Consider the following 136,392-nt stretch of genomic DNA (forward strand, 5'->3'; position numbering starts at 1 on the left):
GTATATGTAAGTACTGTGTATTTTGTTACACAGGCCGTGGCTGAGCAGCAGGGAGGGAGGCGAGCGGCCTCCAAGCCCTACCTGTGCCCCCCGAGACACGTGGAGCTCGTGGGGCAGAAGATGGTTGAGGGTGACTGCAGGGCACAGGCTGGGGCAGGCGGAAAGGGGAGGTTCAGCAATGATGGAGAATGTAGGCTGGCAGGGGGGATGGAAGGGAAGATTTTCTTCCGGAGGCCCCTGAGGAGCTGTGAGTTCGTTGCAAGGCAGGAGGCCATGAAAAGTGGAGAAGAGTTGTGCTGCCAGGTTGTGTGGGGAGAGTTTATCCCAGTGTCTCACCCAGCTCATCTATGCTTTCCCTGCTGCAGAAACTACCTTGTTCAAGTTTGTGGTTTTAATTGGTTTCAACAAAACCAGTACTTCAAGTATTGTGGGAGCACCTTCGGGCTCATCTTCAGGGAAAGAGCACGGGGCAGTCCCAGCTCTGAGGGATTCCTGGGCAAGGGTTGCTCACTTTTAAGTGCATGCAGAAGCGCTTCTGCCTGATGTTCAGACCCCTGTGCTGCAGCTTGGGCAGGGGGATGAGACCCGGATCCTCAGCATGGGGGGATTCAGATGTGCCTTTCCCGTTGGCATCCTAACAAACAGGCGAGTAGTCGAATCCTCTTGCAGCTTCTCCCCAGCCAGGTGAGCATACAGAGATGAAGAGACAGATATTTTACCAAAGGCAAGATGGAGATGGGGCTCCTGCATCCCCTTCTCCTCACATAGGACAGCCAAGGGCCCCTGCCAGACACAGGAGTGATTGATACTGGTTCTCCTGTTTCTGGAGCAAGCGTGTAAACCCACTGACCTGTACAAGACCTTCTGCAGTCAAGCTTTAAAAGAAAATGGCAACAGCAAGTCTGTTGGCAAAGAACCTAATGCCAGTTCTGTAAATTAGGCTTGCTTTTAAAATACCTGTGAGATGGAAATCTGCAAGAAGTAATGGTTACAACGGAGGAGAAACACATGGTGTCCTGGCAGAAACACATCCAGTTAAAAAAAAAAAAAAAGAAAAAAAAGTGCTATTTAAAACATGAAAATGGGTTATTCAATACCACCCAGGCACACACAAAATGAGAAAATCCTAAAGTAGTTCTAAGTCTGGACCCGGTCCAGCCCACTGACACCGCTGGAGTTCACCTGGGTTTCTAAGCAGTGGAAGAGTAATTGGCAATCCTCAGTCTGTATTTTGAAGTAATAGAAACTATTTTATTTCTCCCATAAAACTTGGCACTAGTGAGCGGACAGAGCTGTGGCATGTTCTGAGCTTGCTCTAAAAGATGCTGCTAGAAGTTTCTGCCTTGCCTCCAGCTTTTGGTTACCAAAGGTCATGCTGTCTATAATTCCTAATTTCTCATTGTCTAACAAGCTGTTTGCTTACAAGTGCAGCCAGCGTAACCGAAACAGGCAGTCGTTCACTCACCCACTGGAACTCATCTGTCCCGCGCATGAAATGCGTACAGCGGACTTTGCCATTCCTACATAAACACGAGGATTTGCAAACCCACAGGCTCCCACAGCTGCCCGCAGTGCTCGGGGCTTGCCCCCTCCCCTGGGATGTGGGACTGAAGCAGCTTGATGTAATTGTTCCATAGGGCCGCTGGGTCATGGGAACCGATGCCACAGGAGACGTGCCGGGCTCCTGGGCCTCCCCTGCGGTCCTGCAGCCTCCGGCAGCTGGGCAGCCTCCAGGGCTGGGCTGGGGCCGGCCGCTCAGCGAGGGCTGGCGGGGGGCTGTCTGCAGCAGAGGCATCCCCGTGGAGGGGGATGCTTTTGCTCCACAGCTTGCGTTGGTGAATATCCTACACATGGCTTAGCCCAAGAGAAAGGCACGGCGATGGGGGACAGAAATGCGACCGGATCTCTTCCTAATCCCACGGCACCTGTTGCCGTCTTTAGACTCCCAAATACTTGCACGGTCTGGCTGGCACCTCCAATTCCACACCCGCTCCCTACAGAGCTCAGCCTCCTTTACCTGCGTGTTTCCAGTGGTGGTTCTGCCGGAGGAGGCACCTGGAGGAACAAACCGTGGCTGCCGGTGGCTGCTGGCCCACGGTGGGTGGTATCAGTGGAGCAGGAGGCAGGGCTGCTGCTGCACAAAGCGCTGCTCCGTCCCCTTGCCGCAGGCGGTTCCCAAGGAGGATGTGCTTGCCTGTCAGCTATTTTTATTAGCGTTTGTGCTAGAGCAGTGGTCATGAACTCCTGGCACACGTGCCAGGATTAGCAGCCTTGCTGCTGGCAAGGCAAGAGTACACGAGGACCCTGGTCCCACACTTTCTTCCCAGTTGTTGGTCCCCAGCAGGTCCCAGGGTCAGCAAGTGTAGGAGAGAGACGGGCTCTGCTTCTCCTCAGCAGGGGAGAGGAGCTGGGAGAAGAAGTTGGATTTGGAGAGGACTGAGAGCTGGAGGTGGTAAAAAAGGGTTTGCTAGTGCTGATCTGCAGCGTGAAACTGGGCTCCAGCCCAAGGCTGGAGATTTTGGCACCTTCACCTGCACACCACTTCCTCCTCGCTGAAGGTTACCACTTCTCTCGGGGTTTTGCACATTCACCCTCAAATCTGCCACATCAGCACGAAGCCCACGCAGCCCACCAGAGACGGGCAAGAGGGCTGAAGCAGCCGACGTGAGGAGCTGGCAACCTGCAGCAAGGGTCAGCATTTCTTTCCTGCTACTCTCCTCCTCCAGCTCCGAAGTATAAAAATAAATGCAGCTTTCTTTATAAATATGGATTTCCCTCGCCTCCAACACTTTTTCTAGCACAGGGGTGACGGTCCAGGCTGGTGTTCTTGCTCTCTGTTCTCAGGTCTCTCATCCCCAGGCGGGTGTCCCAGGCCAGCTGAGTACAGCCACGGTTGCCCCACTCTGCACCCAGCTCGCCATGGGCACCAGAGCCAGCCCGGACCCGTGCCAGTGCCCCGGTGCTGGGCAGCCTGCCTGTCCTCGTCCCTCTGTGCTGGAGCTGGTTTCCCTGTCCCCTTTAGTCTTCCTTCCTCAGTAATCTTGCGCAGTGACTCACTTGTTCAATTGGGGGGCTGGGAGGAAATTTCCCTCGAATCGCTCTGGCAGGGACCCTGTGTAATTTTAATTTTCTAGCCAGGGGAAAGGTGGTTTGAATGTTTTTTGCTTCCTTCACTCCTCACCCCTGCAATACCTGAGTGGCAGCTTTCCGTCCTGTAGCCACTTGCGTTGCATTTTTTGAGATGTGAAATGCTCTGTCTCATTCAAGTTTTGAGGATTTAGTGGGGGTTTTTTCAAGAAATCCCAAATTCACCTACAAATGAAGTTTTCACCACCAAAATGGGGCAATTTTTTGAAAAACAAATAATATGGAGAGTTCACTTCAGCTTTTCAAAACCTGCTTTTCTTTGCCAATGAAAAAATATTTTGGTTTTGTCACACTGCGGGTCTGACAACACCACCCGCCAATTGTTTCACCTCCCCTTCAAATCCACTTGTGCTGAAGACATCAAAGTCTTCCTTGGTAATCTCACGTAGTGACTTGCTGTCTTTATAGTCTTCACAAGTCTGAAAAGCTTGTCCACCAAGTGCATCCCTTTGAGAGGATCTTGTGACTGAACTCCTGGGTTTCCAACCCATCCTGGCTCTGTTTCTGCTCTCACCTTGCCCTCCCTGTCGAATCCTTTAAGGCTTTCCGAAGTGCTCTCTGAATGGCTTCCCGGAGTCTCATTTTCCTCCATCCCTCAACACAGAATGAGACTGGGGGGGTTTGCACTGCTGTTGGTGATGTTGAATGAAGCAGAAATGTAAACGAGCTTGATCGGCAGCAATGTAGGAAGTCTGCGTTTCACAGCGCTTGTGAGTCTGACGGGCACAGCGAAGATTGCCGCTCCCAGACCCCTCGGCGAGCAGAACTTGTGAGTCCTTCTTTTGGTGAAATCCCCCATGCCACTGAGCGGGCAGGGCTCCGAAGGCTCCGAAGAAGAGCACACGCGTGGGGTGAGAGGGGCTCAGGCTGACTGCGCCAGTGCCGTGTGGGGGACAGGACCCTCGGGCACCGCGCTGCACTGGCGGCTGTCAAAAGGAAGGGACCAGCATTGTACCCAGCAGAGAAAATGATGCCCAGCATCAAGTCGAGAGAGCTGAGAAGCTCCCGAGACTGCGGGTGACTGCAGGTCATTAGTGTTGGCATGGAGGTCACATCGGTGATGGCCAGGTTTAGGACATACGCAGTCAATTTGTTCCTCTTCATCCTGGAGCACAGAAACCAGAGGATGATACCATTCCCGCTGAATCCCAAAGTGGTGGTGGGAAGTACTCACCTGACAAAGAATGCCTTCAGAAATAACATGCCATCTTCTCAGCCCTTGGATTCGGTGTCGTTTGGCTTTGCTGGGTCTGTAAGGAGGGACAACATGGTGTTCAACTCTGTCATGGTGTCACTTGAGCCGAGAGCTGTTTTCTGCCTCAGCAAGTGCAGCTGATGGAAAAATATCATCATATTATTATCAAATAGTTTAAAAGTTCATAGGTATTATAATTCAGAGAGATTGCAAATAACTTAATTTCTCACGAGTCCAACATATTAGGAACAGGATAGCCTCTGAATGTTACTTTAATTAAAAACTACTTCACCAAAAGAGGAATGGGTTTATCAAACACCTCCAGCTTAAAGCCAATATGCATTTTGTACTGCATATTCTATCAATCACAGCTCTTTTACTGAGTGATTCCCAGTTCCCCATTACAGCAAGGTTACAAAGATTTCAGCTCAGGCAGGAAAAGGGGAAGGTAAAAATAGTTTCTTGCAGAGAGAAAGCTGCTCGTTGGAGAGGACTTCTGCAAAGGTTAGAAATAAAATTCTGCAAGTTCTGCAAACGCCCAAGGTGACAGTATTGACCTAATGGCACAGCAGAGATTCTCTTTTAAATAGCACTGCATGCAAAGAATGAACTAGAAAAAAAGTAAATATGATGTGGGACTACAGATCTTACTTTTGTGGATGAGTATTAGGAATCCACAGCTGCAAAGCAATGAAGGATGCTTCTTCTCTTGTGATAAAGACCCAGCGAATGTGACTATGTTAGCAAATTATCTGTATTACAATGTGCTTTGTCCGCTACTAAGTACTTTTCATGGAAACCAATCTGATAAAATCATAACTATCACAAAGAAAAAAAATCACCACAGCTAGATGAAGTCTTGTTTATGTAACCAAAAAGTTTGTAATTTTTTAGAGCACAAAGTCATTTATCAAAATTATTTATGTCCCTCTGTGTTAAAATGGCAATTAATGCATTGTGTTAATACCTAAATATACACAAGTATATATACATAACTCACGGCATCATTCAATCTTGCACCTTTTGCTTTCTAGTACAGTTTGTTCATATTTGTATAGGCTTGGGAAAAAACTACCAAGTACAAAGTACCAAGCATCTTTTACCTCATTTATGGTAATAACAGCTGATAATGTTCCATGCTTTGAGGGACTAGGGCTTACATTTTTCACAAGTCATAAACTTCACTGTAATTTGTCTCCACGGATCTAACCAGGAGTGCAACACTGATTCCTCCAGCTCTGAGGATTTCAATCCGGATTTCAGTTGTTCTCTATATCCGACAGAAAATGGGGACAGCTTGGTTGTGTCACAGGCTTGTGCTCCCTGAGGCTGTGTCTCCTTGCCCCGAGACACAGCCTCCATACCGCCCTTGTGAGGAAGGGCTGGGTGCTCAGCTCTGCCACCATGACCTACCTCAGTGTGTGCCGGGTTATCTCCCGTCAACAAAGGCAAAGCACCGCCTTATCGGTCTGCTTTTAGAGAGCTAACAGGGAATGCCCAGGGGCATTTTAAAAGTATATAAATAAGAATAAAACCCTACCATCGCTCTTTAAAAATGAGACTATGAAAACTGGAAAAAAAAAAAAAAAAAAAAAGATAGATTTTAAGTTTGGGATGAAATCTTTATTCTGGTGCATTTGATCTCTGAGTTTTGAATGAAATGGCAAAAACCCTTTAGGCTGTTTAAATACTTCTTTGTATACCCCACTCATTAAAAAGACCCAGAAAAATTTGAGTACTAGATGGCACTGATTTAAAACAATAAGCCAACCAGTATTACAGTTCAAATTGCTTTTCCTCTTTTGTAAGCAAAGTAGGCCAGGAGGCATTTGCTAAGACTCTTGTTTTACGCTTACAGCGCCCACACATACCATCCGCATATTGTCCTTGCTGGGGCAGAACGTGAGCCTTGTGGCAGCCTCACATGCTTTTTCGGCTCCCTTGAAGGAAGAACTGCAGGCACAAGGGCGTACGCTTGCTATTGCAGTTGTTTAAAGCTGCTCTGGTCTCCAGGGAGTCGCAGGAGATGGCCGCCTTCTTTCTCGGACAACTGTCTTGCTTGCAAGACTTGCAAAACGAAGCAAGTGGGATGCTGAAGGCTCCACTGGTTGTACAGGAATGGAAAGTCCCAGACAAACCCATGAACTAGATTAAAGCTAAATAAGCAGACTTTATTAGTACTACTACTGCAGAAACAGCGCTTGAATCCAGAATTCCCAAGAGCAGAACAGATGCAAAGGAGAATATACTGATTTATTTTTTTGCACTAAACTGAAGTGAGATCATTAATGTGCTGAAGTAAGTGGGAATGCAGGACTAGAGAGGACGTCTTACTTTCCAACCCCAAATTTCTTGTTATTACATAAAAATAAAAATCCCATATTTAAGCTGATCATACTCCTTCCTAAAAGGGAATTCAGGATTTTCTGCCCATTCTTCTCCCAGCTTGTCCAGAATCCATGGTACTCTGACGACCAGATCAGTCTCCAGCCCAGATGCACTATCATGCTAGAGGTGATATGATCTTGTCAGCCAGGCCAAGGTGCTCTGACACTTTTAGATAATGTCTGACATAAGTAACCATGTCATTTCCTAATGGCAGAAAAAAATGTGCTTCACAGGGAGTTTTCCTCAGTTTTTCAGAACAAAAGTATAAGTCAAGATTCAAGCAAGTTTCAGACTGGGTCCTGTTCCCAGTCAAGCCAAGGGGTGTGCTTTGCTGGAGGTTTCAATGGAAGCTGCTGCGGTAATTAAAATTTTTAAGACACATGCTTAAAAATAATTACTTTTATCTTGAATCATGCCAGCATGCTAATTTTTTGCAGAATATGGGTGGCTGTGCATGTGAAGAACTGCACACATTCAGTGGCAGCCACCATGTTCGTGGCGAGGGGAGCTCTGGCTAATCCAGCTCATGACTTCTTCGCCAAGCAGGTTAGTGATGTACCATGGTCTGCAGATGAGCCATGTGGGAGGAAGAGCAAAAGGCAAAGTCAAAGCAGGTCACCACATGTGCTCAGACAAGCTCCAGGGTTGACGTCGTAACTGGAGGGACAGCACAAAGCCTCCAAAAAGGTAACGCTTCCTCAATGCTCAGTGAATCTAAAGGGTTAAGATGAAAGAGGTTTTCTTTTCTGCCTAAATTAGGAAAGCAAATAAACTTCTGAGATTCCCTGTTTCATGTGTATATCTGTGTCCTGGAAGACCTGTACCAAATAAAGACTTCATGTAAATAATCAGACAAAAATAAATCGTCTGTCTGAGGTAGAAGGAGCACATTGTAAGAGGGGGTGAAGGCAGCCCCCTGGAGCCAGTGGGAGATTTTGGAATGAGCATGTAGTGAGGGAAGAGCTTTATTGCTGGTGGTGTGACAGGAGAAGGGCATGAAGCAGGTTATGATTAGACTGAGCGTGGAGACCTGCTGGGTAGAAGTGCAATGATGGGATGTTGCAGGGAGATACTGAAGATGCGCCATCTCCATATTAGTTTTACTTGTGCTTTGAGGGTTCTGTCTGCACTGAAGTAAATGAAGAAGTCACGTGGCTTTTTTCCTTAGAGGTTTTTTCTTTTCTGCCATTCTTCTCTTTTCATTTCCTGACGTCTCAAGCCTTGTCTGGCACTTCAAGTGGTCACAAGAAGGAAGTTAACATCTCAAGGGAGAGCTGCAGAGCACATAGGTGATGAGAGAAAGGGCAGACCAAAAAAAAATAATAATGAAGAAACAGGCATAAAGGAAGAAGAGAGGAAATAAAAAAAAAAAAAAAGCTGTGGACAAAGGAGGCACAACAGTCATTTTAGCACTGCTTATTCTGCTCCTTTTGCTTGGTCCAATTCAACACAGGGCTGAAAGTTTGAAGCCAATGCAATGGCAGAAATACTATTTTGAGGTCTGTTTGTTTTCAAATCAGCTGTCAAACAGACGATTTGGCAGCCCAGGCCTTTGCCTAGCCCCAGGAGGGCATCTCTGGCTTCTACATCCATTAGATTGTGAAGTTATCCAAGAGTAAAAGCAACCAGGGCAGAGGCCCAAAAAGCAAATGCTTCCCCTCATTTCCCCAGAAGTGTTTCCAAATCCTCATCTGAAAGAAACAACTTGGCTGTGGCATATGAGAAAGAAATGACCCTAGAAGGGAGGGGCCACCTGTGCCTATTCCAGAAGAATTTTGACCCTTATGCAACGTTTTGTATGGAAAGGAAGGCTTTTCAAAGCACAAACGCATAATGGCTACAACAGCCACGTCTGAGAGCTATACAAGGGGCTAATCTGCTTGTGATACAAGCGTGTATTTGAGATAGCGAGGAACAAGTGAAAATATGTGTATTGCCACTCTGGAAGATCGTCCCGGTTACTGCAGTCAGGGAGTGCTCTTGGCTGTGAATTAGGGCAGAGAATGTATCTCCTGTTGCATTAACATGAAGGCTTGTTCTTGGAGGCCAGAAGGTATAATTAGGCTTACTCAATCACATGTTTCCACAGGGGAAGTGTGTTTCACCACTGACATAAGGGGATGAACGCTTGAAAAGCCTGGCCTTGTTTTGCCTGGCACGACATGCCTTCAGGAAACCCGCACCTACAGTTTAATGATTGTCACGAGGAAGATTTGCATATGCAATTGCGGGACAGACAGTGCCACCCCCTCAGCTGTTTCTTCCCAGCTGATGAAAATGTGAAGACTGAAGCATTTAAGCCTTGATCTAATAAAGTGCCTCAACACAGGCTTGAATTCAGGTGATGTGATTTAAGCCATGCGCTCACACCATGCTGAATTGAGCTCGCCTTTCGGAAGAGTTATAGGTTTGTATACCATACAAAGCTTTCCTGTTCAGAGGCTCCACCCTGATCCCATCCTCAGGTACACATACCAGTTTGCTTAAGTAGCTGAGAAGATGCAAGAATCCCCTGTAAAACTAGTTAGCTGGGATCAAGAAGCATCCTATAGCCTGCGGCTCATTCCCTGTTGTTAGGCTCACAAATTCTGTACCGTAGTTAAACTCTGCCAAAATAGGATTAGTAGATGCACGTGGAGACTATCACAGGTGACAGGAACAAAAAATGCATGTTTACAGGTCCTGGCCAGCATCGTCCCATATTGCCTCCCCTGTCACAGCTCAGTCATCAAACCGATGGTCATGATCCAAGAGACACAGACTCCAGTGACTCGTCTGCCACGTGAGGGATAAACCCCACTGCCTCGTTGTCCTGACATGGTGCTACGTGTGGCTCTTGGGGAAACCGGCCACTGCCTCTGCGGCTCTCCCGGAGCTCCCCATCACACACAGATCATCACCAGCACATGGAGGCAGGAGAGGATGAGTGCCATGACCTCTCTCATCATTTCGTCACTGTGCAGGGGTACGACTCCTGGTAGACCCTTTAACACCAGCTTCAGAAATTCATTCATCTGCACGGTCCCCAAGGCACCAAGGCAAGCCGTGGCGGTAGCGTGCAGGGCAGGCAGTGCACACCAACGATGCCACGGCGGCTCTGCGCTGGTGCTGGACGTCTGCGCCTTCTCTGCAGGGCCAGTGAGGTGCTGCTGGTCCAGAACGGTGGTGACTTGCCAGGGGCTTACTGCTTTGAGACCATTTCCTTGCTCTGTACTTTCGCAGTTCTGCTCCTCCCCTATAAATTCTAGTACACCATTTATGTGAAAAGGAAGGGTCAGCCTGTTACCCCTCTGGCGCCTGTTTCAGGACTCTGTCTCTGGAGTCACCTGGCAGCTCTGAAGGATGGCACTCAATCTCTACGCGGTGTCAAAAGACAGCTCTGGTTTTGGTCTTCAGCTATCACAATGTCTCCAAAACTTCACGGTGAAAGAAAGAGATACAGTCCATCTAGTTATTTTACTAATCTCTTTACCTGCTTTTTTAATTGACTAATACAGTTTCTACATCATCAACTATATTTTAGTCTCCTACTGATTCTTCCCTCCCCCATCACTGTCCTCCCCAAAACCCACCAGAAACTAAGCCTTTCTTCACCCGGGAGAGTAGTAAGTTTAATTTTAGCAAGATATGTGTATATGTATAAATATTATGCATATTTTATACTATACAGTCATCTAGAGTATTGGTACATTCAGTCTGATGAGGAGGCACTGTCTAGCTCTGTGACTGACACCGCGTTAACTCATTCCATCGATCCATATTTGGAGCAGTACTAAGGAAATAGCTTTGCTGAGAATGTATCTCAGATCAGAGTCTGATTTCATCGTACCATGGCAGAACAGTCCACATGACAATGTAGGTGGAGAAAACTCAATCTGTTATGGGTATTAAGTGTGCCTTGAGTCGTGCTTGTAAACTCTGCTCCTAAATGAGAATGTATATTCCTATCAGCGGGAACGTGGGTCCATGTAAACCACAACAAGGTATTAAAAGATTAGGCCAGGGAGAAAAAAATATAGGACAATGAGGCAGAGAAACAGGACAGATGATGCAGAGCTGCCAAGCTTCTAGATTTTTAACCTAAGTGCCTCATCAGCAATTAAAGTGCAGTTAAGTGCTTCCTTGCCAGGGCTATATCTCATGGTTTTTACTGGGACTGTGTTGGCTAGGAGGCTGGTGGTAACCTGAATGTTCTGTGCTACCCCGGCTCTCCTCTGCACAACCAGCTCAGCCCCACTCCATCCCACCGTGGGTGCACAAGCAGACACGACTGCCCACCTGGGACATGCCCTGAAGCCCTTCCTGCTGCTGGCTCCACTGTGGCCAGCAGCACATATTGTATGGCCAAAAGCCACACAGAAATGCTGGTGTGTTGCTCATAGGGCAAGAAAAATCGTGTGTCCTTGACATCAGAAGATAAAGGGAAAGCATGGCAAGGAAGAAAAAAACCATAGTCTTAGGAAATGTGTTCATCAGCAAATAGAGGCAGCAATAGTCCCTGCAGCATCTAATTTCTGAGGAAAATATTTTTTATTAACAAAATACTGAGACTTCAAGTGAGTCTGAACACATTTTGTTGCTGGAAGTCCCTGTTAAGGGGAGGGAGAATGGAGTGGTGTCTTTAACCTTTCCACCTCAGAGGAAGAAGGAACCTGATGTTTTGATGCAGGAAGAAGTAGAATTCCTAAAAAATGCAGAATTTCAGTTTCTTTATCTCCAGCTGCAGTTCACTTGGCTGTTGTTCACTACCTAACTTATTTTGCATTATCTCAACTCTGCAGAGCAGAAGAGGACAAGTCAATACTGTTTCTGGAAGCAAACTGATGACACAGCCAATATAAATGTTCATGCTGAAGCTTTGGCAAGATGTACCACCACATCGCTGTGGGAGCTAGAAATCCAGAACCTGGAGTCCTGAAGAGCTGCTTTTGTTCATGTGCAGAGACTGAATTGTCACCTGGTTTACTGGCACTGATTTCCATGGCTTTGTGATGACTTACCACAGCTGAGCATCTTGTCCCATTTCTGTTGGAGGTATAAAGGAGAAAGTTGGAAAAGGTGGAAAAATAAAAAAAGGCAAGACCACTTGTTTTTTCTGTAATAGAATCAAACTCTGTTCTTATTGTATTAGTAAGGTTGAAGTAGTAGGTGAATTTCTCATATTTTTAATATTTATATTACTATGCTAGCTAAGCATCTCACAGATTTGAAGTTATCCTCCCAGTGCTCCCACGTTACTCCTATTTTGCAGAGGAGGAATTTTGATGAGGATAAGGAAGTCTGAGACAGAGTAAACACAGGCTTCATGATTTCTACCCTCAGAATCTTGTTTTGTACTCTTGCTACACTTCAGAAATACCCCTTTGCAGAAAATATAATGGCTTTTTTTGATATTTTAAGATTCTAGATCCACTCCATGTATATATGCTTGATAGAAATGACAGACAGTTCATTGTTTTCATTCAGTGACCTTCTCTGCATGAGCTTGTTTTGCACTTGCGTTCAAGCTGGGTCACCTTGAAAAATCCAAATTATCTCTGAGTCTATGTTTTGTCTTTGAAAAGAGACTAGTATTAGAAGCAGTTTAAAAATAATAGAAAAACTTGACTCAAAGGAAAATGTTTGGCTACTTGAGATTCTTCATTTTAAAAATTCAGCATTTGGGAAAAATCCTAAAGTAGAAAGAATTATTTCCCTTCTGAAATGATGTTTTGATGCAGTGTGCTCTGGTTCATCTCTGTCAGTCAGGCTCCCAATCGGACAGCAAAAGAGAAAAGGATTGTATTACAAAGCCCTATTCCATGGTGCACTGTGTTCAGTCCAATAAAGAACAAATGAGACATGAGAAAACTGGGCTACAGTTTCCCTGCAGAATGCCATTGTGATATCCACAATGAAATTTTGATTTTAAACTACTGAATTAATCCATGGACTTTTAGACCACTTTCAGACTCAGATGGAAATTCCTTTATGAAATCCCAGCATCATATAGCAATACACAGCTCTTTCAGTCATATCACTACAAAGCTCTTGTAGTTTACTGCTTATTATCTAATTACATCCATACACAGAAGTTATATTTGCAAGCATGCCATTAGATGACTTGTAAAGGTGTTGCCCTAAGGAGTCACAGACTTATCCTGGCTGAGTCCAAAGACTGTTCAGAAAAGACTGTCAACAATTCCTGTGTCATCTACCTTGATTTTTTGAAGTACTGGTGCCTCCATACAGCAGTTATCATCCTTTTAAATAATTTTCCAATACAAGGGATCCTCAGCACCGTAGCTCTTTCTCCTGTGTGTGGGAGCAGAGCGGAGGGAGATAGGTGGACCACCAGACTTCAGCTGAAAAATCATGAGAGTTCCGTGAACCCAACCAGAGAGTAAGGTTTCACAGTAACAGGCATCAAGGATTTTACTTAACCACCTATTCCTGCAGTGCAGAGAGCAAATAAAGAATAATGGCTAACTTCTGTGATAGGTTGGAAATGCATGTAGATGATGAATATATGATACAGAATAAAAATAAAAAGAGGGGTAAAAGAAAGAAGACAGGCAGATTAGTACAATCAGGAGTAAAGATTACTTCAGGGCAGTCTTTCTTACTATGGCAGGCACTTCACATAACTTAGTCTGACCAGCAACTCTTGTTCTGAGAAGGATTTGGACATCTGTTGGTGGGAATCTCCAGAAACAACACACGTCCAGGTTGAAGGATAGAGCACCATGGTGCCAGACCCTTCTTTCATTACTTTATCAGTAATACAAAATGTCTTAGTCTATATGAGGTAGCTGGATATAACCACACCATCTTATCTCAATCTAAATGAAGTAAAAGCTGAGTTTGCTGGCTACTTGTCACTCAAACTTTTTCTTCCAACCTTTTATCATGGAAAGCTCTGACTCATCTCTGTCATGCATCTCTCGTATTTTCTAATCCTGTAACTTCTGCTTTGCACAACTAAAGCTAAAATGGTCTAAACTTCCTATACTAGTTAATCATGAATGCCAAGTTATTACTTCCATTCTTATCTTATTCTCTCCCCAGTGGTTTCCTGTATTGTCTACATATATAAAATGGAAATGTAGACTGAAAATAGTTTTCTGTATTGTCTTACACTACACAGCAGTGGTGGCCCTAATGCTTGGTAGCCGCTGGGGCTGCCAGCAGGCAGGTGAGGTGTATTTTCTCTTCTGATGTATCATGATGCGGGGTTTGGTGCTAGCATTTGTGCCACCGGTGACTGGCCCAAGAGGCAAATAGAATGATTTTAGCAAGGGTGGATTTCTGCTGGGGATAGAGCCCACTGTCCCCAAGGTAAGAGCTGCCACCTGCGACACATGTTAGGACTGAAGGACAGAGGAGACCTCCTCACATTCAGTGTGAAGACAGGAGCTCTCTGAATAAGCAAGGCTTTGTGAAGGGCTCATGGCGATTCTCATGAAGAGGGAGATAGGGAACAAAATGTTAGTGAGGCTTTGCAGGGAACTGAAGTCTAATGGCCAAAGACTCAGATAGGTGAAGCCTAACCACGAGCGGATCAGAGTGCAGAAAGAAGCGAGGCTGGTTTGCGAAGAAAGAAGACAGCTGCTCTGTACTTCATTAAGGCCCAGGTTCCCCCTCTCCATGACTTGGCGGTAGGCAGGCAGCGAGCGGGAACACATTACCACTTCTTCTAAACCAACAGATACAGAAATATGTTGTGGAGGTTCTTTGAGAGGCGAACACTCGTGGGTTTTAGCAAAGATATGTATGCTTCTCCTTGCACAGGAATGCTTTTTCTGTTAATTTTTTATAACTTTTAAAATTTTGTATTTTTTCCTTCCCCCCCCAAAAAACACAGAAAGATGGGCAATAGAAAACCCCGTTATTTTATATTAGTTTCTCCCAAGCTCACAGCATCACTAAGAGCTCCTTGCTTCCTGGTACCCTCCCTCCCCTCCCCACCCCTCTGATTTGGGAAACTCCCAATTGCTCTCTGGCTGCTTCCTCACCAGCACCGTGACGGGACACAGCGGTGCGAGCTCAGATCCAGAACACCACCTCTGCCCCAGCCAGGTGGGTAAACGCGGCCACCTGGTATCGCATGAATGCGTCTGCACGGACTCTGTCCCCAAACGGGCCGATTTCCCCCTCCGGTTGTGGGGTCACACAAGCGGAGCCAGCCTGTGGTCGTCCAGCCCCTGCAGAAGCATGGCTGGGCAGCACGCCCCTGGCTGCTCCGCTCCTCCTGCCGCCTGGCGTGCCCCGGAGCGCCGGGCCCTGGCGTGAGGAAAACGAAGGTGCAGCTCAAGTCAGGGGCAGGAAGACCTCCAAAGACTCCCATGCTCACAGGACAGTCAGTCCGTGAAGTTACCTGTAAACAGTTCCTCTAACCTGCCACCAGTCTGGGCAATGGGGTAATGGGCCAGACATCTCACTCTGCTTCCGCAGGTTTCCAGAGCCCTGTGCACGGGTTTTGGGCCCATCTACCCCTAGCTTTCTGTCTGCTGTTAGCTACCCTTTTCTCATCAGCCATTTCAGAGCAGAAGCTAAAATGCATGAATCGTCCAAAACCATCTCTGACAAAGAATAGAAAAGTAATTTGAAAATGACTTTACCGAACTGTTTTAGGGGCCTGTATGGTCCCAACAGTAACCATAAACTGCCCATCTCTCACTGGCTGCCTTATTCTCACCTCAGGTAAGGTTCTTCACAGGTTCTCAGAGCACACCCAGATTTCAGGCCCTCTGCCACAGGTCCTAAATCCACTTTCATAAACAACACGCAGCAGGTCTTAACCACCCAGAAGAAAATATCACTAATTCACCTCTACCAACTTTAGTTGTCAAAATCTCTCAGTAGGATTTCAGGATTATGCAGCAATCCTTGCTTTTGGAACCTGCTATTCCATACTATTCTCAACAAAACATTAACAGGATTCTACAACTGGCCTTACAACAACTGAGCAGCTGCCAAGGAGTCTTCATCCTAACCCTGATTCTGGACTTAGTCTTAGTCTTTATCTTCTGTTTTCTTGAATCTTAACTCCTACCATAACCTTACTTTTAACTATGAACAGATGATCCCTGCTGGCCTCAAAACTAGCTGGTGACATGTACTTTCACCTTGCTTTGCAGAAGCCAACAATAAATCCAGCTCTTACGCCTGTTGCCTATAAAACAAAATCCCCCAGTTACTGCCCTTTAGGGAACTGGGCATACGCTAGGATCATGGCTGATATGAGTAAGGTAAAAATGTCTAGCAAGTTCTGTGGTCAGTTTTGGGTTTACCCTAAGCCTAACTCCTACTTTAACGATATTCTCATATCACCTATTGAGGAGTAACCACAAGTCATTGTGGTTCTTCTAGTATCTGTGAGCCTTAATGGATCTTAAGACACCTGTGACCCATGCATTTGTCCCCAGTGTGCCCCAGAGTCCTCTGTTTGCTCTCCATGGCACCCTAGAGCCCTCCGGTTGGGCTTTGGTCATCGTACAACCCCTCTGTTTTTCAGGGTGCCACTCAGCCCTCGGTTAGTTGTTTGAGCCCAGCTCTTCAGTCTACACTCCTCTGAAACCTAAGTGCAAGTCCTAACCTTTCTTTGAGCTGAAAAATTATGGAATGAGTTTCAGCTGGAAAGCGGTAATGACTGAATGACCATCAGGAAAAACTGCACTGCCTGAAAGTGCTGCCAAAGCTCATCCCTTAGGGGTTTTTGTTATGACTTGTGTAAGTATACAATTAGGCGATCTGACTCCCAGGTACGCAAAGGCTCTTTTATATACTGGCACCTGTATTAACCACATAAACCCCTCTAATTTGGTTTATAAATCCTAGGTTGTTGGGTTGTGTTTAAAGAATGAATTGTGAGTTCTTTTCAGGTTCCCTTCTACTTCCAGGAACTGGAGATATAAGAACATGAAATTATTCAAAGGCTCAAAGCAAAATAATAAAAAGGTAACACTGCTAGCTTCATACATACAGGATATTTGAAAGTGTTAGCACATTCAATTTACATCCATTGCAAAGCTGCTCTGTCCCACCAGGTTAGTGTCAGAGAGAAAAGTTCTAGGATAAATTATCATTCATGTCACATCTTGCTGTATATTCAATTTAGATTGAAATTAAGAGAGTATCCATATTGTCCATCACATCTTTATTGTTGATACTGACTTCTAGTCCTGAGATCTGTTGGGGTTCCATGCTTTGTTATTGTAGCCCACTTGTTCAAGGTCTTAATAGTTAAACCAATTCAGAAATAGCCACTCCATCTCTTGGCAGCATCTGATATAAACACTCTAACAGTCAGCAGGCGTGGGATCACCCTGTGCTGTTCAACCTTCCTGTTACCCCTGAAGTCACCAAGGATAAATTGTGTTTGTGACTATTCCCCTCAAGACCAGGTTTCGCTCTGCTGCCCTGGCCATGTAGGTGATGACTGATGGTGCCCCAGGGACCAGTCATGAAGGAGGTGCTATGTGCATGGGAGAAAGTTGTCACAAACCACCCGCTCCATGGAGACATGGAGGCCAGGGCTTCCCTGATTTTGGATTGTGTTTGCACAACAGATTGAGTGGGCTACGAACCCACGTACCTGGTCAATCTTGAAATGTTAATGTATTCCTGCAATGACTCTTCTCCTTACTTGTATGCATATTTCATTTTATGGGAAGGGAACAGGTTTTTTTTCTTTTTCAGAGGTAACTTGAAATTTTTGGTCCCATAGCTGTTGAATGTAGGTAGATTACAACTTAAGTCAACAAAAAGCAATTAGAAGTTGTTTTATTTCACTCTGTTTCTTTCCTAACTTTATTCTGACCCTCCCTTTGGGGTCATTTATTTCTCACATTAGTTAGTAGTTTTTCCCATTTGGGGATTTGGTAGTTTTAGTGAAACATCTAAAGGAGAAGACCAAGTAAACTCTCTCCTTTTTTGGCTAAGAATGTTAGTTCTGCTAATATCTGAATATAAAAACAACCTAATACTTGGGGCAAAAGCAGGGGACATCCTCAGGGGACTTTTCAAAGAGTTTATCTGCTCCTAGGCCTGTTTGAACTTTTCAGGGGAGACTGTTTAAATCTCGAGAACAGATTTTTGGTTCACATTGCTGGATTTTTTTTGGTAGAGTAATCTCAAGAAACGGTTTTTACCAAGAGGAATGGATGTACAAGACTAACACAATAATGTGGCTATTTTCTTTGCTCTGTGGTTTCTTTCTTTCTGTCCATTTTCTTCATTCTGTGAATTAGTTTTCTTTTCTTCCGTCCTTCCTTCCTTCCTTCCTTCCTTGCTCCCTTCCTTCCTTCCTCTCTCCCCCCTCCCTTTTTATCTTTTCTTTCTCTCTTTCCTTCTCTTACTTTTTTCTTACCTTCTAGCTTTTCTCTTTCTTTCTTTCCTTTCTTTCTTTCCTTATCTTTCACTCTCCCTCTCTGTCTTTCTCACTTTCTTGTTTTCTCATTTTAACAAATGTAAGAGAAATTTACAAATCAACTTGCATTATTTTAGATGGCATGTGGTAGCACAGTTCTAAATTGAGATTTTTCCTTCAGATCTTATCATCTGCAAATAGATTTCCTACTCACTTCACATTTGTTTGTTTAAACTATGTCTCTTGGTATTGTAGCAGCTCAGGACAACTTTCCATATACTGCCATTCAGTTCCCACAAGAGTTAACTCCCAGGCTTTCAGCTAGAGGATTTGCCAGTTACTGAGTGATGCCATTTGAAGCACAGCCTCAGATGATGAGCCTGCGGCCCTTTATTTAGCATGCCTCAGACATCTGAAGCAATGGGAGAATTGCACACTTCTTTTTGAGGGAGTCATGGTCAGAGTCACTATTTGCTCCCCCTCTTACCAAAGGCAAATGGTTGGAGAAGGTAGCCTTCAGCTTCTTCAAGGAGGTTCTTCAACGACTTCAGGGAAATCTGAACAGACCATGGATGTATCTGGAAGAAGAGGATTCTTTCCATTCTCATCTCTGAATGCTCTCATGTGGGAATGACCTTAGTAAGTCCAAAACTTTTTCCTCTTTGTTTTACTCTCCAGAGAGAAACACTCCATTTATACAGAGATACAAATCAAGAACTTTCTTGAGTCTTTTCATACTTTGAGTCCTTTTTTCATACTTGAGTCTTTTCATTCTTTTTTTCCCTTCCTATTTGTTTTAACTCTTGAAGTAGATAGCTTCTACTCTCCTTTTCTCCTGCAAAGCTTTACTACGCTTCCAGCAGCACAGTGTTTGATCACCTTCTCTCTGCAGTTTTTGCAGAACACTGCTTTTGGGAGGCTTGCCACTCATTCTGGTCACTGCATTTACTTGTTGCATTCACACTCACTTCTCTACCACATTTCCAGCTATGTTGTTTGTTCCCTCCAACTGCGTCTCAGACGGTGGCATGGTCAACATGCAGGTGGGATCATCATTAACATTTTTGTGCAGGTTCAAATGCCAGCAAGCCCTGAGGCTTCCCAGGTTGTTTACTGAATGCTCTTTTTTAGACTGTGATGTCCTGTCTTAAGAAGCTGTTTTGAACCCAGGAAACCCAGGGCTCATGAGAGGAAATTTATGACTGGGGTGTATGGCTCTGTTTAAGTCATCATTGCAAAAGTTGCCCTAGAAAAACTTCTTTACCTTGCATTTGACTTTGTTAACTGCTTCAGCATATGGGTAAATTCTCATTATGGCATGTTAATGAACAAGGCTGCTTATATGGATGAATCAAGTCAGCTGGGCAAGCTTATTGTCAACAGTCCCTGTTAACATCAGTAAATCAGCAAGGGTCCTGACTCTGTATCATCACAGGGGCAGCTGGGAAGTAAACAGGGAAGGGGGCATGAAATATTTCTATGAAAATCAGCTGAAGCCAATGCTGCTAATTCTCTGTTATGAGATAAAAGGAGACATACAAAAGGAGAACTCGTTCCATAACTCAGCAAAACAACAGTTAAAACCGTTATAACAATGGCAGGGGACCTGAACATCTACTCCTTGCGTTGGGTTGGATTTGTAATGTTTGCAGGATATTTGCAGTTGTGCTAAGTGTTCAGAGTGTGTAACCGTGGTTAAATTATATTATGCTATGGTAAATGACACTTAAAGCTGGTAAAAAATGACTGTCTCAAAACAGTGGCATTTCGCCTTCCCTCCACCTCTGTACTTGGAGGGAGTGCTGAGTAACTACATATTATTTTTACTTACTTAATTAAAGCCCTTCCTGGAAAAGTGACGTTGGTATCAATTTTTTTTTAAAACAAAAAACTTATAAGCCAAATTCATTTGAAATACATATGTTTAACTCAGAATTCATTAGCTTCATTACTCATTAGCTTCAGGGGGAGCTGAATAGACCTGTCTGGGATCAATATAGGGCTCTAACAAGAACCACCAGTGCTATCTGTGACCACTACATCATGAAACTTGCAAAGTGATGGAGACATTGCTTGTCCAAGAGCTCTTTGAGAGTACCTCTTTAGCTACGGTTTAGCACTTACATGCTGAACCCCATAGAGAAGAAAGCTCAGGATTTCTGCTAGCATGATGGGCTTAGCAATCTTTAACACTGCCAAGAGTAGTCACAACTGGGTTTCAGCTAGCATCAGTATATCAAAGCTGGTTTTCCTTTTGCTAAGGCTTTCAGATATGGCCAGAAATTGAGGGTCCACAAAACAGAAAGAAAAGGGGGAGGGGAGGAGCACACAATGCTCACAGTATATTTTTATACATATTTACAGAAGGAAGAGCTGTGCTATCCAAACTTGAGCTTTCCCCATGGATGAGTCAAACATAACGTTTCATCCCAGCGAAGGCACAGAGAACATCTCAATGCACAGAAACATTTCTACACAGGAAAGGGTCTGGGAGATATTGACCCCACTTTGGGTAATTATGATCATCTCCTTCCTGGGTTTTTGTGAAAATGGAATTGTCCTCTGGTGCCTCTGCTTCCAGATCAAAAGAAACCCGTTCACTGCGTACATCACACACCTGTCCATTGCTGATCTCTCCTTACTGCTTTGTACATTTATTCTGTCAATTGAGTACATTGCTGGTTTTGGATTCGCATATGGTTTTTACTATTATATAACCACCACACTATCTATTGTCTTCCTTCTTGGATATAATACTGGTCTCTATCTCCTGACAGCCATCAGTATTGAGAGGTGTCTGTCTATTGTTTACCCCATCTGGTACCGATGCCACCGATCACAGCACCAATCGGCAATTGTGTGTGCAATTCTGTGGACTCTGTCTTTTCTGATGACAGTAGCCGAATACTTAACATGCAAAGATGATTCAACGAAGGAACAATTCGACGACGGTAACCATTGCCAAGCACTGCTTATCTTCACATGGATCCTGACTTTCATGATCTTCATTCCTCTAATGATTCTATCCAGCCTGATCTTGGTTATCAGGATTCATCGTAACTCCCTGAGACCTCATTCGTCAAAGCTCTACATCATCATTGTCGCCACAGTCATTGTCTTCCTCATCTTTGCCATGCCCATGAGGCTGTTGTATCTTCTGAATTACCACCATTGGTCATCTTTGCTCAGCCAGCAGAACCACGTCACCGTTGTTCTCTCCACTGTTAACAGTAGCATCAACCCCCTTGTTTACTTCTTCGTAGGAAGCAGCAAGAAGAAGAGGTTCAAGGAAAGCCTCAAAGTGGTTCTTAGTAGAGCACTCGCTGATGGGTTGCGGCCGAGAAGCCAGGAAGTTGGCATGAGTTTGGATATAGCTGAAACAATTTTCTAAAGGTTAGGGGGGGAAATTCTAGGGGCAAATAATTGGACTTGGAAGGTTTAATAAACCACTGCAAAACTAAAAGCATTTCTCTTCCATAGAATGTAAAAAAGCAGTGGTGAAATGGTACTGTTATCTTTGGTGGTTGAGCAATGGAAAAATATGGACTAGAATAAAGATAACTTCTATTTGTATTTTCTTAATTATTCAAACACATGCTACATCCTGATGTGACTATGTCAGTCAAAGATACCACAGTGGAAAAGAGACAGGCCAACAGAGAATATAAAAAAAGGACACAGAAATATGTTATAAATAGTGTGACATTTATACAAGCACTGAGCACCCATAAATGCTATTGAAGTCATCAGGGCCTGTGTGTATTTGCATTTTTAAAAGTCAAACCCACTAAACGCAGGACTCGTGTTACATACTGGGATTTAGTTTCAACTGTTTCCAGCTCGTTTAAGTGCGCAAAAGAGCTGCTCCCTGGGGGAAACAGAGGAAGAAATCCACGTATGAGAGTAAGTCTCCATACATACCCAAAAACATATGGTGTAGCTTTGGTCTAGCAAGACATTTAAGTGTATATGAAATGGTCAAGTTCTTCTATTGTTAACGGGCTACTTCAGAGTCTGTTTTCAAAGCATATGTTGCGTAAATTGCAGTGACATCAACATTTCTCTGGGTCCTTGGATAATTCGGTACCTGACACACAGGAGTATCTGGCAGCATAGGGATGTTGTCAACTCACAGAGGGCTTTTGCCCTAATTATGAAGGGTAGGGCTGGCTCATCCCCAAAATGTCAGTGTTCCTGTAGGTTTAGTTGTTCAAGGAGTCTATGAGAAACTCAGTCCCAACACTTGCTGTCCCAGCCACTTCCTTATTATTTACCCGTTCTTTGGAGAGCATATATTCCCCATGTGGTCTCTCTGTTTTATAGCAATCAGTTTTGGACAAACAGAAAAAAAGAAAGGTGCCTCACAAAATGCACGACTGGGGCTACACCCCAGCCACCCCGTTCCAACTGACTCCCTCCTTCTGTTGTATGCCAGGGTACCAGAGCTGTTATTTTGCGCAGTTTCATTCCCAGGACCACTTGCCCAACTATAACCAAGCTGCAGACCACAGAGGAAGACAACAGCAAGGAGGGGATGGGGCTAAGTCAGGTATCACACAGACACAGAATATGGGAGGTCAGGGCACTCAGAGAGCTGTGGCACTTTCAAAGAGATGTCTGGGAGATGCATTTGCCTCTGGCCCCCATGGAGCTCCAAATTCAGCAGGAACTGAGACCTCCTGCCACAGGCAGAAGCAGCATCTTCAGCTTCCCGCCAAGTTTCCATTGGCACACTTAATAGCTAACTGGGGAAAGAAAAATACAACCTACCCCTCCTTTGTTGAAAGATTGCCAGTCCTGGAATAAGGAATATGGTAGGTTATGACTGAGGATTGGATGGGAATTCACATAGAGAAGAGCTCTCAGAAGGATAAATATTCCTTCCACACATGTGCCCCTTTCTCCTTGCATTAAAGTGTTGCAGTGTGTCATTGCAGAAAACACTCAGGAATAGGTTACCCTTTTATCTTCCTAATTACCTCACTCCATCAAAACCTTTATCGATGACAGCCTCTCTACTTGTCCCAGTGTTTGTCTTTGAAGCTCCAGTCCCAGGCTAGTCACCTCTATTGATTCAGGTGGTAGATGAGTGCAGTCTGCTTCTGTCTTAGGGCAGTGATCTACTGTACTGCTGGAATGACAAATCAGCAGAGCAGCTCCCCATTGCTGATGGTGAGTGGCGGACATGGCAAGCAGGTCTGTGGACCTGGGATGGTCAGGGAGAATGAGCATGTGTGATGTCCACATATGTGTGGCACGTGTGTGCATGCACCCGCTGGGAGCTGGGGAGCTGACGGGGAATTTGTCAGCACTGATAAATGCCATAAACTTGAATACTAGAGTAGATAATAGCCCAGAAAAAAAACAGACTCTTCTCTAAAGCCATTCCCTACCCCTACCTCAAGACCCTTGACAATAATCACATGGAGAACCAGAGAGAGGGGCAAATTTGCAGGAAGCATGTTCAAAACATGCTTCCACTGTAACCATGCACATAACCCAGTTCTCTCAAAGTGATACAGGTGAGACGAGGCATATTATTTACAGTGCTTAAACATGCCCAGATTATTATGACAGGTATGGGTTAAGGATCATTATGCATGCAGCCAGGGCAGTAGATCTGAAGAGGCAATAATATGCAGCACAGTAATTTGGATGCTCGTGAGCTGAATAGGTGCTCTAGGACTTTTAGCTTCTTACCCCTTTTCACCTGTGTCTGGCTGTGCCCTCAAATGTTTCAGAATTTGGACAACTGTCCATAAATCGGTTCACAGAGCAGACAAAATTAACATTCAGCCTGAGATGAACATCCAGAAGGACAAATAAGGATGAGCAGCTAGCAGTTGAAAAATGATTAATCTTTCCCAGTCCACGGATAAAAATATCTTAGGGATGTTATTTCTTCTTTATCACGGCACCTGATGACTCTTCTCTGTGCAGAGAGGCTGCAGTACAAGGGCAACTGATAAGCACATTATTCCATGATTTTAAAAAAAACAGGAAAAATGTGACACTCCATTTGTTGCACAACAAGAATGTGATTCTTCACCAGCTTGCATTTTTAAAAATTATTTGCATCTGTGGGAGAGAGTGAAATAACCATGTGCAGATCAGATGGTGTTAATAAGCACTTTATAGCGGTGCAGAACAGGAAAGATTGTCATGTGGGTAAAGTACTAGCCATGGAGTTTAGAGATGATGGTTCTGTTTTAATGCAGTCTTGGCATCTAATTTTTCTGTCCTTCTCTTTCCTTCCTATAAAATGAGGATTATTTTATTTTGTTTCCAGTGTTGTGCCTTCACATTTACACTATAGACACTTCAGAACAGCAGCTCTCTCTTGGTTATGTCTTGTAATGTCCAGGGCAATAAGGACTCAGTTTTGCTGTGCAGTCAAGACAAGGAATTATTCAGGGAAGAAATGCCCAGTATAGTGCTTCCTTTATTAAAACGCTCTTTACCACACTTCTGATCTACTTGATATTAATGAATGTTGTGGGATATAAAAGCGTGCTCAGAAATGCAGAGAGGGAAGTCACTTCCCTTGGCACTGCACAGAAGTTTTTTGCTTTTGTAGCTACTGCTTGGGTGGAAAGGATGACATGGGGCAGGTTGCTGTACAGGTTCAGGTCCCAAATGATGCAATGAGTTTATGCAGCAGCTTTCCTCTATAACTCATAGACTTTGTGAATGATCCTTGTAACAGCAAGGGCAGAGGGGTGAGGAAGAACATACTACCTAGTTTTACTTCCAGCCTGGGGCTTAGCCTGGGAAATCCTCTAAGGGAAGCTGAAATACTTCCCAGTTGTACTGTTTGCTGACATAGAAGAAAACCTCCCCTTGCTCCCTTTCCTAGCATGAGAACAATCTACAAGGGCACAGCATTTCCTGGTATAATGTCTCAGGTCGCTTTCTGAGGGGAGGATAGAAGGGACAGTTCAGTTGCAGGGTCCTCCAAAAAATCCTAGATAGATCTCCAGCAAGGTCCTAGGTAATTTCATCCTCCGTGAGCCTGTGATGCTCAGCTCTTTGTGCACCTGGGAGAGACTCCTTCCCAAGTCCTCCCGCTGTGCCAGTCTCAGGGGGAAGGTGATCCACACGCTGGCTTTCGTGAACAGAGAGGTTCAGTACAAGGGATCGTACGTGACTCCTTGAGTTCCCCTCATCATGTCTGCCTGGTGACATGGCGCCCAGAGAGCCGGTGTGAATCCTTAGCTGACTTTCATCCTCTACATTCTGCAATTCCCCTGCTCTGCTTTCTTGACCTGCAAATACCCACAGCCCTTATCCTCTTATGCTAGACCTGGACTGCGTACTCCAGTCCTGGTGGTGGGATGTGCACCCCTTTGGTACCCCCAGTGGGTATCAGGGTGAAACCTAGCTGTGTGCCCACCTCTCCTTCCCCAGCACTGTCTGGGTTCCAGCAGAAAGGACATCTGCTGCCTGCAGCTTTCAGTTACCCCTTTAGTTCGAGAAGCGCCATTCACTGCCTGCTGATGTTGCAGTGATGATACTGGTCAGCAGAGAATATTCTCTGATGGTACCTCGGTCAAGGGAAAGCACAAAATCAGTGTGAGCTTGTGTGTAGCTGCCACAATATGCTGCCTGCCATGTGTGTACTTTGTTGCTTCTCTTCCTAACTCCGTGCAGAAATCATTTATTAAAATCCAATACTCAGGGCATCTAGATACCTATGCAACAGGAAGGTGAGTTTGCTTTCCATTTGGTTGCCCAGGCACTTATGTGATGTCCACATGGAATTATTTTGCTCTTCCAGTTGAGTCCTACAAGCCTAAAAGATAAAGCACGAGGATCCACATTCAAAGAAAAGTATTGTAGGTGCAAAACTCCAAATTCACAGAAGAGGTACTGAGATGAGGTAGCCTGCATGATTCTAATACTTCTGCCTTGCATATAATCATTCAATTTTTAATTATATGATTACAACCTATTTTTTTCCAAACTGGACTCTTGCCTCATTAAATACACAGTCTGGACCTGCTGCTGGTATAGCAGGCATCTCTCGAATCCTTGCTTCAGTTGTTTCAGAAATACGGAGAGTAGGAAAGGAGAGGGAGTGGATGTGGCAGCGTCCACCTGGCCCCAAATCCTACCTCCAGCAGTGGTAACAAGCAGATGCCTACAGAGGAGAAGAAACAGGGCAAATACATATCACACTTCCTTCTCATCCTCTCCGAGCCTTCAACAGTTATCAGCTCAGGAACTTCCTGGTCTAGAAAACTTTGTATTTGGTAACTTTCAATGCATTTCTCTTCAACATATACATATGACCTCCACTGGAAGCCATACAAGTTTTTTATGTCTTTCACACTGTTTCACAGCTTAATTAAATATTTCCTGAAAAATATCCTCCTTCAGGTTGTTTTGAGCTGCCATGTTCTAGATCTTTTAATGCCCCTAATTCCTATATTGGAAAAAAACCGTGAACAATCTGCTCCAACCAGCCTGTCTGTGCCACTTGTGATTGAACAGATTTCTGTTGAACCTCCTAACAGCTATTTCCCCTTCAACTTCTTTCTTTAAAAAAACCCACAACTTCCTCACTTTTAAGGAGCTCCTTTCTTGACATTGAGTGCAATTGTCCACAATTCTGTTACTCCTGCAAGGATCTGGATGTATTATAGTAGCTACTGCGCAGCAATGTTTTGACAGTGGTATTTTGAACCAGGTCCTATGTGCTACTTAGTCAAGTCAGGGGATGCTTTTCTCCTCACCAGGAGTCGTTGACCATCTGAAACGGTTGCCTTAGCCCCATGCTCTGACATGACGGTCAGTCTCCCATGGGGTAGCCCCCGCCCCACATTGCTGCCCTGTGCTCGGCCTTCACCACAACTCTGACCTCCCTCAGCACCTCAGCTAGGCAGTCAGGGACATAGAAAACAGAAAAATGTATTTTTCTTACTCCAACTGGAATTTTAGTCCATAGGTTTGAAATCTAGACTAACATGTTAATTTGTTACAGTGATTTTTATCCTAAACTTTCTCCAATTTGCTGTAATTATTTCACCACTAGCACTGTCTATTTATCTTTCCTCTATAGTTTGTATCTTAGTATTTAATGGTCACTCCGAAGGATTGTCCTCAAGGGTAGGAGAACTAAATTCTTACTTTAATTCTATCATTCTAACATCACTAAGCATGAAGTGACACTAAGGAACTAATTTTGGTTTGTTTTTTGGTTTTTTTTTGTGTTTTTTTTTTAGAGCTGGACACAAAGTGTCTCTGGAACAGGAGTATCTTTAAATTAAGTATTTATTTATCCCATTAAGAATTTACTTTAAGACAAGTATGGGCCTTGACAATTGGACATTATAGCAAACAAACAGTAATTTTAATGGTAAAAGGTAAGAGACTGTTGAGGTAAAGAATAAATTAAAATATTTACAGAAGCAAGTATTTTTATGTATAAAGAGTCTACAAAGAGAAGTAAAACTTTTAACAGCTATGTGCAGAAAATGGAGTGAACACCCTGGTGTCACCGTTCTATCTCAGAAGAAAAAAACCATTTGCTTAAATGCACTGAAGGAAGGTGTTTTATGTTCTGTGTTGTCTTTGGTCTATCTGGATTTATTTTTTGACTCAAAGAGGGACATATGTGCTTCAGATATAACTTTTTAATATTATTTATAGGAAAAAAGTTCTCTTTATTAGAAGCGAAGATTTTCAGATGAACACATACTCTAAGCTCACCGAAGATACTCAATTACATACTACAGCAAAGTGTAATTATTTCGGTGAAAATAAATATATACAACCAGCAATCTTTGTTTTGGCTAATTTTGATAATTTTTTCCCTGGGCTTGGCCTGGAAGGCACCTGCCCCCAGCCAGGGGACAGGCTGGGCCAGTGCGGCCAGTGTTGGAGCAATGAATGACGTCTCTATTGCTAACCTTGGCATGGCTAAGGTCCTCTGTAAATATAGCTCTATTCACTAACTATATTCTTCATTATCAGCTTTCTTTTGGTTCATTTATCTGTTAGCATGTATCTTTTTGAGCACAACACTAGCCTCTGTTTCTTAGCAGTCTTCAGTGTTGAGAAAATTTTATCTGTACTTTTCCCCATCTGGATTTGATGTCAACTCCCAAAGCATCATTCCATGTTGATCTGATGCATATTTCTCAGTACATTCACTATTGTATTTACATGTGTTCTGTTCATTTAACTCAGGTTCTGACTGAGAAAAGGTAAGGAAAATCTGGATTACTTCCACTGACTCAGGTGGAGATATTATAGATTCAAAGCAGTGCAGTTTGGAGATCTCTTTCTTGTCTTGTGATCTACATGTGCAATCTATTATTATAATCTAATGCGACTCTTTAATTGAACCATTTATACAATATTGTTATTTGGCGTCAAAGCCCTGTAATGGCTTAACTGGGCCTTCATATATACATTGCTATTGATACTTATTTTTCTCTACACTATCTCCTCCAACAACTTGTGAATATAAAATATACAGGGAAATCTGGTATCTATTATCAAAGAAACAGATTGTTACTTTTCTTCTAAATGAGTTTATATGTAACCTTATTTCTTATTCTTCTACTTCAGATATCTTAAAATGTTTTACAGTCATATGTAATGGAAATAAAATGCATATCTAGAAGACATCTAATATAGGCCTAAACATATTTATGAATGTGGCTATGAAAACAAATGTGTATACATGGACAGAATATATATATTCTCAGAATATATAAATATATTCTAGCAAGACAGGGTGATAGAAGAATCAACTGAATAAAGCATACCACATATTGTAGAGGAACATGAAGAAAGAAAATGTAGTTTGAGCCTTGATGCTTTAAACAAAACTGATTTGGTCATTCCTCTGCTGTGTATGAAGTTTGTCAGTTTTTAAGTGTGATGCTCAAGATGGCATTCTCATTTTAGTGTCCTTCAGTTACAAGGGAAAGAAGTCACACTACACAGAGCCAGGAAAAATGAAGCAAACAGAAATTTATCAGTTACCTTGTGACAATCAAGATGGAACAGATGACAACTTATTGCCATACATAGTACTCATGAATTAGGTGAAATAACTCCTGAATTAGAAAAAGCTGCTTATTGTCTCAGAATAAAAATACAACATGATGGAGCAGTAAGTCTTCCAGATATAGGAAGTTTCATTTATTCACTTCAGCTCCACAAGAGATACCTGCAGGTTTTTGCCATGGCAAGTGGTCTTCACATGTCTCGTACTAGCTTGCACTTCTCACAGCAGATGAACCACAACAGTTTTCAGTGACTGTAGCTGAGGGAGTAGGAGGTTATCTTTTCGCATTATCACATCCTTCTGTGCTGAGCTGCAACTTACATTGCGATAATTATGTTGCAGGTGAGGTCCCAGATGTAGGGAAGAGAAACACTTCATCTCCAGAAGTTAAAAAGTGATTGGAAAAATCCAGTTACTGGAGAGTAAAACATGATAGATTATCATATTTGGAAAGAGCTGGCTATATTTTTGGAGTACATGGTTAATGACAACAGATAACAGCCTGGGAGATTGCTGACAAATGTAAGTCAGGAGGGGGATAGAGGGAACTGTCAGAAAATAATTCCGAAATAACAAATACATTTGGGGACATTTTCATTCCCAAAGCCTGCCTTGCAAGTGGGGGTCATGTTTGCTACCACCACACTTACATCTGCTTATCTGACAGAATGCTTTCCGGGAACACAGTGAGGTCAGCAAGGGCAGGTTCATGCTGGATGCCCGTCCGGCATCAGCAGAGGTCACAGAACCAAAGGATGGTGGCTAGCTCAAAGATGGCCGTCAACAAGAGACCACAGAGACAAAAGCTCCTGGGGGAAGAACAGACCAAAGTGTGAAGAATAACACTGAAGTAAAAGCGCCCAGGACTGGGTAACAAGGTTCAAAACACTGAAGTCTTTCACTCCACATTTACTCCCTTGGTAAGGTGCTTTGAGGTTAAATCATTTGTGATAAATTTCTAGTAGGTGCTTCAAATGAAACAGGATTAGCAGAGAAATCAAATCATATTCCTCTGACATCAAAAACTTGTGCTAGTGAAATTTCATTGACTAGCAATGAAAGTACCATTGGTTTACTCTGGTGAAGTGGTTTGTATTTTACAGTTCTTGCTCTATGTGGTGCAAGTCCACCAAGTAACCTAGGCCCTAGCTGTTGAATCTGATCATTCACCATTATAAAATATTGAGTTCTGACCCAAGCATAAATAGCCAAGAGTCATATTCCTTGAAAACTAGACCAAAGTTGTGAAAAGAAATGGAGAAATACAGAAAAGCTGCTATAGACTTGCTCAGGCAATGACTCAGGAATGGCCTTGACTAGGGCCATCTTCTAATCTTCTAAGCCACAGTACAAAACAGTGCCCTTTTCAGTGCATACACTGAGTACAGCATGCAAGGACTTCCCCAACAAGACAAAGATTTCAAATAAGCTCAATGTGTTTAGACAAAGTTGATATTCTTTTACAGTTTCATTGAACAATATCAGCTAGATTAGGAAGTGTCATTATATCTCTAACTGCATTGGGAAGCCTAAACCTAAGTCTGGAAGACAAGGTCAGCAGGCACTATTTTCCTCAACAGTCTTATTTTTAAATTGTTATAAAGCAGGATAACTCATCATAACAAATCAGGAGGTAGCTCTTATCAAGAGCTTGCCTTTGAAAAACACGAGAAAGAAACAGGGAAGAGTAGAAGCAGAACAGAAAAGGAAGGAAAAGGAGCAGAAAGAATTAGAGAAATGGTGGAAGACTGAATGAGCAGCCAAAAGAACAAGGAGCACTCACAAATAATGGCAATGGGTGTAAGATTAGGAAGACTAAAGTTTAGGTGTAGTGAGCAAGAAAAAGGGAAAAAAGAGAGAACAACCCAGTGAGCAGTGCCTCTGTGCTTTCTAAAGAACAGCATGGCTCCATGGAAGAGCCCTATGAAGTTTTCACGAAGTATAAAGATAATTATTTTATTATAGTGCAGGTTACAGACAGCTAGAAATAAACTGTCCAAATCTCACTGGACAAAGAATTTCCTGCAATCAAATGTAAACCCAGCTCTGGATTCTGAAAGAGTTTTAGTTCCTATTTATTGAAAAGACAGAGATCAGATATGAGTGTTAAGGGAACTGAGACAAGAACAGTAGAAATGAGCTGCCTCTCAGCCAGCCTGTACTGCACAGCTGATACTGGCCACATGAAGCAAGACTGTGAATCAGAAGAACATGAAATGATGTGACATTTGACACCTGGCAAGCTGCAAGGAAGAATCCTGGAGGACCTATGTATTCATTACCTATTCACGATACCCTGCTTACTGAAAACCATCCCTAACTTGGAAGTTTCAGCATGAGTTTCAGGTATACTGGGATTTACTGCAACATAACTAGCAGTCATCATGCTAAGCCTCTCCTGAGGAAAAGGAAAAGGTAAGATTACGAGATTATATTTCAGAATATTTTAACACTGTCCCACAGTATCTGGCTAGCTGAGATGCTGATATCATTAAACATGGGTGGTAAATATTTAAATTATTATTTTTAAACGATATTCAGAATGAAATTCCTTCCTGCCTATTTGCAAAACATAGTTTAGGATACAAAAATGACTGACACATAGCTCCTGACATTTTTTATGCGTGTACGTAGCTTTAAACATGGGAGAAATTCCATGGATCTTGAGATAACCACTGGATCCCGCATATTAGAAAAATTAAGGAAAATATATAGGAAATGGAAACAGTCATAGGATTGGAATCTGTATGCTTTGCACAGGATTGGAATCTGCAAATTTTTATTTTATAATTTTATTTTAAAGGTATTTGTATTTACAATGTATATTTCAGTATTTATGCAGCTCCATAGCTATCCTTGCTGTGTTGCAACTTTGATTCATTATTAGGTTGATGCATTTGTATTGATACTGCAGATGAAAGTAGAATTTCTGGTTTTTTTCCCTTTCTAACTGGGATTATTTTTCTCATGTTTCAATTTCTTTATTTCTTGTTAGGTAGCTGTTCACATACTTTTCTCTGTATGCAGAGAAACTGCTCTGAAGTCTGTGAGCCTTGTGCATATATAGGGGCCTATGCATACAAAGCAGTATGCAGAATGAAGAATGTAACTTCTTCATTCTTTTGTCAGTAAACTTTGAATTAGCTCCTATCAGATAACTGAAATTAACTGTTTCTACACTGCCAGGCCCCAACACTGCAGATCTTTATATGCATTCTTAATGTCAGCAAGGTGAGCAGTCACACTTTCTTCAGTGGAGTCACTCACATGCTTAAATCTACACAAAGATAATTTCTGGAATAAAGCCCTACTTGCAGAAACTCAGGTAGCTAATAAGATCAGAAGCTACAGTATGTCTGCTTGCAGTGCTGTCTGCAGTGAATTTCCTGGTCAATACATTTTTAATTCAATTTGGTAAGCAGAGACAGAACTTACCAGTAAGTCTTACGTATTTGCACTGCTCTGTCTAGAGTGAGTGATGCTGGCACTGCCAGCAGAACAGCAAAATTTAAGAAACATAACCACAGAAATAATAAACTTGGTATACCTTTAGTCTACTGCTTTTGTCTTCTTTGGAGCCGTTGAGTTCATGCCATCAAGTTTGTCTTAAACTATAGAGGTTAGAGTCTTAAAAGCAGACAACAGGGATTTTTGGGTAATCAGATTTGGAGCTTTAAGGAATCCACTAAAAGAGCAAGAGTTGGCAATAATCCATCATATAGTAACAGAAAACTGCTAAGGATAACAGCATTCACCCAGTCCTTTTCATTATTTTTTTTCTCTTTGGTTCTGTGCAAAGTTAGATTGATAATTGTTTCATGTCACAACTTTCTTTCCAGCACAAAGATTGAAGGTCTTCCTCTCTTCATCAGCTGAGGACATTGCTATTGGGTTAGGCTGTGATAACTCTAAAAGCTAAGCTGCTACCACAGCTGAACAGACCAACCGGTGCAGTCATCTTTCTGCTTTACTTTCCTCTTGATCCTCTGCCCTTGTACCAGGATTCATCACTGCACAAGGCTGCTACAACTGCTGAGCCAGCAGAAATCTATTCCCTTTTTTTTCAGAAGATGATTTTTTTCTGTTGGACTAATGAGTTGAATTGAATTGAGGGGCTTTACACAAGTCCCTACATCATGTGCAAGCAGACAGGCAGAGGGGACCAGGGACTGAGGCCATGCGTGGCAGTGGGGAGCCATTGGCTGGACTTGAGCTGTAACTTCTGGCTTCTCTGGTTGGGTTTAAATTTCACAGCAGCTAAAGCTGATCTTACCTGGGGCCTCCTCCTTCCACAGCACCAGCTATGCCTTCCTCTCCCCCTTCTTGAGCTGGTGTCGGTGTTTGTGCAGATGTGCAAGCGAGCCAAGTAAGTCAGGTAACTGATACCACTGAAAACTTACCTAGAACAATCAAAATAGTATGTTAGTTGTCAGACAGATCAGCATCTATAACCAGCTGACTGCCCTGTTGCAGAAGAACTAATGCTACTTAAAAGGAGGGAAGTAGAATATATAACTGAGAGAAAGGAAGAGGAAAGGAGTAGATCACAGCAGCCTGGAGTCGGGTTAAACTGCCATAGAGGCACATCTTCAGTGCTGTCTTATTCCTTTGGATGTCACGGAATGGGGCAAGAGAAACAGAGACTACTTCAGTTGTAGGCCTTTTGCATTTCTTTGTGCAAATGACTTTTGGAAAGCGTTCATAATTAGCGAACAGAACTTCTTCACACAAATAAGAAAGCTATCTGTTTAACGAGTGTAATTTTTATTTTTCTTTCACTGTGGCCACCTTTATGCCTCTTCCCACTCTCAAAGGTGCTTTGCTTCTTAGCTGCAGTTTCATAAAAATTAAACACCAAGTCCCTCTTTTGAATCTTAAGCACTCGACTTGAATTTGCGAAATCCTGTAAGTCGTCTGTTGTACGAGCTCTGGGCCGGCTGGCTCTTCTCAGTAGTCTAGGAGGCTGAGGGGTTTAAGACAGCATCTCTTCCACTTCCCCCTGATGAGGCTGCTGCCTTGTGCAAGCCTCCCCTCCTGCCCGCCGTTTGGAACGGGATCATCTCCACAGCACGCCAGCTTCCCTGCTGCAGCAGTAATGCGTGCGATACAACCAACCACGTTGCTGCCATCGCCTCCTCAGCCTCCGTCCCTAACGGGTTCAGTTTTCTGGTCTCTCCCAAGACTTCACGGCACACTTTTCAGTCACTTATTTAAAACGCCCTTTAACTCTTCCCAAGCAGCGCCTCTCTCACTTCAGCCGCCGTGCCACTCGCAGTGCACGTCACGGGGCGAGCCTCCGCACACCCGAACGCCAGCCGGCAGCCGGCACAGCGCAAGGCCCGGCGGCAGCGCCCAGCGGGGCAGGCAGCCCGCCCCTCCCGAGGCCGGCGCTCCCGAAGCGGGACGACCCGTCCCCGGCGCTGCCCCTGCGGCAGCCGAGGCGGGCAGCCGCTCTGCCCCGCGCACCCGCACACCGCACCGGGGGGATGCGGCGGGCTGCCAGGCCCGGGCCGCCCGCTTCCCCGTGAGCGGGCAGCAGGTCCGCCGCACGGCCTGGCGGCGGCGGCGGCAGGGCCCGCGGTGGGCGCTGGCGCCCGTTACGCACCCGCCCCGGCCCTGACGGACGGACGGACGGACGGACGGACTGACAGGCCCCGCCGCCCAACCGCCACCCTCCCGCGCGCGCGCGGACGGGCGCCCTCGCGGGGCGGTGTCACGCGGTCAGTGGGCGCGCCCAGCACGTGCACGGCCGTGAGGTGTGGGGGGGGGGGAGAGGGGAGGGGCGGCAGCGGGAGGCTCCACCCAGTGCGCGGCAGGGGAAGGGGCGCGTCACGTGAGCGCCGCGCCCGCACATGACGGCGGTCACATGACCGGGGAATGGGCGGACGGGGGTCACATGACGTACCGCTGGTCGCCGGTGCCGCCTGACGTCCCGGGGCAGCCGCGTCCGTCTGCCCGGCCCGGCCCGGCCCCACCCGCGCCCATGGCACCCACGGCACCCACCGCCCCCCGCGTGGCGCCGTCCCGGCCCCGTGCCGCCGCGCTCTCCCCGCTCCTGCTCGTCCTCCTGTGGCTGCCCCTGCGGCCGGGGGGCGGCGGCGGCGGCGGGGCCGCCGCGGCCCTGAACGACTTTTACCGGGACCTGTGCAGGTGGGCAGCGGCGGGCGGCCGGTGGGACTGGACGGGACGGGAGTAGGCGGCGGCTGGAGAGGGCCTTTCCGCGGGGAAGGGCTGTAACCGGCGGAGTGCGGGGCGAGAGGGGTCTCCCGGTGCCCGTTCTCGCTCCTGCCCTCCGCCGGGCCGCGTGTGAACGAGCGGGAAGTGGGGGAGCTCAGCCCGGGGGCTCGCCGGGGCGGGCCTCGTCCCCGCGGCGGCCTGAGCAGGCAGGGCTTTTTGGTCGCCCGTCCCGGTGAGGGTCAGGCCGGGAGGCGTCGGGGCAGGCGGGTGTTCCGGGGCTTGAGGCCGAGCTCGGTCTGGGTCCGCTGGAGGCGAGCGAAGCTGCGTGAGTCTCTCCGGAGGGTGGTCCGAGGGGTGTCAGCGGGCGGGCGGCGTGGAGCTGTCCCCCGTGGGACCCCGCTGTGTGACTCTGCGGCTGTAGGAAGTTTGCAGATGGGAAGATGAGGAGACTTGGCGCTGTTCGGGTTGCCTCAGAATGGCTGGTTTGTAGAGCGAAAAAAGCCAAAGTGGTTTGCAAGGGGCATCGCTTGATAGTCTTCTTTGTACTAAGGGCATCACCAAATGCCATTAAGTAACTTGCAGGTGAGTTAAGAAAGCTTTGAGAAGTGAGAACTGCTATGTGGAAATGGCACTGTTCTTCATGTTTTGGCATGTTCCTGCTCTGAATTCAGTCATGGATTTAGTCTGGCAACAATATCTTGCTAGTCTTGTTTTTTGTATCATTTAGCCAGAATATACAGCGGGACTTACAGGAATACGTTGTGTCAATCAACAGCACTGGGCAGACACCAATGTAACACTGTGAATGTAGCACTGAGGGCAGAGGATGGCTCACTGGAGGGAATGGGCTCTCCTCCTGGTGGGATCTGGGGAATAATACTGTTAAATGATGAAAAGGGGGAAAAAGTAGGTTTGCTTGCAAGATTAACCCATGGGGGTGGCAAAAAATGGTTTTGTCAGATGACCACCCTAATTGTAGAATTGACACAGAAATGAGAAACTATGGTGTGGCTTCTGGAGGGAACATCTCTGACTAACAATTTTTTACAAAAAAAAAAAAAAATCTACCCTAAATGACTTGATTCTCAAGCAGTTCCTGTTTTGAGACTAGCATTAAGTCTTATGAATGTCTCTTGGTTTTGTTGTATGTCTGTGATGAGAAGAATATTTGGGACTGCCATTGAGAGACATGCAGTCCCTTTTTGGATGCAAATTACTTAAGCTAGTTTCCTTTTGTTACTGGTAAATGAAAAATAAACTGTGAATAGATAGCATAATTGGCAGTTTTCCTTCTGAGATGGCCTGCTTCAAAAACATGTGCTTACTGTTCTGCCATGGTGGGAAAAACTGCTTTGAAGGACCTATGCCTGGTAATCTAGAATGGGTAAAGGAAAAAACCAAAGAATTTGCAGTCTGATAGGTGGGAAGACCCCATGGAAATCGGTGGTGAAGTGTCATCTCGGGCACAGTTGCAGAAAAGCTACCAAGTGAGGGATGATGCAGTTAGCTAACACAAACACTTACACTACTGGCTGATGTCTCAGCCAAAAGATACAATATGGGTGTGCAGGACAAGTCCCTGACCAACCTGGTTTTTGCACTGCCTTGAGACAAGGTTTTGATTTGTTTTACAACTGTTAGAAAACAGTGTTCTGACTTTTGCGTGGCCTTATGGAGCCGGTGAAGCTGCGGTAGCTTCTGTGGCTGGTATGTGAATGTCAAAAGGAGGGCAAGGAAGGAAAATTTGGGGGATTAGAAGGGGTACTGACTGCCCTTTAAATAAAGGTAGAGTGATACCTAGGTTAGGACAGCTGTCTTGCAGGGAGGAGGAAAGTTGTCAGAACTGTTTTGTGCAAGAACTGTGGCATGAGGCTACTTAAACTTGAGTTAGTGGTTTTCGCTGCTTGTTTCACGTAGCCTTACTGCTATTATGCTTGGACAGTCTGGGGAAAGAAGAAAAGCTTTCCTTCTCTGAAACTTTGTCGAATGTGATGGCTTGTAGTGTCTGGTTTTGTCATGCTTTCTCTTTTGTTCTTGTGCGCTCTGACAGCTGACTGTGCTGTCGGGTGACTTGCAATTGGAATTCTCTTTTTATCTTCTATGTTGAGGTGTCTCCAGGATTGCCACAGTATGAGCACCTGGCAAAAAATACAGGGAACTGGTTGCATATAGGAAGTTACTAGCCATTTAGGTCTCTTTCCCCTCACATCTTTCATGTGGTAACACAGGAGAAAGAAATTCTGGAGTTAGAGTTAATTTTGTGAACTGTTCTTTAAATTCATCTACTATAAAAACAAAAGAAAGCTTGACAGTTTGGGTTCACCTTCCATGTAACATCAGGGAAGTTACTGTAAAACTTCCCTTCCCCTCTAAAAATATTGCAGAAAATGTTTCATGTGTGATGGCAGAGCAGCAAATACAAACTGCCTCCTCTGCCTCCTGTTTTGCCTGATAATCAGCCCTGGATGAGAGATGATTTGATGACGGGTAATGTTTTTGTCTGCTGTGCAAGGATAGGAGTTGATGCATAACTTCTGTAACTTTTGGACTCCTGAGTGGAAGGAAAACTGTTTAAACTGCTGTACATCATAGGACTGCTATTATGCAGAATTTCCGATTTTGGGGTTGTAAGTCAAATCTCCTTTACATTTACTGTTGCTGTTTTTAACAACACAACTCCTACAGTTGACTGTACGAACGGTTTTGTTCATTCAAACACTGTCTTTTCAGCCTTTGTTGTGAAACCACAACTGTGCTCTTGTGTGCTGCTGGAAACCCTCGGTTTAGCGTTCAGCTGAGCCTTGGTGAAGAAGCAAGTGCTGAGTACAGAGAGGTGACCCTTTGGTGAACTTGCTCAGCTCTATTAAGTGCTTTGACATGTTTAAGTGGGACATGTCATAAATAAGTCATTACTGGACTTATTTGCATATGCACATGGTTGCTTCACATGCCTGGGAAGCTGCCATTATAATGGCTTAAATCTGATTTCTCAGCCCATAAGCTTCCTACAGCTTTTGCGTACTTGAACTTTAAATTGCTATCCCTTTTCTTAAGCATTCTGTAAGACGATGTAGTAGATGCCTTTCATGTTACGCTGTAAACCACCAAATGTCTTTCGGATGGAGAAAGCTGAACAGCTTGTGGTGTAACCGTAAGGCTATTACGGATGATGCATATGCAAGAGAACTTGCCTGAAGACATGCACTGTGCATGATGGTTGGAAAAAGTGACGGGTAAGCTGGAGCAGAGCTAAGCATGAGTAGGGCATTAAAAAACTCTTGAAGCATAGCATTGGCTTTGTACCTTCTGCCATTCAAGCTCTTATTGTCAGTAAGGAGAACTTGCTTTGACACAGGAGTTTCTTTACCATACATATTTGTGCTAAAATATTAGCCACATCTAATAGTGATTTTTGTGGCAAGTAGTGGATCTGAGCTGCCAGCTTCAAATTTGAAGTGGTCATCCTGGAAATTGTTCCTGATCTTGTCCATCTGTGATCATGCTGGCTGAACCTACTCATAAAGACCTTCAGGTGTTAGTTTCATCTCTGCAGTGTTCTGACAGCTGAGGAGCTGCTGGGCACAAAATTATGTGGACGCACATATGGATCCACTTTCCAACTCTGTGGTTGTAGGTTGCCTTGTCTCTGTGCCGGGTTGTCTGTGTATCGCCCCTTCAGCAAAACGAGCCACTTCAGTGCATTCCCCAGAGAGTAAACACGTGTTTCTTTGCAACTACGCTTTGCAGCTGTTTCGAGTAGGGTGTACTCTTCTTCCTAGCAGTCATCCCTTGGGTAAGAGTTTGAGAATCAAAAACTTGAGCATGGTGATGAGAATGGTAGCAATAGTGTTTCGGGTGCTCTGTTGCATTTGAAGTGGTTCACTAGTGCTCAAACCTCAAAGTGGCTCTGGCGCAGGGACGCACGTGCTGTGACGGCCGTTAGCCATCTGCACCTTGTCTGACTTCAGTGCCTGAGCTACTGATTTGCAAGGTAAACTAGACTCACTAATGCTCATATCCCTTTTCCCTTTCTCATGTTCTTTTTTCCATGAGTTCCTTCTTTGCTTTGTCAAAAAAAGGCAGCGCGCTCTTTTGATCTTACGACTTGCTGAAAAGTAGTTTAATTTTCTTTTTCATGCTGTCACTTCAGCGTCTCAAAAACAAAGGTATGTAGCCGGAAAGGCTGACCTGCAGGCAAGGTTATTCCCAGTAACTCATTTGGACCTTGTTTGCGCAACTGCTTTCGACAGTGGCCTCCCTCCCTGCTGCCACTGGTGCGTGGCCAGAAACCACTGTGAGCCAGACCAGGAGCTGGCCGGGCTCAATCCCCTCTCCACACACATGCGCAGGCACCTGCTGTTTTTGCTGAGTTAATTTTGAGAGAGGGCAGTCCCTGGGTCTGGCTTGTGTCAGGTGCTGAGGCCAGCAATTCACAGGGGAGGGGAGAGGAGGAGACCTGCCCTGGGGGGATTGATGTGGGTGTATGTTTCAGGCCTCTAACTGGGGGATAGTTCACGTTCGGGTTTATCTGGAAACGGGTTGTGATTCCAGCAAAAATAACTGTTTGACAGTTTTAATCAAGGCGTCGCCCCCCACCCCATGGCCAAGGCTGTCGCTTTTTAAAGCTGTTGGTATAACAGCTCCATAAACTAGCTCAGTTGCATTGAATCTGGGATATCTTAAGCCCTTCAAACAAGATAAGGTCGGCTGGCCCTGCCGAGGGGGTAGTTACGTGAGGCATCAGTGCTGGTGGAGGTGGGTGCCGAGCAGCTGGAGGAAGCTGGTCCGTGTGCCTCAGCCATGGTCAGGGTGGGTGATGTGATTGCCAACAGATTGTTTCCATTATGGGATGCAGCGGAGACATCAGCTTGTATCTTATTGGAAAGTAGAGCATGTGCAACTTGAAACTATTCCCAGGCACTGACTTAATGCCAGGAGTCTTACTTGTGAGAGAAATAATTCTTACTTTTACTGTGAAAGTGTATTTTGCATATCTCTGATGAGAACAGCTGCTTAGGCTACATCCAGCCTGCTGTTACTTCCAGTGGATAAATCCTGCCCTGCTCCTCCCACCTATTAAAAAAAAAAAAAAAAAAAAATCCCTTGAACTTCCTTGAAAGTAATATTACTGTGAAACTGCATTAGATTTTCATTTTTGTGTGCCACTGCAGTTGTGGTTTGGACCATGATTAAATGTGGGATTTCATATTTCCTTTCTGTGGACTGTTTTGAAGGATTCCTCAGCCTTCCCTGTCCAGGGGCCTGTGAAAGGGTGGAGGGAAGGGCTAGCTTCAGTGACTGCTTTGCTTCTGTTCTGTAAGCTGTTCATCTTGTTTCTCTCTTGCTTCTGGCATGTGGGTGAACTGACTTAAAGATGTTGGTTTCCTCTGTTTCATAACATGGGACTGGGAAAGAAAAACCCTTCATCTCTCATAGAATGATAATTCTGTTGTGTGAAGGACTTAGATACTCGTTCAGTTCACAAACCGATTTTAATTTGCAAGTTTTCTTAAAAAAAAGAACATACTGAAGAACACTCTAGCTTGATCAAAAACTTCGTGTCATAGTATTATATGTTAACTTTTTGTCGTCTTACAAAACCAGTCAAAAAAGGGTACTGGAAACCCTTGAGGAATTTTTCAGTGAAATGCCAATAACTTTCTGGGGCTTCATTGTGAAGAAACTGTATTTTGATTGAAATGCATTTTCTCCTGGAGGTGAAAATAGCTGTAGTCTTAATCTCTTGCTGTTTTCAGAGCCGTTGAAGGTAAAGTCAGGTTCTTCTAAATTTGTGTGTGTGTGTGATTGTGTGTTGTCAAGCTGTCTTGCATTCCTGAACTTTGTTTATTCTGTACTGTAGCTTAATTCTCATCATCATCATGCATCGTGATTGTCTTTATCCACTTCAGAAATGCAAGAAACTGGCTCAGTGCACTAATCAGTATGAATGTAAAATGTCAGCTCTCTCTGCTTATGAGGAAAGAGTAATGGCAAGTATTTGTCTAGGATTGAGACACAATCCTTGAATCTGATTAAAAAGTAATTTTGTTGGTATTTTAGGTATGAGTCACTACCTGGTAAGTTATTTTTTTGAGCCTTCTATTATTATAGTTGAGCCTTTATATCCTAATATAATTAGGATATAACTTTTTTTTTTCAGTTTGCAGGGAGAACTCTTGTAGTTGTCCCTAACTTGTTCCAGCCATTAGTAGACTGAAATTAAGGCTGTTGTAGTACAGGGAAGCCAAGAACCCTGTAGTCAGTAATTACATGGAAAAGTATGTGGTATCTTACTGCTGGCTCTTTGATTAGAGTTCAGTTGCACTGGATTTGAGAGAAGTTCTCGGAGGACTCAAAATCTGGAGTAAAATAGCTAAACTGCCGTTGTCTCTTCCTCTCTGAAGGATTTGGCTTCAGAAGTGGAAAAAGAATGGGTTTTCCTCCTGGGAGGGGGATCTGGGGTATGATAATGTCAAGTGGTGCAACACCTATGAGCTAGAGATTAAGGCAAACAAACCTTATGGGTGAAGCTTCTGGTCAACTTTTAATTTCTTGATAGCTGAGAGAGCAGAGTTGAACTCCCTCGCTGGATTTGGTACTAATCTGTAGACTAAGACAAATGCTTCTACGGGTCAGATGCATTAAACCCTGTGTGAGTTGTACATAACTGGAATACCTAATAAAGGCACTGTGCTGTCCTCAGTTTTCTGATGTGATGACTCTGTATTAAATCGTACTGAAGCTTCCACTTGGGACAGAAGGGAATCTCTTATGTTGCAAAAATCAATACCGTCCAGAGGATGCAGGCTGCCAGCACCAGAAGAGGTGTGGCTGAGCCGAGCTGACGGCAAATGTTTACTGAGCTCTGCCTTTTAACAGGGCTTGGCCGGAGCACCGTGCTTAGTAAGCCAGGCTGTCTAAAGAGCTCCTGACTCCAAAGTAGCTGACCTGGGCCGGCCTCGGAACTGCATGGCGCTGTGTCATGCGGCTGACCACATCTCGCTGCACGAATCCTTGCTCTACCTCAGAACCGCACTGCATTTGATTTTCTTCTTCTGTTGCTCTGATTTATTCCCCATTGTATTTAACCAGAGCTTCATGTTCCATTATCAGTGTTTAGACAGCTGACTTTCTGATATGGCTATGGCAAGCTGGTGTCACTGAGTTTCTCGTGGATAGCTCTGCTTGCTTCCCAGCTTCTGACATCACCCTTCAGAAACTGTCCTTTCAATATTGAAATATATAAAAAATGCATAAAGGTGCAGCTAGGTCCTAGTAAGTGTTATTAGCATCTTTCCGTCTGAATGCTGCAAGAATCTCAACCCCAGTTTTGACCCTGAAGCTGGGTGGCTCTGCTGCTGGCAGGCGGGATGAGACTGGCTGCTCTCTTCTACTTAGGCTTAGCACTTCTGCCGCTGTTACTGCTGGGTATTCCTAAAGTGCAGTAGTGTGCAGCCTGCCAAGGATGTTTGAGTTTATCAGGCTCTCAAGGGAAAAGGTTCACTACCTGTGATATACCTAGAGTGGCCTTCGCAGAGATCTGACGAGGAAGAACGGGTGGTTGGGTGTTCAAGAAAGGCAAAAATGGACCCGATATATGCTCCTGAAGTGGTTAAATCTGTTTTGTTCTTGGCCCTGACACAATAACAATTATTTGTGGTATTTACAGCTGTAGAACACGAATACGAAACTCGAATTAGTGGTGCTCTTAGCTTTATAACTTTGTTATTTCAGGGACTGGTGCCTAGAAGATGGCAGTGCAGACAATACGAATACCAACTGACAACCTTTTTTTTTTCTTTTCAGTTACACGTGGGAAGCAATTGATGCAGACAGACATGTGCTTTATAAAATAAACTTGTGTTTTGGCGTTGAAGAGTGTGGAAGATCAAGTGCAGTCTGTGCATACAACATCAATAAGAAGGCATATCTGTCCGTAGGTAGGTAAACAAGTGTCTTTCCTCATAAGTAGTTCAGAGACATGTTAATGGATGGTCTTATAACTATTGCAAACTTTGACATGTTAGCAAAGATTATTTTTTTTTTTTTTTTCTTCTCAGAACAGTGTAAAACTTTTTCCTGTTGTGGATTTACTGGGGAGATTTAGGAAAACATGATCTGATTGCAGCTAATCACTTCACAGGACAGTGAAACTTATCTTATGGTTTAGTTAACTGTAATCTAGTGTGAAAATTTGCAAGGCTATCTCAAGTAGAAATAAGTGCATCTACCTGTGTGGCAGGATATGCACTGTGCACAGCCTTGTTTGGAGCTTGGTACTGTACACAGGATAAAGCTTAAGTTACAGCTCTAAATGATACCACAACCTAGCCTGATGTAATATCAGCTCTTTGTTCAGAGTCAGGTTACTCTCTGTAATGCAATCTTGGAGTATTGCTAAGCTTCTAGGATGTTGTCTTTAAGTTGTTACACACAGAAAGGAAGTCAATTACAAGCAGTCCTCTGTTTTCAGTTACACGTCAAATCTGGTGGCTGCTTCAGTAGTTCACAGATGTCCTTGGCATTCTGAGGAGTGGTGGACTTGTGCATGCTGTTCTAAATACGAAACTGGCATATTCCTATACACATGCTTGCACATGATTTCATCGGTCAGAAGCACCTTGTGCTCTGAACAGTATTTATTTGTGTGCTTATTTTCATGGATGCTTGTCACTTTCAAGGTTGCTTCTGTGCTTCAGCTAATGAAACAATAATGTAGGAATACTGATTAAGAGGTTTTCTGATAGCTGACTGTTACTTCTAATAGAATAAAGGAATAGCCTTCTGAAAGGTAGTATCTCTTCAGACTGACTCTTAGTACCTGCAGATCTGAAGTTTGAATTTTACATGCTTGCCAATCTTTTGTTCCTTTGGCAGACAGCTCTTATCAGAAGCTATGAGTCTTCAGTAAAAGTGTTTGAGCTCGAACTGCTGGAAAATGGTGAGGAGGAAGGTGATTCTCACCTGTATGCAGATGCTAGTCAGACTCCGTTCTCTCCAACCCTCTCCATTAACTGGAGATTCAGACTGTGGTCAATCAGTGCTTTTCAAACAAACCGCTAGCATTGTGACCCAGGCTTATAAAATCACTGTGTACATGAATAAAAGTGTATCTCTGTTCATGGCTGCATGTGTCTTTTTTATGTAGTACAGTATATCCAAGCTCCAGAGTTTGCTAGGATGACTGGTTATGTTGCCTTTGAGTTCAGACTGCAATTGCATGTAGTAGCGTCCTCTATTCTGAGGAGCGTGACATCTAAGACCGCTTGATGCTGTTAATGTGTTTTATTCCTAAAATGTACAGCAAGAATTTTGTTTCCTGCTGCTGTGCATCTCAACTCATATGCATTTGAGGCTTTGGTTGCCCGTGGATTAGAAAAGGAAGTAGTGTCTGGGCATCTGTTTTAACATGCTTTTTTTGAGCGAGACTGGAATGTGGCAGGTTGAGTGAGCTTGAGGAAGCCTGTTCTCTTAAGGGAAGTGTGAGACCTAGAGGCTTGTGTAGGTTTTGTTCCATGCTTCTTGTGGAAAGAGGAAGGGAGAACAGAACTGGGTGATGACCATGAGCAGTATCAAATATTCTGGTGTATGCAAACCTTGAGTGTTTTGTTGCCTGACTGCTACTGGGTGGGAAGAGGATTTAGCAACAATCATAACTTGGTCTTGCAGAAGCTGTTTGAACTGACTCTCCAGGGTTAAGCCACAAATCCTCTTCAAGAAAGATATGTTTTTAACCATCCTGCAATAAATTAAGAAATCAAGGAAGTGCAGTTAACATCAACATTGAATTTTGCATTGTTTTATTGGTCAAATTTTCTAAGTTTTGTACTTGTTCATGGGTAGTCTGAGACTTACGAGTGATGCCTGCTGTGCTTCATTGTACTGCCTCTAGTTTCATTGGAGCTTCAGTACCATCACAGAGTTGAGATAATGCTAATGGGTCATCAAGCTTCTTGCTTGTCAAAAAAAAATATAAATCACTCTTAATGAGAAAAGAAGAATCTCTTTGATCCAGGTCTAGGCGGCTGTAGACTCCCAGTCTAGATTCCAGTTACCTAAAACAGCTAAACCACATACTTGTCTTCAAGCAATCCAGCTGACATGAGATTACCTGTATGCCAAAGCTGAGTGCAGCTGAAGGGCTTTGATTTGCATGGAAGAAGGGCAACCTGCCAGCTGATAAAATTTGCTAAGTTGTAAGCTTTCTTCAAATATGGGCTTAATCAGATCTCCTCTTTCATCCTTTCAGAAAAAAAAATAATCATTGCAAACAATAGTTTTATTTTTAAATATCAGCTATGCAAGGGGTGACAGCTGTAGGATTGGTTCTGCTTGTTGCTCCTAGCTTTGATAGCTGGTAAGGCTCTATGCTCTGTGGCAGTAATTCTGTATCCAAGAGAAGCCTTGCAGCTAATGTTAACTGTGTGTCAGTGTGATGTACCAGGGTTGATGTTGGGACCCCAAAGGCCTCTCCTAGAAAAAGCTCTTCAGCTTTATTGATTGACCTTAGAAGTTTTCAGGGTGGAGGCAAATGCTTATTCTTAAACATCAGCGAAGATGGAAATGATGTGGTACTTATTTAACTTAGTGTGACACCTAGTGACTCGTGTGCCATTTAGCTGGACTACTACTAAAATTAAAAGCAGAAATATTACTCTAACTGTTTGTTAACCCGAGTGGTGAAATGTACACTTTGTCCAGCTGCAGTAGAAGGACTGGACATGAAATGATAGCTGCCACCTAAATGCCCCCTTCTTCTGGACGACTGATCGAATGTCTTCCATAATTGCCTTTCTCCTTCCAAACAGCTGAACAGATGGAGTCAGTGAGCAAAAGGTGTTGTGGACAGTGCCTTTGATACAGATTTAGTACAGCTGTGTAATATGAACTATCTGATGCTAATTTTTGTGAGCTGTACTAGCTGATTTGTAGTGTGTTAGTTTGTGGAAGGAACACATCTCTAAAGTCATGAAGAAATGTGAGTGATCATTGAAGAAGGAGCTTGATGTTATGGTAAAGGTGGTTGCAGAACTGGTGCTCTGGAAGGAAGCTCATGGGAAACTGATGGCTCATGAGACTACTTGCTCTGTGAGCAGGGATGGGACAAGTCATGTGCCACTGAAGAGGTTCTTGCTAAAACTTCTAGCAAGTTCCCTAACTAGTTCTAAGCATGCAAGGGGGAAGAGAGCATGCATATTGGCCTGTAGTAAACAAGATGTACTGTCTTTACTTGATTTTTCTTGAGTATCACTTTAACTGAGGAAATTGGAGTCGCCTCACAAGTGCCTTTAGTGCAATGTAGTGTATTCTTAGAGTTGAGAGAAAAACTACTGCTTACGGAGCGTTGAGGTGAGTCCTCAGATGGTGCTGCCATAAGTTCTCTGTTAAGTTGGGGCTTGTAACTGTATACATTTATAACTGGAGAGTTTTTAATCATGTGTGCATATTGTTACTATACACAGCTCTTGCCTAGAAAGTTGTGTTGGCTTCCTTCTCCTAAGCTAGGGAAGAAAAGAGGACACTTTGCCAGCATCTTCTAAGCAATGATGTGATAAGTAGCTCTCAAAGTAGTATGTAGCTCTTGGGTCTAAGAGACCTGCATGGCACCTTTCCCAGCATCAGTGCTGGAAGTCTTAAAACCCGAAGATAGCCTTTAGATAAGACTGTCAGGAAATATAAAAGCCAGAAACCACTGACAGCCTCCAGGTGCCTGGAAGGTGGCACTGAACCACAGCGGTGGTGATGTGCTTCACTGTTGCAGGTTCTCAGCCTGGCACATACCCTGCACATATGCATGCTGACATGTCTCCAGCCTTACCTTCCCTTGAGAAGGCAGAGGGTTATTGAATGGTCTGTAATATCTGTTGCCCTGGTTATACAGGGGATGCTGTGAATGGCTGCTTAGGTATGAGCATCTTAATGTACCTTCCTGTAACACAGTTAGTGTGAGCATATGCAGGATGAATAGAAGAGCCCTGAGCTACTGAGGGGATGCTGTGTGCATTAGCATCAAGTTTCCATTCTGATTGCCACCATTTCAGCTTTACCTCCAAGTTTGGTGGCTATAGTTGCTTTCTCTCTGCCGCATTTCAACAGTATATTTTTGAGGTTCTTGTAGCTTCTTCATGCCCGGTTTGCTTACTTCTGCTCCTTTTGCTCTGAAGACTGTATTACTTGGGTGTAGTGTAGTTTTGCTTGCCTTGAGTGAGGAGGTAACAGGTAGGGCAAAGTTCCAGCAAGTGTGTTTTTAAGATGAAACAACATTTGGCCTAGGTGCAAAGTTGCTATCTGCAGGGATTACAGATTTTACTTGCTTTCTCCCTAGTGTAGACATCAACAAAAGTGGAAGGGGGGAAGCTGATCAATACTCACATTTTATAGCATTCTTTATAGTTCAACCCCAACTCTTTGCAGAAAGAAAACCTACCTATCAAAAATGGACAGGCTGGACTTAGCATGCTGGATCTAAAAGGGCTTGGTGTTTAACGCTAACCAAAATAGGTTTGAGCACGAACATTTCAGTGGCTTGAGCCGGTGCTCATCATGACTTGAAATGTGGTCCCCCTTTCCCGTTCGTCTCAGGTGCTGGGGAGGAGAGGGATGCGCAGTGACGCAGCGCTGACCCCAGCTTTCATGCAGCACGTGGGCTGTGCTGCAGGGGATGGGAGATGCCAGGGGATGTGTGCTGAGGCAGTGGATCTGTGCTGGGTTTGTCTGCAGGCAGCACCGGTGGAGTGGCTGTGCCCAGGCACCAGTGAGTTCTTCATTAAGTAGACCTAAGATTAAGTAGAGCTGGCAATGTGTGTGCTCACAGCCCAAAGGCCAACCAGATCTGGGCTGCATCGAAGGAAGTGTGACCAGCAGGTTGAGGGAGGCGATTCTCCCTCCTCCAACATTAAGAACACCCTACTCTGCTCTGGTGAGACCCCACCTGCAGTACTGCGTCCAGCTCTGGGGCCCCCAACATAAGATGGACATGGACCTGTTGGAACGGGTCCAGAGGAAGGCCACAAAGATGATCAGAGGGATGGAACACCTCTCCTATGAGGACAGGCTGAGAGAGTTGGGGTTGTTCAGCCCAGAGAAGAGAAGGCTCCGGGGAGACCTTATTGCAGCCTTCCAGTACTTAAAGGGGGCTTATAAGAAAGATGGGGACAAACTTTCTAGCAGGGCCTGTTGTGATAGGACAAGGGGTAATGGTTTTAAACTAAATGAGGGTAGATCTAGACTAGATGTAAGGAAGAAATTTATGATGAGGGTGGTGAGGCACTGGCAAGGTTGCCTAGAGAGGCTGTGAATGCTCCATCCCTGGAAATGTTCAGGGCTGGGCTGGACGGGGCTCTGAGCAACCTGATCTAGTGGAAGGTGTCCCTGGTCATTGCAGGGGGGTTGGACTAGATGAGCTTTGAAAGTCCCTTCCAAACCAAACTATTTTATGATTCTATGATAGAGACTCTCATATTGTGCTGACGCTATTTGTAGAATGGCATAATGGCTGAGAAACTGATAAATAGAAGCTGGTGGGAGGAAGGAATGAATTGTGGTACTTGAAACTGGTTGGTAACAGTTTTCTGATGGAGTCCTTTAGCCCTTGTTCCTAAGGCAGTGACTAGTTTGTAGTGGCACCTGCTGTTGGCCTTCCTAAGATTCAGTGTTTGCTAAAAACCTTTGAGAAAGTGGAAGTGTGATTAGAGATGTCAAACACTATCTTAACTTGGATCTAGTCTTCCAAATCGCAAGAACCACGAGGAAGGTCTTCAGTGGTACTCTGTTCAAGGACTGTCTTCAAGTGGACTGATGTGTCTTGTGCCACTTAGTGTTTGAAATTAGAGCCTGTTTGTTGAACTTCTGTGAAGGTGCTGTGTTATAACCCCCCCTTTTTTTTTCTTTTTTTTTTTTTTTAAAACCCTAGGTGACTTAGGCTTGCAAAAAGTTTCTAAAACTCTTCTGGAACTCAACACTACACGTAACTGCTTGCAGCAAGGCAGTCAGCACCACATTCAAAGCAACATTAACTTCCTGTGTGGGAAAACACTGGTAAGTCTAAATCACGTGTTCTTATCTTCAATTGAAATGGCGTGTACGTCTAACTTGGTTTTTAAGGAGACTTGCTGTACTTATGTACTAATTACCAAACTTCACAGCTTAAGAAAGAGCCAGTTATGTTTTAGTAGGGTCATGATCTACTGTGGCTTTCAAAATTCAGTTCCCAGTAGAAAAAAATTGCAGATCTGCAGCTTAGCTCTGATCGTGGGCTCTTCTGGGCCTTTAATGTTTTTACAGGGATTGCACTGTAGTATTTTAATAGCGTAATAGAGGAATGAGTCAACAGTGTACAGGGTGCTGTAATAATGAGAGCTGTTGTTTAAATGTTGGCTGTGCCCAAGCTGTGGACCTAGGATGGCTGTTTAATAGAACAGCATTGAAGCAAAATGACTGACCTCTGTTATGGGTCAGCATAGCTGACAACAGTAAGCATTGGGTTTTGTCTGCACATCACTGAACTAACAGTGCTTACGCATCCAGCTGGGTTTCCAGAGGAGTAGTTGTTCATGAGAATCTGCTCAAAGTGTGACTGGAGATCCCCCAAAAGTTCCTAGGGGCGTGTGTGTCTGCAGTTCACTTCCAGGTGCTTTTGGAGTTACACCTTCCATGTGCTTGACTGATGCCACGGCTTGCTCTTCTGTACAGACTGTGATCAGTTTCTCTGATACACAAATATATAAGTACTTATCAGTGCCACTGTTGGCACTGATGATGCTGTTGCACACTCCCTCTTGGACATCTAGCCTATTCAAACAAAGTTCCAGTGTGGCCGAGATTTAAATGCTTCCAGTTCTGTTTCAGCAGATGACTCTAAATTTAAAATTGTGGCTCAACTCCAGCTGTAACACCAGATCATAATGATCTTCAAACTTCTAGTTAGTGTAGTTCTACCACCTATTCTTCATGTGACTTAGTAAAAGGATTTTGTAATAGTGTCTGGAACAGCTTGTTCCCAACACTTTTTTTTATGGCAGGGTTAAATGGGGGAGGGGAATAAGTTTAAATACACTAAAGTGCTTCTAGCTGAGGTAATGGAGGGAGAATGGAAAGATCTGTTTGTTGTCTTTCTCTAAGTAGAGACATTCAGTTGAACATCCAGCCCTGAACCGTAGTAGAACCCCCATCTTGAAATAGATACAAATGTGTATAACGTGAGCCTTTAAAAATAAGTAGCTGAGATCAGAGATGTTCTTTCTGTGTAGCAGAAGAGATTGCTAATCAGTCTTGTTGTAGGTTAAAAGACAGGGAACTGGTAAACCATGCTTTGCCTTGCTGTTCACCTATTTATATTCATTTGTATTGGTGTTTTCCTTTCTGGTAACTAGATGTGACTGGTGTTTGTGCTGATATCAATTGGCATAGTGAGTGATTCTAAAAGTTACAGTATGATTACTGCATATTAGGACTGGCACACATTAATTTGAGAATTGGTGCATACGCAGACTGGGAAGGATTTGGCACCCTGCATCTTCCTGAGTTTACCAACAAAGCTGTTGAGTAACAAACTTGCTGTTAACATGTGCTATATTAAGAAATTGTATGCCCTTGTTCTGTGACACGCTGTATTCTGTTTTTCTTAATCTCTTGAATTAACTTCTTGCTCTCTGCAGATGTAAAATAAAACTGAAGCCTGTTTTTTAAAGAATTATTTTTTTCTCCTTTAAATAGGGTACCCCTGAGTTTGTAACAGCAACAGAGTGTGTGCACTATTTTGAATGGAGGACCTTTGTGGCTTGCAAGAAAGACTTGTTTAAACCTGTCAAAGAGGTAATCTCTGCATGGAGGCTTCTCCATGCAGAAGCTACTCTTCGCACATCTGGCAGTTTTACTCTAACCACTTGCCCCCACCCCAAATGAATCTTAGCAACCTCTATAAACCTAACTTTTTCATAGGCATATAAAGCATCTGTTGGAAGTTGGTGGAGCTGAGAATTTTAAATAACTCTTCAACTTTTTTTGTGATCTGAATGGCTGTTTATAGTAAAACTCTTCTAAAAGCTAGAGCAGAACAGTAACTTTGGATGCCTCGTTTTAGTCAGCATGTCTAACTTTAAGTATTTGAGCTTCAAGAAGTAAAAACCTTTTTCACATGTTAACTTGGCTTTATATATGCCTGTTCATAACTTCTCCCTACTTATGTAGCATGGACTGTGTGTAATTTTTTGTTGTTGTTCTAGGTCCCTTGCTACGTGTTTGATGAAGATTTGAAGAAACATGACTTGAATCCTCTCATCCAAGTTTCAGGACACTACCTGGTGGATGATTCTGATGATGATTCCTTGTTCATAAACATCTGCAGGGACTTAGGTGTGAACACTTGCTTGTGTCACCTGTCAGTGTATAAATTTCTAGTAGTGTGGTTCTTTTCCAGTGCCTCAGTTGAGGTTGTCCTATGATCAAAGATCAGTATTTTAGGACTTGGACTATTGTTTTAAGCTACTTTTGATTATCTGAAGGCCGCTTTCTGTGAAGCCAAGTCTTACTCTCCAACTATCAAGCTGTTCAGAGATATGCCTCTTCTGGATGGGCACATACTGTTAGAAAAGTTGACTTAAACTGGACTGAATGGAAAAGCTCAGCTTGTCTTGTAGCTGCTTCTGTTTGCTGCCAAATAGGACCAAGATGGTTCATAGCACTTCATGTGCTCTAAATTTATTACTTTGGGCTCCAGTTCAGGCTGTTGCTTAGTTCTAAGTGAATGTCCTGAAATGCATCTAAAACAGTGTTTAGGTGCTTGGGTAAGTAATGGTGCATCGCTAGCACTTTCATGTCAGTTGGGAGCTATATATGTAAGGAATTAAACCGGCAAAATCACTCATTTGAAACTTGCTGAAAGGCTGGTTTAGCTGTATACTCCCACTGTAGTTTTTTACTTTGCGGTTAAATATGTATTGTGTGCCCCTGTTAAGGGTTTAATGCTTCTAGTTTTAGTGGGAGGTCTATTCTTTTAAAAATCCCACTAGTCTGAAACTTTTTGTTGACAGCTTTGAATAAGATGGTTTATAAGAAACAATGGAGGGGAAAAAAACCTTCCCTGTGAGGAGGGGTTACCCACTACTTGGTATCATTTTGGTGTTGTGGAAAAAAAAATAAAATACTTGGCACAGTTCTAGAAGTTCTCAAAGCCCTACACATCCAGCAGCTGTACTAGCAACTGGTAACTAGCTGCAGTTACTTTGGCAGGAAGGATGAATTTGCTGTTCAAAACCAGGGCATCGTGAACTATCACAAGTACTTTGGGTTTTGTCTTGTCAGATCCACACTTTACCTTTAAAACAGGTTATATTATTTTTAGAAGAGGTGAAAGCAATCAATAGTAAGTGAGCCCACAGATAAAATGGCAAGATACTTCAGGTAGAGCAGGGCTGAGAAACTGAGTCCTATATTCTGTTTTCTGTATTCTATAACAGGAAGTTCAAGTGGAGAGACCAGAAACTGCCCTGCTGGCAGTGCTGCTTGCTTGTTACATGAAGGTCAGGCGTATGATGTCGGCCATCCACAGGAACAGCTGAAACTTCATGACAAAGACAGGTATGTGATTTTTGTGGTGATAGTTCTGTGAACACTTCTCAATCATCTGGGCTGGAAAAAGCAGTCTTGATAATGGATGAGCCTTCCAGAACTTAACATCAATAATAACACTTTGATTTTGAAGCATTGGCAGAAAAAATTTCTTCAAATACTGGCAGGGCAGAGTTGTTTTCAGGCATCCTGCCATAGCAGATCAAATTTTCTTCATTGTGAGACACTCCTTTTTACAGAATTGCAGAACTCTCAGAAGTGAGGGATGATTAGTGCTCTCTGCCCACAAGCAGAAGAGTGAGATTTGACCCCATCTGCCCACTGCCTGAGGGCCCACAGGGTAAATGCACTTGGCTCTCTGTGGGTTTACGCACTATATTGGCTTACTACTGCCCAGGAGTACAAGTTGAGAATAGGGCCAGATGTTGCCCTTCTGTATTTTTTGTGTTAATGAGTTATTAACAGAAGAAATAGCTAAGCCACGCAAGGCTTCTTGTTCCTGGTGGTGGCAGAACTGGGACTAGGAGAAACTGTTTCCTTGGTGCTGCCTCTGTTATGTTTGCTGCCTTTTGCGCTGGATGTATAGCTTGAAAGAAAAAAACCCACACAAACCAACCAAAAACCCAAACCAAACAAATGAGCCAACCCACCAATAAACCACCCAAACAACCCAATGTGGCTTAGGGGACTTGCTGATCTTTCTGAGCTTCAGGTCATCTGAGCCTGCTTACCTTGTCTGTAGGGTCGATAGTGCCCTGTTGACTTCTGCAGTGCTCTTTTTATCTCAGATGCAAGCTGAAGAAAACGATCAGAATAAACCAGGTTAATAACAGAGAGGCCAAAGGTTCTGGCCTATCAGTGATAAGGTTGAGGGTTTTCTTTTAGTTTACAAATGAAGTTGTTAGTCCTTTGTTGCAGGGCTTTTCCCCCAGGATGAAGCAAGTGGCTGAGGTGTTCTGTACCAAGGCAGAAGCTTACGTCTGAGGAAGCACGAGCTTGTTCTCATATTGAAGTGCAACTAGTAGTCTACAGAAGTGCTCGGCAAGAAAGCTTTATCTGATCCCTGCTAGGACTGAAGAGCTTCTCATTGCTTGAGGAAAATTCATTGTATGTGCTTAGTCAGACTTGGGTGGCCTGAGCAGGGAGTAAGATGATTGTATACCTGTGCCCTAAGACGTAGAGAGGGCAGTTAGAGGGGTGGCTAACCTGGAGCCAGGCTGTCACCCCTCTGCGAGCTGTTGTGTTCTGCCTCTTAGACTGCATAGAACAGTAATGCTTAGTTGGGAAGTTGTGTTGATTTCCTTCTCTCATCCAAGTCATCTTGCCATTTGTCTCTCCTTGTCAGAGAGTTACCATGTTTCATTCTCCTACTCCTGCCTCATCTGATCTGTCCACTTGCTTTGCTCCTGTCAATTTGCTAATGAGTTCATCTTGCACTTAATTCTGCGGGCAGAATGGAAAGAGATTATACATACAGAGGTGCTAAAATACAGGCATGTGGTAAAACATGAATCCTTATTACTTCCAAAAGTTGTGAGAGTGTTTATCACGTCTTCTCTCCAGTAGTTTGAGAGCAAAGCTGAGAGTGTTCTTGTGACTATCAGCCAAGTTCTTGCTACAATATGGGTTACAAGGCATTCAGCATAGTCTTAACTGGAGTGCAAGAGGATGCTGTATTAAGTAATTTTGCTGAGACTGTAAGATTAAAGACCTCCATAAAAGTCACTTTCGGGAGCAGGGCTACTTTGGTATATTCTGCCTGGGTATCCAGCAAAAAGTGGATGTTCTTTCAAGAATATCCTTCCTCTTTACGGTGCACAATGTCTTAATTGTATTTTTGGTTTGCCATTTTCTGTTTCTAGGCTGGTATTGAGTTATGAGAGAATATATAGTGATGAAGAAAAGCCAGACTTCTGCCTAGGCCATAACCCAGCAGTGACGATCACTTTTGTTTGCCCATCAAAGAGGGGAGAAGAGGTAACTTTGCTGTTTTAGTTTGTGTTAAATGGTTTGTCTTAACTTTCGTGTGCGTTATCTTTCATTTTTATTCAGGGCTGAAAAGAACAGAAATTTTCCTGGTTTGCAGCTTGTGAAGAGTGCAAGATCCTAAATATGCTCTTCAAAAAGTCTTCTAGAATTTAGGAAACAAAGAAGAACTTGAATAAAATTTCCCCAGGGGTTTGTTCTTTCTTGTCTTGGTGAATTTGGTCATCCTTTTCTGGGTTCAAAGCTTTCCTCTGAAAATAGGATGGCGTTAGTATAGTGTTAATCCTTGGCACAGAGCTTTGCTTGCTAATGAGCACTCTTCCATCATCAGTTAGGCTGGGCATGCTTATAGCTGTTGTCTGTAACTTGTTTCTTTATTAATCTGGCCTTCCTCAGAGGAAAAAAAAAAAAAGCTATCAAGTGTCATTGCATGGCAAATGCTTGTCACTTACTAAGCAGGCTCCTGAACTCCTTTTAACTTAAAGTAAAATCTTTAGTGTTAAGCAGCAGCTTGGTTTTTGCAGGGTGCTGTTTTAGCCTCGCTTCAATGCAATATGATGATCATTTTGATGTGATGCTGGCTAATGTCAGCAACCCACGCTCCTTGAATTGGGCCAGACTGGCTATTGCTGATGCTCTGCCGTTTCATATTGTGGTGCTTTTGGTTGCAGGTTAGTGAAGGAGAAACTCTCGTCAGGCTAATTTTTGGTTTAATGTTTTGTCCTTCAACTGACCTAGATAGGTACCGTACTTCGCCCTCATTGCTGCAGAAACAAACCATAGGCCTTTGTCTGCTGTCACTTTGTAATACCTCACTGCAGCTATGCACACTTGTGGTATTACTAGTGTTACTTGTGCCTGTAACATATCTGATACTTACCTGGGTGTCGGCCTGTTGTTTTAGTGGGTGGCAGAAATACAGATTTATGAAACAAAGTGAATTTCTAAATGTTTCACTTTAAAGTGAGGAAACCCAGGACTGCCCCTACTCCCAGAGGTGCCAAAATATTTCACTACAGAAAACGCATCTGACAGAAGTGTTGCCTAAAGAATTCTCAAACATCTTTCAGTCTTGATTTGGACTGAGGGAATCAAAGTTGCTAAAACACCTGTGTCTAAGAAGCTGCTTTGCCTTCAGAGAACACTTGATCTCTGCTCCCCTCTTTGAGGACTCCTTTGAGGCAAACACAGTCCAAGCTGTGCTTAGCAACTTGGGCTCACCTATCTCTGCTTTTGCCAACATCTTGAGGATAAGTGCTTTTTAAAGTACTCTTCCTTCTGTAGTCCTTCTGCTAATGCAGATTACCTCTGTTTAGGCTTCTAATAGTTTGCCACTCAATAAGAGCTATTTTATTTCTTCTCAACACCTGTTTCTGAGAGGCCAGAGACAATGTTTGCCCCTCTTAAGAAATTTACAGGTGAAGTTAGTCATTACTGGCCCTAAAAGAATGTGATACTGTTGCTTTAAAGATTGCATTTCAAGTAAGTATCTACTTGTAATTTAAATTCTTTATACTTATGTATCAGAGTGCAGGTCCCAAACTCACAGCAAAAACAAATTGCCGGTATGAAGTTGAGTGGGTTACTGAGTATGCCTGTCACAGGGATTACCTGGAAAGCAAGACCTGTCTTCTGACTAATGAGCAACATGATATCTCCATTGATTTAAGACCACTTACTCAACTTCCAGGTAAGCTCACTATTTTTCTTTTGTGTTTGTGTTGTTACTAGCAAATTTTACAGTTCTGTGTTTGGAGACAGGAAAAATATTCTCTGTAGATATTTGGGTTTTTACGTCTGTTCTGCTGTATGTTAAAACACTTCTTTTGTTATTCATTCAGATTATGTCACGCCATATTTAGCCAAAGATGACAAAGAGGAGTATTACTATTACTTGAATGTATGTGGGAAAACCACTGCAGGTAACTGCAAGGACAGCACGGTATACACTTCATCTTGCCAAGTAAAATCTTCAAATAACCAGCAAAAAGTGGCAGGAAGATTTGAGAATCAAACCCTGAGGTGTGTAAAAGGCTCTTTAGCCCTGCTAACTGGTCTGATTGATTCTTGTTTCTTTCTTTGCCCTTATTTGTCATGTAAGCAATATTTCATACAAAATCCAAGTATTTTTGCTCATTTTTTTAATAGGAAAACTTTAACAGTATACCAGGATAACGTTAGCAAACAAAGGAGCAGATAAGGTTGGTAGAGGCCATTGCCTAGACAGGGAAGAAACTTTCACTGGCTTTGGTGTCAGAATTGCAAATTGTGCCGTGCTGCCTCTTGCCCTCCTTGAGTTTTACATGTAAAGTGGCATCAGGATCAGATGTTTTAGAAGCTGTCCTCAACCAGAGAGCATATCTGCTTCCTTTGCAAGAACATGCATTAATCATATCCAAGACTACTGACGTCCAGGATTTTGTGATTTTTTTTTTTTTTATAAGAACTTCAGGATTCCCAAGTGGCATACAATAGTTTGCATGAGACTGCAAAGCAGAGATTATTCACCTAGATATGATCTTCTATTCTGTCTGTAAGCATGTGACAGACTTGTCAGAGTGATCTTCCAGGAAGTATGACTTAATAGCCATGCAATAAACTAATGGGAACAGATATTCCACAACAGCTGGAATAGCTTTAGAGCATTCTTTAAACTCTGTACAAATTCGTGAAAAGTAACCAGAAAAATCAGTGGATGCAAGCTTTTGTTGCAGTAGAAATGTCGGTATTAATGTTGAACAAGCATTTGTTTTCCCTTTGAGTGAGACAATTAATAAAGAAACAAGAGTGTGGCTTCTGTTATGTGAAGAACACTGTGTGATTGTGTCTGATCCCATGTTTCTGTCTAAAACTGACTTTTTACTCAGATACTCTGATGGGGATCTCACTTTAATTTATCCAAATGGGGATGCATGTAGTTCCGGCTTTCAGAGAATGACTGTCATAAACTTTGAGTGCAATGAAACAGCAGGTGAGTTTAACAAGCTGTGATGACTCTGCTCAGGATTTGACTTCTGTGCTTGCTAGTAGACCTTATGTTCAAAGGAATGCATGCTTTGAGCCACAGCTAACACAAGGAATAAATATTGTTAAAGTAAGCACTAATTTCTATGGCTGGCAGGATTGTTTTGTGCTGTGTAGTAGCACTGCTATTCTGAATTTACACTGATGATCAAGAATATTGAGGTATAAAAGAGACTCATTTCTTAGCCAATAGTAAAAAAACAAACAAAAAAACCCCACCAAAAAACCAAAAAAACAAACCAAAACCAACAAACCAAACCCCCGAAAACCCCATCAAACCACAAATGCAAGTCCTGTGCAGCAAAAGGATTTTTATCTCCCTTGCTCATTGCTAGTCCTCAAGTCTCCTTGCTTTTCTTCCGTTCGCCTACTGGAAACCTAATGTCTGTTTATCCGTCTTCAATGTTAAGGTAACGATGGTAGAGGAACTCCAGTATTTACTGGTGAAGTGGACTGCACTTATTTTTTTACTTGGGATACAAAATATGCATGTGTTAAAGAGAAAGAAGATCTCCTTTGCAGAGTTGCTGATAAGAGAAAACACTATGACTTGTCACCTCTGATCCGCAGTTCAGGTATGGCAATGAAAACTAGCTTTCAGTTACTTTTTTCCTGAGTTTACCTGCCATCTCTAGTGCAGTTCTTTAGCTGAATATCAATCAGCTTTTGCTTTTTTTAGTGTTTTACTGGGGTACTGGTGTTCACTTCCCTTGTCCCAAAAGGAGTGAGTGCCTTATGAAAGTAGCTTGTATCTATGACTGCCATGGTTGCTGTCATCTTAAGTGGTTTTAAACATGGATCTTTTTTTGTGATAAAAGGCGTTTTGACATGGACAGGCTAGAACAATTAAGCCAGATGACTTGTTCTTAACAATCCCCTGTATTTCAGAGTTAGCGCAGAACTGGGAAGCTGTGGACAGTAGCTTTTCGGAGGTAGGGAGGAAGCATTACTATATCAACGTCTGCCATAAAGTGTGGAAGAGAGGAGGAGCTTCCAGCTGCCCAGATGGTGCTGCTGTTTGCTCTGTAGGTGAGTGTTTGGGGTTTTTTTGATGGTTGTTTTTTTGTGTGTGTTTTGTTTGGTTTTCTTTAAGGCTCTGAAGGCTTGGCACTTCCTCTGCAAATGGAATTGGCTGCCCTGAGTGCCTTCAGTTACTTGAAGTTAGGAGCACATTTCTCTTGTGCTCCCAAAGACCCTAGGAGATATGATGCAAGTAGCCTTTTCTAACTAAAGAACTTCAGGCTTTGTAGCATGGTTTTGGTGAGGTAAAAACAAACTCCTAATGATCTGCTTTCTTAAGACTTTCCATTTGACTAGTTAATATCATCTTAATAGTGTAAAATTCATTTCTTTCCGGAGAAACAAAAGTGATGTGTTTACTGTCTTTACAGATAAACAAAACAAGAGTAAGAATCTTGGAACATTTGTATCTTCTCCTAAAAAGGTTGGAGAAAATATTCAACTTACTTATTCAAATGGAGACAGCTGTGGTGTTAACAAAAAAATCAAAACTGTCATCACTCTAGTGTGCAGACCAGGTGAGAATATCCACACCCTGTTCTCTGATCCAGTTAAAAACTGGAGGTCATTTAACGTGCCCAGGCATGAGCGCTAAATATTGGCATGTGCCTTTGTCTTTTATTTCCTTCTATGCACAAGCTGAAGCATTGTGGTTTGTTTACTAGGATAACAATGTAATTGCAGGTATTTAGCTGTCTTCGCCTTTCATACAAGTACTCTTTAAAGACCCTTGAGTAAGTCTCTTGAACTAAGAATTTCTTAAATATGATGAAAGTATGTTTAAGTGTTTAAAGCTCCACAAATACCTGGAAGCTATACAAAGTACTTTATTTCCCTAGATTGTCTTGATGGGAAAGACTGGTTCTGAACTGAGATCAGATACGTTAACCTTGTCTTCCAATAAGTGTGTTTTGTCAAAACTGCTTGCAATTTACAAAAAGCAGAAGCATTTGCAGAAGTTGTTAATGTTGTTCATCTCCATATAATAGCCCACTAGTTTAACCATCTCCCAGGGTAATAGAAAACCTGTATTCCTCTACCTCAGCCTGAGGAAGCTGAATCCTCCAAGCGTGCTGGCTGTTAGGATCAGGTTATGCACTCCTTCCTAATAAAGCTGTTGTAGAAAAAAAACAGGTTTTTGTATCAAAGCAAAAATATTTTTTTTTTTCCCCCAAAGAGTGCGGTAGTACTGAGGAACAGACCGAGCAGTATATCTTTACTTCTGGGCTAAACTTTAATTCTGGGGAAGAAGATGCAAAGAATTTGTGCAAGGAATTTTTGGTTCTATTTAGTCCTCACTTTCAGAGGAGAGGTACTTCAACAGTTAATCGTGGTCTGCTGTTGGAGAGGAGTTAGTGTTCCTAGGCTGTATGTCTAACACATTGCTTTTGTGATACCAGGTGATCTAGAAAGTGCTCCGATCTTGATGTCTGAGGGTGTATGTTCGTATGCATTTGATTGGTATACTGCTGCTGCGTGTGTCCTGTCTAAAACTGAAGGAGATAACTGTCAAGTCTCTGATCCTCAGGCAGGTATGTATTTATGCTCAGCAAATTGAAAGGTTGCGAGGGGTAGAACTTGTGTCGCGACACTGAGTCCTTTTGATGCGCAAGAACAAAGCGAGTTTAGCCTATGTCTAAGCACACGCAACATTAGAGCACAGTAGTTTTAAGCACATGCGTATGGAAGATCAGAACAGCATGAGCTTATTACTCCCCTAGTGTGTGTGTGTGCAGGAAAATAAATGTAATGTGTATTTTACTGTAGTAAATATCTCTGTATAAGAAAACATGCTTTTAGTATGTCCATATTGCTTCTGAACAATAATTATGTGGAAGGACACTTATCTGGGGGGAAGTGAACTAGCTGTGTGACTGGTAGAATCAAAACCTGTGAGAGGTGACAGGAAAAAAATTAAACTGATCAAGTTTATTATTTCCTAATTAGGCTTCTCTTTTGATTTATCACCTCTGGCCAAGAAAAATGGGCACTATATAGTTAATACTACTGAATACTTGTTTTACATAAACATCTGTGGCAGTGTGCCAGATGAGTTGTGTCACACAAAATCAGCAGCATGCCAAGTAACACAAAGGTGAGTAACTCTAGTTCTGTTGTCTGTAATAAAAGATCTCTTGTTGCATGGTGTGTTGTCTGTGTGTGACAGCAAACAATTCTCATTAAAATAATTGCTGTGCTGCCTGTAATAGATTGAGGTGATGTGCATGTAAAATATTGTTTGGTAGTGCAGTAATTACACTGCCAGCTCTTTCAAGCAAAGTGCACACACCTGTAATCTTGTTTACAGCTAGCTTTTGAGATTGAATGAGTGTGTCCATTGCTCCCCCTTATGTTTCCCATAGGGACTGTAAACATAGGGACAGATTAACTGCTGCAGCTGTATTAAGCCAACCCACAATTTGGATTCATGGTCAGCTGGATTCCAAGATCTGGCTTAAGGAAGAACTGCTGTGCTCAGGATGAGTAGTGTCTGCCTTATGCAGAGGTGGAGCCTAGAGCTTGGGTGTTGCACTGTATTTCCATCACTAAAAGTGCTGCGCAGGCACGGTCCCAGTGTGTACTGCTGCCCTGACAGCATCATTGCTGTTAGCTTCTGCAAGCGATGTCTGAGATTACTATCTGTACGCTTCAGGTTCCAGGTTGGCCTGTTGCCAGAGATGTGGTACACTGCAAACGCATGCGGCTGTACTTGAGTTGGCTTTATCCGAGTTACTCTCCAGCCAAGGAGACTTCACTGCAGACACTAAAAACGTTCTTTAGGGGAGGATGGTCAGGCTAGATCTGGTAGAACCAGTAACCAGTGTTAAGTCAGAGTAAAGAATCCCTCCTAAACCAAAGCTAGGAGCATGTGAAGGCAGTTTTCTTCCCTGAGTGAGAAGACTTGCTGTTGTGCAGTTCTAGGTCTTCACTGTCCGTGTGTATTTGCATGGAACCAGTTTGAGCCCAGCATTAGGGTGTCTGCAGTTCGAGTTCTAGTCTGGATTAAAGGAACTGGATATTTCTGTCACACTTCTAGAGAAGGGAGTGTAAAAGTTTTCTAGATATCTAAGCAAGGTACAACTTCTATTCCTTTTCAAAGAAGGTCACCTGCTCATGTTTTAAGTCTCCTTTTGCAGAATTCTATTCATCTAGCTCACTTATGTCTAGTCAACCTTATTTAGTTCTTTTGTCTTATTATGGTGTCTTCTATAAACTTACCTGTGTGCTTACTACTTGTAAGACTTCTCTTAAAGAATTAATTTTGCATTCTTTTCAGTCTCAAAGCCCACTTTTTCTTTTCTAGTAAGGATCAGTTTTGGAGTCTTGGACTGCCCAGTTCCAAACTTTCCTATTATGATGGTCTGATTCAGTTGACCTACAAAAATGGTACAGCATACAATGATGAGAAGAAAACACAGAGATCTACCCTTATAACTTTTCTGTGTGATCGTCAGGCTGGAATAGGTCAGCCTGAGTATCAGGTAAGAAGTTCTATATGAAGAAGGGAAGGACCTCCATCCCAAAATCCTGTCGACAATTGCTGATGGGCCAGTACTAGCAGAGATTGACAGGTGGAAATATCCAGTATCTATAAAGCAGACTAAGAGAAATAGTTATTTCTCTTGGTATATCTGCCTCTTGCTGCAGCCATAAAATTTGTCTTGACCACTGAACAGTAAGCTGTTCACCTGGATCCAGATTCTTGCTTCATTCTTCTCTAGTCTCAGGGCCATGTAATTACTAGTGCTTTTGATCATCTTGTATTTCTATCTGAAAAAGCCAAAACTGGCTGAGAAGTAACAAGTGGAAGGACTGTATGTCCTGTAACACAGCAGACAGCAGTTATATTGCTCCAGTTGCTCTGGTAGTGTTATTTTTGAAAAGAGTATCTTTGGTGATACAGTAAATGACAAGATCTACAACAAAACAGACCTACACAAATAAATCTGAGAAGGTATATCCCAAAGCCAAGGGGAAATAACAAGCTTAACATAAAAAGGAGTAGGTATGAGTCATGAAGTATTCTGTGTGGAAAGCCTCACTGACTTATTTTGCTGTTTTTTAGATAGAAGATAACTATACCTACAACTTCAGGTGGTACACTGAACATGCTTGTCCTGAAATGCCACTGGAATGTGTTGTGACTGATCCCAACACCATGGACCAATATGACTTGTCAAGGTGGGAAAGTAACATGTACAACATGACTTGGCTATTCTAGTTTAGTATTCTGGCTGATAGCTTAGTACTGGATGAAGCTGGTTTCCTGTGTAGACAGCACTAGAAACTTCATCTATTGTGACAATCTTAACTGCAAGTACCTTGAAATGAAGACAGCATTTCCCTCTAGTATGTTGTCTCCTAAGAAGTAAGTTGACTTTTGGGGATGGTTTCGCTTAATAAAAACTTATTACTTTGTCAACTGTGCTTTACTTCTTAGGAGTACTCTTTTTAACTCTGACACTTAAAAACGAGGGGAAGAAGTTATTCTGGAATGCCTAACAGTTGCTCTGTTTCTTGAGACTGACAGAGAAAGCTAGAGGGAATCTATGAAGAAAGTGTATTCTTAGTATAGAACTTTCTCTTCCTGCTCAGCTTAGCAAAATCTGAGAAGAGAGGTGAAAACTGGTATGCCATGGATAATTCAAGACCAAGTGAGCGGAAGAAGTACTACATAAACATCTGTCGACCACTGATTGCTGTCCCAGGATGTGACCGGCGAGCATCTGTCTGTCAGATGGAATATCGGCATGATCATGTGAGTGGGCTTTCCTTCCCAGCTCAGAGCTGGTTTGCCAAGTGAGTGAGATTAAGGGGTATGCAAGATAGGTATATGACTTCTGGCTTCTTTGTGCAAAATACAGTTGTATTCTGTGTCTCCGTAATGTTGGCATAATCACTGCAGAATGGTAGACCTCCTGCTCACATCTTCAAAGACCAAAGCTTTAATTTTTACAAATGTATCAATGTCACGTTTGCCATGCATGATTCTTCTGTCCTGTGTTGCAGAGGCGGACAAACTGCATCTCTTCTGTGTAAACTGCTGCGGTCTCTGAGACTGCTAGCATTGCTTTAGGAACAGGTTGCTCTTCTGGATGTTCTGTCTTGCTTGTGACTTGTTTTAGATTGAACTGTGGGAGAAAGGCATTTAAAGAGTCTTTGTCACCCCTCTCTGAGCTCTCTTTTTGGCTTTGAGGAGTAGATTAGACAGAAGTTGCCAAGCCAGGAAAAAAAAAAAGGCAGTGGTGGTGGTGGTTATGGGCTTCTACTTCTGTACTTCCCTGAAGTGTAACAGTTTATCATGGGACTGTTTGTGCTGACAGGCTGGATGGATGCTTTGCCCCAGGCCTGGCTTCAGTGGTACTCAAAGCTGTAGGGAATGTTGAACTAGAGGCTCACCAATCTGTCCCAATTCCTTCTGTAAAATGGAGAGAATATCTTCTCTCCATACTGTTGAAGACATTGCCTGAATGACTGAATCTGTATGTCACCATCATGGCACTTGAGCTCAATGTTATTAGTTCCCTGTGCTTGCGTTAGTCCTTGTTGTGTAAGACTATTTTACACATGGAGACATATTAGGGCTTCAGTACTTCTTGCTGAAGACACTGGAGTAAAAAGTGAGCACACTGTATCAACCTAAATGCAGAGTTGTTTAAAAAAAAAAAGGGGGGGGGGGGCAAAAAAACCCCAGAAGTACTTGTGGACAGAGCTGCTTTGGAGGTGTATTCTTCCATTTTGTTGCTGTTGTTGCTAACTTAAAATAGTTCCTTAAAAATAGGAAACACCAGTTATGTTGCAGAAGTGAAGACTAATTTGGACCTTGGTAGTAGCAGCACCTCCTGTTGTTCTAATGCTCAGTTTCTGCTAGTGCTTTTTAGGGTTTGCTAAGTATGGCAGATCCCTGACGTCAATTCTAAGAATGCCTGGAGGCTTCCACATACTGTCTTTTAAAGAACTGTACAAATTAAATCCTACTTACTGCACGTGAGGCATAGGCCTCCCTAACTTCCTGAGACGAGTAGCTGGCGAGATAAGGATGGCTGTTGTGAGGCACTACAGGCACCTTATTGTACTAAAAATAAAAACAACAAAAAACCAAAGCATGCCTGCTTGTGGAGCTTGTGTGTTAAATATGTGAAACTTAAGTACATAATGGGGAAGATATGTAAGGGGATCTCTACACCTTTGTTATCTTCAAAACTCTCAAGATAACCTTCTGTACACAAGATTATTGTGGTAGGTATTTTCTTCTTTTTGACTGTATCTATAACTGCTCACTTGAGTTTAGAAATGCTGACATGCTTTTCTTTATTTCTAGGCTTCTTACTCTGAAGTCACCTCTATTAGTAATCTTGGTGTTGCCAGCAAAGAACTAGTAGTTGAAAGACCTGGACGCATTATTCTAACCTATGCAAATGGCTCTGTGTGCATTGATGCTGATGGAAAGAAAACTACTTATACCACCACCATCCACTTAATCTGTTCCAGGGGCACTCTTGTAAGGACAAATGACCTTTCAGTTCTTGCTTTGTTATAGTAGGTTTTCCATCATATAACTTGAAGCTGCATGACGATGTATAGTGTATAGGAGATTCATGACAAGGGAGGCTTCCTGAGGACTTACAAAGCTGACTTAGGTGCTAAAGAAGCATGTGTCTTAGACTGGGTATTTTATCATAAGCAAGAAATGGTTAAAAACCAACAGCCTCAGTGGACAGTGATATTTCAGACTAGTCTAATTAGCATGAAAAATACATGGGACTTAAGATTGAGGAGTTGTACATGCAAACATTGCAGAGCCCCTTAAGAAGAAGAATATTGTAAAGTGCATCTTCAAGCTTAGGTTCTGCATCCTCTGTTGCTTGTTGATTCTACATGAGTTCTTAAATCTATAAAGCTTTTGCTGATACAACTCCACATACTGAAGTTTAGACAGAGGGGATTGTTAGACTGAAGCTTGCCAAGACTTGTTCTTGCTGGTTTGTGAATCTGCAGGTCTTACTCCACTCACTCATTTGATCTTCAGCCCAAGAGGTATGGTGAAAATCTGTGACCTGAGCAGTTATGAACTGCTTTGCTTTTGCCTGAAAACACTGAAATGAAGTGTGTATAATTAATACTCCTGTTACCTTGTTACCTCAGCTAACAGAGTTCTGTGTTGTTTGATTTTCACTTTTTTGTTATAGTGGACTATGCATTATACCCCAAAACTCCTCAAAGCTTGGACTGAGGCAAGGTCTGATTATGCATGTCTAGATTCATTATTGAATTTAATCTGAATTTTTGGATGTCTGATTCAGTTCTTTGCTAAAGCTTAATGACATGCTAAGTGTTTAGCTAGACAAAGTTTTCAGTGGTGACCTTCAAAATAAATAGGGGAGATGGAAGCGGGTGGGAATTGTGTGCATTTGTAGTGAAGTCTTTTAGAAGAACGTAACAGTTTCTCATAAAGTGGAGTCTCAAGTGTGAGAAGGTGTTGGCTGTTACACTTACTCTGGTCTTCTCTCTGTAATCTGTTTCCAGAGTAGCAGCCCACGGTTTATAGCTATTCAGGAATGTGTGGCCACGTTCTTATGGGAAACTGAGGCTGCTTGTCCAATCAAGGAGACAAAAGATGATTCTCAGGTGAGAAGGGGGGTGATAATTGTATTCATACTCTCAACATACTACTTTTTTTCTAGCACTCCTTGTTGCTGTGTTTAAATGACTCTTGAAGAAAACTAACTACAGGGAAGTCTGAAGTTGATCATAATGGAGTCTTGTGATATCTTATTGCTTTCTTGAAGTGTTCCTGAAATGCGTAACTTCTGACCAAAGTATTCAACTGCTCTCTCTTGAGAACAACATACTTGCTGTGACACTGAATGTTTCATTCCCTTAGAAGGTTGCTAGTAAAACTGAGTTTATATGTAAGGATATATATTGTCCTTGTTTGTGTACAGATCATCAAATGAGGGTGGATTTTTTTATATTTTTTTTTTTTTTACACTGAGCTACTCAGTTGCTTCTACTTTACAGGTCTCAACATAAACACATTAGTGTGAGAACAACCCTCACTTAAAATTTCCTTGCTCTTAGCTGACCTGATAAATGTAATCTGTTAAACTGCACTTTGATATGTTGGTATGTGGCTGATGTCAATGGACAACTGTGCAAAAGAATTGAATGAAGCGTTGCTACTGCCAGAGCTGTATTCTGGTTGTCCAAATGAAGTTGCAGGCTAGGAATACGTGTAAATCATTCCTTTACCTCTAACTTGTTTAGGGAGCCAAAACTTAAACAGAAGAAATGCAGAAGGAGAAAATAATGCTGTCATAATTTTTTTTTTCAGTCCTGCTCTGTGCGAGATCCAAACACTGGCTTTCTGTTTAATCTGCAGCCATTGGCTTCTGGAAAAGGCTATATGACTACTGGCATCGGAAGGAGGTTCTTGGTAAGGATTCTGACTGTACAATCTGTTGCTTATGGTTGCTGTTGTTGCATTTTTCCAGTCTTAGTAAGCAAGTGGAATTTTAACTCGGTCCTCTTAGGAAATTTAAGTTGGCGGGAAAGTACTGTGCTTGATGGGAGGAATGAAAGATAACTTGATTCATCTCAGATCATCTTAAAAGCATTGAACTTCTGGTTCTTAGCAAACATAAGGTAGCCACACTTTCGAGGCTATGCAGGGTTTCCCAGTTATGGACGTAATACCAGTTTATCTGCTGGTGCAGAAGACATGGACAGTGGAAGCCTAGAAGGGGATTAATCTGTCGCTATCAGTGTTCTTAATGTGATCTGCATGTATCAGTAGTCCTAGGCTGTCCACAGATACTACCATAGTGTTTTTTAGTCTAAGAATAAACTTGCTAAACCACATCCTCTACTGCTAGTGGGGAGAATTTGTGGACCTTGAAGCTGAAGATTGAAGATATTGTTCCAGTATTAGTATAGTTGGTTGTCTTGCAGTCTAGAAATGACAGACATTTCATGCTGTTTGAAGTACTTGACAAGTGAGTTCTACTGATGTAGAAATGGCTATATGGACATAATTTTTCTGATGCAGTTAATACTGTGTGTACCCACATGTTTTCAAAACTTCTAGCTAAACATTTGTGGACCCATGCCAGATTGTGGTAAAATCAATGGCAAAATAGCTGCTGGATGTGAAGCAGAAAATCTGACATCGGTGAGGCTGGTGGAATTAGACAAAACCCTGTATCTGTCTGGTGAAGGGTTTCTGACTCTTACCTACAGAGGTCCTCTTCGTGTGCAGTCAGGTGAGTTCAGGAGATACACAGTGGAGATGGATGCTGATATTCTACAAACTTTCTGTGAATGGTCTTCATTCCTCCCTTTGTTCATGTACTAAAACCTACTGGGCTTGGTGTTAGTCACTTAAGCTAGTTCATATGAAAATTTTAAGAAGCAATCAAATCATGCAGAATGGTAATAGCTCAGTTTTCAGTAATACGTGTGCATTTCAAAACTTCTGGAAGCAGACCAAATACAGTACAGCATTTTTTTTCGTACTGAGTAGCTGAAAAATACTGCTCCTCGCATGGAGAAATGGATAGTCAAATTGGGAAAACAAGCCAAATGAACTCTGGCTCTTATTCTAAGTGAAGTCCTTGATTTAAGCTTCAGTTTCATGAATAATGCTCTCTAAAGTTGTTTCATATCTGAAAGGTCATTTTTCAGTGAGCTTATATTCTCTTAAATTGAATTTCTTGAATAAATGTGCTGTAGTACCTCATGTACACCTACTTCATTAATTTAAGTCTGTTTCACAGGTAAGACTAATGAAAAACATGTATCTAACTTGGATTTTACATACTCTCCAACTGTACTGAAACTGAGTTTTTGTAGAAAGGCATATGACACCTTAACAACAAAAGGTTTTTAGGAAAACAGGATTTTGGATTCGGGAGCCTCAGATGCTTCTGAATCTTAGTCCTCTGTACAAATTGCTATGGCGATATCTCTTATTTTCCCAGTTGTGATGTTTTCGTACCTAATACACAATGGGAAACAAGTCATTGAGCTCTCATCTATTTTGCTTTGAGAACTTCTACCATTTTGATAACACTAGGATACATTGATATCAAATACTATTCCCCCCCCATAATTCTACCATTTCCTGTGGGCTGTGGAAGGGAGGACTAAACAGAACTGAACATATGCTGCTTAAATAGCATCAGTATTGTGTGTTCTGCAGTCATTACACTGAACTTCTTACAAACAAACAAAACACCCGACCCCAAAACTTTGTGTGATGTAATTAGAGGTTGCTGGTACAGCAGATTTGATGTTTTATTAGTCTTCTGTTTCTTCAGATGTATCATGTCAAAAGACCTAGGAAGCACAGTTCAATGAAGGTAATTCTGCTCTTGAAAAGTGTCAAGGCATTCTGGTCTCCCATTTGGAGAGACAGTTGCAGCTGTTAGGCAATTTAGCACAGGTCTCTAAAGAAGGCTTGTGTATTTACAGTTAAAAAAAACCATAAACAATAAGCTAGTGTTTTCCTTGAAGCAGTTAGCAATAAGAAACTGTTAGAAAATTTTAAAGTCAAGTATTAGCTTGAACTTAAATTCAAATATTCCTGAGTGAACCAGCAGCAGATAAGTGTTTGTTTTACAGGAACATCAGACACATTCACGGTGACTTTCATTTGTAATGATTCATATCCTGGAGAGCTTAAGTTTGTGCGTGAAGAGATAAACAGTGTGCTGAACATCCATGACACTTTCTTTGAGTTTCACACAGCTCTGGCCTGTGCTCCTGCTCCTGTAGACTGCCAGGTTACAGGTAAGTACCTGGAATTTACATGGGCTCTGTCCAACAAATGTTGGAAGGATTAACTGAACAGCAAAATTCTGCGGAGAAGGGCCTTAAGAATACCTGTTGTGAAGACATTTGTAAGACTTGAAGTCTTCATAGAAGTTGTGGAGAGGGAGGAGGTGGTAAGTTGTTTGAAGCAGGCTTAACTTAGGAAGACAGGCAAGAAGCTAATGGGGAAGATAGTGGTATACACAAGAGAGCTGATAATTACTTTGAATCGTCTTATCATGACTGGGTGCTGCTTCATCCTAACTCTGAAGAAAATGGGCTAATTTAGTGTTGGCCTCTGGAAAAATGCACCTGTGAATTGTGGAGAAGTTACGTGTGAGAAGTAACTGTCGAAGGAACTCTTCTACCTTTGGTGTAGTGACATTTTTTTGTGGAAACAGTCCCTTCTCTCAGTGGATATCTAATGTGATTCTGAAAATTATTTTGAATTATGTGTATTAATCGGTGAAACTTGTATCATTTCAAACCCAATACTGCTGCAAGTATCTAATAGGTCATCTTTCAGCTTACTGTATGTACCGCATATCTTTCAGATGCTGCTGGTAATGAGTATGACTTAAGTGACTTGAGCAAAGAGGGTGAACCATGGGTTGCTATAGACACTTCAAAAGAAGCAAAGAAGCGCACATTTTTCTTGAATGTCTGCAAGCCTTTGCCCTATGTGCCTGGATGCCCTGGTAAGCCAAGTGACAAGCATTTCTTAATTTGTGACTTCTGATGCAAGATCATGTATGCAGAATGACATCCCTGGTTATTTTAGTAGGATTTCATGAATCCTGCCCATTCAGTCGCTGAACTTGCATAGACCTGGGTGAGGTATGTCAAGGGTATAATAAACAGACTTTCTCAAGCTGAGAGCAGTCTTGATGCTCATCTGGACTCTTGCATTGAGATGTGTGGGAATGCATTTGGGAAAAACACACGAGGGCAGTATTTGCCAGTATCCTTGATTTTTAATTTTTTTTAATTATTTTTTTAAAGAAGAAGGGAAAGTTAAATGTTGTTGAAGCCTCTTAACTGAATGAGGCTAGAATGAGAAACTTATGCCATGTGTTATTGCACCTTTAGCCAGTTTGATTTATTAAACCTGTTGCTGTCATCTTCTATCAGTCTGTGGGAGCAGATAAACTAGTGCAGTTTTAAAGATTTCAGTGAATGCAGGACAATAACTTATTCCTCAAAGGCTTTAGGCACATAATGTCTCTAACAGTATTTATGAAAACACTTCTGTGGTGTTCTGCTTTGGGAGTTTGAGACAGTCTGCTTTAATGCTTAAAGCTCTTTTAAAGCCACTCCATTATGTTATTTTACAATAAAGTTAACTCTAGTTGTTAAAGCTTTGATCTAAAATACAGGCTTTTTCTTTTTCCTGTAGGTGGTGCCATAGGATCTTGTGTGAAATACACTGATACAAGCAAGAACCTTGGAGTCATTCAGATAAACCCACAGGCTGCTACTGATGGGTCATTAAGCATTATTTACTTGAATGGTGACACATGTAAAGATAAGCAACGTTATTCTACACGTATAATCTTCCAGTGCGATCAAACAATGGTAATTTTCTGTGCCAGTTGCTATTAATGAGGATTTTGGAGCTTGGACTTGCTATAACAAATTAGACAATGTTAATTCCTCTTGGAACGGAGAGGCTGGTTCTAAAAAGTAATATCTTGTATACAGGCTTTTCCCTTGTCTCTTCTTACAACTGCTCTCCTGAGCCCATAGAACACAACAGTGAACTCTACCGTGGAATCCTGTGAGCCACCAAAAGCAGCTCTTTGCTGAAAATGAGTACTGAAATTTGATAATAGAGATCATAGACTGTGCAACTGCAATACAAAAGGATTCTGCATGTACGTTTTGAGACTTGCAGTGTAATCATTAGTAAGGCTCTTTCATATGGCTCTTTTCTGTAGGGATCGCCGGTGTTTGAGCAAGAGAGTGACTGTGAGTTTATATTTGTTTGGAGAACCTTGGCAGCGTGTCCTATTCACAAAGCAGAAGGTAAGTGTAGTTATTTGAACTTTAAAATATCAAAACAAATCTGTACAAGAAGTAAATACTTAGTGAAGCTGTGTTTGTTTCATGCCCTGTGAATCTTTCCGGCTTGTGGAGAGTTGTCTTTTCTGAGCTTTAAGCCAATTAAGAGTCACATCTAACATTAAAAGTACAATTTAGGATGACAGGCAAATGTACTTCCCTATCTAGGGAAAGAAAATAAAGTAATAATGCTGTCTCGGACAAATCATAGTACTACCTTGTTAAATCACTGGCAGACTTGCTAGTGTCTTGTAACTCTTAAAGCATCAGTTTTCATGAGAATGTGGTTGATCCTATGCCTGGCAAGTCATTCCCTGTCCCCCATTAAAGACTGGAAACTGTACTGTAAACTTGACCCTTGACAATGGGGGAGAGTCCAGCTGGCGAGTATCAGAGTTTACAGTTGACTCCAGGACATGCAAGAAGAAGCCACACGTTCTAGTACTGATACTCGGTTGTCTCTTAGATGGGACGTTGAATGTGCAGGTCTCTTCTCCGCCCTTGCAGGCTTTGTGTTGTAACTTGTAGATAATGCCTTATAAAACATCCAGACTTCCTGTAAAGGATGTATTGCAACAGTCCTAGACATTATTCAAACTGCCAGTGATCTTACGTGGCACAAGAGGAATGCTTACAAGCTATTGCTCTGTAGCCCGCAATTACTTTGCAGGATGCTGGTGACAAGAGTCGTGGTTTTGAAGGGAGGGAAACTGATGTCTTGTCTTGAACTTGGTACCAACTTGTTGGACGGTTGAGGTGAGCGTAACAATCATATGATGCAATCTGATTTTTTTTTTAAAAGCTTCAAAATATTGAGCAAAGGGTCACTTTGCTGATGATCAAGTCCTCAGTTTTAAAGTTACTGATGTATATCAGCTGATTAGACTCATGAAAGTAGAATTTTCCCAAACCTTTTTTGTAGACATCTTGGTAGACACGTAAGCTGTAGCTAATATTTCCTGTGGTCAATTATTTCCTAACTTGGCAAATTTTATAGCTGTTAAAAGAAGATGCAAGACTGACATCTAGGACAACTTTTGCTTCGGCCTTGTAACCTCACTGTTCTTTCCAGATAATTAAGCAAGTGGTGGACTTGGTATCTCTGGTTCTGTACTTAACCTTCAGCGTGGCTGAAGGAAGAACCTGTGAGGCCACTTTGAGGTAGTTTTTCAACCACGGTGTGACTTTGCATCTTGCTTTAGTGGCAGTTATAAAAGAAATATTCCATTTGTAGCTTAGTCTCATAGTTCTAGATATTGGTGACTTCCTGAAATGACCTGCTTAGCTGGACTAAAATGCTTCTTCAGTGTCACTACCCTAAAGTGCCAGGTACTCATTTTTGTGGCCTTACTTGTGCCAGTAAGCCTTAATTGTCCTAAGTGTATTTGGCATGGCTCATAGATATTAAATTGTATTTTAAATTCTGAACTTTTCTTTAAAGGAGAGGATTGCCAGGTGAAAGATCCAAGGTATGGTCATATTTATAACCTGAAGCCACTTTCCAATAAAGACATAAAAGTGAGTACAGATGAATATGACTACTACTTCAGAGTTTGTGGAGAAATAACAGAACCTTGCAAACCAGAGGCTCACACTGTGTCATCATGCCAAGTAAAGAAGACGGACAATACTTTCAGAAAAGTAGCAGGTATAGCACTTGATTGGAAGGAACTTAGAGAATGGGAAGATTAACCAGGGTGTAATTGAAGCTACTGTGTGATTGTCATGGTTTAACCCCAGCCAGCAACTCAGCACCACGCAGCCGCTCACTCCCTCCCCCTCACCCAGTGGTTTGGGGGAGAGAATCGGGAAAAGAAGTAAAACTTGTGGGTTGAGATAAGAACGGTTTAATAGAACAGAAAAGAAGAAACTAATAATGATAATGTTAACACTAATAAAATGACAACAGCGATAATAAAAGGATTGGAATGTACAAATGATGCGCAGGGCAATTGCTCACCACCTGCCGACCAACACCCAGTTAGTCCCCAAGTGGCAATTCCCTGCCCCCACTTCCCAGTTCCTATACTAGATGTGACGTCCCATAGTATGGAATACACTGTTGGCCAGTTTGGGTCAGCTGCCCTGGCTGCGTCCTGTGCCAACCTCTTGTACCCCTCCAGCTTTCTCGCTGGCTGGGCATGAGAAACTAAAAAATCCTTGATTTTAGACTAAACATTACTTAGCAACAACTGAAAACTTCAGTGTTATCAACATTCTTCGCATACTGAGCTCAAAACATAGCACTGCACCAGCTACTAGGAAGACTGTTAACTCTATCCCAGCTGAAACCAGGACAGTGATACAAGAGGGGTTCTTGCTAATCATGTACATCTTATGAGATAAAGCACCCTACCTCTTTTGTTTGATGTGCAAATAAAATGTCATGTATTTAGTTATCTTGACACACAATTAGGAATGAGCTCAACCTTACTGTACTGGAGTAGTACTCATTCAATAACTAGGTCACAAGTTTTAGAGGAAGGCTGAGGTGTCTCTATCAGTACTTCATTGTGCATGTTATTGCTGTCTATGTAACCCAGTTGCCAGAGGCATTACTGCCGTCGTGTATTCGCTGGACTAGGTGCTTACTTTTCTCAACTCTTTGCTTCTAGGCTTGCTTACAGAAAAACTGACTTTCAAAAATGGTTTAATAATGATTAATTACACCAATGGAGAAAAATGTCATAAAATATACGAAAGATCAACTGCCATATTGTTCTATTGTGACAAGACTACATCTGAGGTTAGTTTCAAAACATACGCTTCCTGACGTACTGTCTCCCAGAATTGCCCTCTTAATGTGTGGGACGGTAAGGTGAAGAACATGAACTAGCTTCCTTCAAGGACTGCCTAGTCATTTACAGATTAGGCAGGAGATTGAAAGGTCCTGTGAGGTAATAAAAAAAACGAGGAATGTTTTGGATTTCCTATTTAAGGAAGGTACCTTTGTCATGCCCAGGAAAGTTAGGGCATGTTGTTCCTTTTAAGGGATGCCTGCCATTAGCAAAGCTTTTGCAGATGTTGGGAAGGGATGTTCTCCCAGAAATAATGGCAATTTCTTTGTAAGAAATAAAAGGTAGGAGAATGTATCTGCAGGAAAGCAGGTATTACATGGCCACACCAAAACAAGCTGGTTATTTGCTTTTAGTATCTCTCTCTGCACTTGTGCTTTCCTTCCTGTTTTTAAACAATGGTGCCTAGAGTTAATTTGGCTCTTCCCTTTATTTCATGGAAGAGGCAGAAGCGCCTAATGGCTGCCCTTTTATCAGAAGTGTGCAAGTGGATAAACTCAGGTTTGGGAGAAGCCATGCTTTTCAGAGGCATAGTGTGGCTCTGAGATAATATGTAAATAACAGGGTCCTGGATCTTCTTGAAGCAAGACTGAGATGTTTTGGTAGCTTTGGCGTGTCTAGATGAGAAAATAAATTCCCTTTGTATTTTGTTCTTTCAGCCTGTATTTTTGAAGGAGACTCCAGATTGCACCTACATGTTTGAATGGCATACTCAGTATGCTTGCCCACCCGTTAAATCTACTGAGTGCTCCTACAAGTAAGTTGTTTCCTCAAACTTGAAATGGAGCTGTATGATGACAGAAACAAATACAGCCTTACTGCAACTCAGTGCAATACTGCCACTTTAGCTACTGTGTTTTGACTTAATCAGTTACCAGCCAATGTGGCATTCAATGCCGCAGTGTATTTTAAGTAACTTTTGCAATTTGTACTTCCTAAAACTAATTTCACCGAAGAAAAATACTTCCTTTGAGCCTCTTCTGGGGAATAAGCTTAGTATCAAAGTCAACCGTTGGGTACGCAGTTATTGATGATTGAACTCTGAGTATGTTAGGTTGTTACAAGTGTCTAGTTATTATTTAACTACAGCTAATTTAAGCAAAAATACAACGGCTGTCTGTTTGGAACTTCCACCAAACAAAGTTCCAGGAAAAACGTAATCTATTTCTGTCACAACTGAGTATTAGCTGATTAAAATTTGATAAGTGGGGTCAGATGTGGCTAGTAATTGGCCCAGGGTTTTAACATCTGGCATCATGATAAGTTTCTATCCAAAGGTAAAAATGATCCACTGTAAGTAACTGTGCATTTGTGCTTGCCATGCACTGAAAGCCTGCATTCTTCAATGAAAAGTTAGAATTAGTCTTGCATTGGCTGAGGGCTGTGTGCACGTGGACAGTTACTGCGGTGATGGCTGGTGCAGTGATATATCTCTGTATTGAATTTGAGGTTTGTAGGGAGTGATGAGTCTGGTGCAGATTTCTTTTCCAGCATGATACTCTGCTTATAGAGTTATTAGGTTACAATTCTTGAGTTACTACAATAACTTTTAACTTAGAATTACTTGATTTTTTTTTTATTTTTTTTTTAATGCCTCTTAATTTGAATCCTTTGTCTTTCTTACAGGGATGATGAAGGAAACTTCTATGACTTTTCATCTCTGACCCGGCATAGAGAGAATTGGGAGGCAATTGCTCTATCTGCTTCTGCACAGAAATACTATATTAATGTCTGCAAGCCCTTGGTACCATATGGTGCTGCACGTAAGAGCAAAATAAAAGCATATTCTCACTGTAGCTAGGGGAGGCGAGTGGTAGGCCAGTAATGCTGGCTGTTGTTCAGAGTGAAAAAAATCACAAAGCAAAGTATGTGGAGACAGTGGTGTAATTTCAGCACCAGAGGGAAAGGTAGATTGTGGGCCTTATTGTCATCTGCTTGGCAGATGAGATGCACTAGAAGCTCTTATCTTCTCTTAGTAACTTCAGCACTCTAGCTCTTCCATCGTTATCCAAAGTCTCCTATAGCTCTTAAAGATTAAAGTAATCTTTTGGTGCAAGATGTTAACTTCAGAATTTTCTCTATGGCATCTTCTGACTGACTCCACGTTTTGTGGAAGACAAGGTCACAGACTCTAGCCTTTTACTCTGTGTAGTAGTCTGCTTCCCCAGTAGTAGCTGGCACTTATTCTGCATGACCTTGAGTGAAGTGAGGTGGTTGCTGCTACTTGTGATTTTTGGGGGAAAAAACACCCCAATGAGCATGGTTTGGACAGTGGCTTGGAGAGAGATCAGCCATGACATACCTGAAAGTAGAGTAGTGGAGTTTTGTTCTAGACAAGTAAGCCTTAATAACATTTGGAGTAATAACGCAGTTTTTGTTCACCTGTATAGGTTCCTGTCCTTCTGATGCTGCTGCCTCCCTCATGGAGGGTGCAAAATGTACAAGTCTTGGGGAAGTGGCTGATGGTCCACGGTTGGAAAACGGTATTTCTATTCTGAAATATATTAATGGGGAGCAGTGTCCCGATAAAATTCGCAAGAAAACAACAATATTGCGCCTCAAGTGTGATGAGAGCAAAATTGTAAGTGAGCCCCTTTTGGTGGGGTTTTATGTTTTTATGAGTTGTTCATACCACTGTATGTGTAGGGAGTATGGTGGGCAGTTCTTATCCATTCCGTAATCATCTGTAGTTGGATGGAAGCCAGTCTTGTAAGCAGACTGGCTTATAAGCACTTGAACTTTAGATGCTGAGCAGTTTTTAAGTGATCTTTTTGTACACTCTGCTAGCACAGATTTTGTCATCTGTAATAGCTTCAAATTGTCTGTTTGCGTCTTGAAGGTGAATGTATTGCAGGTTGGGAAGTCTCTCAAGTAGGAAATAATGCTGTTGGCTGTGTAGTTCTTAACTCTTGCCCATCTGTATGCCTTGCCACAAGTACTCTTCTATTTGGTGAGATGTCTTACCCTCACCTTCTGGATTTTCTGTTGCCCAGCTAGGCTGCCTTTAGCACTCCTCTCATCAGTTTTATGGCTCCTGATAATGATTCTGTACTGTTGTGTATTTGAAATAGTCACAGTTAAATACTCTGTCCTTGGGTTTATCCATTGGACCATGATGGTCTGTTAAGTCCTAGAACTGGCACTCAAATTGAACTAAGCTACAGGCTTCAGAGATAACCCTGTGGCATGAAACCTTACAGTATCACTCTGTAGAGATGTCACTCTCTCCACTGTTTCATGTTCAGGAATCAAAGCCAGAACTTATAACGGCCATTGAAGATTGTGAATATACCTTCTTATGGTTCACTGCTGCTGCATGTCCTCTTAAAAGCAATGTGCAAAATGACTGCCGGGTAACCAATCCTGCAACAGGTAAGGACGAGGCCTCAGGATTTTGTATGTGGAAGAGGCTGCTGGAAGTGGCACTACTGTCTTTGTGTTCTTGAGGGACTTCATTAGAAAAGGGCAGTCTGATGCATCCTCTGGATAGTGACTAACAAGCTTATTGGTGGGTAGAAATATCTTGTAAGCTACTGCAATGTCCCTTGGAACATAAACAGTGTATAGTTCTGCAACTAGTTTTACCTCTAATTATTAATATGAATTAGTAACTGTTTGCCTTTCTAAGCTAGCAGGCAAGTAGAGGCTGGTTGACCTTCCTACTACATTAAGTTACTGAAAGCTTTTAGTAGAAAGAAATGTCTTGATTTTTAATCTGAAAAAAACCTAAATTATTCCCTGATCTGCCTACAGGCCACCTCTTTGATTTGACGTCGCTAAAGCGAGAGTCTGGCTATACCATCAGTGATTCACACAACAGAAAAATTGAGTTGAATGTTTGCGCTGAAGCTAAAAGCTCATGTGCTAATGGAGCTGGTAAGCATTTTATCCCCTCTGATACTGTAATTGTGGACTATAGAATACCCAAAGGAAATAACTTATGCTCAAGTTTACAATAAAACGCAAGGGGCAGGTTTTACTGCAAATGTGGAAAGAGTGAAGAGCATAGCTGTGTGACTGAATTGGCTGGGAAAAGATCCTAAAACTGTTCTGGGAAATGAAGTGACGTATTCCTATCAAACTCCATTCCTAAACTTACATGGGCTCACTTCCATTCCAATCCCTTTAGGTCTGAATGGGTGGGTATTCTTTTGGACATGAGGGCAGGAGTGTAGATACTTCTACTGCACCTCTTGACTGTTGTGAAAAGGAAGAAGTTGCAAGCTTCCAGCAAGAGTGAGCTCAGCACAAAAATTGCTCTGTGGTGATGTATTGCTGTAATGCGTCTGCACTTCAAACCCTTGCCAATCCTCTTTCTAGCTTTCTGTTCTGTTTTGGATGCTTCTTGAAACATCAGTAGAAGTTACCTTGTATTTTAAGCTGCTTACCAGCAGGCTGAATTACTAGCTCTTCTGTAAAACTGAATATGAGATGATATTTAAGCATCTTAAATACTAAAATAGGAGTATTGCTTGTAAATTAAAAATTACTTTTGTGTAGTTAGAAGAAAATACTGGATTGATTTGGTACTTAAGAGGCATCTTAATAAAATTATATATAATCTGGCTGACATTTTGTGTTAATCTCTTGGTTTTCAGAGAAGCGGTAACCAAACACTGTGCTTTGTAATTGCTTAAATGTGTATAGATGCAGTACATTCTGCTGGTTAATGAAGTATTAAAGACAATATTTGGTCTTTGTTTCACTGCAGTTCAGCTCAGTTTAATGGCAACTCTGGATGGTGTGAAAAAGCCTATCTTTCATAGGAAAATTAAAGTGAGACTAAAATCTTAAGTTTCCTGCTGTTCATGTTGTAAAGCACAATTTTGAAGGGCAATTACATCAGACTTGATCTGGTTTGTTAATTTTTCTTTTTTACTTTAGCTGTCTGCATCACTGGTGGTCCAAAACCAATTAATGCTGGAAAACTGAGTAAAACTTTAACTTATGAAGATCAAGTATTAAAGCTTGTCTATGAAGATGGAGATCCTTGCCCTGCAGACCCTGAACTGAAACATAAAAGTTATTTTAGCTTTGTATGCAAGTCTGATGCTGGAGATGACAGCTGGCCTGTTTTTCTGTCTTTTGATGAGCAGACATGCACTAGTTACTTCTCTTGGCATACTTCCTTGGCTTGTGAGGAAGAGGTAAGAATTACTTCTACAGAAAACGTCTGTGGGACTAAATTTCAGTGGGGGTGTTTGTGGTTTAACCCCAGCTGGCAGCTCAGCCCCACTGAGCTGCTTGCTCATTCTCCCTGCAGTGGGATGGGGGTAAAAATCAGAAAAGTGAGAAAACTCGTGGGCTGAGATAAAGACAGTTTAACAGGTAAAGCAGACGTCGCACACAAGCAAAGCAGAACAAGGAATTCATTCCCCACTTCCCATGGGCAGGCAGGTGTTCAGCCATCTCCAGGAAAGCAGGGCTCCATCATGCATAATGGTGACTTAGGAAGACAAATGCCATCACCCTGAACGTCCCCCCCCTTCCTCCTCCTTCCGCCAGCTTTATATGTTCAGCACAATGTCATATGGTCTGGACTATCCCTTGGGTTGGTTGGGGTCAGCTGTCCTGTTTGCGTCCCCTCCCAACTCCTTGTGCCCCCCCCAGCCTACTCACTGGTGGGGAGGGGTGAGAAGCAGAAAAGCCCTTGGCTCTGTGTGAGCACTGCTCAGCAGAAATGAAAACATCGCTGTGTTACCAGCACTGATTTCAGCACAAATCCAAAACATAGCCCCATACTAGCCACTATGAAGAAAATTAACTCTATCCCAGCCAAAACCAGCACAGGGTGTTAGGCATAGTAGTAGTGTATGTTTTAAATTCCTTGAGGGAAGGGTGTCTTCCTGTAGTACAGAACCCAAGTTCATATAGAAGTCCTCAAATACTCTTCTTACTGACTTTTTCAGCAGTGATGAAAAATACTTGGCAAACTTCTGGTCCGCATTGTGAGCCAAATTAAAACTTTAACACTTCAGAATAACCCCTCTGTAGTACCTACTTGGCTGCTTTTCTGTACAGCTCAGATGGAAGCCATAAGTCATCATCTTGGGAATTGATGGTGAAGATCCTCCAACACAACAGGCCAACAGAGCTTAGGTTGAATTCAGGACAGCAGCTTCTCTGTGCATGGGGATAGTCTTTGTTTCTAAGCAAGTGACTAGAGTCCAGGCAAGTGTATGATCAGTTTGCTCAGTGCAAAAACTGATAGCATGAATTTAGGATCTGCCTCTGCTGTACAACACATACTGTAATAATGTGATTGGGTCAACTCTAGATGAACTGGTGTTCCAGACAATACTTTGAGCTAGTCTGACTTTAGTCGATTTTAGCTAGTTAAATTGTGACCAGTAGTGGGTGCACAGAGTAAAAGCCAGCAATAGGAGTAGAAAGCTAAATGACCTATAGGGTGAATTCACATCTTTTCTTAACACCTGAACATTACTTTTTGTGAATCTGCCTAATCATTCTTTTCTCTGCTTTGATTACTTCTAGTGTGACCATCATTCTCTGTGACAAGTTGGTTTTCCTCCTCATCACTGTCTCAATACTACCATAGCTTTTGCTTCCATTTAGAAAAAAACATTTTCCAGTTTTCCTTTCCCCTGACAGGAACTGTCACATGTCCCCTCCTTCTTTTCTAAGAGGAGAGGATTGTAGGATCTGCTGATCTTCTGAAGGCACATTGATTATGTATGCTGGAGTATGCATGCCAGAGCTTTACGTCTTGGTATTGTTCTGATATGGATTTTATTCCATAAGAATGTTTAAATGATTGAGGTTTTTCATATGCAGCTTTTAGGTGCTTAACAAATGCCACTTAAATTTGAAACATTTAAATGCAGCCACACTTCCAGCCCTACAAAGAACAGGATGTTTGTCAATAAATCAAAGCAAGTAATAAAAGAGTAAGAGTAATAAAATGTACTTTCTTGTAGGTGAAGTGCTCAGTATTGAATGGCAGTTCTGTTATCGACCTGTCTCCTCTGATCCATCGCACTGGGTATTACGAGGCATTTGTGGATGAAGATATAACAGATGTTTCTCCAGACTTCTACATCAACATTTGTGAGCCTCTCAATCCTATCAAAGATGTCAATTGCCCACCTGGAGCAGCTGTTTGCATGGTTCCTGTTAATGAATCACCAGTAGTAAGTACTATGCCTGGAATCAATGAAACGTGCTTTTCCCTGCTAGTTTAAAACAGTATCCCTGCCTAGAGACTTGGTTTGCACCAGAGGCTTGACAATGGGCTAAAGAAATGGAATACAAAACTAAAATCTACCCTGCAAAACTCCCTTTCATCCCTTTTTCCCTACAAAGAAGTATTTTCCTACGCTGAACCCCAGTGATTTTTTTGGGTGTCAGAAGATTCCATACCATGACAAATATATGAAAAATTACTACAGAGTATTTTTTGGCTGCGTGCCAAATACGGGGACTGGGAAGCAGAATGCCTTAGTCTGCCATTCTGTGGCATAGAAATAGCATGCTTGGTCGCATGATAGCCTGCTACAATATGAAGCAGGATATGTCCTAGCATGCTCCAAAATGCATTTAGTACTTTCATGTAAGAACTTGACAGCTGCCTGAATAGCAAGCCTGTGACAGAATGTTGGTTAACTTATCTGTGTTACCTTGAGAGTTGGAGGCTCTTACCTTTTGAGGTCTTGTCTGTGAACTGTAGAAGATGAACATAAAAAGTTGAGATTGTTTTCCATGATCTTACATGTTGATCTAGGGACCTCACGCCATTTTTAATACTATGCTATTTTTAAGTGATGTGTTGGTATTTTGGCACAATGATTTAAAGAATAAGCTACCTTTAAGATAGTTCTTACCAGAATCTCTCTGGCTTTTGTCAAGCTTAATCAAAGAGTGTTTTGAGCTGCTCAACTTGTGTTTTGTTAGGATTGAAGTATAACAACTATTCTTTGAGTATAGAATGCAGTTTTCAAAAGTGCAACAGTTGAGTTCCCATGTAAACCAAACAGATGAATCTGAATCTCTGGGGTGATCTGAAATCTAGGTGTGTCCCATATGTCTCTTAATACATGTTTTTGCTTGTGTAGGATATTGGTCGTGTTACTGAACCTCCCATGTTAAATGAGGCAGTAAATGAAGTTTACATCACTTACAACAGCACTACTCCTTGTCAGATAAACAACAAATTGAACTATACTTCTCTTATTGTATTTCACTGCAGCCAAGGAACTAGTCTGGTAAGATATCTATTAAACTTATGTTGATTTTGGAATGCAATATGTGGATAGTAACCAGTGTTAGCTTTGTTTAAAACTAAATCAAGGATTTGTTTCTAGCTTGTAAGGATGGACTTGTTTAAACAAGGAATATACTTAATATTTGTATTCTTAACCAGGTAAAATTTCATAGAGTGCCTGAACTTTAAGCTTGAGAGCAGCAGGTTCTGATGGTTTCAAGGATCAGATTCCACTGAAGTAATGTAGCGATAACTTATTGCTGGCATTAAACTTAATGCTGTACCTTGTCTAGGTCCAGAAGCTTGTACCACAAGCTAAGACAAGAACCAGTGTTAACTGTTTGTAAAGCTATTACAGTGAAATGTTTCCATAATCATACACAGCTTTAAAAATTTGCATTTAGATACTTATGTTTTCATTTTGTGTTGACACCTGAACACTAAATTGAGGTTGTATGGTGGTGTGAATCTAACACTTGAATTTTTTGGATGCTTTAACAAACTGTAGAGAAACACTTAGGTATGATGTTTGACAAACTAGAGCTTGTTGAAGATGCTCAGTGGAACCTTTTTCCATCAACATGGGGCATGAGCTGAAACTCTAGGCAGCTCTGAATATTACATAGGCCATACTCATATTTTTATTTAAAATATGACAAAGGAAGCAGCATTCTTTCTAAACCTTAACTCAGTGAACTTTCTTAATGTTCTCTACTGTGGAGAAATACAGCACTCTCACACTTTTATTGCTGCTTGCAACTAAGCTGAACATCAAAATCTTGACCCTAGTTAATAAGAAAGCTCATATACTTCAATTACTGCTTTGACTGTGTTCTGGAGCTAGGTAGAACATACTTCACTTTTAGCTTTTTTTGGTACTGGTTTTAATATGAAGGCATGATGTGGGTCCTACAGCCCATAAAGTCTAGCCTTGGTAATAACTGAGGTTCACTGTTGAGGAGGGGTGGAATGCAGAAAGAACAACAAACTCTCAGAAAATTAAACATAATGTATCTTGCTGTGTTCTTTGGTAACAGGGCAAGCCAAAGATGATAAGGAAACTTGACTGCAGTTTTGTTTTTGAGTGGGAAACTCCAGTTGTGTGTCCTGATAAAGTGAAAACTTTAGGATGCTCTGTGACTGATGAACAGCTACACTATACTTTTAACCTGACGAGCCTTTCTGGAAGATCATTCGAGGTAATGCCTTCTGGTGGTGTGCTTTTTTTGGTTTCTTTGTTTGTTTGTTTGTTTTTTAATTGCTTATTGCTATCAACATTTTAAAACTGAAGCAGAGGTTTCTTTTAAGCATCCTGGGGTGTGAGACAAGACTGAAATGTGTACTGCAGCTGTTCAGTGTTGATATTTGTTTGGCCTCTGACAGAAGGAATAATATTAGAAGGAATAACATTAAAAATCTGATGTTTTTGAGAGGGAAATTCATGGATATACTGATGGGGAATGGCAGGAGAAATCTTCATCTGTGTCAGAATCCTGAACATGAAAACAAGTCTGCTGAACAGACTATATCCTTGGTCCTATGAGTGTACTTTATCTGCAACTTTGCCATATTAAGGAAGGCCAGATGTGCAGAATTAGTTATCTTATTTTCCTCCTGCATTATGCAAGTACTGCATGAGACTTGGTTTATAAAGCACTCATGTGGTTCTTTGTTAAGTATTGACTCTAAGCTCTGAGGCAGCCTTGTTTGTGATGCTTCTGGATGTCCACACAGGTATTTTCTGGATCCAACAGTTACCATGTTGGTGTGTGCAGTAAGGCAGCAGACTTGCCCCAGGGAAAATGCAAAGATGGGGCAGTGTGTCTGACATCTGAAAGTGGTGTGTCATCTTTTGGAAACATAAAGGAAATGAAAATGGACTATAGCCACCAGGATGAAACAGTCATCTTGCAGTATACAGGAGGTGATCGGTGCCCTCCAGGTGAGGTTGAAGCAGACCCATTCTTTATGTAAAAACTTGTCAGCTTTTTTTACCCTTAAAGTATGAGGTTTTGTTATGATAGGAGGGAAGCAACATGGGTTTTGCATACGTTAATAGAAACATGTAGTTTTGTTAAAATCACATGCACCATGCTAACCTGCAGCATCAACATGTATCTCCTAGGAAAGAGAATGCGACTTTTCTATAGGGATGATTGTAGCTAATTGTACACTACATCCTAGTTTTCTAATTGGGTTTAGACTCAATGTTCCAGTATTTCTGTTGTCTGCCTCTGCCTATGACTTTTCTTTAGTATTGAAGTACAGGCTTTGGATATTGTCCTCAATATGGATATGCCTGCTATTCTACTGTGTGTTAAGAGGGTATACCTTTTCTTCTCAGTGACTGAAAAGGGAGAGCTTTGTGTGTTCCCCTTCAAGTACAAAGGGAAGACCTATGAGGAATGTACTACAGAAGAAAAGAATAGACCATGGTGTGCTACAACTGAAAACTACCAGGGAGATAGAAAGTGGGGATTTTGTGGTAATGGTAAGAACTTCCTATATTTCATGTGCAAAGATCTGAGCTAACACTGGGAGTTAGCCTTTATGATGCCAGGCAAAAGACCTCTGGTGCAATACAGTGGAAGCAGACGGATAGGAGTGGGCAAGACAATGAATCTATGGGACAAACCTGACTTTACTCAAGTGAGCGAGCAAAATATTTCTGAAAGAAGTTCAAGTCATAAGTGATGACTCTGCTTTGATGGACATGAGTTGTTTTGGAAAGAACACTACTTTCTAAAAAGCATGAAAGCTAACATAGGGAATAAAATTGCTAGGTAAAGCATTTGTGCCTCTTTGCTATCTGAAACAATACCTGATTAAATTTTTTGTTGATACTGCACAATTGCTACACTAAAATCCATACATCCCTGAAAGCGTCTTGCAAAATATTTTTCTTTTTTTTTTTTTTCCCCCCAACCTTCCCCCCGCTATAGCAACCGCAAGAAGGGAATCTACCATTATCTTCACATGTGATGAAAACGCTGGTGTTGGGAGACCGCACCTTCTGAGTGAGACACTTGGCTGTGCTGTGACATTTGAATGGAAGACTCAGACTGTTTGTCCTCCCAAGAAGATGGAGTGCAAGTTTGTCCAAAAACACAGAACTTATGACTTGAGAATGCTCTCTTCCTTGACGGGCTCATGGATCTTTTTCCACAACGGGAACTCGTGAGTAATGAGCAACTCCCGGGGAGCAGCTTGCTAATCAATACAGTTGAAGTTGTAATGTGGCATAGTACTTCTGTTTGGTCCCTGTTCATAGTCTGTTTAAATTGCTGACAGTGTCTTTAAACTGTCGATGCTTAACGTTGCATGTAGACAAAAAACAGAAAGGGAACCCATTTTATCTGAAGAGGATGCATAATTACTGCCTGCATCCTCGCTGCTTCCCTCTATTGGTAACCCTTTTTAAAGGATGAATAAGTCTAAACTAAAAGCTTTTTTAAAGGCTTTCTATTTAAACTGCTGTCTTAAAGTAATTTTGTAGTTTAAATGCAATTTTTTTAATTCTAATCGCATTGAACAAAAATCTTAGACTTAGTTGCTGTCTTTTGAGTCAAGTGTGTAACTTTTTGTCTAAAGTTTAAGTAGGGCTTTCCCCCCCTGCCTAAGTTGATATTTAGAGGAAAATATGAATGACAGGAAGTCATCAACCTCTCCAGCCTCCCCACTCCAGCTAGCAAATAGAAATGGACTGGCAAGGATGAGAGCATCGAATTCTAAACCATGGGGTAGCAAAACTGTTTCATTCACTGCCTTGCTACTAGTTCCTCTGTTCTAATAAAACTTAACTGGTATAGCTCCAAAGAGATGCTGAATTTAGAATAGTACTATAACCTTCATAGCTGAAAAAACTTCTGGGCATTTCTTGACTCAGTTCCAATTTCTTGTTTTGACCTAGATCAAAACTAACTAGTGAACTAATCTGGTAAATGATCAATTTTTTTTTGCAGAGTCACTTACTTGAAAATGATGGTTAGAAGTAATCTGCTAAACCTTAGTACATGCTTTATTCTGTCAGCTAATTAGAGTATTTAATTTCTTTGAATATGGCTAGCTTCCCATGAGGATTCTAAAGTTTGTCTCACTATGTCAGTTTAGCCTAAATTAATTTTAAAGTTTTGTCTACCATGTTGTCTATAGGTACTATGTGAATCTCTGTCAGAGGGTACATGAAGGACCCACAGGCTGCTCGGAAAGAGCCAGTATTTGCAGGAAAAGCAACAATGGAGATGTTCAAGTTCTTGGACTTGTTCATACACAGAAGCTGAATGTGACAGGTAGGGTTACTTTTTGTTCCTGTATAGAGCTAGAGATGACTAAATCTTACAATCTAGCTATAGTGGTTCTTAAATTATGGTGAAGCCTTTATTTTGAAATAATCTTTACCAGTAAATCTTCTGTTTAAAAAAAAAAAAGTCAGTAAATGCTACTCCTCAAAAATGGTGTTAAGCCATGAGAAGACATTGAATTAAATAAACAGTGTTGTCATTAAAGCTGTAAGAAGTGAATTGTCCATCTGAACATCAAGAAATACTTTTTTTACTGTGAGGGTGATCTAGCACTGGCACAGGTTGTCCAAGGAGATTGTGGAGTCTCCATCCTTGGAAATATTCAAAAGCTATCTGAATATGGTCCTGGGCAGCCGACTCCGGGTGACCCTGCTTGAACAGGGGGGTTGGACCAGATATGACCTTCAGAGGTGTCTTCCAACCTCAACCAGTCTGAGATTCTGTAAGTGTGGGAGGGGGAGTTATATTTGTTCATCCTGTTTTGAAAGACTTGTTCTATGTCCACTAACTTCTTCAGTTAAAGCAGCATGTGAAAGATGACTAATTGGCTCCACTCTTGAGGAATAAAAAAAAATCTCAACCTTACTTAAGTTTTCAGTTTAAAGAATATTTTTTTAAATTGCTGCTGACTGTGTGAAATTGAGAGAAATTTTCCATCCAGCTACAAAAACAATGGGATATATTACATGTGTTTATTACCCGAGTTTGTTTATAAATGGATATCTTCATTTCCTCTTATGTTTAAACAATGATGTCTTAAATGTAAACTTTCGTAATGGCCATACTGGTGACCTGAACACAGGGTACGATGTAAATAAAAAGGTGTTTGAGGAGTGATTTTTAAATGATCATCAGTGTGAAGGCCCCAAATTACTGAAGAGCTGTAATTGATATATGGTCTCTGTAGGGGCGGGGGGAAAATCCTAGAAGGTAATCTAAAATAATGAAGTCTGGAGAATGAGCAAAGGGAATTTCTGACAGTTGCTTACAAAAACCTTGAGTGTCACCATCTTTTCTCTTCTAGGTGATACAGTGTATATTAGTTATTCCAGTGGGCAGGAATGTAGGAAAAACAAGAAAGTAACAACAATTATAGAACTGAAGTGTGCAAAAACAGTTGGCATGCCCATGGTGCAGAGGTGAGTTACAAATTAACATACCACTGATCTTCATGGTTTATTCCTTTGTACCTCTCTAGTAAGCTGTAAGTCTCAAGACAGTGACTGTTCTGTTGGACAGTCCCTAAAATAATCCTTGTCTGTACTTGTAAGACATGGATCTTCTGGAGTTTCTGCACCTGTTCACTTCCATAAACAATTGTATTCTGTATTTATCTTAACATTTCTGGGCAGAAAAACTAAACATTGTACTTCCAAATTAGATCTGACAATGGCTGGGATGTTTTCAATGTCAGTTGTAATACAACCACTCTTTGCTCAAAATCAGTTTAGTAGAGAACACTTACTGTAGGTAAGTGATTGAGCTAATAAAATATGGTTTATTGTTGCCTCAATATAGATTATTTAATTAGAAGTTGTCCAAGGTGAGGTATATATGCATGATCACAAATACTAAGAAAGCTTGATGGCATTTTGCTCAGTCTTGTTTTGGTGAACTGTATATTGCTTGTAGAATTCTGAAACTGAGCGAGATGCTCTGTATGAATCAAAAGAACTAGGCGGCAAAATCTGACTCGTTTATACTCCTTGTCCTAGTTAAACAATGTGCAGCACATTAAACCTGCCAAGAGCAGCCTGACATGTTAGCTAAAATATTCTGATAAAGCCCTCTGATACACTGTGTGACTTCTGGAAATTTTGAAGTAGGAAGTTCAAGAGCAGCCAGGTCTTTTTAGGTCTTGGAACTGCAAAAAAGTGCAGTGCAACTCAAGTAGCTTTTCGAGTGCTACTTGACAATTTCAGCTTACTTTTGGCATGATGCTTAGACAGCACATTCCCACACATGGGTTAGCAGCCATGTGTCTTCCCTTTCTCAAGATACTAAGCACTTTTTACTGTTCCCTAGAGTCATGAATTGTGTCTGTTATTTGGTAGGATTGATGAAGAAAACTGTGCTTACTACATCACTTGGGATACACGTGCAGCTTGTGCTGTGAAGCAACAGGAGGTGGAGGTGCTGAATGGAACAGTTATTAATCCTGCAACTGGGAAAAACTTCTCTTTAGGGGATGTTTATTACAAGTAAGTAAAAAAACCCCAAACACCCCCCCAACCAAAACAACAAAACCCCAACAACAACCAAAAAACACAATGCCATGGAACTATACTGCAAGAAAAGAGATCTTGGTGTGAATATTCTGTTGCCTTAACAGTTCTTAGCTGTCAAGTGGAAATAGCACTAATTCACCTTGTACCAATGACCGACTTAAAGGCCTGATTAATAGTGCAGCTCACAGCTGGGCCTATAGCTTTGAGCATGTCCACAAGTACTCAAGACTAGTTTAAAGCCTGCACATACTCACCTTGATGTTAGATCTCTTTATTGTGGGTTATTGATCTTTTCCATAGTGTGTAGACATTAGTTCAGTGCCACAGAACTTGATTGAGATTGAGAGGCTAGAGTACTCCTTGGCTTTTTACATAACACCTCTTTTCCTGCTCAGACAATCTATATGAAAGTGGGAACCCATGCTACAGAAGCCTTAGAAGGACAGCTCTGGAGGAATCATAGAATGATCAAGCATGACTGAAATCAGGAAAGGGAGGGGAAGACCAGCAGTTACACTGACTGTGCTACACATTGCACATAACTCTGGTCCAGAATCTCTTATAAACTACTATATTTAATGTCAGTGCTAGTGTTATGGAGGGAAATGTGCCCGTACTAGTGTTACGGGAAGAATAAACTGCTTGAAGGGCACAAACTATTAGTGTGCAGGATTGGAGTAACTGAGTAGAAGTGTTGTGAATAAACCTGCTGTGCAAACATAGTGATGGCATTGCAAGCATACAGAAAAAAACAAAAGTCAAACAGGCCTGGATGAAGGGGGAGAGGAAGTTAGGACAAAAACTTGTTGTAATGTGAGATTAAAGGCAAGTCATATTTGAGCAAGCTCAGCCTTCAAGCAGGTGGCTAGAACAAATAGCTCTGAATCTCAGAGCATTCTCGCTCTGACCAGCAATGTGAAGGGATACAATTGTAAATAGTACTTAGGTAACATTTAAGGTAGAACTAGTTACCCTTCTGGAGAAGACAGCTAAGCTATGCTATTTATCATAGCTACAGAACACACAATATGGTTCCTATGGTCAGCAGGCTAGCTTGTGTATGAGCTGCTGAATCATGCTTTTGTCTCCAGTTTATCTTAATCCTTTGGAAGTATTTACTTGTTCATACACCCATTGAGGGCAATATAACTAGAAAAGTTTGCTTTTTGTGCTTTCTTAGAAAGATTATGTTTATGCTAAATTTAATCCTCATTTGTAACGTTCAGGAAGGAAGCCTCAGTCCTGCCTCTTTTTGGTTGCTGAATCAGTCACTCTAACTTGCTCTGGAATCAACCAGTGGTAGCAGCTACCGCTGTTGCTGGTCTTATGTCTTGGGAATAACCTAAATATGTGAATTTAGACTTAAGGATAGATGTGCCCTCTGTTTCTTCAGGTTGTACACAGCTTCTGGTGACATACGGACAAATGGTGATAAATATGTATATGAAATTCAACTTTCTGGTATAAGAAACTCAAGTTTCCCAGAATGCTCTGGAGCAAACATCTGCCAGGTTAAAACTAATGAACGTCGCTTTCGGAGAATTGGTTCTGCTAGGAAAGCTAAATATTATGTTGAGGGTAAGTACTTGCTCATTAGCCAGAATTGCTTGATGCTCTGTGTGAATTGCTTCGTCAGAAGATGGTTCTTGTTTCACAACATCTGTTCTAATCCCTTTCTGTAAAGGTATCCAGAGTCAGTCTAGCAGAATTCAGGTTGTTTCTTTTCTCATTGTGCAAGCTCAATTGCACATGTGGCCTTAATAGGGTTAGGGTTTGACACTTGCTGAAAGACTTTGGTAGAAACAATGCAAGATAGAAGACTTGGTTTTCTGTTTTCTTCTGTGCCTGTGATGCATAAGCAACAATTTCCTTTATCTAGCTACTTTTTCATGTGGAGAGCTTAGCCCACTCTTCCATAGCAACTGATGGGATCAGCTACGTAAAAGTATAAGCTCACCTGCAGATACTGCAAACTGTAAGCTGTTACTGCAGAACAAATATGTAACTTTCCAGGGTCTAGTGTTAGAGTGTTCTCAAGGAAGTAGTAAACTATAAGGTTTTCTTCTTGTTGTAGATGATGACTTGGATGTCATATTTTCATCAGACTCCAGATGTGGTAAAGATAAATCCAAGTTTGTGTCTTCAACCATTTTCTTCCACTGCAGTCCACAAGTAAGGGAAGGCATCCCTGAATTCCTTCATGAGACAGCAGATTGCCAGTATTTATTTACCTGGTACACATCTGCCGTGTGTCCATTAATGTGAGTAGTTAACTGTTTTCTGAAAGCAGCTGTTGTCAGCACTTCTCGGCTAAAGGCTTGTTTGTATGTTCATCACAGTGATTGTGAAAGAGACTCATCGATAGATGGAATTGATGTTCATGTATGTAACGTTTCCCACATGACCACTAAGTAAAAGCTTGCTGAGTTGATCTGGACCTAAAGCTCCTTGTTTGCATGGGAAATGGAGAGGCATGGTGGAATCAATATTGTTGTTCTCACTAAGTAAAACCTACTGTAGCTAACAGATCACGGTGTTTCATGTTACCGAGAGGAATAACCAGTATTTGGGTAAGGTTTTTTGTCCTCCTTGCCTTACTGTCTGGAAAACTTTAAAGCCATGGCAAAGACGGGCCTTCCCCTCTGTCCGCCTACTTCTTTAGGCTGGAGTGAAAATCTTTACAGGTCTTAGAGGAGTAATGAGGTATTTCTGCAATTAATTATGATCAGCTTATCTAGAGATCCAGAAAGGAGTAATGAGGTAACAGTGCAAAAAGCAGAGTGACTGTATCTAGGTGCTTTCTGGCATTCTTGACACATGGGCAGCCTCACTGCAAAGAATGGAGTGACTACTTCTAGGACTGTTTGCTTTCTGGCTGCTAGCTTGAAAACACAGGGAAACTGTTTGTCTATTCTGGTTTAAACAGGCAATTAGCTGTTGAGGTCTGTGTAGTGCTGTAGTCAGTTGAAAGGTAAATAATCACTGTAGCTTTTGCAGCTTGCTCAGGTGCAGGTTTGGTTCTAAAATAGCAGCTTTGTGTGGATAGCTGCTGCTGTATAAACTCTAGAGCGCCTAATCATGCACTTCAGCCTTGATTGTAATCAGGTTTATGCACTGTTGGAAGGCATACCGGCATGTGGGCACAGTATATACATTTTTTTTCAGTGGTTTTTACTTAGAATGCGATGCCCTGAATTCAATTCTTTATAGCTGTTAGTTAGGACTGACAGGATGGTGTAGTGTGTTTAATTTCTTTGAATCTGCTGTTCCTAATCCAGTTTGATGCAACTGGTCAATAGATCTTACCTGTCATTTTCTTCCCAATTTGATGTTATTAGATTAACCGATGATCCAGGAAGCAATGAACACCAGACTGATCAGGAGGCCCAAGTACATAAAGGCCTTTCAAGGAGAAGTCAGGCTGTTGGTGCTGTCCTGAGTGTCCTCCTGGTTGTTCTCACTGCATGCCTAATAATCTTGCTGTTCTACAAAAAAGAGAGGAGGTAAGAAATGATTGGGAGGCTTTAGAAGTGTCTCTGGTGGGACTTGGTTCCCTCAGTGAAAGGGAAGTAGTGAACATTAGAGATTTAAGTTCTGTTTTTCCATTGGCAGCATCAACTGTCCAACTGCTGGGGGTTTTTTTCTAATTCCTCATTACTGTCTGAAGATCCTTGTAAAGAGTGCTGGAGTACACAGTTGAATTGGGGTAGTCTCCATTGTGGACAATGGCTAATTAAGGAGGATAAAACAGTGTGACAACATTGTTAGTCTTTGATATCCCTCTCCTTTTGCAGCGTCAAGCTGGAAACATACAACAGCAGCAAGGAACAAGTACAAGTCCTGCTAATTCTCTGCTTTCCAGACAAGTTTGGGGTTTTTTCCCTTAGATATAAAGGCTAGAGTTGTTTCAGAACAGTCACTCTGAAGCTGTGATAAGGGGGAAGATGTACATCATCATGGACTGAATTTTGTCAATTTGAGTGGTTCAGGGTCAAGTGTCGCTGTGATAGTTTGCAGCTTGCTTGGTGAAAAGCTTTATGTTGATGGTAAATATCTAGTGAAGAAAAGTGATGTCTAATAAGGGGAATACAGTCTCCCTAATGCACTATTCTTCCCCTTCTTTAGGGAAATTGTAATAAACAAGATAACGAACTGCTGCAGAAGAACATCTGGTGTTTCCTACAAATACACAAAGGTAAACAGTGGCAAAATCAGAGATTTTGTTTCTTGTCAAGTTTTCTTAATATGAAGCTTTTATTAATAAATAAATAATAACCCCCCTTAATTCCTAGTTCCTCCAGTGCATGGATACCATACTGTGTTGCTTCAGGAAAGCCATGTAGCTGAGACGTCTACATTTATATTGTCAAATGGGAAAGGAAGATAGAGCTGAGGAAATGAAGAACAGTCCATAAATAGCCAAATAACACATAAATGTAGATGAAGAGAAAAAAGTGTTTTGGACATAGTGAAAAGCAGTAGTAACAGGATGCTATTGCAGCATTACTATCTCAGGACTAAGTTAAACCCAAGGCCATGTGTGGTGTGGGGTCTGACAGTTGGGGAGATCAGCATGTGGCAGAGTCTAGAGTGGTATACACAGTCTCCTCTTACCTTTTTTTTTTCTTTTTTTTTTCCCCTTGCAGATAAACAGTGAAGAAGAAGCTAATGAGAATGAAACAGAGTGGCTTATGGAGGAAATTGCAGCACCAAATCAACGAACAACAAAAGGAGGGCAGGAGAATGGTCACATTACTACCAAGTCTGTTACATCTGAAGCCTTTACCTCTCTCCATGTGGATGACCTGGACAGTGAGGATGAAGTGTTAACCATTCCAGATGTAAAGATTCAGACAGGAAGAGGACTAGACAAGAGCAAGCACCCACAAAAGAAGCCACTCAGTCTTGGAAGTGATGACAAAGCTTATTTGCTGAATGGGGGAAAGGGAAAGAAAGCAAAAGCCAAGCCAGGCCAGCAGCAGGCACAGAACTCTACAAATACAGTATCGTTTCATGATGATAGTGATGAGGACTTGTTGAATGTTTAATAACCCCTCTTGTGCCTAATCAAATATATATATAGAGATTATATATAATGGGACAACATTTCCAACCAAATATGAGGACTTCAGCCTGAAAAGATTTTTCTGAATTTTGCCTTTAACAAGAAACCATTGAAAAGGGAAGAAGAGAAAGATTTCTTGGTTGTTTACAATGATCTGTTCAGTAATGACTGGATTTCTAACATCCAGTTGGCTGAGTTACATTGACTCTCTCTAGCCAGGACACTTTTTATTTTTTAAGCCTCAGCATAGATGTTAAATGCTTGCTTGAAAAAGAGAAACCTTTGAAAGGAGATGGTTAAGGCTCAATGAAGCCCCTGGCTCCTGAGACTCAAGTTATCTGACTACTAGCATTTTAACTCCTTGTATTTATTGATCCTCACTACTCAGGTTTGCTTAATAGCAACATGTTCTTCCTGCCGGCAGGGTATTATTCTATGGGTTCACCCATCGTAAGACAAGGAAAAATGTAAGTTGTGTGTGTTGGGATGATTTGATGTAAATTTTGGAACTGGTATAATTTATCCTGTAAATTTGAATATCCATTCTAATTTAAACAGATCATTGGTTCAAAGGTATTGACTGAAAGGTACAACTCTGTATAGCTTTAGCCTGAAATGGTTGCTGTTCTTTGCATGATATTTTTTTGGTACTGGTCATATGACTGACTTCATCAGTATTTGCCTAAGCAGCTGACAAGCACCCAAAGATTTTCTTTTCTCCTAGATTATGGCTGGACTAGGCTGACTGCACAGAGAACCAGAGTTTTCAAGGACATAGAGGCAGAATTCCTACAATACAACCGGCACTGCCCAGTTTGTCATCACCAAGAAAAAAGCGCAACAGCTAGAGGAGCCTTAGTTGGCACAATTCCTCTCTCTGTTATTAATTACAAGGAAAAAAAAATTGGGCCAATGTTTTCTGATAGCCTAAGTTCTAGCTCTTATGCTACGGTCCTGGCCACGGTCATTGATTTGAAATGTTGCTGGCAATGAAGGCAAGTCAAATTTCCTCTAGCAGTCTTGCTCTTCTCTAGGTGTTTCCTAAATTAACTTATGGGGAATGATAGGGTTTCAAAGCATTGTACAAGTACATGCATCGGTCAGAACTTTTTGAAACTTTTCATTGTTCCTTTTGGCTGGCTTATTCAGTTTAAACAATGGTTTCTTTTTATAAAAACTCCATTTTGAATCAAAATAGTGTAATATAAAGTATTCAGCAATTTCAATAAAAGATACAAAGTGGGTATTCCAAATCCCACATCTCAAGTCTGGAATCCTCCTTACACTAGCCTGTAATGCTGCTCATCAGCCTGGTGATACCCTTTTTTGCTGTGATAGCTACTATTGTAATTGCATCACTCAAAATGAGAACTGATATTTGATGACAAAGATCAGAATATATAGGTAAGCCCCAGTGGTCTATTCTTTCTTTTATCAGACTTGGGTTTTCTTCTTCTTGTACTGTAATCAGTGAAGCTGTGAATCAGTTTGGCTAAAGCTGCATCGTCATACTTAAAACAAAAGCAGCATTTTTTGTATTTAGCATTAGGTTAATTTGGGGAATGAGAGGCTTGACAGTGTATTTTTAATACAGTCAGTTACGATTGCAAGAGTTCTCTCAATGGATTTTGAAGAATGCTGCTTCCCTTCCCCAGGTCTTCAAGGCTGGCACCTTGGAGTTGTTTGATCCATGAACCGCTGCGTGAAATGACTTCCCACATATTAAGGCATAACACCACATGGTCTCTTCATTGTGACTGTGCATAATGTGGCTTAGGTAGAACAGAGCTACTCTGCCTGGGGGTGCTTATCTGAGCAATGTCGATGATGTATTTCTCATATGCAGCTGACAGCGGTGAGTGACTTCAGTGCCTAGTCTTGGAAGTATTGCTCACTTTTTGTCCAGGCATCTGTAGGTAGGCTGACTGAATCTTACCTTGTTCAGAGCTGGATGCATGGCTTGCTTCACCAGGCTATTTTTCCAGTAGAATACCCTGCTTAACCATAGGGAGGCAAGCGTTAGGAGACTAGTGGGGACCAGAAGAGTAAGTACAAAGAGCTGGGCTGGGAGCAGAAACCCTGCCAGTCAACAGCGTGTTTCCCTGGGCAGCGAGCCTCTAAGACACCCACCCGTGTGGCACAGTGCCACCCAACCCCTGTCTGGACTGCAGGGAGAGTGGTGGGAAATCAGGGGAAAAGGCCCACTCCGGATCTAACTTCTTTAGTTCACGTGGAACGTAGGCACGCTATTACCAACCGGTTCAACAAAACCGCTAGGAAAGAAGCAGTGCGAGGGTTTTTTGGGTGTGTTTTTTGAGATGCAGGCTTTGATTTTGGTTTCCTTGGCCTCAGTCGACTGCGCGCATCCTCCTGCAGAGGGAGGCTGGGGGGGGGGCTGGCTGCGAGCGTGCCGGCTGCTGTGTGCCTGGGTGACCCTGTCCCCCTCCCCAGCCTCACACGGAGCCTTTGCAGCCACGGAGGTGAAAGTCTGGTGTGGGCTGATGCTGTGCTGGGCTCAGGGTAACACAGCCATACGTGGTTGCGGGAGAGGAGTTCTTGTTACCTTGCTTCAGCCATTCCTGCCTGAGAAGAGGGGGTCGGAGAGGAGGGCACACAGCTGCGGGATGCAGGGAATGGAGGGCTGGTCCACAAAGCAGCTTTCACAGCTGGTTAGGTCGCTGTTGCTCTGTTGGGCAGCAAGACCAGGTGAAGAACTGGTTCTGTTTCTGTCCCTGGGCCAGAAGTGCCTTTTAACTGGTTTATTTTTTTTGGAGTGTATTGAGAGGAGGTCTTTAATTTTTTTTTTTGCCTGGTTGCCTAAACTGTGCAAGTCACTTTTCAGACTATTTTTCACATTTTTTCCATCTTTAAAATGTTACATTCACTTATGCTTTTCTTCCTGATGGAGGCGGCTGTTGTCAGCAAAAGGGGTTGGAGTAGCAAGTGTCTATCCACAGACAGTATGAAGTATCATTGGAGCCTGATATAACTGAATTTTTTTTGGGGGTGCCCCACAATGAATTCTACTGAAGGTCTTACAGGTGTTCTGCAGTAAGAAATGGCTGCTTCGGCCGTAAGTGTTTTGTATTCTGGCTTCCCAAAGCTATTCCCAGTGTGTAATTCCTTAGTGAATGCTCTTTATCTTTCTTATCACTGCAAAAATGTGGTCAGCTGAAAATTGTGTTCCCTGGTGTAGGTGGGAGAGGTTTTCCTTGGAAATGAAGGAGTGTGGAGAGTGAGGGTGGCTGTTGGGGGTGAGACATACATGATACTGGATTTTGTGGGGAAAGCTGTTCCTTCACCGTCACGTGGCTCAATGTGGAGACACTTCTGTTTCACAGCGTACTTACCTATTCTTTATGGAACCTGGCTGATAAGCCTTGTTCGCGTGTGGTGCCCAGCAACTGCTACACTGAACTTTTCATTTACTCGCATGCTGGTGGAATTTTCCATCCTCACTTGGCCCTTAAAATGCTGCTTCTTTGAGGAGCTGGTTTGGCTAATAAAGAAACCCCCAAATGCTGTGGCTGTTAGCGGCTTTTCTGGAGAAAAGGAACTTATGTGCTCTGATGAGGGGTTAAATGCAAATTCTCCCTGGGTGAATTAAGGTCTGATTTCAAATGAAACCTAAAAAATAAAGCTTGCAACATGTAGTTTAATAATTTATGGAGTTAGTCTTGACTTTTGGTCAAATGTCTTTGTTACTTAAATAGCTTTGCTGCCAACTAAATGTATCAGTGCTGCAGAGAAGACCTAGATGAAGTTTTTGGCGTGGTTTTGATGCCAAAATGCCAACCCTAGATGACATTTTGGAGAACGTTGGAGAGTTTGACAGGTTCCAGAAGCAAACCTTCTTTGTCCTGTGTTTGCTTTCTGCTGCCTTCACCCCGGTGTATGTGGGTGTTGTCTTCTTCGGGTTCACCCCCGAGCATCGCTGCTTCAGTCCTGGGTTGGCTGAGCTGAGCCAGCGGTGTGGCTGGAGCCTGGAGGAGCAGCTGAATCGCACGGTTCCCGAGTGGGGCAGCCACGGGGCCGGTTTCGGCAGCCGCTGCAGGAGGTACGAGGTGGACTGGAACGCGACGGGCGTCAGCTGCACTGACCCCCTCGGCAGCCTCATGGGCAACCGGAGCAGCGTCCCCCTTGGTCCGTGCCGGGACGGCTGGGTCTATGACTCCCCAGGGACCTCTCTCGTGACCGAGGTAAAAACAAATACCCTCCTTCCCTTGGCCCCTCAGTTACAGACATGCTGAGGGACGCGGGAGAGGATTGGTGTAGCCTCGGCTGGGTTAAAAGGACGCCTGCTTACCTGGACGAGGGATCCTCTTGCTGCGAACTTGTGCAGGGTGCTTTGCAAGCTGTTTTCCCCCTGTCTTTCCTGTGGCGTGTTGCCTTGGCTGCTCAGGAGGCTTCTCCCTCCAGCTGGGCAGCAAAGCATATTTCAACAAATAAATCCCCAGGTAGATAAAGTCCAGTTCTGAATGCAGCTCCTGTCACACGAGAGGTCCCATTGGTGGAGGTGTGTAAACAGTGTCTGTGGGAGAGCAGCGGCTCGCGGTGCTGCGAACAAAACCTGCCGATCCCCGAGCAGGCACGCTGCGCAGACCGCCCGGTCTTCCTGGGATCCGTGCCCAGATGTGAAGGTCTGGATTACTTTTTCTTTTTTCAAATGAAGAAAGGCTTTTGAAGTTTGTTTCAAGTATGATTGAATGACTATGGGTGGGGGAAAAGGTGGATTAAACAGCTTAATCCAGGAATAAATTGCAGAAAATCGGATGGCTGTTTTGTGTTCTCAGATGATGTGTGAAATAATCTGAAAATGGTATTTAAGCTACTTAGGGTACTCTAGGGTTTTAGGTGCCTTGACTTTAAAAACAAATCAGTATGTGGGATGACAAACTTGATCTTGTGATAGAAAGTTCCACCAAATTTTTAAAGATGGCAGAAGTCAGGATTCTTTCCCCTGTGTATCCAACACAAACACAGGTAAATTCTGTGCCCTAGCAACTATAGCATTTATAGTTTTGTAGGAGGTTGGAGCTACATTTTAGGTGATGTACTGTAAGTGTACTTCTTTAAGCAATCTATGGACTATGTGATATTAAAGTGAGGAAGTGAAATGCCTCAAATAAAGGGTGAGCCAGGACTTCTACAAAGCAACAGCACAGCGGGCACATCTCGCTGCAAAAGGCTTGAGCAGATGCTGTGGTCCAGATTCCCCCCACCATGATCTCTTGAAATTGTGGGAAGCTGAAAATGTGCAGTCTGTGTGGACACGTGCAGCCACGCTCTCACATCAGTGGTCTTCCCTTTTCTTCTGAAGGTGGTGCAAGGCCAGGCCTGCAGGCTGCTTATTCCACAGGATAACCAGAAATGTCACGTGCCTCTGTGCGTTTTGGCAACGTGTTTTGCTTCTGGATGTGACTGTTTCCATGAAGGCTCTCGGGCTCTGTTATGTCGCCCCTTGCTCTGGCAGCTAAGCAAGGGAAAGGATATAGCGCTGAGTAAAGCACATTACTTTGGTCGAAGGAAAAATTTACATGTGGAAGAACATCCTCATGGGAAGCCCCACAGAGCATCAGGAGGAATATCTGGTTTTATGTTGATTAAAGATGCATAGCTTTAAATAAACCCAGCTACCAGTAGGATGGGAAGGGATTCTCAGTCATGTTAGGACTGCTTTTTGAAATAACTTATTCTCCAGTAGCTTTTATGTTTATCTACTTAAGTAAGATAAGAGAACTAAGGCCAGGTGGCAACTTGTATGTATGTACCCATGCGGCATAAAGCTTGGCCCTGGATACAAAATACCTGGTTGCCAGACTCGTTAGGCTGTAGGACAATTTGGTTGAGCAAAAGACCAGCACAGAGAGAAAATGCTGTGGCCTTGGGGGCAGATGCATATATCTCCTCCCACGTTCCTTCAGGGAGCCAGCGCTCCATGGGAAGCAGGATGAGGCAGGCTTCTGCAAGCATCTAGGATACCTTTAGTGAAGGCATCACCCTTAGTCCTCAGGGGTCTGCAGGGGCTACTGTGATGTGCGAGGGTATGAGGCAACCAGAACTGCTTAGAAGCGTTCACTGCCAGCCGTAAAACAAGCTGTTTGAAAAGCCCAGGGTGATCATCGGGTCCATGCTGATTTGATCAACAAGGCCTAACACAAATTAGGGTCCAGATCTTGACAGGTAGTAACTCAGTTATGTTCTTTCCAGTAATGAGAGATGAGGCATGAATGAGAAATACCAGGAAACTGCTCAAGGGCTTGATCCCGTTTTTAATGTTGGACACTTAATTAAGTCAGTAGGGTTTCTGGGTGCTGATAAAACAGGCATTGACCCAGACACTAGTTTAAAATGTTAACTGAAGCAAAGGAGACTTGTGGGTGTGAGCCAGCTCCTCATTTAACTCTTTTGCTTCTAACTGTGGTTGCTCTTTTAGTTTAACCTGGTGTGTGAGGACTCCTGGAAGCTGGACCTCTTCCAGTCTTCTGTGAACGCTGGGTTTTTTATTGGCTCCATAAACATCGGCTACATAGCAGACAGGTATGTATGTGTGGGCTGACCGTAAACCCCTCTGACCTCCCCTATCAGCGTTCAGCAGCTGAGAGTGGGTAAAAGTAGAGAAAAGTTGTGCAACTGGTATCATCTGTGCTCTTCTCAAAATAAGGGCAATCACCTAGATGTTCAGGCACAGTATTAGGAGCCAAATACTCTGTCTCTTGGGTCATACCTGGTGATTTGCATGAATCTCTCCTGCTCTGCGAGTCCTGCAGAACCTGCGAGGACTGTTTTAGGACTATACAACCAAAACTCCCTATTGTGCCACACCAGACCCTGGGGGTGTTAACCAAAGCCAGGAAATACTGGTTTGGAGCTTGGAAATCTCTTGCTTCCTCTGGAGAAACTTTGGCATCGTAGCCGCAGAGACTGCCAGGTAGATACAGCAGGAGTGCCGGTTTGGAAATCCCCATGTCTGGCATTCTTGTCACCCCTGTCCAGAGCCAGCGGAGACAGCCACCCTTGCCCAGGTGGCCAGAGTTAAAACAAGAAAAAAATGCTGATATTTGAAAGCCCTTTTTCTGCCTTGTTCCCCTCCTGCCTGGGGAGTGTTAGTACAGCAGGCTCTGAGCTGGTCCAGCTGTGAAATGCTGCCTGCTCCCAGCAAGATCCATACACATAAGACTTTTGGGGATTAAGATTGGGGTATATAAATCTCTTACCCTGGTGCATGCAGACATATCAGAATCATAATATTAACCCATACTTATTTTTTACTCCATTATAAAAAACAAATTACTAAGCTGCCTATTCTGAAATTCAGAGCTAACAGTCACAGCCCAAATACATGTAAATATGGGACTACTGCTGCTCTTTAACTTGGGAAATTTTTCTTACTCCAAGAAGCCTGAAAGCCTTTGTGGAATTGCAGAGCAATTAGCACAGTAATTTTTCAGGGAACTGAAAAGTAGGAAAGTGAGTAATGGGCTAAGAATAAAAGTCAGTATGCATCTATCCTTTGTATAGCACAGTTGGATTTTTGTTTGGTTTTTTTTTCCCCCAAAGATGCAGAAGGCTCTTCCTACTTTTAAAAGCCTGTCTTTTCATGACCAGTGTTTTGCTTTACTCATATTATCTTCCAATCCAGGTTTGGCCGTAGATTTTGCCTCTTAAATACAATTCTTGCAAATGTCGTCTGTGGAATCCTTCTGGTCTTTGTGCCCACCTACCTGTGGATAGTCATCCTCCGCTTCTTGCAAGGGCTGGTCAGCAAGGGCTGCTGGACCGCAGGCTACATCCTGGGTGAGTTCAGACCTTTTCCCAGGAGCAAGTCTGGCTGCAGAAGATGAAGAGAAAAAAACCCCAACCCAACAACAAAACAACGAACAAAAGCCATTTAAAAAAATGCCTCCCGTGGTGTTTTACCAAGGAGTTTTCTCCCTCTTTGACTTCTTGGGATTTTTTTAAAACAACTGTTGCTTCTCCCTAATGACAGCAGCCTTCAAAGCTCAAGCAGGCGGTGGTATATTAAGGCTGTTATCTCAAGATAGGCTTTACCCTATGGTGCAGCTCCCCTTCGTAGATCTGGGCTCCTGGGCTCCTCTCCGTCCCCTTGGGCATCGGCTGGGGAAGGTGACAAACCCGGGGCAGACCGCAGCTGCTCCAGCCCGGTTGCAGACAGGGTGATGACAGAGGAGGCCATTAAAGAAGCAGGCAGAGAGTGGGGAAAATTGGAAGCATTTTTATGACACAAAGAGCATTAAAGGGCAAACAGAGACTTTACAGCCTAAAAATAACCAAAGAACAGCATGTGCTTGCTGAGAAAAAGACAAGCTGTTTGGGTATCTGTGCACTTGTCTGAGAGGAGGCCAACCCGCGGGACTGCAGAGCAATGCGAGGAGCCAGGCTATGCTGGTGCTTCTCCCAGCACCTCGCACCGGTGGCGTCTGGCGGTGAAGCACAGCTGCATGGCAGCGGGTTTGGGGCCAGCTCAGCTTTCTGGTGCATGGTAGAGCTGCCTGGGACTTCTGGGGTGGAGTTCAGGCTCTTGTCAAAAAACCCCACCCCGATACCAAGCAATCACTGAAGCAGCAAATTAAGTATCTTAAATGCTGCCCAACAGAGCCTTATCTGGAGTAGGTTGGCAGGTGCCCCTACGGAGTAGCTCCAAGTGATGCAGTTCACTGTGGTGATAAAAATATAAATGTCAACGCTCTAAAATATTAAGTTTTTTAGTGGAGACATCTTGCTAATGCAGTTATCCACATATCTGATATAAATAAAATAAAAGCATCTAGACCACAGTCCAGACCATCTTCTGCCAAGACACAATTGTTCTCTTCTCTGCATATTCTAGACGCTTGCTTGGCTTCTTAAATATTTTCCTGGCACAAATGAATTCTTCATCACCTCTTCTGGGGAACTTTATGCCGTTTTAGAGCATAAAATCCCTATCAGGATAATGACTTGTCCTATCCTGATATTTTCCCTCAGCTACACCTTGTTACTTCTGGATTCTCCTTGAAACTCTTGTGAGAGAAGTCACCCAGAATCAGCCCCAAAGCTCCTTTAAACTTGTATCTTCTCCCTAAGGGTGGTCAATACTGAATGCTTAGGGAAGGGTAGAAGGACAGAGCAACCTTCTTGTTGCACTCTCCTGGGACACTTGTCTACCCTTCAGCGGGTTTTGGCTCAGTACTGCTGAGATGTCTTTGTGCATCGTTTGGCCAAGCGGTATTAGCTAATCCAAGGCTCCAAAATGCAGCACTTCCTTCGGTTGCTAAATAACTGTCTTCTGTTCTTTTTCTACTCGATTTGCTTTCTTGGAATCGCAAAACCAGATGCAAAATTGTGAGTATGCTTGTGCCTGCCTGCTGAAATAGTTGCTTTTAGCTCTGTATTAACAAGACTTAACCTGTGGGTCTATCCTGTGTTGTGCAGTTGCAAAGTGCAGATGAGTCGTGAAGCCATCCTGACCAGGAAGCTGTATGCCATCCTCTGGTACAAACATCTCTTATACACTTGGAGTGAGATGCAGGCTGAAAGGCTGCACTTAAAAAACAAAATGTGACGGTTTATTATTGGGTTGGAGACATTATGTAGGTTGGTGTTAGATTTTACAACAAGGTCTATCTGTGCATTTTGAGAAATGTTTGATTTACTCAGATTTCCATGACAGAGGACAGTACTGGATGCCTTAGGCTGGTGTAAGAGCAGGAAGAGTGTTTTCTCCTCTGCTGAGAGTTTGGGTGACAGAAGAGCAAACCTTCCTTTGTGAGCAGCAGGGGATTTGCGTCAGGAGGCTTTCTGCTGGGAAGCCCAGGGTTACCGAGACAGTTTCTTCAGGGTGCTGATGCAGCTTTTGGTCTTCCAGCATCCCCGCAGAGCAAGTTACTGCTGCGCTGAGCGGTCATGGCTGAGCTGTCCTTCACCTGTCTCTGTGTGTGTCTGCAGTGACAGAAGTTGTTGGTCCGAGGTACCGGAGGACGGTGGGCATCCTCTACCAGACGGCCTTCTCCGTTGGGCTCCTGGTCTTTGATGCCGTCGCTTATGCCATCCCTCACTGGCGGTGGCTGCAGCTCACCGTCACCCTGCCGAGCTGCTTCTTCCTGCTCTACTACTGGTAAACGAGCTTTCGTTGTACCTCTGCCCACGACCTGAAAACCGGCTTCTCCCTCTTCCCGAGGCGAGATACTGAGGGAGGTTGGGCATTGCTTTTTGGTTGTGCATACTTCTTAGTGCAGAAAGGAGGTACGCAGCAAAAAGAAGAGGGAAATAGGAAGCTGACTTCTGTTTAAAAGAAAGACCACTTTGAAAAACACTGAGAGTGTTGTTCAATATCATATATTATCTTTGTGAAGCATTTCATAAAGGAAAAATAACACCTCAACATAATTTAGTGGATCCTACACTGACAAGATGGTTATTGAGAGACTGTTGGATGCTAACATAACTGTAACAGGTTGTTTACGTGTTCTTTTAAGGAAAAAAATTGCAGCTTTTTGTGGTCCAACCAAAAGAAGGCACGTGGGTTCACCTTTATTTTGGATTCTCTCCTCTCTTTTTGATTGATATTTTTCAGTTTGAGTGCTTTGGATTTGAGAAATTGTCTGGATGAGTCGAGAGTTAGGAACAGTAGAGAGAGATTTTTCCATATTTGTGAATTGGTAAGCCAATTCTACCTTGTTTACTACTACTTTACCTGTGATGGCACAATTGGAAAATGGCTCCATAAGAGGAGCCAGCTTGTGGTCAACAGGCTGAATAAGACGATAGCACTACTCTCGCTCAAATCCCTTCCCTGATTTCTCTTTAGCAAACTCAACTCCGACTAAAGCCCCTACCACAACTGCTCCTCTTCCTGTTTTGGCAGTGGGATATACTATTTTTCCTGATGGGGGTGGGGGGTGGAAAACACAAAACCCATCCACCCACCCAACCAAAAAACCCACCTGCCTTTATTCAACCAAAGCACTCTCTCCACAGTCTCCATACATGGGAGCACTATGTGGGCTTTATGTTTTGGTATATAATAGCATCCACTTCTGTTGTAGGTGTCTTCCAGAGTCTCCCAGGTGGCTGATATCTCAAGGAAAAAATGACAAAGCGATGAAAATTGTCAGCGATATGGCTAAAAAAAATCGGAAAAAGATGCCTTCCCATTTTGAGGTGAGCTCAGGGTTTGCTTGTCCATCTAAGTAAGCATCACGACAGCCCCTTCCATCAGTTCCTCCCAGTAGAAGCTTACTGTACTTTGTACTGGCACTTCCACAGGACATTAAATTAGAAGAGGAAGATGGTGGAAAGCAGAGCCCTTCACTCATTGACCTTGTCAGGACACCACAGATGAGAAAAAACACGTTCATTTTGATGTACAACTGGTAAGAAGCTAATGTTGGAGGGCTGTTTTTGGAGCTCTGGTTTTGAAGGCTCCAGCAGGACACAGACCTCTGTTCTCCAACTGACTAACAAAGCCAGGATGCTCTCCTCTGCCTAGGTTCACAAGCTCTGTCCTCTACCAGGGGCTCATCATGCACATGGGAGTAGCTGCTGGGAACGTGTACCTGGATTTCCTCTATTCTGCGCTTGTCGAGTTCCCAGCCGCCTTCATCATCATCATCACCATCGACCGCGTCGGACGGCGCTACCCCTGGGCTGCGGCAAACCTGGTGGCTGGGGCCGCCTGCCTTGTCACAGCCCTGATCCCAGAGGGTGAGTCGCCCGGGAGCAGCACCCTCCTCTCCCTCCCTTCCCCTGAGGTCCGGTCCCAAAGGTCCGCAAACCCACGGCTGCTGTCGGGTCCTGCCTCCCTGACTTTTAGTGGTGCTCCTCGTGCTGCAGAAGTGAGATGAGGTCGATTTGTAGGACTGCTAATCATAAATCTGAAAGCACCTGGGTCCCCCGTGCAGCTTTGGGAGGGTCCCTGTGCCACAGCTCCTGCGGAGCTGACTGTTCCCGTTCCCTCGTTCACACAGGAGAAACTAAGCCCCTTAAAAACGTCAAGTGATACGGGATCAGAGGTCCCCCTAAAACAACACGGGTTTATCAACTGACACTTGCTAAATCGCCGGGATACTTTTAAATGCGTTGAATGTATTTTCTCTGCAGACATACATTGGCTAAAAGTCATTGCTGCTTGCATCGGGAGAATGGGAATCACAATGGCTTTTGAAATGGTTTGCTTTGTGAACACTGAACTGTATCCAACATACATCAGGTACGTGCATCCTCCTCCCCATTGGTATTTGGCCTGGAAACAAACAGTTGAGGCCAGCGTGTGTGTTATGTGTTATGCTAAATTAAGGTAGCCTCAAATGCTTCGGAGCTACACAAGTACCGCTGAACATAAAGTAGGTGGAGCACAATTAAAATGCTTTACAAAGTTGGCTTGATAAAGGAAACTAAGGCAGGTGAAAACTCACATGACTGAAATAAAGGGAAAAGCGGAGACAACCCAGGTGGATGAGGGGTCTGAAGTCCCACACAGTGCTTGGATTTGTCCTGCATAAGGGTCAGAGTCGTGATCCGTCCCCTTCCCTCTGCAGTACTCTGATGCTAACGTGATCACTTTGCTGTTCGACCAGGAACCTCGGGGTGATGGTCTGCTCCTCCTTGTGTGATGTGGGTGGAGTCATCGTCCCATTTATTGTCTACAGACTGGTGGAAGTCTGGCATGATCTGCCACTGGTAGTCTTCAGTAAGTGCCGCCTTACCTCCTTGCTGGCTCTTCCTGGGCTGCAGCAGTGGGGCCCAAGTTCCAAAGGGAGGGAAGAGCCACGGAGGCAGTTGCTCCAAGTTCAGCAGAAGCCCTTTTCTGTCTGTAAAAGCCTTCAGTTTACAACAACCTGGTGCTTGTTTATGCATTCATGTCTCCTTTGCCCTTATTATTGTTCCTTGCATTTTAAAGGAAGTTAGAGGTGAATACTGGTTTGACACATGGCAAAGAGATGAGAAACACTTTGAGATTAATATTTGATGGATTAAGATCTGATGAATTACTGCTCTTCTGTGAGGTATATTGTCTCAGTCCAGGAGCCAAAACCTAGAATTTCACGTAACTGCCTATTTAATGGAGTACAAGCGTGGCTGTTACACTTCAGCTTTTCTGACAGTCTGTTAACTGGCTATTCTCCAGCTATTTGGAAAGGGATTGGCAAATAAATGCAAGATGAGTGTTTGCAGACTAGTGACCTGAACTCCCAGGGCAGAGTCTGCAAAACTTTTCTGAATCTTTAGATCAGCACACTATTTATAGAAAAATTTCCTGAACAGCAATATGCAGTTTTTAACGGACAGGACATTTAGGAGGGTGCTTAGTAGATTTAAAATATAGACGCCAAACAAAGTGGGTAAAAGAAATTATCAGTGGAGAAGTTAATCACATTGTGTAAAAGATAATACATTCTGTATGTGTTTTCTAATCTTATGACTAGCAGAAAAACTAAACGCTTTTCCTGGCATGCTCTCACACTAGAAAGGTTTCTTTTCTCTATAAAGGAAGGATTGTCTGTCTAGTCTGAGATGCCCTAGTTCAGTACATAACTCACAACTGAACTTGGCTCATTGCTGTCTCCACATGGCAGCCACGTCTTCCTGAGGTGGCATGACAGTTTTGCATATAGAGCCTTTGTGTGCACATCCTGTATGAGGAATGAAGTAAAATGCCATTTACGAGTCCTTTGTGTCAAGCAGTAAAAAGTGGTGTATATGCTGGAAATTGGTATATGCTAACAAGCGCTTTGTGCATCTGTTTGGTTTGAAGCTGTTCTTGGTTTGGTTGCGGGTGGACTGGTGTTGTTTCTACCCGAAACTAAAGGAAGAGTTTTGCCTGAGACTGTTGAAGATGTTGAAAACTTTCATGGGTGAGTCAGGATGATGAACTCTTAGCAGCTTTCACTTGAAATTGTGCAAAATCCCTGCCCAGAGCAACATGGGGAAGACCAGGGGTTACTTGGCTGCCTCCTATGCCTCCAAGAAGTTGCTAGTTAATTCATAGACTCTAGCTGGAGAGATTTTGGACTCTCTTTTTACCACTTCTCTACCTAGGCATCTGAAAATAAGCAGCATAGGCCTTTACTAGCCTATGAATAACTGCACTAGTGTCTCAAACTTGCTGCAACACTATTATAAATGTTATTTGTTCTTAAAAAGAACTAACTGTGGAACAGAAAAAGGGCACTCTTCATAGTAGCTACTCGTGTGGTGAGTGAAGCACCAGTACGTACTGAGGAGCCAGAGCAAACCTAGAGGATTTGAGGATTAGATGCTCATTTTCTCTGGAGGAGAGGCAGAGTAAATGAAGAACTTGAAGTTAGCTGCTCACTGAACACCTTCATTCCTGGTTTGCTGCTCACATCTTGCTATTCTTACAGGCACAGTGCTCCAAAGGCCAAAAAAATCTATCTCCGTGTCCAAACACCAGAAGCAGCACGTGACTGAAGAAGGCATGACTCTTTCTGGACAGTTTGCTTTAGGGGACTAGCATGGAAAGGCAAATTGGAATAAACTCTCTCTTAAATGTCTTGACTGGGGTTTTCTGATGGGATTATCTCTATTACTGCATAGCTGCTTCCCTCTCTGTACACTATAAGATAAATATATTTTAGGGCTGGGAAATCTTCGTACCAGATGCGTGGACCTCAACATGGGGACAGACCTTAACTTGAGGATGGTGAGGTCCATCCCAACAAAACTTTATAAGCCTCCATGAAGTCTGACTCTGTTGTTTTGCCTTATGAAGGGGCAGCATAATATAACAGAGACTTACCTCTGTTGTGGAACCGAGGTGACTATAAACCTTATACAGTCTTGTTACAACTTGCAATAGATTTGTGTGGACTTTTTTTTTTTTTTTTTTTTTTGGCTAGCCCTTATGTGTTATGGTGTTCATGTGAGTCCATATGCCGATACAGTAGCCTTCACTGGGGATTTTGTTGGCTATTCCCAGGCTCACGAGAATGGGCATGTGGCAACTCCAGAGCAGGAAAAGGGGTGCATGGGAGAAAGACTCATAGCCCTTCATAAGGTAATAGCCTTGTTCCATCTTCAATGTGTAACCACTAAATTTTCTTGTTTTGTTAAATATCATCTTCATAGACTATAATCTGTGCTCTTTTTCTGTGCGAAACTGGTTTCCTAAGCCTCCCTAGCATTAAAAATGTGTGCATACACAGACATGCAGGACTTTATTAAAAAGAGTATGTTGAGACTCCAATCAGGGGAAAATCATTACAGCTGCCAGGAGAGGGACTGAGAGACCCCACCTGACTCCTGCTCTCCTGGAGACGTCGGATGGAACCGGGACCTGGACAGAGCTGTATCTCTATGTGTTTGGAGGGAGCAGCCCTGCAGGGCCACCCCTTTGGAGTGAGCCAGGCTCAGGCTTGGGGACCTGCAGGACTCTGACCAGGGATTTGGCCAGAGGTCCTGTGCTTCAGGGAGCATTAGGGACAACACTGCCAGGAAATGCCCAGCACCTTTCACAAATTTCTTAGTCCATCCCATTGAGCAACTGTAACAGAGCTGCGGTTGCAGAGGAAAATGGGCAAAACAATACTGTGGCTCCCCTTTACTCTGTTGCTGCTGGTTTTCAGCAAGGATGCTGTAAGCAGGGCACAAGATACTGCTGCCCTTTAATGAATATCTGCAGGGAGAAAGCTCTCAGCTGAGCAAAGTGTTGCCAGGCTCTTGCAGGCAGGGTGAAGTTCTCCTGGGATTGCTTCCCACTGTGGTAGTACGGTGACCTTGCCCTTGCTTTCAGCTGGCCTGAGCCCCAGTTAGTGTTCAGTGCTGCTGTGAGGACCTCAAAGGCAGGCAAGCATGTTGTCCAGGCAGGCAGGGCCAGGGCAAGGTTGCTCTGAGAAGAGTAGGGACAGATCAGGAACGATGTGACTATGGCCCGGGCAGTTGCAAAACTAGTATCTGCTTCAGGGTGAGAGGGAATGAGTTGGTCCTGAGATGGGCAAGAGGGACAATGGGGATGTAATCATGTGTCCTGTGGAGCTGGTGTCCTGCTGTGGTTGCAGAGATGTCTATGCTCTGCAACAAAAGAAATCTGTCAGGACAGCTGTCTTTATTATTCATTGATCCGAAACCTGTCAAAAACTCTGCAAAAAGAAAATGGAGGAGGTGGCAAGAAGTCCAGCAAAGCAAATACTGGGATGAATAAATGAGTAACTACAGAAGCTGACTCTCAGGACCATACCCAATCACGCTGGCATTTCTTTCCATAAGCACTGCTACCGCCACAGCAGGAGCTGCGGAGGTGGCAGGCTCTGCCGTGCCTTCGCTTTGCAGTCACCTACAAGTTATATCGGCATTGGCTTCTGGTGGCACCTTAGTGAGCACAAGGGCAAATGTGCTTCATCGATTTCCTTGCTGGTGACCTTGTCTGTTCCTGGAGTTGGGAAGTCAATGAAACATGTCAAATCTGGTCCAGCTGCACATGGTTGCTATCAAAGCGCAGAAGGCTTTTGTGTCCTGGGTGTGTGGTAGGAGGGGATCTCCTCCAGGTTGTGAGACAAGCTGTCTAAGATAGAACAACAGTTTTCCAGCTCCCCTTCCCCTTAATAGCAGCTGAAGCTTGTGTGCTCCTGGGGCTGCTGGAGTGTAACCAGCTCAGTGGCAGGGCTGTCCCTGGAGCGTGGGGTGGAACACTTCAGGCCCCAACCTGGGCTGGCCCAGGCAGCAGCTGGACAAGGTTGGGTCCGGGTTAATGAAAGTGAGACTGGCCCTTTAAGAAGACCCTGTCCCCCACCCATCTACTAAAAAACTGGGCTGTATAAGGACAGTGCCTAAAGATAACATAAACTCTCCATGTTTCAGGGTACCCATCAACCTTCAGTAACTGGGCTTTGGAAAGAATTGCTCTTTACTTTTACAGAGTTACTGGTGTTCTCCCTGGCATCATCTGATAGACAGCCTGGCTGCAGTCGTGGTCCAGGGCAGCACTTTCTAAGCACTGTTCTTGTCCTCTGCTGCTGCTGTCAGCACCCACATCCAAACACCACCATGCCAGCAGAGCTGATATTTGGAGACTCCAGTGCTAATTTTATCCCATCAAATGTGGCCACAGGCTCTGTGGTGTATCGAAGACTCATTAATGCTTCTTGTCTGCAAGCTGTAATCTTAACATGGTTGTTTTGTCAAGGTGTTCTTGTACGCATGTGTTCATGAATTGGCAGAAAATGATGTCCTACAGGCCAGTACAAAGTTTATGTACTCTCCAGCTCCCCTGGGAACGGTTAACAGTTAGACTTGCCTTTGTTTATTGTGTGAACAAAACAATGTATGTGCTAGATTTTTTTGCAATTTGCTTTAATCCCATCCCTACTGTATGGGACTGTGTCATCCTACATTCTGTAAATGTTTTAAAATATGAAGAAATGTGGCCTTTTCCAGAACTGGGACTGGTCAGGAAAAAACCCCAAATCCAGAGAGTATACACAAGTTGATGAATATGATGTGAATCACATATTAAGTGCTTCTCAGGGCTTGTAGAGAAGACCCTTCAACCTTCAAAAGCACTACAGAAGTGTTTTTCTGGCATGTTATTGGGGGAGATCTACTTCAAAAGCCATATCCTTTTTTTGGCCCCTTCCATCTGCCTCAGTCCTTATGCCTTACAGCTGTTTTGGAGTTTGGCCATGCAAAAAACTAAAGTCATGCATAAGCACAAACATGAATATGCTTTAATATGCAGGGCATGGTGTCCTTTTATTGTTCGTGCCACTCCCAGTGGGTGTCTGGGATGGGGCTTGCTTGCCCCATCACTGATCCCTAATGATGTTTTAGTTGCACGCAGCCTCCCATGTCCTCAGGCTTCGCTGCCTCCAACTCCTCTTTGCCTTCCTTTTTTTTTTCCAGCTTGCCTAATATGCAGTCACATTCTGGGATGCCAAAGCTTAAAAGCCACTCTGGCCTTAGAAGTGCTTATTTTTTGTACTTATTTCTCTGGAAGAAAGGAGTAAACTGGGAGGGAAGAGGGGCTTCTGGATGCCCCGGGCTCCTGAAGCAGGCTCTGGGCAGCAGGACCGGTCTCACAAAGCCGATCTGCTGGGCAGCAGGAGCCATAGACTGACCGACAGTACCAAGATTTTAATGGGTGTATGGAGAATTGTGACAGTAAATCAGTTACTGTCTACACGCTTGCTTTCACGCAGAATTACACATAGCTTGGAGAAGGTGAGCTGGGCTCATGAATGCACTCCCACTCAGTACAGAACTGAGCTGTGAGTGAGCAGCCCAAAGAGATTTTTAGTTTTATAACAAGCATTCCTTCATGAATTTCCCACTCATGCCGTATGCGTCGCTGCTGCCAGATGCCCTGGGATGCCAGAAGCATGAATGTGTTCAGAAGGCAAATAGAAAAATTTGTGGAAGGGCAGTCCTCGAGGGACTGAAGTGGAAATACAGGCAGATGACCTCTGGCTTTGGAAGTCCCCAAGCCACAGACTGCTGGCAGCTGGGAGAGTGCAACGGGGAAAAGATCACGTTGGCCTGGCTCATCCCCTGCATGTGGGGTCAAGGGCTGGGCTTGCTACAGCTGCTCCGCCAGCTCCCTTCTACCTCCCTGCCCCAAAAAAGGCAGATCCGGGGCAAAACGGGTCCTTGAGGTGTTGGAGCACGTCCAAAGAAGGGCAACGAAGCTGCTGAAGGGTCTAGAGCACAAGTCTCATGAGGAGCAGCTGAGGGAACTGGGGTTGTTTAGTCCGGAGAAAAGGAGGCTGAGGGGAGACCTTATCGCTCTGGGAGCACAAATGACAGAGAGACAAGAGATTACAGTGGGCAGGGGAGAGGGTGGTGAGCACTGCAATGAATATTTTCCTCTCGATTAGTGGGAGGATGAGGGCTTTAATTTGCCAGTTATGTAAGTGAGGGCAAAATAACTCCTCCAGATGTTTTGGGGAAAGGAAACATGAAAATTTATATAGACAGTTTTCGTATTTGTGCAGCCGTGTCTATGAGGCTGTTGCATGGCATGAAGCAGCATTTAAAAAAAAAAAGAATAAGGATGTTCCGGAATTTTCAGTCATTACATTTGGGGAGTTTACTGTTGATTGATACTGCTTAAAGGAAGAATTTTTCTTGTCTGCTGGCTATTTTTGCAGGCTTCTTTTCCCAAATATGCTCTGTGAGGGTCCTGGGCAGTCAAAGAGAAGAAAACTCACTTGCATTTACTTTAGGGAACTGCACTGCTTTTGGTCGCAAGCTGCTCCCTACTCTAAACCCCAAACAATCCTAAACTCATAACATTATTAGCCCCAAGGTTTACACATATATGCAGCAAATGCAGCGTAGTCACCTGGAAAGAGAATGGTAGCTGCTTCTTATTTCCCTTGGCAATGTGCTTAATAATTTCCATAACTTTGTCATTTCGCTTTTGCGCTATGAACCACCTGGGGGACTTGGGCAGACACCTGCAACACATCTAAGCATGACAGCTACAGGGAAGGAAAATGCACATTACTGGTACACAGAAAATGAAAATGGAACTGAGTTTCTCAGGCTAGGATCCTATGGTGTATTGAATATCCAAGGGTGGTATTGAACTTACTGGTAGCTGTGTCTGTCAGTGATTGCACTCTAATTTGTGCTCCACTTGAATGACAACATAGCGGCCCCTTCCCCCCCCCTTTTTTTTTTTAAGGCTAAAACCAGTTTATTATCATTTGGAAACATTAGTCTGAGATAAATTCTGTTCACATGTTTTAGAAATGGCTAAAAGTCTGTAGATATAAAAGAGAACAGCTGTAAACCTGATCCTTCAGCTTTTCCATGTTAAAAATAAACTTTCCAAAAAACCCCAAACAAAAACCCCATCCCAAATCTGTTCCCTGATCTGGTTATGGAATTTTCTAAGGAGCATTATCCTTAGAAACAATATCCAAATTTTTTTGCAAATAGTCAACAGAAGTCTGTTGACTGCATTAAAAAGAAAGCAATTTTGATTAATGATTAGAAAAAGTCACTTCTCACAGTAGCTCAAGTAATGTTCAAGAAATAATGACTTAGTAGTTTGTGATGGGTGGCAAGGACTCCAAACACAGAAGCGCTACGACATGTTGCAGGTAGTCCCTTACTCTTAGGTGATTCAGACTAAACCTCTGGAACAGAAAAATGCCAGACCTGATCTGATGTTGTCTTCAAAATCCTATGCGTAGCACTATGGCGAAGCCCTACAGAGAAGTTCAACTCCCAGTTACGGGCCCCAGTTTTAGGCTCGGTGTTGCTGGGAGCTGTAAGAGCGGGCACTTACCAATGGTAGAGCAGAAGAAGAAATTGGGCAGTGTGACCATGAGCTGAGTCACCTCCAGTGTGGAAGGGCATAAGCCAGGGTGGTGAGGATGAGGAGTCCCAGGCTGACGGCAAGCCGGTAAGTGATGCCTGCTGCCCTCCTGTAGTTTGAGCCAACAGACTCTGCAACTGCAAAGAGAAGTCAGATGAGCGAAAATAAACTGGTTTGAAGAGCTGGGGGTACGTAACACCTGCCAGCTAAAACCACGTGGAGCCCCAGTACGTAGCTGTGCTCTTGTGCACTGTGCGGGCGTGGATTTGGCTGGGAAAGCAGAGCAGGTCTGGGTCCCCAGTGTAAATCACAGGACAAGTCCTGACCCTTCCTTGTCTGATGGTCAGCTGGGGTCCCTGCCTTCGAGGGTGTCAGGCCCTCACCCATTAACACAGGGCAAACATTGCTTTCTTCATCCTGCTCCATCTAGCTAACAACTAAGTGGGAAAATAAAATAGACAGCTGGTACTTGCTTGCCTCCATCTCCCTCCTCCCGTACAGCTTGGGAACAGAGCCTCCCTACCCACCAAGCATGTGAAACAGGACAGCAAAAATAATTTTGGTACCGAGGCTCTGGAACACAAGTGTTATCTCTCCCAGCACCCACTTGCTGCCTCTCCCAGAAAAGTAGCATACATCTTTGCACTGTTTTCAGTTAGTTCTTGTCTCTAGACCTTATTCTTCATTTTGGCACATGCCTCTCTAGGTATGAACACTCCCTAGTTTTCAGAGCTGCCTCCTAATTACTCCATTTATGTCTATGAGCTGGTGCAAGGTTGAGTCATAAACACCTGCATTTAAGCAAAGAGGTGCAGTGTGGCAGTAAATAGCACAGTGTCACCGTGTGCTCTTGTTACACGGTTCCTTAAAAATCGGATGGCACCAGAGGGGGTCAGCCCTGCTGCTAAACAGGCGTTCCTGCCCAGAAAGTGTAATTGCAAGCTGGTGTAACTGAGGCTGCAGCCTGTCAGCCAGCTCCCCCCCGTTGCTGACCAGCCCCTGTATCGGACGGAAGATCATTGTCCAGGTGTAGCTCGAGGGAAAGGCCATGAGGACCCCAAGACCCCACTGACGGGGACTGTGACCAGGAGACAGAGTTTGCAGCCAAATCTGCAGAGGGAAAGAAGAAAAGAGAAGAAAGAAGCTCGGCTGCCGAGAGGGTAGGGTGGCAAACCAAAGGATTTGAAGAGACTGGAGATGGTCCCTGTTCCCCTCTTCTCTGTTCATTTTGAGTAGGAGTCTGTATCTGCTCTTCCCTTTGCAAAATTTTTCATCTCAATGGAAGCTCAGGGGACCGCCCTGTCCTGCGTTTTCAGGTCGTTGCTCACTTCTGGTTAATGACTTATCTAATGAGTTTAAAAAATGCTCTGATATGGCTCTTCAGTCCATCTTTCAAAGCTGCAATAGCTTTTTAATGGAGATCTTGTTTAAGAACTGTGATCTTTACCTATTTTCTCATCAACCTTGGCTGACTATTGAGCTCTTCTTGAAGAGGGTTTTGTACATCCCTGTTTGTCATTCCCTGTATCACTGTGACTCACTGATAGTCAGAAATAAATTGTTTCCAAAAGAAACAAGCTTACTGGAACACTGGAAAGGCATTAGTTTTGTAGCTGACAGAGATAGATATTCAGTTAGAAGTATGATTTATAAAACCCATTAAATTATTCAATGCCCACTAACAAAAATAGCATGATAATAAATGCCAGCCAAAAGAAATGTCTTCTGTTCTCCACAATAACATCAGCAGATCCCATCGCTCAAACTTTCCTCCTGTCATAAGCCTGAGATACGGACATTTCTGACCTGCCTTAAAATCCAGCCCAAGAGAGGCTCATCAGACCACGAGAGGAGCCCTCTCCCGCAAAGGTCCCTTCCCAGTGCCCCAGGTCTGAATGGCAGAGGTGTGATGCTGCATGTTAGCACTGACCTTGGCAGCTCTCTAGGGACACAGGGGTGCCATTTCCAAGACACCTATGACTCTTGAATGTCAAAGTCAGTGCCTGGATGTGTGCCCAGAGACAGATCAAACAAATGAGTAGGTCTAATCCCTCAGAGAGAAGCACATTTAGAAAGAGCTTATGAAACCTCCCCTGAAGCACCTGAAATGTTTGCAGGAGTTGTCCTGAGTACAGCAGTTTGCAGCAATCTCATGCATGGGAAAACTAGCACTCCAGCTGTGCTCAGGCTGTCTGACGAGAAGAGGATGGCTATCATCTCAAATCCAGTAAACAGAGAATTCATGGGCCTTTTTTCCATTCCCTCTACTAAATTTGAGGCTTCTGGGTTTGTTTTTGCACTCAACACTCTCTGGGTATGTATAATGGTCTGCATGGCAAAGTTTTGGCAGCGGGTTGGTTACAGTGGTGGCTTCTGTGAGAAGCTGCTAGAAGCTTCCCCTATGATGTCCGACAGAGCCAATGCCAGCCGGCTCCAAGACAGACCCGCCACTGGCCAAGGCCGAGGCCATCAGCAACAGTGGTAGTGCCTCTGGGAGAACAGATTTAAGCAGGGAAAAAACGTTGCTGGGGCACAGAAACTGAAGCTGGAGAGAGGAGTGAGAACACGTGAGAGAAAGAACCCTGCAGACCCCCAGGTCAGTGCAGAAGGAGGGGAAGAGATGCTCCAGGCGCTGGAGCAGAGATTCCCCTGCAGCCCGTGGGGAAGACCCTGGTGAGGCAGGCTGTCCCCCTGCAGCCCAGGGAGGTCCACGCTGGAGCAGATCTCCACCTGCAGCCCGGGGAGGACCCCAAGCTGGAGCAGGGGGATGCCCGAAGGAGGCTGGGACCCCGTGGGAAGCCCACGCTGGAGCAGGCTCCTGGCAGGACCTGTGGCCACGTGGAGAGAGGAGCCCACGTTGGAGCAGGTTTTCTGGCAGGACTTGTGACCCTGTGGGGGACCCACGCTGGAGCAGTCTGTGCCTGAAGGACTGCAGCCCAGGGAAGGGACCCACACTGGAGCAGTTTGTGAAGGACTGCAGCCTGTGGGAGGGACTCATGTTGGAGAAGTTCATATTGGACTGTCCCCCATGGGAGGCACCCCACAGTGGAGTAGGGGAAGAGTGTGAGGAGTTCTGCCCCTGAGGAGGAAGGAGTGGCAGAGACAAGGTGTGGTGAACTGACTGTAACCCCCATTCCCTGTCCCCCTGCGCTGCTGGGGGGATGAGGTGGAGAAATAGGGAGTGAAGCTGTGCCCGGGAAGAAGGAAGGAGTGGGGGGAAGGTGTTTTAAGATTTGCTTTTATTTCTCCTTACCCTACTCTGATTTGATTGATAATAAATTAAGTTAATTTTCCCCAAGTTGAGTCTGTTTTGCCCATGATGGTAACTGGTGAGTTATCTCTCCCTGTCCTTATCTTGACCCACGAACCTTTCATTATATTTTTCTCTCCCCTGTCCAGCTGAGGGGGTAAGTGATAGAGCAGCTTTGGTGGGCACCTGGCCTCCAGCCAGGGTCAACCCACCACAGTATGAGATTTTGTGTTGCTCTTGGGTTCTTGCAGTGCAGGGACCGCAGTGAACTGGGGCAGGATGGCAGTGAGCAGAGCAGTAGAAAACCTCTCGTTGCTATGACATGCATGTGCTTTATCTTAGCAGCAATGATATCCTACTCCCTCCTGTCTTTTCATACTTTTGCTTGATAATAAGCCTTGGTAAAAGGATCCTTCAGTATTTTGATACACAGAGAGAGCATTTAAGATATAACTGGCTGTGGCTTTGGGAGCTCCGGTTTCTATTGGCTCGCACAGCCATATGCTGCCAAGAAATGCCTTTGCTAGTGCACATGATTGCTTAATCCACCTCTGTGCTGAAAAGGTGATCTGCAGAGTGGTGCCTCTGATGATCACAGGATCTGAGCATCAGTTGTGGGAAAAAGGATGGAATACTTTCAAATTTACTAGAAGATTAGCCAGAAAACAAGAATTTGGGTTTAAGGGAAAGAGAGGATGGAGGGCTGACATATGTTTCCAATGCAAAAAAGAAACCAATGTCTTTCAAAATGCATGTGAAGAAATGCAAAAATTGGCATAAATGTGTCAACCTGTGTCCTTCATATCAAGCAGAGGACTCCAGCCCAGGACTGAAAACTGAATGTAGGATCTTTGTGGTACTGCTGTAGCCATTTGATGTCTTTTACCTGAGAGAGCTTTTTGCCAAAGGTGTAGCCGCATGCAAGATACGGCCAGAAAGAATTACTTTGATAAATCACCGTCTTCCGATGCAAAATCTGTTTAAGCAGAAAGCATAAAAAGACCATGGTCTGGTTCACTGGCAGTAAGATAATGGTTTACCGAGGACTGGAAAGCAGTCTGTCCAATCTGAGCTTCTTCACAAGCAGGTTTGTCCATGTGGAGGGACAGGTTGGGGTTAGCTAGGACTGTGGTGGCTGCTTTCCCCACAAAGGTGGTGTGCACAACCTAACCGATGATGTGTTTGCCTGTAATGAAAAGGAAGCAGAGACCAACGAGACAAACACAGTCCCATCCTTATTTTGTGATGCTGCAGAATTACTGCGGGGGACGGCTGTGCCCCTTCCTGTAGACGTTCCCCTTGGAGGAGAGGGAAAGTGAAAAGAAAGGAATGGTAGCAATATCTATCCAACAGAGGTGATCTGGGGGCCTGATCAGCATGGGAGGAAAAGGCTATTGCTCATTGTGCTCTCCTGTGTTCTCAGAATACAAAGAAAAAAAAAACATTTATGCAAGACAGACTGACTCTACAGAAGGATTGCTCACCCCATGTTACCTTCACCTCTTCAAATTCCAGTCTCATCTTCTCTTGCCATTTTACTGAAAAATTTGGTAAACATGCCCAGGAAGGTCAGCTACAAAGCATTAAATTTGTTCAGAGTCTAACCTAAAAAACCTCCAAACCACTGGGAAGATACATGGCACAATGATATTTGTGATGAAAAAGAGGAGATGAGGGATAATAACGTCTAGATCCAGCTACATGCAAAGCCAAATGAGAAAAAGAGGGACTGAAGAAAATTTAGGAAGGAGCAACTTCTTCTATTTCTGTATCTGAGAAAAACTGTCCAATTTTGAAAGTGATTTATGACCATCTGGACAATGTTAAAATTAACATGAAACAAATTTATCACAAAGATGGGCAAATAGTTCTTGGTGTGTGAGTTAAAATTTCATCTCAAACTCTTGAGCTCGCATTGCAGTTTGCCACTGTGAAAGGAAACGAAGTCTCTTCACTTGTGAATATGCAAGTTCCTCATGGAGCTACTGAGAGGCTGCAAAAGTGGAGTAACACCATGGCATTTCCGTAGACTCCTTGGGTCACAACTGCCTTTGAAAGCAGGGGCTTAGGAACAACCATCCACCCCTTTGTAAGTGACACATGGACCTTTTGAATCAAGTTTTAATTGCATTCATTTCCTCTTTGAATCGTGAATGTTGTTCAGCAACATGCAGCAAGCAGATAACCAGAAGAAACAGGTCATCTCACACCTGTCTACATACTACATACCTGTCTGCTATGTAGCCAACGCTCAGGGAGCAAAGAAAAAACCCAGCGTTCACAGAAGACTGGAAGAGGTCCAGCTTCCAGCAGTCCCCACACACCAGGTTAAACTGCAAGGGCAACCACAGTGAGAAGTACAGGAACATTCAACACAAACCATGGCTGTTTGAGGAGGAAGGAAACCAATGAGACACAACTAGAAAGTAGGCTCCAGAAAAGAAACCCTCTAACCTCTTAAACTGACATCTGTGATACATCTTGTCCAGATTTTCCCAAATCTTGTGGAAAAGTTACACCCTGGAAAATGATTGCACAATGACACATAGGGAGAGTGAGAAAGGGAGAGAAACTTTGAATGAACAAATTAAAAAGTTCAGAAAAATCTCACCCTCTCCTTCCCAACCGTCTTCTTGGAATTTGGAGGATACTTGGAAAATAATTTCCTTCCCAGATGCCAAGGTGTCTCTCTAACTGTGTATTATCTCGCTGTGTGAAATCAGTGCAGGGCGTGAGAGGTGGCAGGTCTGCTATGAGCCAAGAGACGGCTGTCCTGCTCCTCATTAGCACTGGCAAAACGCCCAGAATTTGGTTGACTTTTCTCTGCAGTGAACCGGTACTCTCTAACTTGCTTTTGATTTACAATTAACAGGTTACCAACCTGCACCCAGTGCTGGGAGGAGGGCAAACTGGTGTTAACTTTGCTACAGCTGGAAATACGCATTCAGCTGTAACCTGAAGCAGCATGAATGTCTTTGGCTGCTTATTTAATCTCTTTCTAACCTGGACAAGTTTGCTGGGGTGGTACCAAACAGCTCAGATGATTGCTTTCCCTGGCTCAACTGATGCAGAGGATGGCTGGGAGTGCTCTTCGCTGCCCCAACCCATCTGTCCCAAGGGAATGTGAGGTGGAGTTGCTTTGTAATGGTGATGATAGGGAAGCAAGGGAATATGAATAATCTGCCCAAGGAAGCTGTGAAGTATCCAGCATCGCAGTTTTTTAAGACCAGATTACAGAAATACCTGCTAGGCATGGTTTAGGTATAGTTAATGCAGATTTGGAACTGGAGGAGAAGTAGAAGAAATCTCTCTTGAGGTCCTTCCTATGCTTCAGGCCTCTACATGGCTTTTAGACAGTATTGGTTTGCAGAGTTTTTCACTTTCTAAACTATCTGATTTAGATAGTGTAAGTTGGAAGAAAAGAATGCTTTTGTTGCTAACTTGTTAACTGACAAATTTAGCCCCATCTTCTACTTCTTCTTCATTGTACCTGAGTATCTGTTTGGATTATCACCCATATGTGCAATTCCTCCGTTTGGGCTATGGGGTGCTACCCTCAGTTTGGTGACTGAAATACTGAATTATGAGAATAGCCACTGTCTGATTGATGACAAGCTTGCAGCATTATCCTCAAGGAAAAACAATCATTTCCCATTATTTATCCGTATAAATCTTTGCTCTGAGTCCCTAGCAAGTCCTGATAGTCACTAGCAGTCAGGCTCAGGCTGTGCACCAAAAGCAGACTTTACCAATTCAGCATCTTCTAGCTTCGAGTTGTGCAGGCAAGAGTGATTTTGCTGGACAAACTGTGTCTTACCTCAGTCACAAGAGGGGTCCCCAGGGAGTCGTAGTCCCAGCTGTCCCAGCAGGGACCGAGGGGGACACTGCTCCAGTTGCCCACAAGGCTGCTGAGGGGGGTCGGTGCAGCTGATGCCATTTGCTTTCCAGTCCACCTGTACCTCCAGAGGCTGCCGAAACTGGACCCGTGGCTGCCCCACTCAGGAACAGTGTGATTCAGCTGCTACTCCAGGCTCCAGCCACACCACTGGCTCAGCTCAGCCACCCTGGGACTGAAGCAGCGATGCTCAGGGGTGAATCCCAGCAAAAAAAATCCCCACGTAAATGGGAGCACAGGTAGCAGAAAGCAGGCGTTAAGAGGGCTTGTTTCTGCAAGAGGTCAAATTCTCAGATCTGCTCTAAAATGTTATCCAGGGAAGGCATCTTCATATGTTGCAACTCATTAAAATTTCTAACTCAGCTACTTTCCAGGGCTTTGCCCTTCTCTGCATGCTTAAATAACAGTTGAAGTGTTTGCTCAAAACTCCCAAACAGATAATTAATTAACTTCGTCAATTGTCAAGCCATGCATCACCGCCTTTGTTTCTCAAATGCTATTTCTAAACAAACTTTGACTGTCTTGTTTTGGCCTCTGTTGGTATTTTGTTTTGTATATGACATGTTTGAAACACGAGAGCTATGTCTTAGATTAAGACCCTTTTAGTCTGTCACTGAGAGTCTGTCAGTGCACAGTATGGGGTAGGTGATAATTCCTTTGTCCGGTATTTTCAGAGGCCATAAATATGAAAGAAATGTTGTCCTCTCCCTTGTATATAGAAAACTGAAGAACTTTATACTCAAAATTACACTGGAAACAGATGCCCACTTGTTTGCTGCTTTGGGTGTATACAAGAATAACACATAGAGAAGACACAACAGGGCAGATTTCCTTTAGGTACCTGATAGCTAAAGAATAGTGGTGTGCCCCAAATAGAAAGGAGCCCAGCCGCCGCAGTACAAGTTCGCACTTCTGGGTCAGAGGTGCCCAGACCGAATTTGCAGGGGTTCACACGTGGCTGCCCTGCACCCGAGGACCTGAGAGCGTCCCCGAGACCCGTCACCAGCCCTCGCGTGCCCACCCTGCCCTCTGCCCCCTGCCCTGCACCCTGCGGAGGCAGCGGGCAAAGGCTGCCATAAACCATGGCCCCATCTTGCAAACACTTTACAGCTCGCTCTTTTGTGTGAATTTATTGGGCAATGCTAATATGTAAATGTGTGCTTAAGCAATGGAGACATCCTCAGCCTCTTTTACTGAGGGGGATGATTTATATCGCCTTCCCACAGCCGTGGTTGCATAAGGTCCTTTCATGTTGTTGCCCATTTGCCTGCCCTGTGAACAATTAACTTGTGTCAAATAATGTAAGCAATGATGGAGGACTGGAAGATGTTCAGTGCAGCTGAACATCAAAAGTGTGGATTTGGACAAAGCACATCTATGAGCAAAGATTTCTGCCTGCAAATTTTCTGCAGACAGGTTTTATTACCCCTCTTTCTAAGCCAGACTGTAATGACTTTGTAGCTTCTTTAGTGCTTCTGAAGTGAAGCCCTGAGCAAGTTGCTGTCACTGAGTTAATTTCTCCCTGAGGACCACTCGGTGGCCTCTCTGAGTTTCATGAAGCACAAAACTAAACGATGAACACTGGAGGAAAACAGAGGTGATAAGTAACACGATATTTTAAAGGGCTATTAATAACAAGCCCTGTTGAGTTACAACAACTGGCATACCTAGGAACTGTCACGAATCACAAATGGGACTGCTACTTTGCAATAAACATCTTTCAGCTAAGAAAAGACCAGGTCTTTGACCATTTACAACTAAACTGTTTACCTATCTCTGTTCAGGTCTGGTTTACATCAGAAGCGGGGAGTGGGCTATTCACCCTGTTAATGTTCAAGGAGGTCACTGCACTAGCAGCTTTTAAACCTTGCACCCACCTCCACACAGACTACTCAGCAGAGCACATATTTGATGCGTTTGTTAACAGCTAAAACCTGGGACAGTCAAAACTGAATTAAAGGGAGCAAGAATCTGCTTTACTCCCTTTCTGGATTCTGCCTAGTATAGTTTCATGGTAGGGAAAGTGAGAATGAAGACTGATGCAGGTACTGGGTTCATACACCAGTTATGGTAGCAGAAAGTTGTATCTCTGCTCTTGAGGCAAATTGATGTTATTTCTTTCAGAAAACCTCCAGTGTCACTTGAGTATGCTCTTGTATTGGCAGTAAGCAAAATATTGTCTTAAAGTGAGAGTGACCACTGAGTAGCTTCACATACTGCGTGATGTCCAGAGGTTTTTTGTTGTTGACATCTGAGCTGCCCTCGAACATCCTGACAAGCCTCCCTCCTGTGTACGGTGACTCCAGTCTTCGGGGAACTGAGTGATCCATCCCATCAAGGTAAGGGCATGTGACTCTTGTCACCTGGACACACCTGAGGGCATTCGTGTGATCTCTTTAAGATGTTTTGCAGCAGGGTTTGGGGTTTTTTTTTCCATTTCACTGGGGACAGAGCAGGGAGTAAGCATGCATGCGGTTCTGCTGGTGGATCTGAGCACACGTGAATGGAGGCAGTGTGACAGCTTGCCAGGGTGATATCTGCACTGAGAAACTAAATGGGACTGTGTATGGGCTCAAGCACTGTCCCATACCCATACTGCTTAAACTTTACCCCCCTCCCCAGTACTGTTTTGCCTGATTCCTGTTAGAACAGTCCTTACAACGCCCCAGCAGGTTTGGGGTGGTGATGCCAGACAGGCTGTTTCTGGTAGGCAGGACAGGAAAGAACACCCTGACTGGGGATGGTGTATACAGATGTAAGCCATGCCATGACCCATGCCTCCAGCAATAAAAAAAAATGAGCCTGCCCATTTTATTTATTAGCACAGATGCAGCACGATATCAGTCAGTATATAACGCGTTAGGCAGCCAGGGGAGCAAAGTAAACAAAGCTGGAGTGCCTCTGTTAGCAGAAGGCATCTTTGCCTCTGACAGAAGACCCATATTGCCCTGCAGTGGCAGGTTCGTGAAACAGTGTCAGCTGTGACAGGTTTACTGCATATAATCAGTAATCCCTTCAGTTTACAGTAGTGAAGCATTACCATGCCTGCTTTAAAACATGTCAGCCTTCCAAAAGCTGGGATAATGTTCCTGTACTCTGACCTTCCGATGTATGCTTACAGGGTTGGGTCAAAGGTGAACAAAGTGAAGCCTAAAACACTGCTGTAAAAAAATTACAGATGCAAGACAGATCTAACCCATCCGTAAAAACAATGCATACCCATAATGATAGTATATATAACTTTTGGCTGTCAAACAATAGCCCTGATTCAAAGATCTGAAAGTATCTTCTCATGAAATCACTCCTGAAGACCAAGGAACTGAGGCAGAGAGATCTAACAGGCTAGCTCTTCAGAGATACTGTTTGTCAGGTCTTTGAGAGTTTAGGCTAAAACGATTTACTAGAGGTGCCTCAGACAGACATTTCCATTCAGATTCCTACAAGCCTTCTTGCCTGAGTAAATATTTCTGCATTGATTTCCTTCTAGCAAGTCATTCTTTCACCCATGCCGTTTAGTAAAGGTTTTGGTTAGGTGCTTCCCTATGTATTTGGACCTTATCATAGCTCTGTTTCCCGTGAGTATAACAAGAGAATAGGTGTTGTACAGGGGCCTTTGAGCGTGATGCCATCTGCCATAATCATGTTCTACCACGGACCTGAGCAGGACATACTAGGTTCAGAGGCATGTGATGGAGAATCACTGGGTACATCCAAAAACCAGCAAGTTGGGCTCCCACTGGGGTGCACTGCCTGTGCATTGGGGTGCAGGTACATGAGACAGGCTGAGCCAGTCCAGTTTCTTGCTGTGAAGGTCCTGCTCCCCTCCCTCTTTCCTACAGCCTCTTCTGGCACCTGTTGGTCCTGTACTCCATAAATTGAGTCAACTTGCTAAGTAGGCAGAGGCTGATCCTAGCAAATATCTGGGTAGATTTATCCTGCAGTAGTCAGCTGCCGGAGCTCAGTGAAGGGATGAGGAAGAATCAGCATGAGGGAAGGGACAGGACCGCATGGCTGGGAGCGGGAAGCTGGAAAAGAGAGGGAAGAAGCAGGACGTCCTCCTTGTGGTGATGGGGAGACCAGCTGTCTTGTAGCTTTTGGTAGGGCTAATGTCAGCCATGTAAAAGCCGAGCATCTAGACTGAGCTAGCTGTCTACACCTGTTCTCCAGGCCTGTCCAGTCAATGGAGAAGGACGGGTACCTCCAGATGCACGTCCGAATATATAGCAGGAGCCTACAGTGGTGGTTAATAGCAGATCTGTGCACTCAAGAGATGTTAATAGCAGTTGGAGCAGCCCACAGTACACAGCTAGTCTGGACAAGGTGCGGACACATAGGGGCATTTCTGACAAATTAACCAGGGCATAAAGTGCTGAGCTCATGGTGGGGCTGACTGCAGGTGGCCAGAGAACACCCGATCTCATGTGAATCCTGCTGGGAGAAAGGTGCCTGTCAAAAAATGTTTAAGCAAATTTGGACTTCCAAAGAGTCCATGATACACCAGTGCTTTGCATCATGGGATCTCAGCTCTTCAGGTCAGCGCTGAGGTCTAGATACCTAAGAGCTGACCATAGAGGGAGCCTACACACCTTGTTTTTAGGCTGCTCATGTTACTTCAGACAACACGTGTTTGCACTTGATATGTATTTGCACCATGAGAATGTATGTTATAACTGAGAGAAACAAAGTGTACTTTGTGGCTGGCTCCCATACTACTAACACATTTTTCTTAGATGATAACCACACTATATTTGGCAAAACCCTCTAGTTTTTGATTATTTGCCTCTAGATCCAAAAGTCACGGCTTGAGGTCATTTCCTCATTGAACACTGATTACAACTTAGTATTGTGCAACCTGGGAATATCTCACTTGATGTCAAAGACAGCTCAGTGCACAGCCGTCACTCCTCAGCTTTTGCCGTGGCATAGAGCATGACATGTTGCTGGAGCTTGTTCTCTGAAAGTTTCATTTCTGCAGTTGTGAGGTGGCATGGCTTTTGACAAGGGTGGGAGCGCTGCTGAGCTGCTGTGCCAATGACATTTGGGTCCACAAGCTGCCAGAGTGCTCTGTGAGCTGCTGCTTGGGCTGGGATGAGGGATGCTTGCACTGCCTAGGGAAAAGGAATTGGCCCTGGGGCAGCTTGGCTGGTTGTGAACCTGTGCCATGGTCCCCAGGGCCCTGCTGCTTCGCTCTGACTTCCCAAGGAGATGGCAAGGTCACTCTGAAACGCGCTTGGGGTTTGCACAGCCACTTTTATCAAAGGGGGCAGTGATAACAGGTTACCAAGGGGAGCAAAGGAGTACAGGCAGCCCTGTAACTACCGGCACAGAGCCTGGAGGGTGTGCTAGGCACTTCAGAAAAAACACACAGTTTTTTTTAAATGCCAGTCGGAGATTTTTCCCCTGCCCACCCACCCGTCCAGTTCACAAAACTCCTCCCAGAGCTGCCTGGAGGGGGTGACTACTTCCAGCATCAGAGCCAAGGCGGGACCTGTCCAGACCAGTCTTCCCAGCTCTGGGGAGGTACAGCACAGGTCCAGCACAGCCCAGTTTTCCTCATGTCTTAACCCAGCCTGCTGTCACAGGCACCAAGGTGACTGGGGAGCACACAGGTCCCAGGGCTTCAGCTTCCTGGTGAGGAGCCATGTATGGCTGGAAAGAACAAGCCCCTTCGCCAAAGGACTTGCAGTCCAAGCCTTAGGTTTGTTATTTCTTTTGCATAGTTGAACCGCTGATACCCGCTCTAAGGGTAGCAGGACTTGACGTGAGACAAGCAATGCAAACAGAACAGGTATTACAAGGCTAGATCCTACACAAGGGACTTGATAAACAAACAAGTGAGGATGGAGTGAACTGGGGGAGTGAGGCTGTAGCATAACATACATTTCTGCCAGTGGCAAAGGTAGGTTTCGCTGTCACGATATACTGGGGAACTGCACCCACAGTTACCTGGCAAGGGCTGAGGTGGTATCTATTTCACCATTCTCATCCTGGGCAGAGTCACTCCTGGAGTGGTTTAAACACATTGACTCCTTCTTTCTCATGTATAGATGCTCATTTTTGTCGCAAAATGAGTGGTTTGGACCACTTAAAGAATCACCATCAAGGGTATTAGCAAAAATGATTTAGTAGGAATTTATAAAAAGTGCGACTTCACAAAGTTTAATGGCAAGGTTCACTCTATTACTTAATACAGGGATGAAACGTACAAAGAAAATCAAGTTAGAATCAAACTAGAATGATTTATACAGAGACCAAAGAAAAGGCAATATTCATACTATACTTGCTATAGGATACCCAGGCTAATTCATATACATATGCACACAGACACTAAGAGAGAGAGAGAGAGAGATAAGAAAAGGTATACTTGTTAAAAATTCCCCTCAAGTTCAGTGAAAATATTCACGTCAAATGTCTGCATTTCTTTCAATGGGTGAAGGCTTGAGCCTCAAGGAGCGAAGGGTATCAGCCCAGGTCCAGTCATCAGCTTTTAGCAACGGTCCTCTGATTTTCACAAACTAGAGGTTTTGTGAGGTCTGAGAGGCGTCCCCCTCAGTGGGAGATGCTGGTTGCAGCCTGCTGCGGTCCAGGAGAGCTCAAAGGACCTCACTTAGTACCGCTGTTCATAGGTTTGCAAGATGATTGGCTTTAGTCATCAGCAAATTACTGGGATTCCAGCAGCACTGGTACTGTTTTCACAGGAGCTGTGATTCAGATAAGGGAGGTTCCAAGGCTGTCAGGGAATGACGAATACTGCTCCCGTTCCCCGCCTTTGCCGGGCAACAGGAGTCCTTGGTACGGTCAGTGCTGCTCCCCGCCTTAGCCAGGCAAGAGTTCCTTGTATGGTCAAAGGACGCTTAACAACCAAACTCATTACACAAATGCTAAGGCCCAACGGGAACTCCCGAGATCGTAGAGTGGCCCAGGGCGGGGGGGATGCATCACCGCACTTTTGAACCAGCAGCCCTGCAGGAGCGGGAGCTGCTCTGTGCCTTGGATAAGTGGGAAGAGGCGAGTTAAGTAGGTTTCAGGAGAAGCACAGCTCAAAGAAAGCCTGTGAATTTGAAAGGGAAGAGAAAAAAAAAACCCACCATAGAAGAAAGCAAACTGGTCAGTAGCAAGCAGGTTTGCTGTCAGGACAGCCAAAAGACACTGACGTTTCTACAAAGGCTGAGAAATGGCCCTGTTTAGCAAGACTTTAATACATTCTTAATTGCAAGCGTTTAATTTTGCAGTAAGGTCTTGGGAGTGTGGTTGCCTAATTAGTTCCTAGATTGCACATATTAATCATGTACTTATGCTGTGCTCAGACAGGTTATCAGAGCTGCACAGCAGGATGTGAGGGAGGCACGGAGCCACCCCCGGCACCTCAGCCCCGCTCAGCGCAGGGGCAAAAGCGGTGGCAGGGGGTGAGGCTGCCCTGCCTGGGGGGGTCAGGGCAGGGGATGCCTCCTTCCACCTCTGGCCCGGGCAGGCTGGGAGGACAGCAAAGGTGACAAGGGAGCAGCACATCCCACCACTATTTCCAGCTTCAGGGGGCCCCAGAAATCTCGGGAAATCTCCCCTTTCTGGAGCTCTACCCTGGCCTGCGCCTTTCTCCACCTCTACACTGTGGGGACAACAGCTACCCAGTGGGGTCCCACTGAAAGGGGGAGAAGGGGGTGCTTCTCTGAGGGATGGGTGGCTGTGTGGAGGACAGGGTGACCTTCTGTCTCCTCAGACAAGACTGCACTGCGGCAAAGTGTCCTGACCCCAGGAAGATGGAGGGGAACAGGAGGGCAGGGGGAGAGACTGCTCTTGTCCTTCAAGATCAATTGGTCCCCTTCGAAGACCCCAAACTCACCTCTCTGCCCTGCCTCAACCTGCAGCAAAGCCCCCTGACTCCTCCTGCAGCCCCTGTCCTTGGCCTGATCCCTGCTGAAATCCCATTTGATCCCTGAGGCAGCAAAATACCATTAGCTGGGATGCTGGGTTGTCTCAAGCCAGCCCTAATAGAATAAAAAGTGGCATAACATGAGACCTGATTTTCTGAATTTCTGGCAGCCCTGCTCCTTGCGTACCCCCATGCAGCTGTTAGGATGCTGGTGTGAATGCCACCTAATGAGAGACAGGCAAGTACAGAATCCCCCACCTGCCGACGACTTCAGCTTTGATGTCATTATACAGATTATTCTTGGATTTTCTGTACAGTTCTAAGTTAAAGCACCATTTTAGCACTTCTGTGAAATGAGTAAACACACCCATCTCTTCTGGCTTGGTTATAAATTGCTTTTCACATTGCAGAAGGCCTGGAATCAGACACACGGCACTTTCTAGAAAGAGTAGTGAAGCAGTAGTCAAAACTGACCCAGAAAAATGGTTATTGGGGGACAATCAGAGCAACAGATTTAGTGAAAGACTTTTTGCCTCTGAGTATATTTTTCCCAGGTGCAAAAGGACTTCAGATATATTCTGCAAACTTGAGTCTTTGGGGAGTCAAGTACCATATGCACACAGCTGTGATGCAGTTGTCAGTGTTTGTTTACCCAATTCTTATTAGCCCTGATATTTATACTTCTAAAAGGGCTTTCTGCTCAGCAGGGGATGAAGCTATTGCTTCTGTTCAAATTACTTTTAAAACCAGTCCTTTTGTAGCTGAGAAACGGCACATTTGTCTGCAAGCTTCCGTGTTCAGGTCTGCTGCCTCTGACACCTTACAGGTGCAAGTGAGGTGCTGCCCCAGTAAAGAGGAGGTATCCAACACTACTTGTCACGGTAGGTGCTCTTAAGTCTTCCCTTCTGGAGAAGCTAAAAGCTCCCAGTATTAAGTTTTATTTCCATATCTTAGCTTGTGTTGTAAATTTTTGAGTTTTGATATCTTGTAATTTGGTTTTATGGCCATTTGCACATCTGTTTACACTTATGGGAGATAATGAAACATACTGATGGCACAAATCCAGTTGCGGCTACAAATGACATGACACAAACACAATCTCTCAAGGCCTGCAAGGATAAAGCAAGCTGCCAAGGAGCAACGGCAAGAAGGCATCAGTAGTTTAAGTCCAAAGGGAACATACAGACCCAACATTCATAGACAAGCAGATGGCCTTTGGTAGAGAATTGGGGCTGAATGCTGCAGACCATCGTGACTGCAGACAGCCCTGCCTCACTTTATCCCCAGGACTGCTGAAATTTCAGTGGGACTAACTAGACTGAAAGAGGCTGGTGAGAGAAGTAAGGGGAGTCAGATTCAAGGGCAAGGAAACTAGCTAGCAGGCACGGTTGAAGCCAAACATATACCATGTGGAATAGGACTTAGGCAATAGAGACCGATGTTTTCTGGTGAGTCTTCCCCCACAATGGCTAACTGTCTTGCTGTGCTGCCCAGCAGGCTTTGGCACTCTCCTCCCCGCTGCAGCGCCTTGATAACTGCCTCCAGTGTAAGAAATGAGGTAATGAGTGGATATTGGTGGTGGAAGAAGTGACGAGACAGTGATGGTCACCATTAGATATCCAGTTTGGGGCAGTGGTAGGTGAGAAGATGTTGCCCACGTGCTTCAGTGAGATCATGCTGTTACCCTTGAGCACCCATAGGGTTGGTACCCTGCCGAACAACCAGCTTTTAAAGTGAAATGGCCATGGGAAAGTCCAGCCACTTTACAGCTAAGGGAGTGGGTGGAACAAGGTTACTGGACTTGGCACTTTGTACTGATGAACCAGAAATCCAGCACAGGAACAACTGTTGGCCTGGAGCAAGTCAGCTCTCGAGCTGGGAGGAACTGGCTAAGTGAAGGCAGGGGAGCTACCTGCAGAAGACCTGTTCACAGTGGCATCGAGTCAAGCATGTTAACTAAGTGACTGCAGAAGCTCAGCCTCTAAGTCAAATAAAGATAAAAACAAGGACAAAGTGCAGGAAGTATTCACAGAAGAAGCCACAAATTCAAGTACGGGAACAGCGAGGTGTCCCTGTGTGTGCGTACACGGGGGCAGTGCATTCGCAGGGAGGGTCTTGTGTTACTCAGCAGGTGATGGACAAACAGCTGCCCCACAACCTGCGTGGCCAGCCGTGCAAACAGCGCTGCTCCCACTGTTTTCCTGAGACGGGAGGTGGCGGAGCCAGCAGCATAGGTAGGTAGTTTTACAGTGCACAGGCTGTTCTCCAGGGACGTATTTCGGACTGAGTGACCTTGTAAAATGTATGTCCTGACTCTCCTATGGAGCAAGCTGCCCATTCAATACAAGAGGTTCCTGATAACTTCTGGATTAGCGGGCTGCTCCCATAATTACAAGAGTAAATGTACTACGAGTGTACCAGGAAACTGTGAGACTACATCGTTGTTAACTATATCTCCATGAGTCCCTAGGAGCGGAAGTGGTTGAGCAGGGTGGTTAGTCATACCTGTGGGGAGCATCCAGGTGAGTGACTATTCTCAGCCATACGTGCAATAAAGTCTGTGCTATTACATACATTTTTGTATGTAGCCAGGCCATAGCTACATTACTGCAACATTAATATTTAACTGCATCTGCCCCTCAGTTGCAGCAGAAGATGCGGTGATCTCAGCTTTTCCACCTGACTTCAGGGTTTGTCTCTGCTGCGACCTGCAGCAGAATTGTCCCACACCAGTAATACCAGTGCTGGTTCCCAGGTCACACAGCACACAAAGCTGGCCTGAATCACCTGGAGGCAAACACATGTTTCTGTTGAATTAGTGCACATGACATAGGGTCTATGCCAACTTTATGCTCTTACATCCTTTTCAAGGCCAGCCCCCGATGACAGGCGATACCCAAGCCAACAGGCAGTGAGGGACCTCAGCCAGCACAGATACTGCTAGAAGGTCTCTTCAATACTTTCTGGACAAACCATCATCAGCTGAGCATATGCATGCCAGCTCAGTGTTTTGCATAATTTTTACCCAGCATGAGGAGTCTTACAGCCACAGTGACCACAGCCTCCATGCCTGCCATTGCTCCTGGTAGTGCATGGACAGTCCTGTGCATCAGGCACGTCTGGTGTCTGGGATATGTGTGGCTTTACTTCTTGAGAAACATTTTCTTGAACTCCACAGGCACAAGGGGAATAGCAGATAGAAATACAGCTATTGAGGATCATACCCAGCAGGAGAGAGCATGTGCTTCAATGAGTTTGGGCAGGGTAGGTCCGGCTGGGTATGTAGACTTCAGCAGAGACTCCTTTTCCAGGCTGGTCCCGGAGTGGATGTTCTCTGCGGTGGTTCACACATAGGTGTTCTGCTGGGCTGATCCACGCTGCCAACAGACTGCAAAGCCATACCCAATGCAAAACAAATCTGAAAGTTAGCAGGCAGGGAAAAAATACGCTGCAGACTCCCAAACTCCGATCTTATCAAGAACATCCTGTAACACTTGTGTGTGCTCTTAGGTAATTACAGGTGGTAACTGTTACGAGAAAAGCTTTTAAGTCAGATGATAGCATGCAAGAACTTTGTTTAAACTTCTGTCTGTGTTGTGGTTATCTTGGGGTTTCCAGGCACAGTGAATTCTATGAAAAAATAATCTTTAAAAAATAGCCTTTAGATCTGCTAAATAAAACTGCTGCATACCAAGTGAGAAGCTGAAAAACATCTGAAAAGTTTCAGAAGCTCCAAAGAAATGAGCCAAGGTTTTCTAAGCAGGCGCTGGGAGTGATTGGTGACGCAGGCTGAGTGCGAGGGCGTGGGAATGCCACATCCCCTCGGACACCCTATGGAGGTGGTGGCAGTACTAGTTCTCTATTAACAGTCAACGATGCTGATTTTCAGCATTGCTAATCTCTACCTGAGAGTGACAGCCACTGGATGAGCAGGTGAGCTTCCCCTCACTCCTGCAACCGCTTTTGGTCCCCTCCCGGGGATAAGACCTCCCTGCTCCCATCGCATGGCAGCTGGCAGAAGCCTGCGCCCAGGTGGTACCCACAGCACCATGGTGGCACCCGGTGATGCAAACACCTGCTCTTGCCCTCGCAGTTCCCTGTGAGTTCAGAGCGTGATGTGGTGAAGGTTTTACTGTTAGAAAGATGTGACTTGGTGCCAGCTGGGCTGACGCCCCCATGGGCAGGACACCCCCGCAGGGTCCTGCCATCCCTGCATGTCCTCATTTTGCTCCTTGATCCTGGGGTCACACTGCCCATGTGTCGTGTCCCCATTCAAGCTCAGTGCCTTGCAATCCTCCTTCTTCTGCAAGCACTCTCATTATTGAGTTTTTCTAGCCAGGGACCTTTGTCCCAGGCCTCATCTTGCATCAGGCCTCCGCGCACAAACCCTCGCCTTGGCTGGCCCTTGGGAGCAGCCTGTGCCACTTTGTCGTGACCTGGCCTGGCCACAGCCTGCTGCCACCACCAGCCAACACTGTGGCACCGCTGAACCTCAGCGAGCCTCGGCCAAAGGCACATGCACACACACACACACACAAACGTATACACGTACACACAGAATGTTAGTTTATTCCTCAGAGAAAATTGAGTGGCAAAGGGAAACCCACTTCCACCAGGACAGCACCAGCTGCCTGCCTGCCTTCAGCCACCATCTCTCGGACACCGCAGCAGCAGACAGTAAGATGCTGGACGCTATCTTGGACAGCAGCTTCCCTGCTGCATCACTGATGTCATTTTTCCCCACATGGGAGGCCAGCTTCTTCCGAAACACTGCCTGCAGTGACAGCACTGGAGAGACCCTGTGGGCACTCATGGCTTTGGTGAAGACAGGCTTTTGCTACCCTGGGGTCATGGCCTGGCACCACGATGCTAACAGTCAGAGATGCCTGCAGAGCTGTCTCCAGGGAGGACCAAGGGACAAGGATGTCTTCTGCCTCCTTAGCCAACCAGGAAGCCCTTCTCATCTCCAGCCCTTTGGTAAGTATCTAGCCCAGGCTCTTCTCCTGCTGGGAGCCTTCAGAGGTGGCTCCAAACCTCATTCAGCTTCTGTATGGCTTCTCTACCTCTGCAAAGCATGGGAGGGGTTCAAGGCTTCAGCAGCAGTGAAAAGGACCTCCAGATGCCAGTTCCAGCTGTATTGGTGAGGATGGAGCCCTCCATGGCTGCCATGGCTCTGAGGAAGGTGGCACAGCGGTGCCTCTGCTCTCGCTCGCTCATGTAGACTCACAGCAGGAGGTGGACATGATGCCAAACACAGAGCCAGGCACAGCCAGTTGTCCATGGTGGCCACCACTTTATCCCCTGTCCCTGCCCCTGCCCCCTGACTGTTCCCAGCTTTTTCATGTCTCCTTGGGGCCAGCAGAGCTGTGGGGCAACCAGAGGAGCTCAGCAGCCCTCCCACAGAGACCTGGCCCTGCATGGTCCTTGCACCAGCAAATCAGTTCCCTCTCCTCTCCCTCTGTGCCTGCTTTGCACACCTTTCTGTTTGCCCAGCTCACATGAGTAACAAGTGTCTTAAACGGATCTTTGCTCCACAAGTTTCCCTTTGCTCTCAGCAAAGCATCTGATGGCCGAACCCACCTGCAGGCAGAGAGAGAGGCCAAGGCAGCAGCAAATACCAGCCTGTGACAAGAAGAAACCGAGGAGAACTGGTGAGGGTGAGCAGAGACAGCCAGCCCACACCAGAGCAATCTAGCAGCAGACGACTCAACTCTTTCCCATTACCATCCTCATCCTCTCCCAAACAGACTGACCCATTTGCTCTTAACCCCCTGCCCCCAGTTTGGCTGGTTTTACAGTGTTATCTGGTATCTGTGGTATGATAGCCTCCATATTTTCTACCTGGGTCAGCAATTCCTTTAAGCTACTGCTTCCCTTTCATCATACACTTAATGCTTCTCTTTTCTGGCATTTCTCATGTTGTTGCCTTATAATTTCTCATGCAGTTATTTTGTTTGTGTAGGTACAGGTCAAGGTTGGCTGTTTGCCTGCAGGCCTCAAGAGAGCAAGACAGCCGTGACAGCCTGGAAGTGAGCGTGGGTTTGCCTAGCTCAGGTATCGTTAGCATAACCATCTCTGTGGGCAGTGTGGGGTTAGACCCAAGGCCTGGTGAACAAAACTGGCTTGGCACCACCAGAGCATGCAACTGACAGGAATCATTTTGTTATTTGGCACTACTGTAGTTTTTTGCATGGTTTGTTCTGACAAAAGCATAAGAAAGCAGAGCTGAAGTTAAGCAAATTGAGCTTGACTTTGTTTCCCAGCATCAGTGAGGGGAAATGGCTTAGCACAGGTAAGGTAGGCTGTGATCGCTTGGAGCTTTGCAGGGAAAAGGAAACACAGAATCATCACAGGCTGGTTGAGGTTGGAAGGCACCTCTGAAGGTCATGTTGCCCAACTCCCCTGCTCAAGCAGGGCCACCTGGAACAGGTTGCCCAGGACCATGTCCAGATGGCTTTTGAATATCTCCAGGGATGAAGACTGCACAACCTCTTTGGGCCGTCTGTGCCAGTGCTCGGTCACCCTCACTGTAAAAAAGTGTTTCCTCATATTCAGAGGGAACCTCCTGTGTTTCAGTTTGTGCCCATTGCCTCTTAAAACATCCTTCTTACGAACATACTTTATTCCCCTCCTGGTAAAAATAAAAATTCTTCAGCTTCTGTACACAGAAGGCTGGACACTGTCTGAGTCAATGAATCTCTAAAAAAACAATATGAACTAACAAGGATCACAGCTGGG

General features: G+C 43.7%; 3 protein-coding genes, 1 long non-coding RNA gene and 1 pseudogene across 4 annotated transcripts; 3 read left to right on the top strand and 2 right to left on the bottom strand.

Moving 5' to 3' along the window:
• Window positions 1–20,481: 20,481 nt before the first annotated feature.
• Window positions 20,482–21,471, top strand: MAS1 (MAS1 proto-oncogene, G protein-coupled receptor). The gene has a single exon (XM_049801663.1). It carries the CDS (start codon window positions 20,482–20,484, stop codon window positions 21,469–21,471), a length of 990 nt encoding a protein of 329 aa, XP_049657620.1.
• A 7,592-nt stretch (window positions 21,472–29,063) lies between these two features.
• LOC126039062 (uncharacterized) lies at window positions 29,064–34,419 on the bottom strand. Its single transcript, XR_007506179.1, has 3 exons — window positions 32,648–34,419; window positions 29,751–29,909; window positions 29,064–29,515 (listed from the first exon to the last, which is right to left on the bottom strand). It is a non-coding gene; the product is annotated as an uncharacterized LOC126039062 (long non-coding RNA).
• Window positions 34,420–35,046: 627 nt separating this feature from the next.
• Window positions 35,047–95,624, top strand: IGF2R (insulin like growth factor 2 receptor). Its single transcript, XM_049801628.1, has 48 exons — window positions 35,047–35,250; window positions 43,084–43,217; window positions 49,190–49,314; window positions 50,992–51,090; window positions 51,501–51,630; window positions 52,734–52,854; window positions 54,708–54,822; window positions 56,359–56,521; window positions 56,673–56,853; window positions 57,699–57,802; window positions 58,266–58,430; window positions 58,744–58,884; window positions 59,247–59,393; window positions 60,276–60,407; window positions 60,823–60,970; window positions 62,180–62,357; window positions 62,942–63,057; window positions 63,472–63,634; window positions 65,198–65,377; window positions 66,403–66,504; window positions 67,211–67,312; window positions 67,964–68,138; window positions 69,499–69,666; window positions 70,242–70,385; window positions 71,084–71,262; window positions 71,625–71,712; window positions 73,190–73,396; window positions 74,364–74,494; window positions 75,203–75,300; window positions 76,170–76,306; window positions 76,934–77,124; window positions 77,789–77,915; window positions 78,297–78,419; window positions 79,428–79,690; window positions 81,482–81,694; window positions 82,616–82,765; window positions 83,802–83,963; window positions 84,499–84,706; window positions 85,109–85,255; window positions 85,707–85,941; window positions 86,917–87,053; window positions 88,090–88,204; window positions 89,120–89,266; window positions 90,687–90,871; window positions 91,368–91,554; window positions 92,632–92,796; window positions 93,419–93,488; window positions 93,940–95,624. The coding sequence occupies exons 1-48, from the start codon at window positions 35,084–35,086 to the stop codon at window positions 94,339–94,341; spliced, it is 7,467 nt and encodes a 2,488-aa protein (XP_049657585.1). The 5' UTR covers window positions 35,047–35,083; the 3' UTR covers window positions 94,342–95,624.
• A 165-nt stretch (window positions 95,625–95,789) lies between these two features.
• On the top strand, window positions 95,790–108,874 carry LOC126039048 (solute carrier family 22 member 2-like). The gene is made up of 11 exons (XM_049801644.1): window positions 95,790–98,557; window positions 100,795–100,898; window positions 102,001–102,155; window positions 104,307–104,475; window positions 105,407–105,521; window positions 105,627–105,733; window positions 105,850–106,064; window positions 106,461–106,569; window positions 106,937–107,049; window positions 108,115–108,214; window positions 108,725–108,874. The coding sequence occupies exons 1-11, from the start codon at window positions 98,147–98,149 to the stop codon at window positions 108,789–108,791; spliced, it is 1,665 nt and encodes a 554-aa protein (XP_049657601.1). The 5' UTR covers window positions 95,790–98,146; the 3' UTR covers window positions 108,792–108,874.
• A 4,016-nt stretch (window positions 108,875–112,890) lies between these two features.
• LOC126038459 (solute carrier family 22 member 2-like) lies at window positions 112,891–122,110 on the bottom strand (annotated as a pseudogene).
• Window positions 122,111–136,392: the final 14,282 nt, after the last annotated feature.

Source organism: Accipiter gentilis, chromosome 5 (genome assembly GCF_929443795.1).
Source record: "Accipiter gentilis chromosome 5, bAccGen1.1, whole genome shotgun sequence".
Classification (NCBI taxonomy): Eukaryota; Metazoa; Chordata; class Aves; order Accipitriformes; family Accipitridae; genus Astur; species Astur gentilis.

Excerpts from the sequence above, each read along its gene's own strand:
- MAS1 (XM_049801663.1), top strand. The coding sequence starts at position 20,482 with ATGGATGAGTCAAACATAACGTTTCATCCCAGCGAAGGCACAGAGAAC.
- IGF2R (XM_049801628.1), top strand. The coding sequence starts at position 35,084 with ATGGCACCCACGGCACCCACCGCCCCCCGCGTGGCGCCGTCCCGGCCC. Across the intron at positions 60,971-62,179 it reads GCATGCCAAGTAACACAAAG|TAAGGATCAGTTTTGGAGTC; the intron begins GTGAGTAACTCT and ends TTTCTTTTCTAG. Across the intron at positions 77,916-78,296 it reads GGTAACCAATCCTGCAACAG|GCCACCTCTTTGATTTGACG; the intron begins GTAAGGACGAGG and ends ATCTGCCTACAG.
- LOC126039048 (XM_049801644.1), top strand. The coding sequence starts at position 98,147 with ATGCCAACCCTAGATGACATTTTGGAGAACGTTGGAGAGTTTGACAGG. Across the intron at positions 100,899-102,000 it reads ATCGGCTACATAGCAGACAG|GTTTGGCCGTAGATTTTGCC; the intron begins GTATGTATGTGT and ends CTTCCAATCCAG. Across the intron at positions 107,050-108,114 it reads TCTGCCACTGGTAGTCTTCA|CTGTTCTTGGTTTGGTTGCG; the intron begins GTAAGTGCCGCC and ends TTTGGTTTGAAG.